At 37.7% G+C, this 144,179-nt stretch overlaps 1 long non-coding RNA gene across 1 annotated transcript; it reads left to right on the top strand.

Annotated features, from left to right (window-relative positions):
* Positions 1–28,339: 28,339 nt before the first annotated feature.
* LOC139127861 (uncharacterized) lies at positions 28,340–106,808 on the top strand. Its single transcript, XR_011551152.1, has 5 exons — positions 28,340–28,371; positions 38,028–38,234; positions 39,802–40,078; positions 53,461–53,605; positions 106,684–106,808. It is a non-coding gene; the product is annotated as an uncharacterized lncRNA (long non-coding RNA).
* The last annotated feature ends 37,371 nt before the right edge of the window (positions 106,809–144,179 follow it).

The raw sequence follows: 144,179 nt of genomic DNA, 5'->3' as shown, positions 1-144,179 counted from the left end.
CATTATCACAAACTTTCATTAGCCTTTGCTCAGTATCATTCGCTACGTGTGGAGAGACCATCATAGGACGTGTCCTGTGTCAAACCAATACGGCGGTTCTACTTGTTAGTACTCGGTATACGCGATAATGCCCACGGAAACAAAGGTAAAGTTCGCCGATTTAACCATTTATCTGAACAGTCAAAATGATTTCAAGGTATTTTAATCTTAAAAGCTGGTGTATTTATTGAGGTTCATGGCCTTAGACAACTGCATTCAATCTCATTTTTCAGCCATGTTTTTGTGGGTCAGTGGCCACCCCTTTGACAAAAATGGTACGATCTAAAACCAGACGTTGACACTTTTGTTTACGGAATTGGGTCGGGACTTTACCTGGCAAAATAAACCAAAGTGAGCGCAATCAAGTAAAATGACCTATACCTGCCTGAACTCTGATTATCAGTCATTCCCTAATTCCGTTTGTGAACAAAATCCCTGGTTCCTTTACGTATTTCGGCTGATTTTCCAAGCAGTACTCAAGATTTTCAGTCGGGTGCTAAAATATGACTTCTATTGATATGCTAATAAAGAACGTCAGGCGTAAGGGTACAAAGTCCGCACAAGCGCTACCGAAGTAAAAGTTTGACCTTCAGAGAAATATAATCAATGTTGCGGAACGTCCAAGTGCCTTGTGAAGTACGCATATGCGTGTGACGCAGTTCATCTACCAGTAACATAAACAAATGTAATGAAATAGAGGTCAAACGGCAAAACGTTTTTGTTAATGCATATAAAACTATTGCTTTCTACAAAAGTATTCGCAGATTTGATTTCAGACGGAAGAGTTGAAAATCTTGGCCGACCTGCACCATCACGCTCACCACCTCGTTTGTTTACTTGATTCCACCATTGATCACAAGTTTACATTTCACCATGGAGGGACGGTGATTTCACTAAACAAAACGAATTTATCATTGATGCATTGCAGCCATGTCGAGGTACACGATCTGCGGTGTGTACACTCGAAGGCAAAGTGGGGCTGCCGATTGTTTCAACAGATACCATTTTACGACACACAGAACTCCTATGCTGAACGCCAAAATGTCGCAAAAATTTACGTCTTATAAAGTTTACGGTAGCATGAACTCATGATCGTTTCGCTGATCGTTTTTCAGAAGTATCGGGTATCTGTCCAACTTTTCAGAGTCAATTTAATTATTTTAAGCTTTCAAAGACCAAGAGACCTAGCAGTTGCTCAGGCTAAACAGTTTAATCAGAGATTACGCGTTTGCTTCGGCGAGTGCCGTGCAGTGCCATTCATCATGTCGTAGACAATTTTCTCCATGCTCTCGATAGCGTAAGCAATATGATCCTCGTTTGTTACGTATATTTTTCCTATGATATGTTGCTGCGGCAGGATAACCGTTTGTATTTTGAACACTACGAAAAGATACAGTCGCCAAGAAAACGGAGTTGGTTTGAAAATGTATGAATGAAGGGCTGTACTTTGCACATTTGTATACGTGTAAATTCCGAACCGTTGTTGTGCTATTTGAAGTGTACAGGCCTGATGCCGATACGCTATCACTAGACGAGTGCTATTGTAATACTGAATCACATTGTTGCCCCTAAATCGACCCATTCCATTGGTAGAATCTGCGTGACGAGACGTAATACTCATACTGAAATGAAGTGAACTGATGAAAGCATAGTTTTATTAGCTACCGGTACACTGTGCTATGCGTGTCGATCAGAGGAGATTAGAGTATGTTACATTTGGATACAACGTGTGCCTTTTGTATCAAAAACTTGGGTCCCAGTCAAGGTGCGAGCGGCTAATCGCTCTCGCCGAATTTGATTTACGCGAGCGGTAGGCGAGCGAGGTGATCGCTCGCCTCAAAACATAAGGCCTGAAAACTACTACAGATGGCCTACCACGTGTTTAAGATTGACAGTATAGAATTAGTTTTTCTTATTTTTCATTGGGTTTCGGTTGATTTTGAGCGTGATTCAAAGGTGGGACTTCGATCTTCGATGCATGTTTAGTCTATATATCCGCTTGGTGTTGACCACGTGTTTCCAGATCATTCCAAAGTGAAAATGACAGACGCTGAGATGTATAGAAAAAAAAAATAACAGACGGAGTCGTGGGCATTCGTCAGACAAGACCGTTTAAGTTTTTTTTTCCTTCTGATGTACCAAAAAAAAAATACTTCGACATGTGACGCTATAGGGAGAAGGTGAACAAACAATCATGGAAAACATGCGTGACACAGGCAGTACGGTACGTGCATATTCTGTTGCATACCATACCGGTTACACGTCGGCTGAAAGAGACATATCTTTATTTGTCACCGGTTGCAGATCTACATGGAAAAAATCATGGAATCATCGGAATTCTCGAGACTCCACAGTTGCAGAAGCAGTGTCAAAAACTGTTCCAAAAATCATTAGAAGTTTCCACGATCTTGTACCGATATGGCCATATAAACTTGCACAAAGTCCACACGTTGCGTTTTCAAAACATCGCAAAATATTCGAACGTCAAAACTTTCTAAAAATGTTCAAAAATGTGCCATCTTTCATTCCACATGGAACATTTTAATCGTAACCGTTTAAAAAATAACGATCATAAAGTAAAACACGATGCAAGGCAATGACACATCGTCCGTACTTCCGCAACTAAATCTCTAAAAAGTCATACACTAGCGTAAATACTTCAGTATACTAACCTTCAACCTTTGAGACGTCACGGTGGGGATTTGAGGTCTGTGATACCTTCTGAAATCATGCGTTGAGAACGTCTATTTTCAGGCCATGCTCGCACTGTCAGAATAACATCGTAACGGCCAAACTTTTTTTTTCAGAAAATAATTTTCTTTGAATGGAAGTATTTTTGATTGAAATTATTTTGTGACTTACGTTAAAAAACACCGTGACCTTCTGTGAACGCACTGAAAGTAATTGACATGTCAGCTTCATTGCCAACCCGAGTTCCCCAAGTCAACTTTATTACCAACCCAAATACTCCCATAACGGTGTTCCTTGGCTGTCACACATGTACAGTATAGTATTCAACAACACGTCTTTTCAGTATGCAGCCGTCCTTCCTCCGCTCTTACAAACCATTTTTTTTGTTCTGATAATAGTGATATATAGCATAAGTGCAATTTCCGAAGCGATTCTATCATACAAAGAAATCGGGGATTCGAACAGAATTGAGTTTGAAAAAATGACTGAAAACTTCTCGTTCCAAGGTCAACGCACTATCTGCGTCAATGTCGCAATATCTGTTCACACAGTTTTATCAAGCACCACTCTAACATCTTGTGCGTCTCCAACCAAATGTGGCGTTTTTTTTATTTACGATTTGTGCGGGTACCCCATTGCCGTATTTAGTGCACGCGTACGGTTTATGTAGAAAATGCATCGTAGAATCTCAGGAGTGATTCACGAATATAACCTAATGAATCGCAAGCCAGTACTATCATAGCTTCAAAAATCGTGTAAGGTTGAAAGCAGTCGGCGTGGGTCGGATTCGATCGGCTTTTTAGTGGTGAGCTACCACACCGTCCGACCGTCTGGGTCAACTTATGAATATGTGTACCTCATGAATACTTTTGCATATCTCATGAATATGCCTAGGCGCACGTCAGCGACCCGAGTCTCCGGTCGGAGCGCCGCGGAGCGACTCGGCCAGCCGGGCTGTTTGATTTTGACAAGGTCCCTTAATACAATAAAGTTACAGGCCGAGATTAAAAAAAACACCAAACAAATAAAATTATATGATATATCATGCTACCAAGCGCCAGTCTGGTTGGACGAGACCTCATTCTACCGATGCTAAAATACTGTTTCAGCAGTGGAGAAACGGGCCCCTGAAACAGCATTTTCGAAAATTGCCCAGTCGGTGGATTTGAACATACCGAATGATGTAAACTTAATCCAAAACATTACTCTTTGTTTCAAAGACCGAAGTCCGATTTTCGATACACAGATAAAAGTATGGATCTGTAACTCACCTCTTGGTGTAAATAATTTGGGGTCAATTATGAAAGACCCTCTGAAGCAGCACACTTTGGTTTGATGTACATACATCACTGCATTTGGGCAACGGCGCAGTGTGCACTTTTGCTCGATTCAGCGGGAGTCGAGACGAGACGCACAGCTCTTTAAAGGTGAAATAAAAAGAAACAAAATAGCGAAAAAGTTACCCTGTTCCTTGTATTAAGTATGTAGAGGAAGATTAAAGACAAAAAAGTGCAAAGAAAACGTCTAAATACCACCTTTCGTTTTGACAAAAACACGATCTGCAAGTCTGACCCAGAATCAGTTTTGTTCGATTTCTCGAATTCGCCATCAGAGGGCGTCTAGTGATGTCATATGAGTCAAACAAAATGTCGCTCAATGACAGCGAGAACAGTTCAGACTATTCAGACCTCGAAGACTTAGCCAGATTACAACGGTATTCAGGGCTAAAACTCTCAATATTTCATTCTTTTCTATTAATGCAATATTATGAAAGACCAAGTTCAAAAATAAAAAGCGCACAATTCTGTGAATGACTGCGTACACATACCTACACGATCAGAATACCATTGCCTATGGCGTAGAGGCTACAACACCGGTACGAGCGCGTCAAAGCAATCGAGGTACTCCAGGTAATGATGGAAAATCTTTACTGCCAGCGACGTCGGCTGATGATCGACATGGCTGAAGTATTCCAATCCCGTTCCCGGTCACGGAGGCTAAGGAGACTGCGTTCGCGGACGCATGAACTTTCTTGACTCCCTGGACTAAGACATCGATGTCATCTACGGGATGTTGGAGATACTTCGCCGGCCATGGCCTGATACTGAACCCTTTACCGCAGCATGCAGCGCTGTGACATTGAAGTGCCGGCGATGCAAAACAAGCCTAATTTTGCAGGATGGTGGGGCTCTAAATTTATGAAAATTTTCCCTACGTTGTGTTTGAAAACATAATGGTCTCAACTACTGTAAATATGAAAAGTACAATTATTATTTCTGTTACGGGAGGGACTGTGCTTCCGTACAATCCACTTGACTGTAAACAACTTGCAGTTCTAAAAGCTAAACATGACTCAGGTCTGATTTTTTTATTTACTTTAAAATTATGAGTGAATTGTACATGCGATCATCAATGATACTAAATGTAATGCCAGTGTCACAGATAAAAGTAATAGATAAGGAAAGGGATGAGACGGGCCTGCTTATTATTACCTCTCGTCGATGTTTCTGCATGAACCTTTGTGCGCGGTCGTTCGATATCGTACACCTCTCCAATCAAGCTGGAGAACTTCCCTGAGGAGCCTTCAAATATTGCTGATCAGTATTGTGGTGATAAAATAGTGTTTGAATAGCATCCGCTTCAGGCGTTATGACTTTTTTGTAATCAAATTGATGCTATGATGCTCGGAGAAAAACGACAAATTCGAGTCTTCAAAGTTCACCAAACACAGCCATGAGTATTGACTCGGCTGCAATATTTTCTCTGAAATGCTTCAATCCATTTTTTTCTGCGTCGCGGCTCTGCAGGGAAGCTAAAAAAGCTTGCTCCTGCATGAGCCTGTACCGTTATTGCAATTAAATGCAACCAAATAGACCATGGTTTGTTTACATATGGCTGACAAAGAGCGCAACAACTATTTACATATAGGAAAAGATAATACACTCTGCTATAGACCGCTGCCATGAATAGCAAGCATGCCACTTGCATTTGGCTCAGATGACCTCACTAACCACAGAACCTGGAAGAAAGGACTTTTGCGAGCATTTCAAATTGCGTTTTGTGGGCAGGGCTGACAGTCCCCAACTACATTTTTGAGAAACGCGATTAATTTTTTGCATCGCCGACAATTCTTTATCGTAATGAGCATATGTTTAATAGGATAAACAAATGCACATTTTAAAATATTCTTTCATTTCATTTTTAGCTCCGCTGTCAGCGACGCGGAGCTTATCAAATAGGTTGATTTTCCGTCGTCGTCGTCCGTCGTCGTCGTCGTCCGTCGTCCGTCGTCGTCCGTCAACAATTGCCTTCTCCTCTGAAACCGCAAGTCCAATTGCTTTGAAATTTTATATGCAGTTCACTTAAGGTGACCTCACTTCAGTTTGTTCAAATCGTGGTGAAATTTGCATATTTGTATTTTTGGGGCATTTTTTGGTGTTTTTGGTAAAAAAATCTTCTTCTCTGAAACCGCTTGTCCGATTGCTTTGAAATTTTATATGCAGTTTACTTAGGGTGACTTCAGTCAGATTTGTTCAAATCGTGGTGAAATTTGCATATTTGTATTTTTAAGGCAATTTTTAGCTCCCATAGCCATATGTATATATGGCAATGGAAGCTATTCTTATAGGCTAGGGAAATGTCTGTATGTATGTATGTCTGTATGTCTGTATGTCTGTATGTCTGTATGTCTGTATGTCTGTATGTCTGTATGTCTGTATGTCTGTCCGTCAACATCAAAAACTCCAAAACCGCTGTACATTTCATCTTGATATTTGGTGTGTACATGGATGATGGGCTGTAGATGAGATTTTGTTCAAATGAAGTTGTCATTGCCAAAAATATGCAAATTAAGTGAAAAAATGTAAAAACAGTCAAAATTGAAAAAACTCAATAACCACTGAGCAGATTACATGAAAAATTAGCATGTAAGTACTTTGGGCTGACATGAAATGATTGTGCACATCTTGGGTCAGTATCTTGGACTTGCTATTTTTCATGAATTTTTTTGTAATTTTCTCCCATTTTTGGTCAAAAAATCTCCTGCTCTGAAACCACAAGTCCGATTGATTTGAAACTTGGTATGGAAGTGCATAGGAGTGACCTTTCCCAAATTTGGGCAAATCGTGGTGAAATTTGCATATTTTTAGTTTACACGTCCATAGACTCCCATGTATAAGGCAGATCTCCATAGACTCCCATGTATAAGGCCATGAAAAATAAAAATTTAGTTTCTCATCGTATTCATATTGCAAAAAGGATGCAGTGACACAATTTTTAGTCCCCACAGATGAAGTCCAGTGAGCTTATAGATTGGGTCATGTCCGTCTGTTCGTCCATCCGTAAGTCCATCCGTTCACGCATATATCTCGGATATTTTGACAAAATGTCATGTGACTTGATGACCTTTGATCTCAAATATACATATTTGTCCATAACTCAGTAACCACAAGTGCTACAGCCTTCATGTATGGTATGATGGGACAGCTTATGACGCAACATATTGTACCTCATTAATTATGTGCATATCTAATTTTGAGCGAGCCAATAGAGCTAGAGGTCTGATTTTTGGTATATAGGGATAACTTAGCAAAACAATTTTTTTGACAAAATGTCACGTGACCTCGGTGACCTTTGACCTCAAATATACATATTTGTCCATAACTCAGTAACCACAAGTGCTACACCCTTCATGTATGGTATGATGGGACACCTTATGACGCCACATATTGTACCTGATTAATTATGCACATATGTAATTTTGAGCAAGCCAATAGAGCTAGAGGTCTGATTTTTGGTATATAGGGATAACTTAGCAATACAATTTTTTTGACAAAATGTCACGTGACCTCGGTGACCTTTGACCTCAAATATACATATTTGTCCATAACTCAGTAACCACAAGTGCTACACCCTTCATGTATGGTATGATGGGACACCTTATGACGCCACATATCGTACCTCATTAATTATGCACATATCTAATTTTGAGCGAGCCAATAGAGCTAGAGGTCTGATTTTTGGTATGTAGGGATAACTTAGCAAAACAATTTTTTTGACAAAATGTCACGTGACCTCGGTGACCTTTGACCTCAAATATACATATTTTTCCATAACTCGGTAACCACAAGTGCTACACCCTTCATGTTTGGTATGATTGGACACCTTATGACGCCACATACTGTACCTTAATAATTATGCGCATATCTCATTCTGAGCGAGCCAATAGAGCTGGATGTCTGATTTTTGGTATATAGGGATAACTATAGGAGAGAAATTATTTGACCAAATGTCATGTGACCTCTATGACCTTTTACCTAAAATATATGTTTATGTCAATAAATAAGTGTTATGTCCTTTGTATTTAGTAGGATGGGAGACCTTATGACAACACACGCTTTACCTCATTAATTATGTACACATCTAATTCTGGGCAAGCGAATAGAGCTAGAGATCTGATTTTTTGGCATATAGGGATTAATTAGCAATATAATTTTTTTTTCAAAATGTCATGTGACCTCGATGACCTTTGACCTTGATTATACATATATATGCATATTTCAGTAACCACAAGTTCTATACCCTCCAATTTTGATAGGATATTAGACCTTAAGATGTCACATCTTGTACCTCATTTAAAATGCGCATATGTATTTCTTGGCTGGCCAATACTGCTAGAGGTCTGATCTTTTTTCCCGATTTAGAACCATAACTTAGACATGCCACATGTGTTTCAAATTGGGAACAACGACATAGACGTATGTGCCCATAGATCTCAACATATACACTCCAGTGATACTTCTTAATGACCATATTTTCCTGCCCCATCAAGACTAATACTCCTATTACAAGTGGGGACTATGTCATTGTAAATGACTTGTTGAGTTAATGGTTGTATCACAGTATTCGATATATCTCATTCTGTATTTTTTCCATTTTATATTCTGAATAATTACATTAAACATATTTCACTGTCTCCAGTACATTTCATTTAAGTATTTTCACTTCATGCACTTTATCCTTTCACACATGTTCAAATATCTGACCAGAGAACAAACACTAAATAGTCCAGGATGGGAGCTACAGTGTCATTGACGCTATTTTTGTCATTTTGGTAAAAAAATCTTTAAAAATCTTCTTCTTCAAAACTGCCAGTCAGATAGCTTTGATATATGGTACATAGGTCCTAGGGATGATCTATTTCAGATTTGTTCAAATTGTGCAGAAATATGCAAATTTGCATTTTTAAGGCAATTTTGCCATTTTTGGTCAAAAAATTTATTTCTCAAAAAGTACTGGTCTGATAGTTTTGAAATTTTGTATACAGGTTTCTATCAATGAACTAAGTAATATGTATTGAATTTCTGATGAAATCTGTAATTTTGTATTTTTGGGGCAATTTTTGCCATTTTTGGTCAAAAAATGTGTATTTCCAAAACTACTCATCCGATAGCTTTGAAATTTGATATACAGGTTCCTACAGATTAACTAAATGATAGTTATTGAAATTATGATGAAATCTACAATTTTGTAATTTTGGGGCAATTTTTACCAGTTTTGGTCAAAAAAATGTGTATTTCCAAAACTACTCATCCGATAGCTTTGAAATGGGTGTACAGGTTTCTACAGATGAACTAAATGATATTTATTGAAATTATGATGAAATCTGCAATTTTGTAATTTTGGGGCAATTTTTGCCATTTTTGGTCAAAACATGTGTTTCTCAAAAAGTACTGGTCTGATAGCTTTGAAATTGGTATACAGGTTTCTACAGATAAGCTAAGTAATATATATTGAATTTCTGATGAAATCTGTAATTTTGTATTTTTGGGGCAATTTTTGCCATTTTTGGTCAAAAAATGTGTATTTCCAAAACTACTCATCTGATAGCTTTGAAATTTGGTATACAGGTTTCTATAGATAAACTGTATGATATTTATTGAAATAATGATGAAATTTGAATTTTTAGGGCAATTTTTCCTATTTTTGGTCAAAAAATGCGTTTCTCAAAAAGTACTTGTCTAACAGCTTTGAAATTTGGTATACAGGTTTCTATAGATGAACTAAATTTGATGTTTTGAAATTATGATGAAATCTGCCATTTTTACTTTTGGAGGCAATTGTTGCCATTTTTGGTCAAAAAATTTATTCTCAAAAACTACTCATCAGATAGCTTTGGTTGACATGTTCTTAGGGATGATCCTATGTGATACATTCAAAGTATGATGAAATCTTCAATTGCGTATTTTTGCAGCTTATTTTAGCCACTTTTTTCTGGCCACTGCATCGAGCTATCAAAGATTTCCACCCTTCTTCATCAACATGTCTCAAAAATAGTTATTCTCTACATAAACACAGCGGAGCTATATCGGCCGCTAGGGCGCTTGTTAAAATGAAGCTTGTATTCGTTCAAACGCAAATAAATTGACACTTCCTCACAGCAACGGTATGTCAGATATTCTTTGCCAAAGTTTGGACTGTAACAGACGAGGGTGTTCTAACAATGTAGACCAAGAAGTTCAAAATAACAACGGGATTACTTCTGGGGACTGCGACGAAAGTCAAATGCAACAAGCAGTGTCAGCGTCCAGCTCTCGCTGAATCGGGCAGCACACTATGCAAAACTGTTGATCACAGTTGCTGTCATCCAAAGTCTGGATTATTTCAAAACTTCTTGTTTACCGGTACAATAACGTCCAAGTTTGGACTACGTTGACAACAGACGCACACAGTATCTTCCGATAACATACGCATTACGTTCATCAACATTATTCACATGCAACGCGAACACTAACTTGCGATCTGCTGCAGACACAGAAAATGGGTTAAGAGTTCAAATCACAAGAAAAAGTAACAATTTCTGTTGTCAACGTAGTCATAAATTATAAAAATGCTCGGTCTCGGGGGCTGAATTTCTGACGTTCAAGCTCTCATACGTCCGTTTTCTGCATTTTGGGCTTAGAGTGACGAAAATATCAAAGCAAGACAACAAAGACACACAAGCTGATATAATATAATAGCACTAACCCCCGCCGCAGTTGGGTATCCACTCGATTTGGTGCAATTCGCTGCATATAACACTCGCCTATCGTCTCGTGCTATATGTCGCATACTGTACCAAAATCTCGTGTATACCCTCATGCGGCGGGGTTACAGCTTTTAAAACGAAAGAAATGCTCCCTGAGGAGGCTTATCAAGGTAGGTCATAAAGTTGTGTGCTACCCGATTGCTGTGTGGCTTTTACACGATATGCTGTTTTCGGCTGATGATATGGCGTATTTTGGTGGAAATAACTATTGTCTAATGACTGTTGATCCGCAGTTGTATTGAGATAACGAAGCCCAATTACAAAAGCGTTCGGCTATTCTATTTAGGCAACTAGTTCCCATGACAATATACGTTAAGCCATTGGCGGAAAAAAAATGTTGCGTTTTGTAAGTATGATTTGACAATGATGAAGATTCCTTGCCATGTAGTGTATTACTACTCGCAGACCGTTCTTTTCTGGCGTACAAGTGATTGCCGAGGCTCAGTGTAGCCCGTCACTGAAGTCATCTGAGCGGCGACCTCGCAACATCGGAACACAAACTGACTTCACCGATGATGTCGGCCACTACTTTAAGAAGCCTGTGAGAATTTTTACCAGCACTGTGAATTTTTTAAACCAGTCACCGTCATTACTATTCACTCGCTATTATCTCCATGTCTGCCGGAAACATACCATTATGGAGAAGTTTAGTTACACGTAATTACATTCCATCATCAGCTGATCAGTGATAACCACACGACGCGTACGTGTAGAACATACGTTCAGAACGGCAATCAACACTTCTACACATACAAAATGTAGTCATAATTACGTGTAGTATTTTTTAGATATTCTTGATGATTTCCGCGAATTTAGACAAGAAACCTTGTAAACTATCATGGAAAACATCTTTGATATCATAATATTTCGTAGAGTTTGCACCAGCGCAAGAAGTACTTGCTATATGATTTCCTTACATGAACGAAATGTTGTTGTCTCATTCCACTTGTTATCTGACGCCGCCCCAAAGAGTTCTCCAAACCATATAGAAAACTGTATCAAAGAAAATCGGCTGATTTAATTCGAGGATACGAGCTAGAATATTCCTCATATAAAATTAATGTTTCTTAAAACTTAAACGAATTTCCAATGTTTGTGAGAAAAAATACAGCAAAATTATCGAGAACGCACAGCTAAACTGAAAGGCAGACCACCGTCCCTCCACCCACAGACGGTGGGCAGACAAAACCTTAGCAACACCACCCGATTGAGAGAACCACGCTTAACCACACGAACTTTGACCCTAGTCAAAATCAGACTTGTCCCTGGGAAATATGTTTACAAGTTTGCCCATATATAAAACAACGTAAAGGTCAAAGGTTTCAACTTCCGACTTCCTGCTTTACGGACGTCCTCATGCCATGAACTGCAGGCAAGGCACTGGCAGGGTTTGCACTGTTCGCGACCATTTAAACGTTTGAAATTAAAGTAGCTGGCTCACCTCGGCCATCGAAATACATTGGCTGCAGCAGATTTTCGATAAATGGTCATGACTGGCCGCAATTTGGTAATTTCTGGACACATTTCAGGAGAGCTTCTTACCTTCCCGTTTTAGTAACCTTTCCTATCTTTCGCGATGTTGACCAACCCGTAAAATCCCTGATAAGTCCACTGATTAGCATAATTAGTTGTGTTGACTAATTAATTACAGCATGTGTGTATGAGAGATATACGTCCTTGTAATGGAGTGTAAAATAAATAAAGAGTCACAGAGGCTAGGTTAGGTTATTAAACCATTTATTTTATTTATTCCGATCATTCAGAGCATGAAGAAAGAAGAGAAAATGATAGAGAAAACAGTGTGAAAAACTCAGTAATACTTAATGGGTCGCCTGTGCGCTGACAGAGAAAAGAAATCGTTACAAAACCAGTGCTAACATAAGACCAAGACACCAAAGGTTGGCAGTATAAATGCTTATCGGCAATACATATCATAGTCAAACGTATTAAAATAAAGTAAACCAGAGCAAGAAGAAACCTGTGCTGAGACCAAGACACCCCTACCCCCGCCCCTACCCCTTGGGAGAGTCATTTCTACAACACCCTATGGTTAGTGCAGTACATGCTTACTCCACGGTCCAGAAAGTAAGCTCTCTCAAACGCGGGAAGTTGGCGCGCCGATTCAGTTTGACCACGGTCCCTCCACAAACGGTCAAGAAACGCTTTTGTTCAAAGGTGCTAATCACCTACACAGTTGCAACAGTCCGCGTTGCGGCGGACGCAGGAAGCGAATGACGTCATAGGCATGTTAGCGTCTTGTTTCAGTGGCGTCTTGTGACACGGTCCCGCTCCGGTATTCTACGATTTTCAGTCAATCAAGCTACTTTATTTTCATCTTTCTGCACTATTTCGCATGTATTTGAAGACTTTTGTGGCTACGTGAGAAGATGAGTAAAACAGTTTCTTAAAGATCTAGGTCACTATCGAGAAATCTTGGATTCTATTTTATGGCTGAGTTCAGCCATGAGGTGATCTTGACCGACGCCATGCATTTCGGAAACACTGTGAATTTTATTCCCCGTGTTTTTTTTTTCACCTTTCATCAAAAAAGTAAGTCATGCACCTAATAACAAGGCAAAGACTTCGAAAAAATAGGGAATCGTGTTGTGTTGTTATTTTGAAACCTAATTCGACAAGAAAACTAGTCTTTTTTGCCGCGTTTATATTTTCAACTGAAAACAAAATGGCGTCGCTTGGGATCGACGAGTCGTATCTGCATTACATGGGAAAATCCTAAAATATCTTCCTTAACTCCCTTTTGATATCGATTTAACATGATAATTCCTCAGTTCCAAACTTTGAGAGTTCGATTTGAAATTTTTAATCGCTTTCAACAAAATTCAATACACGAAATCAAGGAACTCTTACGATGACCTTGTTTTTGCAAGGTGCTCCCGTCGACCGTGCGTCGACCCATTGAGAGTTGGCGTTATGGTAATAGTGCAACGTTTTTTTCCCCCTTTTTTTCTCCTTTATCGATCGTTCAGAGGTGTCAAGTGCGTCCCTATCGATCGTTCAGTCTTCTCAAAAGTAGGCAATCAGGTTCATGACGGAATCTGTTCTTTCTTATAGACACAAGTTACTGCCGAACCCAATGTTTTGATTTTGTCGACCTTTCGAATTCTCAGACCGCCAAATTTAGAGAATCTAGAAACCCTACAAGTGTCGCGACATTTTGGTGACATGACCTCCCCAAGCCTTGGCGCCGAACTCTCTGCCATGGATTTTCCTGATTGAGGATCAAGTGAGATACAAATCATATCGTGTATAGGTTCATATGTTACCCACGAGAGTCCGTGGTCAGCCCCTCGATGGGTATTTATATACAAACTGATTGTATCGTTTGCTACACTGTGGACATTGATTGGAAGACCACGCAAGGCTTGGGTTTCGCAGCAGTACGTGTCGACGCAGGATTTTCATCTTCCAAAATGAAGTCCCAATCAACATGGGAGTCGTCAAAATTGACGAAATCGTCTCCGAACTTGTACATAGTTCACGCGCTGCGTGACTCCACGGTGATCTCCGACATGGCAGGCAGATGTAAACAAACTTTGACTTTAGACGCATGCGCAGACAATAATCAGAATGATTCTTGGAGAATTAAGTTTCTGCTTACGATAATTTATGCACGTAACTGTTAACACCTCCAGCCGCGCGCGTGATAATCCGGGATTATCCCCATCAGTAAAATCAACAGAAAGCCCAATCGAAACCCGGACTATAACAAAAGAAATGGTGGCGTTTCTTGACCGTTTTGTGGAGGGACCGTGAGTTTGCCTACCAGGATAAGCTCTCTCAGATGCAAAGGTCGGCGATTAAAGTGAATATCTATGTGAATGAAACTGGTTGAAGTGTCAAGTGCAGGCCGTGCAGCCGATGCATATGCATAAATTTCGGGCTGGCTATCATCGAGAAAGGAATTTGAATAGGCGTGCGGTCCGACGTGACGGACACCCGCCATGGCTTCCATCGCATGCATCGTAATGGCGCGATGTCAAAATGAATGCCGTCCTCTGATACTGTCGCTTGCGTAAAATTTCTCGCTCTTTATAGTCTTCCAAAAGGACACTTAACGAAAAATACAAAGCATTTAGTCTCTACCTTGATGAAAGTTCATGAACAAGAATAAAAATGTCTGGAAAGTCATATCTTATGATCGATTTTTTTGTACATGGAAGGGATGTTCACGCAATTCCTTGATTTCCTCGAGTCGATTTGGGCCTGACGCACGCAATTTCAAAAGAAATTAGGTTGGCGTTGGGATCACAGATCAGTCTGGTTTTTTACCAGAACGAGTTAAAATTCTTCTCCATAAAAATTTTTCTCAGATTTCCGGTAAAGTTGATAAAACAAGAGAAATCTTGGCTGAAGTGAACAAAAAGCGGTAATTTATTCAAAACCCATAGTTGTTACTTTCACACCTCATTGTGATGAAGGTAACAGGAATTGAAAAAATCTGGGACACTTTTTTACTCAAGGGTACTCAATTGCTGATTTCTGTTTACAGTTTAAAGGTTGGCATAGGTGTTGCGTTCCTAAATTTTTTTTAAGTAAAAAATCTCAAAAAAAACATTTTTGAGAAAAACAAATATATAGGTAGTAATTTTGAAAACAAACACATTTTCAAAATGTTCAGATATAGAGCTAATAGAAAATATATAATTTGTGTGGTGCCAAATGTGAAATTTAATTAGAAAAAATGAATTCAAAATAAGTATCCGCAAACGTGTATCTACCTTAAGTTCTGCTGTGAACATAAGCTACAGTCAAGTAACATGGTAAAGACCCATGAGCTGTAACTCTGTGAAATTTGTCCAACATCAAGGTACCTCCAAATTCCCCAGATATTCATTTCAGTCTACAAATTGAACGATATAGTCATTAACAATGCCTCAAAACATGTACTTTTGGTAGAATAGGCACGAAATTGAACAAGTTTCGTTCATTTTAATTTCCGCCATTTTCAAAATCATGCCATATTAGGTGAAAAGTGGAGATTTTTTTTTAAATTGGAGTGAATCCCTTTCCTTTCCTTATAGTCGGTTGAGTAAAAATCTCTCAGAAAGATTATTTCCATGAATTAATTTTAATCAATCAATCAATCTATCAATCAATCAATCAATCAATCAATCAGAAGAATTTATAGAGCGCCAGTATCCACTACGAAGTAGTGTTCAATGGCGCTTTCAAAGAAATGGCAAGGTGTCAGTAGGCTCTTTCGAAGAGATGGGTCTTGATGCTCTTCTTGAAATTGTCCAGACTGGAAGACTGCCGTATTTCTAAGGGTAAATTATTCCAGTTAAGTGGAGCAGCACGTTCACCATAAGTTTTCAGTCTGCATTGTGGAACATGAAGAAGATCCTTGTCATTTGACCGGAGAGTACGGGATATAGGTTTACGGTGGATTAAGTCTGATATATATGTTGGAGTGCTGTCATGAAGTGCCTTGTAGGTGATGAGTAGAGTCTTGTACTGGATTCTGAAGACAACTGGTAACCAATGTAGATTTATAAGAACAGGTGTGATATGATTGAATTTCCTGGTACGTGACACTATTCTAGCTGCAGTGTTCTGGGCGTGCTGAAGTGGTAAGATGTCTTTGGCAGGTAATCCGTATAATAATGAGTTGCAATAATCGAGTTTTGTGGTAATGAGGGCATGAACAAGCATTTTGCAGGCTTCGTCGGTAAGATAGTGGCGAATGCGACCTATTGTGCGAAGGTGGTGATAAATGGATCTGCAGGTCAAGGCTATGTGGTGTTGTAGACTGTGCTGGTCGTCAAAAGTAACGCCAATATTGCGGGCTGATTTTGCGAGTTGAATGCAGGAGGATCCAATGTTTATGTGGTCGATGGAGGCGGTTGAACTGTGACCGGATAAACATGACTTCTGTCTTGTTGTCATTTAGTTGCAGTTTGTTTTGTTTCATCCAGGTTTTGATTTCTTGAACTGCTGATTCCATCTTGCTAACTGTGGTTAATGTGTCAGATTGGGAGAAATACTGGTATAGTTGATTATCATCGGCATATTGGTGGAAATCAATATTAAGGTGACGGATGAGTTGACTAGAGAGGTTGATGTAAATGCAGAACAGAAGAGGGCCGAGTACAGAACCCTGAGGTACTCCGAACTGCAGATGGCTCTGATTGACAACCATGTATGGATACTGACTGGGTTCTGTTCTTTAGGTATGATGAAAACCACTGTAATGTGATGCCGGTGATGCCAAGTTTGGATAATCTGGTGATGAGTATATCATGGTCAATGGTGTCAAAAGCAGCAGACAGGTCGAGCAGAATGAGAAGTACACATTGACCTCTATCCAATGCAGTGCAGATGTCGTTATGAACTTTGAGTAGTGCTGTTTCCGTGCTATGATGTTTCTTGTATGCTGACTGCAGTGGTTCCAGTAGAGAATTGGTGCCCAGATATGAGATCAGTTGAGATGCAACAACCTTCTCGATGACTTTGGATAGAATTGGGAGGTTTGAAACTGGTAGGTAGTTTTTGAAGATATTACTGTCCAATGACGACTTCTTTAGAATTGGTGAGACAACTGCATTCTTAAGTGATTGGGGTACAGTCCTCTCTAATCTAAATATAATATCATGAAAATAATGTCAAAAGTTGCAGCTCATGCGCCTTTAAGTTTAAGTGTCATAATATACATGTCAGTCAGCAACAAATTAATTTATTACATCATTGTAACAGTCTTGTGACAGTAAATGATAAGTTTATCTATCATAAGGGCTGGTCAATTGGAGCCATAGTCCTTCCTGGATCTAACGGAATCTACCTTTGTTACCTGTGTACGTCAAAAGCTGCGAGTCGACGTCGTCGTGTTCCGAGTTGGAATAGACCTGGAGACGGTGCATACTATTTTCAAACAGTAGTATGTTGTGAAGAAGAGCGACATTTAACATTGTCAAAATCGAGACGCCAATTCTATGTACTGCCCTCTTTGCCACCAATTTTGACTTTATCTATGACCTGTTAATGTGTCTGAGCAATCAAAAGCTATGGCTGACATGCGACAAAGTTTGAAAAGCAGTTTAACGACACACAGATATCCTATATGAAGCAAATCCCTCTAGAGTAACAAAATGTAATGAGATAAACGTACCGTAAATACCCATCATGCAGAAAGGTCTTCCATAAAGGAATCGCCAGTATATCGAAGTCATTCCAAAATAAAATATTAGTGAGCTCAGGCGCCAAGGAATAACATCAAACCTTCAGAGCGTATCTGTTCGGATAACGAAACGGCGATTCTGGGGTCGCGCCAATTTTCTGTAACTTTCGCACAATCTGGCAATAGTGCCGAGGTCAAACATTTAGAATACGTAGACGCAATTGAAGTAATCAGTGAGAAAATGAGTCACTCTGCACCAACACTCCATGCCACTACTAAGAGTACGGGTAAAGTGATGGTGTTCCACTTGGTTGCACGGTTTTCGCTAATGCAAATGAACAAACTGGAGAGTAAAATAAGGCCAAAGTATTAAATTCTTTGTTTTTCGTCCCCACCCGCTTAGGTTTTAAGGTTTACATGAAAAACACACACAGTGTATTTGAATAGGAAATTTTAGAACACACCCGCTTAGCTTTTCTGAACTAAAAATTTTGTTACAAGCTTTTATTTGCTGCAATCAAATTACATTGTGTTAATTTTCTTGTGTGTGTTTTCAGCCGCTTAGACGCGTACCTTTTTCCATTTGAGTGGACGCAAAACAAAGAATTTAATTACTTTGGCCTAATGACAAAAATGTAACATTGATACGCTGAGTAAAAATCATTGGTCCCACTGAACTTCCTGTGAGGTAGATTTTTGCAGACTTTCTTGAACGTCAATAATGTTTCTGTGTTAAATATCCTACATACAAGTACGAAACATAATTGTAAAGACGCTTGTACGACGACTATCTTACAAAACCTAATTACCCGAAAAAAATGACTAATTACTGCTTGTAACCATACTCATTGTGGAAAGTAATCCCCCACACAATACTGCGCCTGTCAAACACACAAATGAAATCATAGGACCATATGTTAACAAGCCTCGCCTTTTAATTTTTGGGTTTCCTCTAGCCCTTGCCCATAAATAAGCGTTAATGGTCAGGGCGTCGCCCTTTATTTCTATAATAACGTTTATCGATCTTGTAATCTGCACACCCCGGGTTCATGTACTGCAGTGATACCTTTAATGAAGGTGGAGAAGTGCGCTGGCTAAGTGAATCCCTATGTTATTGGTAAAAAGAGTTGTGTCAGATAAAGCATGTTTTGTCAGATAGTCGACGTTCTGTACATTTGTTTCGTATAGTTACATCTCATCTCTTACGTTGGTCTAGGACATTGGAATATATCGAGTGGGGCGGAAATCAAGTTTTCCGCCGATGATTACTTCATGATTTCGCTTATTGTGTCCCTCCGTTTTAAAAATTCTTCATAACAGTCATGTTAATTATAACAACCATTGACCAATAAGCAATCGTGTTTTGTCCAGCTTGATATAATTTCACACCCTGAACCAACATACGAGAGGGATACGTTGCGAAATACACTGTTAAAACAGAATATGTCCATTTGCATTTAAGCCTGACTCGATAAATTAATTCAATTAATCAATCATTCAAAATTATCTATAATTTGCTGAAATCAATAGCCATGTTATTCCAAGAAGCCCAACTAAAACAATTTGCATATGCCTTGGCAAACAAGTGACTTTTTGATTTTATCCTTGAAGCTGTTCGCAGTGGATACATGTCGAGGTCGCATGTAAGAAATTCCAAAATCGTGGAGTAATAAGTAAGGAAGCTCTTACTACTTTTGCGTTCACTCATAGCTGAGCTACGCAACATTAATCCTATGTGTTAAATACCAATATTACCATATTTGTAGGGCGTACGTAGATCTTGAATACATACTGAAGGTTGTCCATTAAGAGCTGTATAAGTTACTAGCAGTTTGCAACAAAGTGTCGACGTCCGTTGAACTTTATTCAAGTTGAAGTGGTGAAAGACAAGATGTATATGACGTGACTGTTTGGAGCTTGCAATAATTACAGAAAGAAAAAACACTACAACAGAAGAATCAAAACAGTTACTTAAGTAGTCCATTTCGGAAGAACAACACTGCCGCTATTATTTCCTGGCAGCCACGTTTAGGTAGTACAACACATAATGTTCTTTCATAATGTTCTTTTATAAAGTTACGTTAATAGCGATAGGGAAGTCTAAACTGTATTGCCTCATATTCTAATGCAAATCGAGTTTTGTGAAAGAATTAGTACATTGCAAAACAGTTAAAGGACACAAGTTTGCGCATATTTTAATTCGGCATATTTGGACGTTCACTTAGGCTAAGGGCAAAGAAATTCTCTGGTTGAGTTTCTATTCTATATTGGAGAGAGAGAGACAGACAGACAGACAGACAGACAGACAGACAGACAGACAGACAGACAGACAGAGAGGAAAATAAAACAAAGTGTTATTGAAGATGACGGATTTTTACGTGACAATACAACGCCGATATTTCTGGTAATGAATATAAAGTTTCTTCGTTAACGGATTAACCGTTTTGCTTCCGATGGGAATATGTGCATAAAATGTCCAGATAACTTCCAATTCGAAATTGACGGTCTGTTTTTTCTTGCATTTGCAAACTAATTGCACCGAGCATCTGAATTATATGGAGTAAGAGCTTGTATAGTAAACATCAAAATAATTTAAGACTAGTCCAACAAAACAAATGTTCTATTTTGTGAGTTTCCCGATAAACGTACCGAACAGCCATATTATGACCTGAAAGGCATTTTTCACGAGGTCTTAGCATAAGTTGTGATGTAATATATTTGTATCCAATGATTCTGCCTTTTCTGTACTCGAGGTGACCAAGGATCTATGAAAGTAGTAGGACAACATATCAGAATTAAACTCAAAATCTCTCCTTCTGCGTGTATTCGATTTGGCAGTCATACTGCGTCCTTGATAAATTTTTAATAGAGGCAGATGTTTACCTATTGCCAAATGTTTTGTTGTCAATCGGCTGTTCAAGTTCAGGTGGAATAGAAAATCACTTTCTCTATGGGAGACTAATTGTTTTTTAAACATTCACATTATTTCAATGTTGTAAACAACATGTTACCGGGCATTTTTTCATTAACAATTTCAAGTGCAGTCGAGGACGGCATTCAGTATGCTAAAGACCTTTTGTTTCTTTTAATATGTTAAATAACTGTCACAACTCTGCTCGCAGTGGAGAACTCATATAGCAAACGTTTCACTATTTATAGTTACAGTTCATATACATCAGAGTAAGTGAAAAACGACAACATGGAGTAACACAAGTTATGGGGAGTTTTATCAAGCACCTGTAGCCTAGTCTTTATTTGTGCAATAGTGCCCGTTTATTTCTCGTCATGGTGTTGAGTTACCAGAAATACGTCACAATCTCCTCAGTCGATGGAGATGCATTTCTGGCAACGTACGGGCCCGGCCGCCGGCTTAATAAAAGGGAGCTATAGGCATGAGGACACGACAATAGCTGTTCATTTGTATGATGATATCTAGCTTCTTGTCTTATAATTAGCACTAATACGCGTTCAAAATGTAATGAAGATGACTCGGTGTGTGCAATAAGAAAGTGCCACACTTTCCTGTTAACCGAATGTGGCTTTGTATTACATCTTATTTCTTAAATGTTTAGAGTAAATCTCCAGTGTAACGTTTTGATGCATTTATCTGACAAAACCATATGGACTGAACAGACAATTTTTTTGACGTGTGAAACCAACTACGCAGCAATATAGCGCATACCCTGTTGTTAACGAAACGGTGTGAAAATAATACAGAATATACGTACAACACGACTGTTACTAATTTGAGAGAATAAGATTTTTAATTGTTCAAAACTATTAAAAGTTTTAGGTGCCCTATAGCTGAAAGTTGCTATATCAAAAATTACCCTTAAAACAAGTGAATTAAAAAAGTAGATGAGCTTAAATTTGAATATAGTACGCCACATGATCATTTCGTGTCGCGATTCGCCAGAATACGTCACGTAACGATAAAATAGATACGTCTAGTCCCCACCGAATCTACAAAAGTGACGTCAGAGAGTATATTTTGAAAAGCTATTTCTCTAGGGACAAAGTTTTGACCGAATTTGGAAAGTGCCCGGTCAAGTGGCCATAGTGTTGTCTGCAGCTTTGCAATAATGGCGGGTGACTAGAACGTGATGTGCTTCCGGGATAAGCGACGACACTCTCTCTGAAAGAATTTTCCAACATTTTCCAACATTTCAACGGTGTAGGAACTTGAACAGCTCATCGAAGACAAACATCAAAGTGGAACTAAGGATGTTGCTAGGTATGCTTAGGATATTTTTGAACAACTGAAACCGCAGTGGAAACATCGCCTAGTAAACTCGTCACAATGGATTGTTGGGGTGCAAAATATCAAAACAATATACATTAACAACATGAGTATGTGGTATGTTATAAAAAACCTATAACGTGGTCTTTATTCGGGCTATAGCGCCGTTTATTACCCCTCGTGGTCGTGTGTCACCAGAAACACGTCGCTATACCCCTCGGTCTACGGCCTCGTGGTATAGCGATGTGTTTCTGGTAACACACTGCTCCGCGGGGTAATAAACGGGCGCTATAGCCCTCATGACCAGGTAAGAAGTGTTCATTATTAAACCACCGTTACTACAACATCCTATTCTCCAAAATTATAACATTTCTCATAGAGCTTTTCATCAAATTTTGTTTCCTATCTTTGTTCAGTCTGTCACTTTATTTCATTGAGACATTTGTTGCAATTTTAATCCAAATACCGGATAAGCTGAGATGTCTAAGGATTGCCGTACTTGTCCAAGTTTAACTCCATAGTTTTACAACACAAAACTGCGATTATACAGGTGGAGGGACTTAACAACGTTCTGACAGGGCATAATAGTACAGCCAAATCAGCTGAATCATAGTAGATGCATAACGTTTTAATGTATTATTCACCTTTGTCGGGATCAAATGCAAACTATTATTTCTCTGAACATGTCAAAATGACAGCCAAATCTAAATGATGGCAGCTCCGAAGTGCAATTTTCAAAGCAGTGTGATTTTATTAAAGTTCCATAAGGCATAGGTTTTGATGTATCACATTAGTTTTTGTTCAGTTTTCAAACGATAATCTTTTGGTCTGCTTCTAAATCATGCAGACATGCCTAATGTTCAATTGAGGAAGTCTTGAAGGAACATTGCTATTGCCAACAAATAGATTATTGTCTGATAGTGACATTATTCGTCAACATTTACAAATATACATTACAGGGATAGTATTTCACATTTTAACTTGCATCCGGGAGACGACGATAATAATATACTTGTTTTGTGTATAAATATATATATATATATATATATATATATATATATATATATATATATATATAATATATATATATATAACAAAAACTACCACTAATGTACTGGATGCCCAAGATGCATAAGAACCCATCCAGAGCTCGCTTTATTGTAGCATCAAGCACTTGCAGCACTAGACCACTCAGTAAAGCGGTTGCTAGCGACTTTAAATTAATTTTTGAACAAGTACACAGATTCCATCTAAAAATTTTACAGCAACATCATAACTTAATGGGTTGTGAAAATTTTTTTTCCAGTAATTATAAAGCAGAACGTCATCAACACTTGGGAAAAGTCCAAATGCATCTCAACATTCGATTTCAGTACACTATACACCAAAAGTGAACATAAGGATCTACTGAAAGAATTGTACAACGTAGTTGACTTTGTATTTGATGGTGGAACTAAGCGACATATTGATTTCTCTTCTTCTAAGGCATTTTGGCGCAAAGAGAACAAAGCCTTTGTTTTTCTCAAGCATCACTAAAGTCTGCTATAAAAAATCTCATAGTTGAAAGCTATTTCCGGATAGGCAAGATACTCCTTTTACAAAACACAGGCATTCCTATTGGTATTGATCCAGCACCATTTTGGGCAAATTTATATCTACAAAGGCATGAGTATAGATTCATGTCAAAACTCATTCATACCGATATAGCTCGTGCTCGAAAATTTCATGGATGCGCACGATTCATCGATGACATATGTCTTCTAAATGATGGTGGAGGGTTTTGTAGATCACATGAGCAAATATCTCCTGCACAGCCCACGTTGAAGTGTGAGCATAATGGACAACATACTAAATTTCTCGAATTGGACATATCTATAATAGATGGAATATTCGTCTATAAACTCTTTGACAAGCCAGATCTTTGAGAGCCAGATCGCGAAGATGACATCCATTGGTGTGTGTTTTTATGGCATTGCTCGCGCGGCACTTCTGGTGGAAGATTTCTTCCGGGAGTTGCCAGCCTGTGCGGCATGATGTTGTCTCGGGGAAGACGGCAACCTAGGGTTATCAGACGGTTTCATAGGGCTATGTCGGGGCGTGCTCGACTTTTGAGAAGTGCAATGTGGCGCCGTGGGACATATGTGACATAACACTCAGAGTGGCTTGGGGTGTGGTGGTGCCTGATCAGTGCTGCTAGGGAGCCAGGGCAGTTGACTGTGTTGTTTTCGGGTCCCCGAGGCGGTCGCCTTGGTAAGTGGCTGATGAGCACCTGGGAGATTTTGATGATGTTGTTTCTTTGCTGTATATTAGTTGTTATAAGCTGGTCCTGCTAATGTCATGTCTTCGTCATTCGTGTGACACAATCGTGGAGAACCCGTGGTGATTTATTGCTTGCACTTGCATGGCGTTATTTTGCGTCATTGCTGTGTTTGTTTCCATCCGAGTGAATTTACACTGTTTGACTGCTTTTGACTATAATATATATATATATATATATATATATATATATATATATATATATATATATATATATATATATATATAATATATATATATATCATGAGAGGAAATGCCTAGAGGTTAAGAAGGGCTTGACAACGCGATTTCTGCGTAGTGAAGATTCATTACGTATTCAAGGTAACCCCTGGCCAGCTGTCAATATCTTTGGGGGCTTTTGTCTTTTTGCCTGCTTTGCATATGACGTCGTTGGACACGACCTGCCAATCACCCAGGTAGTCAATTAAACTATTATTTGACTGTTTACCGACCCAAATAACACTATCAAGCAGTATTATCAGTCATATTTTAATCGCGTGGCCCCGTTGGGCACAACGTAGGAACGCGTGTATTTCTATGTGTACGTTTCACTTGTGGTGTTGTTTGTACCATCGTGCGTTTGAAGTCCTTGTTTCACCATACAGTATTACCTTCAAGGTGACAGGCTTACTATTAATGTTCAGTATCATTGCACCGAGTTCTGCCCACGGTGAAAACCACCTGTTTGGCGTACTTACTACTGCCCGTCGCTGCCCGTCCTGAATGTAGCCTATCTATAGCTACAGTAATCAGTAAATATTTAATACCCCACGCCCTATACTTTTATATAAACTTATAAAATCATAGTCCGAGCCGCAAAATTGTTGACTTTCGATCGATATACAGGCTGATCGTTGAATCGCACCGGCGCATCCATGTTTACTTGCCCCATAAGCTTACTACTCTGCGAAGGGTGGGTAGATGGAATTTCTGGGCCAAAAATGAACACCGGGGCGAAACTTTTTGTGAATCCATGTGAAAACATAAATCATTTATCAGTTTTGATATATACTCCTAAATTGTATAATTGTATAATTGTATAATTGTATAATTTTTTTTCCAAATTTCTTAAAAATGTTAGGTGTCCTGTAGCTGAATGTTACCATATCACAAAATACTCATAAAATTATATTTAACTGAAGAAGAAAAGCAGATGAGCTTACGTTTGCAGATTAAACAGACATTACTCCATAATCTAGTTATCCCAAATTAGTTTCAATTACGTTTCCAATAAAATCCTCAGCTTAACAAAATTTTACAGCGCACGTGACACTGCTTCGTTCCCCACTGAGCTCGCATTCAGCGCAGCACTTCACTGTTCAGTGATTAAAACATTTGTGTAATACAAGTTCTAAGGCCCCTGTATCTTTTGCGTGCGGAATTTTCGTAAATTGTGACTTTTTTCTTCGGTTCATCGATAATTTCATGGAAATAACAGACTCCACCCTGATCATCAGCTCGGGAAGCCTCGCCCGTCAATGTTTGGCTTTCATCTCACCCTTGCCCATAAATAACATTAGCATTGTAATGGTCAAGGCGTCTCCCTTTATTTCCGTCTCGTTAACTATCGGATATATTTTGTTTCTTATTTGTGGCATGTGTGTATTTGTTACCGCAGTATCGTCCGTAGGTTTTAAAGTCTACTTTTTATTTGGTTTGAAACAGCATAACAGTGGGGTTTTGAAAAAGAGCGGATTTTTTTCTAACACTAAACTAACCACTCTCGCATTAAATGCACTCACTTCTGTTCACAATTAAATCACTGTTTAGCCTATTGAAGTTGTCATTTTTCCTCTTTACATGAATTTTATCTTTTTTCTTTTTTTGCAGATATATTGGTAAGTGAACAATGTCTCGAAGCTGAATCAAACAATTACGGAGCTAAGGTGATTCTGTGAAATTTCGCATATTGCTGCTATTTGCCATCAGCACTGCCTGTTGTGTTAATTATGGCAGAGGATTACACGAATCAGTCACCTATCTGCGAAATGACAAAGCACAATGTTTACAATTCTTCAATTCAGGGACTTTAAAGACACCCCAATTTGATTCTATGTGACCCATTATTTGCTAGGTATTATCACGTGGAGGCAGTGTTGCACTTTACCGTCTATTTTGATTTGTAGTCCTCCCGATCGGTGACCTGATTGATTTGTCTCATCTAGACTTTACCATCAGTCGCGCGCACAATTAAGCGTCATCATTCCTGAACCGATGTCTTTCAAACTTGGCACAACAAGGATAATATGTTATACCTTCATATGCACGTCAGATCGTTCTTGATACGCTAAGGCATTTCATGAAACGAATATAATAATTTGTCAGTTTTTAACTATTTTTTCACGTCGCTCTTGTGGGCCTACGTGTCTTTACCGATTTTACTCAAACGTAGCACCAATACAGTGCACGTAGTTATACATTTACACGTTATTATTTTCACGATCCGAACTAATATAGCATGAAAAGTCTACTAAATACAATTTTGTTTCAGTTTTGTATGTCTAGTGCTATTATTCGGACAAACATCATAGACTAATTTCAGGTCTACGTTGACTCAAGCTGAGGAAACATGCAGTAAACAGCAAGTTACATATATGCGTGCATTTTCTGGCGCGACCGAAATTTATATTATATAATATTTTTTTTTATTCTAACAAAGTGAATTCAATGACAAAACTTTTCAAAGGAGAATTTTCACTTAAGCAATCTGAAACACCCTTATGCAATATATTTTCAGGATGCTAAACTTTTCCCTTTTTTGAAGCTGAAAATCCAAACTATGACGTGACGAAAGTTTACACAACACTTGAACTGAAACGTGCACGTGTCAGGACAAACGAACTCATTTTATTACCAAGTCATTAAGTATAATATATAAGTCAGAAAGTGGACATAGCAGTGGAGGGTTCTTTACTTTGGCTACTTTCTTTCCTGATATGCGGCTGCATCCTGAGTGGCAGATCTTAAAACACGCTTTCTTAAAAATACGTTACATTCATGATTTGTATGTTTTGAATGAAGGAAGTGACGATAATTTTCTAAGTATGAAGTTAATCATCTAAAAAGCATATTGCCAGTTTCATATACGATACAAAAAATACTATATGCACATTTTAGACAGTCCGAGTGACGTATGTCTTTTGAAGTCGGAACCAATATTTGAAAACACCACACTTCCGTCTTGTACAAAAACTTAACCCGTAAAAAGCACCTAGCCCGGTGCAAACATAACTGACCTCTGATCAACCATGACGTTAATGTCACTGATGAGAAATAGAAAAAAGTTGATATTACGTAGGCTAGATATGGTCAACACGTCAAAGACCAATGGCAAATGACATTAATGTTAGTCTTTCGTGTGTAAAATGTGGGCGAGGCACCCGAAACACTTATGAAATACTTGTAAGCAAAGTGAAGTTTGCGCCTGGGCATCTCTGAATTTGGCTTTAGTTTTTCAGCATTATTATCATTTTTTGTCTCATAAACATATGTAATCTTTCTTAATATCGTGAAAAATATTAAATAGGAAGGTTCTGGCATTAGTGGTACCAAGAGTACGCATTGCCTACAACGTGCCCTCTGACTGATAACGAATAAATTCTCATCTGCCTAACATTAAGTTAAAGCCAACAATATCGGACATTACACACATAGAGACATTTTGACATGTTAGTATTACAGAGAAAGACAAAATTGCTCGGAAATTTGCTAAAGTTGGAGTTAACGATTTTCTTCAGTACATTTTCGATCAGCATATGTAAAATGTTCCTTGCGTGTTTTCTATATAAATCTACCAATACAACAAATGGAAGCCTCCATGCTTTTTACTTTCAGTCACCTCTGGAAGACATCCCAAGTAAGCAGGTAAGACGATCACAAAACGATTCAATACATAAGCAACAATAAATAACATATATATATATATATATATATATAACTATATATATATATATATATATAACTATATATATATATTATATATATATATATATATATATATATAATATATAATCTCCTAATATTTCGAACAAGTGTGACGTCACCGAAGACGAGGGTTTCAATTGAGCTGTTGAAGAAGTGGCAGAAGCTAACTGAAAACCGCGTTTGGCGTACGTAGCTACAGTAAACATTCTCGCTTTTGTACACACTACCACGGAAGTTCAACAGCAATACAACACTTTGTCGATGCTAAGAATTCAACTTAGAAAGCAAATACTCGTAAGCAAAGTGAAGTTTGTGCCTGGGCATCTCTTAATTTGGCTTTAGTTTTAAGAAAGATTGGACGATGTGTTGATTTTGACACATCATATTCTTAATATATATTGGATTCTTGTTTGGTGATAAATTTTGACGATTACTCAGCTGTTTACGGCTTGTGACGAGCTAGCACAATGGTAGTAGGAAACGTATGGAGCAGACGATAGTTTACGCTCTCGTTTTCCCTCCTTGAAAAAAAGAGACAAACTGTCACAATCATTGCTATCAAAATCTTTGACGTTTTAGCTACATATTACCTTTGCCGCATTTTTAGCAATTTCCATTGTGCCCACTCGATTTTCATCTGCACGAGAATGCTTACAAACAGCTTCAGTAGAAAAAGTGTGAACCGTATACCTCTACTTCTGATGTCAGAAGTAGGGTATACGGAAATCCTGTAAACAGTATACCTATAGTGTGACGTCATATTATAGGGATTACTTGGTCTGAGAATGTGATAAACACACGCGCATATATATATATATATATATATATATATAATATATATAATATATATATATATATATATATATATATATATATATATATATATAAATATTATATATATATCGATAGATCGATAGATAAGTAAGAAGGAGAATTCAATATCTGAGATTTGACAAAAAATGTCGCTCCAGTTCGCCAAGGGTTGATGACTCACATTCATACTCCCGTGGTACAGTCTAGGAATAAGACAAAGGTTAATATATTGTTCCCATAGAGACCAACACCCATGCATTTTATGGTCCATCAGGATTCTTATGCATTCACAAGCCCTCGCAGACCTAAAATTATGTCTGTTTAAGTTTAATTATCTCGACAGAGAACATGGCATCACTGATTACATAAACCTGGGCAAATAGTTTATCATTTATGCTTTTCATTATACATGACATGAATATTATATGCTTTTTTCCAAATTTCAAGTTGTATACCGTCGTTTGTATTATTTACGTCTTGTCCATTGTTATGAAATCCAATATGTTTAAAGCTACGGAATTAATTTATTTTTAAATAAACAAGTTAGTCCATGTAAATTTCACATCAATGCTCATCCTTCGCAAAATACCGATGTGATTCATACCAAAAATGATGTGGCTTTTTTGTTCATATATTTGATTTGCGATCCCCTCAATGGTTACAGAAACAGATTCAATAAATAGATTTACAAACAGACCAGTTTTCAGTTCAGATTGATCCTGTTCTTAAGTGAAGAGTAATGATATACCTGTCATGCTACGATGTGGCACATTGACATTTTCATTGATAATTATGTCTGATCCATTGAATGGAGTTGTTCTGAAGTGCTGTGGTGCTCATATTCGTATAGAAACCGTTTGATTGTTATAGTACCAGGTGTAAATATTGCTTTGTATCATCCTTCAGGGTTTCATACGCTATTTGTCAATAAATGTTTGACAGTTTTTAACCTGCTGTAGGGAAATTTCCATTTACAATTAATTATGAGATGGATGCAAGGGTACTTTCCCACTCAATGTTTCTGCCGAGTACTGATGGATATGTAACCCATGACCTGCGATGAAGAGATTACTCCGGTTAATGGCATATTTTGACTTGTATACCCAAGAAGTCAATTATCAACCACAACGTTATCATCTGCATTTGCCCCACTACTTCTAGATTTCAGAGATTTTCGTTCTGAATACCTCTACTTTTTATGTTTGTAGAGATCACGACAAAATTCAAAAGCGAAACTTGCACCCAAAATGAGAAGAAGACTAGCCAAAATTGAAAATCAAATCGAAGTGTAACATTACCTAATCAGTTGGGCACGTGAAAGAACGGCAAAATGGCGCAGATTAGGTCTCTCCGTAATGTAATTTTACTAAATAACCTCCGCAAACTTCTTCATGCTTGTGAGACTATATGTGCTGATAAATCTTCATTCAAACTACTCTCACTGCAAATCTTTATTGACCCTGGCAAAGATACATGCCTGTAAGGTTCATGGCCGTTAACTATATCATTCTTCAGCCAAATCTTCTCAAGAAAGTCGAACACATTCTCGAAAGGACAGATTTTGGTAATATGAGAAGTCGTTTTGAAGATCTATCAAACCAAATTTTCTTGGAGGATGTGTGGATCCCACCTCCTCCACATAGATTACACCAGAACGCAATAAATGAACAATATTTACATGGACACATGATAGAAACCTGGGCGGGTGGATGGAATAATAATTAACATTTCAAGAGACCCAGTTCCTTTTCCCAATTTTCAAGAGACCCGCTCCATAGTACTTATTGAATAACTTTTGCAGTTACTAGGTCAAGTCCTATTAAAACTTTCTGAACAATAATCTCATTATATTTTCGTATTTAGTATTCACTCGCGTACAGCTCACCCTCTGTATTTCTTATCCTCTGTAGTTCATCAGCCTAGAAAGTACCGACCGTGTCCTCTCCCTTTAGGTCCTTTATCTTGCAAACAGGTGGCGTCCCAAGTCCAGCTGAGTAGATAACCTTGATAACTAAGAAGATCTCCTTTGTCCTGTTTGGTAAATAATCTTTCTTGAAAATACCCCTGTGTTTGCTTTGGACCCATTCTCTTGGCTTGATCTCAGGATGCACACAGGCGACCGTGAACTCACAGCCGTACAATATAGGAAAGACTGTCGATCATTTTCCTCTGTTACGTCGGTGGGTTTCATTTTGATACTTTAATGTAAGGTGTTGTTGTAGTTCTCGAGAAGCTGTGGTAGAACAGGGTCTAACCACTGATATGTCTGTCTGTTTCTATATGTCTGTCTGTTTCTATGTGAAGTATTTCAAGATTAGGGACTTCAAAGTACGATTGAATCATCCCACAACAATGGCATATTTGTCACTGTTTGTATGAAACCAATGAATGCCCACTCCTCAAGCCGTTCCTGCACTTTCAAGTTCGTTAATTTCTGCCCGTCATCTGTCTAAAGTCTATGAGGTTGGCAGCTACTTTTATACATTATGTCCTGTAGGTCAGCCAGGGTGTCATCGGCCGTTACGGCCTTTATTGCATGGCCTAGCTCATACATATTTACTGAGTACATCGATTACAGCAAATATATCTAAGAGCAAGTTATAATAACCGAATTGAACTTCTTCAATAGCTTAATCATGTTTGAGACCTCCTGTCAGGATATCTCCAAACCATACTCTTTTTAATAGTCTTGTTGTCTGTTTTACTAGGCGTATATAAAAGTACTAACATTTGTATGTTTCCCAGTGAATTACTGACACTGGTATATTGTTGAATCAGAACCCATAGTCCCCATGTCTAGCACAGAAAGCCAATGAAACAAATCATCATTGATGACACAGTCCCCGCTGAATTGAGATTATTGCTCTAGTGTAGCTGGTGTTGGTCTGTTTCACTCACTACAATGCGTTGTTGTGATATGATTTTGGGAGTGTGTGGTATTTTGATAGTTCATGAATATCGGATATGATAGTAGATTTAGTGTTATTGATGTGTGTGAAATGCCAAAGTGACTTAATTCAGTCTACAGTATCTGTTTTGTTCATTGTGGTCGAGCTAGGGCTACTGCAGTTACAGCACGTTCTTTCAGAGTTGGTGTATGATGGACTGAACGGCAATCATGGTTGACATGGTAAATGTAACCTTGTTTACAGAATGTCAAAAGGCGCCCTCAACACGATGGTGGTTTAATCAACCAGGTAAACATGGATCCAAGGGATTACTTTGAATAGGGATGTTCCCGGAAGTATTACCATGGTAATAAATTCTTTTTTCTGGAACCAAGCAAAATTAAAGTAAATGGTTTGGAAAGTGGCCTGCTGTGAAATATGTAAATAGCTAGTGGATCAGAGGCTTACACCTATAGTGGCTGTCCAAGTGCAAGACCTGGCCCCGAAAATGTACAATATATTGTAACGCCCCTCCCTGTAGAAACGCCCCTCCCTGTAGAGAGTTTATCTTGAAGCGTCCCTCACGTGGCCAAGGCGTGTGAAGTTCATTGACTCAGATCGTACGAGAAGCAGATAAGAGATAGTGTGATAGTTTAATTAATTATTGGTTAAGATTTCAATGAGAACAATCGAGAATGGGATATTCCATGGTGTGATCTTATTTAATCTTAAGAAACAATCAAAGACTGGCGGGAAAATTACCACGTGATAACTTTTGTAATTATGTAAGTTTAGAGATGTATTTAACTTTGTAGAGAGCTTAGATTTGAACACTTCCGATCAGACCTTTGACAGTGAACGACACGGTCGCCATCTTGCAATAAAGTACAAGGTTGTGTTACAATCTACATTTTGGTGTGTCAGCTTCAGTTACTGAAAGCATTACGATCCAGACTGGTACCTCAACTCGTAATTCCCCTAAATCGAGCGCGACAATATATGTGTGCACAATGTTGTAGAAATGATGCGTTTCAGTTTGCTATGCGATATCTGTTGGATTGTAAGTATATTTTGACGTTATAGTTTCAGACACGATATTGCAGTCACGGTCATCTTCTGTTTTTGGAAGCTTTGATATAAATACTTGTTTTCTGGGATGATGGAAATCATTGGCCTGTAGAGTGTTTCCTTTCTGAGATATATACACATCTTAGATAATTATTGTTGTCTTCTCATTATCATTTATGCTTGTTTTAGAGTGGTTATTTGAATTTCTTCAATTGTTTGCTTATGTTTTCTTGCATTGACAAAGTTTGTTTTATGGGATGCTGATGAAATGAAGACTGTTTCTTGAGTCATTTTGGCTGATATGAACCAATCGCCAGTCAATGGCAAAATACTCCAAAGAGATAATTTAAGGAAACTTGAACATAAACACAAGAAACCATATCAAGTGCAAAAAGAAGGTGATAGAACTGTTGTGAAGGATTGGTGATGATGTTGAAGCTTATGCCAGACTTAAGCGAGGAGTTAAACTTGTGTGATATTTTTGTTGCGCGAATAAATGTCATGTTTTTACACGGCGCACAAAAGTGACTTCCCTACCATTGTGTCAACTCTTCGATCTTGATCTCTCCATTGTTGCCGATGTTGGAGAGAGATGTTGCGTCCAATATATCATTTAACTTTACGATATGTACGATACGCAATATTTCGTCCCCTGCTTTGGCTGAGCCACCGTTGTCGTCGAGGGGTGTCCCCGAAATTGTGTGTCATTGGTACGACAAGTCATCGAGCATCGGCCTTAATTTTTGATTGTAGTATGATCCTTTGACATTCGCAGGCTGTATTTTGCATTTATTGACTGTTGTTGTTCTGGACTTTCGAGGGCCTCATTTTTGTTTTCTTCCTTTCATGGTCGCATCACGCCTCTACCTTTAATGCTGAACATGTACAATCACATGTTTTTTCTCCTTGTTTGTCCGTGACATGTAACGGTCTATTCAGGCCTATTGCAGAAAGAGATACCAAGATATTCGAACACTAGAAGATCAATATTACAGGAATACTTTTCAGGGAAAATACGTGTTTTCGACATGAAATACCCTAATAAAGGCAAAAAGCGACCTTAAATGTTTACGTTCCACTGCAAGTGACGCAGTATATATAGGCTGGATATGCACGATTTAAGGCAAGGTCGAAGAATGCAATAGCATGTTGTAAATACGAAGTCAAAGCGTGAATTCACGAATGCGAAGGAATTGTAATCCACTAACTATGCATTTTTTTCCGTTTGGGTCGGTTTTAACCCAACAATTCATCCTAAGTTCGTACAAATTATTGTTTGTATTTTATTGTTAAAGTAATTGGTGTGCATTGTGATGCCGTAGAGTACTACACTTAGGCCAAGCTGTTTAAAAATCACTTCACAAATGCCAGAGAGATCGCTGGTGACGGACGGATCGACGGACGGCCCGATGCGACCTAATCTATACGTCTGCCGCTGCGTGGGCACTAAGAGACTAACTTTGGTATATTCATGTAAAATGGATCTGGTTCCCCTGCCGTGTCCGGGCCAACGGGGCCTCTGCTGCCATTTATCAGCATTCTCGGACCCTGCTATTTCACAATCGCTAGTTTCTTTGATTTCTGATTTTTTGTCGGTGTTTAGTCCAACTACTTTAATATCCGTCGCACATTGCAATTTATTATTGTAACCAGCGATAGCAGGACCCGAGAGAAGTACTATTTAATATTGTATGAGAATCAAACTGGACGAAATAGTAATATCAATTTTTATACCGGTATTTGTTATTCTTTCTTGATATTGACCTTGTCCAAAAAATTACAAGCGGATATACTTTGGATTTGAGTACCGCGAGGCTGAAACGCATCATTTTGTTTTATCATTGTCCGGGTATCATTTACCAAACTCACATAGCCATGGATCAGCTTCATTTATCTCTTGTTGACTAAAAAGATTTAGCAAATTGCGTACAAATTGATGGAACGGAGTTTGGATAATATGGAGTTTACGTTGTTAATAAACATGAGCAGGCGGAGGATTCTGGAATGAAAGACGATCGAAACTATTAACCAACCTAACTAATAAAATTTTATATATATACGGGCTGCTCAGTATAGGGCAAGGAACCGGCAGCTCAATGTCAGCTATAATGATCTGCAGGTCAGTATAAGGAAAGAGTGGTACCGGAATGTCTATAAAATATGTGATGCCAATGATGATTTAAAGGCAAGATGTTTGAATGCAAAAGAGGCCATTTGAGGCCTATGATGTAGTATGCAGCTTGACAGATCCTCTCACATGGGTTGGCGAACAGGAAAATGTAGGAGATGGAAACGTTTATAATAAAAATATTAATTATCAAGACCTCTTTAACACAAGCAACATCGCAGATCTCTAAAAGTCACTTTTTGATGCTTTTACATAATCAGTGATGCAATAGTTTCTGTCAAAACGGTAGACTAAATTCGACACTTTTGTAGATCAGCGTGTTGTAACACCGTGACGTATGGGGTATTAAACGTCGGTGGTGTAGTAAATTGAATTTTGTCATCTTAGCCAATCCATTCCAATACAGAAAAAATTGTGAATGGGCGTTAAATGACATAATATGCCACTTTGTTATACCGCCACATTGAATATATTCGCAGGGAAGACAGTATCTCCATGCATTTACTTTAATACCAGACGTATATGCTCCTCTAAATATCTAGAATCAAACTTAATTTACAATGTAAAATTTAAGGATAATGTCTGAAATTGTTATAAATGTTTTGAACTGGGTCCCAAGGATATATTTAATGTCGCAATTTAGTTCAAACTAATCAATCATCAAAATTTGTTATTAGATTCCCCTTCGTTTTGTCCGTACGGAATAAGGTAAAAACTGTATCCGACTATATGGGTCATACAAGAAAATCCATGGCATATTTCGGCCAGCCAATAAAGTAATTTGCACATTCAATAACGAAAAACGAAATATAGCTAATTTTAATTTTTAAACGATTTAATCATCTTGATCATTAATTTTTAGGCCTATTTTTAAATTTAAGACCTTTGGTCTGAGATTGAAATATAGGAAATAGGTATAGACTGCTGTGAGGATGGCACTTTGTGGCCATTCTTTAACAAACTCTTTTTCCCGCAATGCATATTTTCGTTTCCCCAATTTTCAATTTAACAAAGATCTCCGGCCTTTTCCTATTTTATTTTGAGCGTGGCAGCTGATAGTATCTATCTTTGGCCTAGGAATGCATCAAATTGTTACAGTTTTTTGCGCGGGCAACGTGTTCAGTGGATCGAGTAAGGAACATAGAGAGAACAATTGTGTTGCCGCCGAAAAAGAAAGTCCGATATAATCAGATTGACGTGACCTGCTAAAGTTTTGCGCGCTTCTCGTCAATGTCTAAAACGTGTACGTTGTGTAAAAATTGTGACAGCCATCAGCTCAATCAGAGTGCGGCATCCACATTTAATTTTATCAGATGAATTTATTCAGCTGTCAATCTTGGTACGCTACGATGTTCTCCGCATAATGATCTAAGTACCCGTCATAGTTTTTAAACTGTATACCGACCCACTCTATGAAATACATCCATTACAACGCGATCGGCGCTTGATATCAAGTTTTGAGGAAGTATTGTCTTACACTTCGTTCATAGATACCTCTTGCCCTAGGCAAAACATTTTGGAGATGAACACTTATTTCGCAGTAACTTCTTCTTTCATCAATCATTTCTTGAACTTTGTTGCGGCTGAACGCACCGACTTAATTCATTGCCTGAAGTACACGCACTCTACAAACTAAGAACAGTGTTTGCTTCTCTTCCAGTATATTACTATGTCGGTCGTGAGACGATGTTATTCCCGCTAATTGTTAAAATTATCTTGTGCAATTATCGTTACCGAGCCCCCCAAGTACATTTATTGCACCTTTATTCCATTTCGATACCTTTCCTTTCGCCATGGTATCCAAATATTCTAAAGACAAAGACGTTGCGCCACGCCCCAAATGAAATGGGAAGATTTGATATATTGGAAATTGAAAAAGGCAATATGCATCATGGAAAGAGAGTTTGTCAGAGGGAAATTTGAATGGCCGCAAAGTGCCATCCTAAGGGCAGTATACACCTGTTTCCTACATTTAAATCTCAGACCAAAGATTTTCAATCAAAAATAGGCCTTAAAGTTAATAATCAAGATGATAAAAGCATTTGAAAATTGAAAATTTGCTCCATTTCGATTTCTTTTTGAGGGTGCATAATGGTTTTGGGTTGGCCGAAATGTGCCTCGGATTCAAGAGGCTGTACTCTAACCTCAGGAGCTCATGTAATTCAAGTTCTTGAATGTGAGTCGTGAAACCTTCAATGACATATTGCATAGTTGTAGAAAGTGAGTAAGCTAATTATCCAATTCTTTCAACCAGTAAACATTTCATTACGAGAAACTACTTTTCTTGCTTCGTTTCTGGGCGAGTTTCGACCTGCTGTAAGCTTAGATTTGAAGCGTTCAATCTTCTGAAAAGCCATCATCGCATGCCACAAATTTAGTGCTTTATGGTAAAGAATTTTCCAGAATGTACTATATGTGTGAACTTTCTTTATCAATATATAATTCGATGGAGAGTAACTCTTCCTGATTCAGAGTTTGTTTATCATTCGGATTCGTGAAGTTATTGATGGAGTTAACTTATTGGATTATTTCGTTGTTGTATTATTGAGCTATGAAATTTACGCTGTAGTAATTTCATGTGAGTATTTAAAATATTTTTTTAAACAGTAACATTAACTCACAATCACCTGGACAATTAGATCCCACTTAGTTTATCTTATTCATGTATGAATATCATAGTTTTAAAATGTGTCTTAAAGAAACTGTGGCATCAGCTTCAAGCACTGGCCGATGATGGAGAAGCAACAAAAGAGGTATACAGGGGCCGAATAATGTTGGTTGGTGCATTTGGTGCTGGGAAAACATCAACGAAACGAAGTCTTTAAATCAGCCGTATGAATGTAGACACTTAAGTACTGATGGAGCTGAAATTTATTCTGTCGACATAACAGATTGGGTTATAAAAGGTCAGTCTTCAACTTTATTTGACGAGAACCTCGACATAACTGAGGAATAAAAACTGACAAAAATGATCAATGCTGTTGCGCATTTATGATCAATGACATGACAAACGTTTGAGTAAAAGAAATTATTGACATTTTTTGTATCTTCAAAATTTTTAACTTACAGCTTAATTTGAAAATGTGTTGGTTCATTCTGATCGCTATCGCTAAACATATATAAACACTTTTCGCGAAAAAAAGTTGTTTTGAGCAACATATTGCCCTTTCACCTCACTCTGACTACATTTATATAAATATATATATGTATATAATATATATATATATAATATATATATATATGAGAAACTCGTTTTCTTGTTTCCTTTCGAAATTAATCAGGTGGTTTTGCCGGTTTTATTTGCAGATTTACGTTCAATCGCTACAAGTCCAAAAAAGTCAGTAGAAGTTTTTCCATGGTTGATAAATTAATAATTCTGATCATTTACAAATTTATAATTAGAGACCATGCTTACTGACGTTTTGGGTGCCGTCTCTGCTTTTATTATTTATATATTTATAGGTAAAAAATCTGTATTTAGTAAGTTTTGTGCTACATCAAACACATATTTCAAATTTAATTTAGAATAATATCTTCGAATACCTGCATACTGTTTAATGATATACAAATATAGACAAGCACAAAGTTCTGGAAAGACATGATGCACAGAGTCATTTTTTAAATCAGTCGCCTAGTATTATATATAAACAATTCAAGGACTTTTGCGCATACGTGGAAAAACTCAGGGGTCTTCGATGACCTGAGTGCGAACTATACGTCACAGCACTGCTTGCGTATTAATACTTCATATCAGCTATATAAATATAAGATGTTAAAACAGTTTTGTCCGAATTATTGGCAAACAAGTGCATATTTACAAATAAGAATATGTATGTCACTACCGTACTTATATTATGTTTGTATCTGAATCTTTAACATAACAAGATGAAATATACCCCTGAATCAAAGTAATCGACGCTGGTTATGTATTGACAAAACACTTTGTTGTTAGTTACTCGCTAAAAGTGATTATCCTAAAATATCCAAGTTATGTGCAATGGTGCTTGAATTGTTTACATATGATACTAGGGGACTAATTTTAACGAAATAAAGTAAGTGTATTATGTCATTTCCTTTAATGAAAAAAAAGCATAAAAATGACTGGTGTACCTTGAAGTGAAGAATAAGGAAGTTATGACATAGGTATTAGTTAAATAATAACGAAATATGTCATCCCATGTGAACATCAGTCAAATAACACACCTCATGGTGCAGTAATTGAAACAATTGCATTCATATACTACTTTTTCCAATTATTCAAAAACTGAGAGACAACAAATATGATTTATCACAAATGTAAATCAGTTAATGCAATTTCTCAACAAAAGTTGAAATTCAAAGCAATCTCCCAATATATTGTTTACCTAAGATGGCACAATCCTCTCATATGTAAATTGTTGTGTTCGACGGAAACTTAAAATTGAAATTTGTCATTTCATAAATAAGTTCATCATACAATTTTTGTCCACTAAGATACATCAAGCCATCACAACAAGCGATGTGCAGAAGAAACACAGAAGCTAATGACTGATGAACTTATCCGTAATGTGAAGAGAAAGAGACCATGCCGCATTAATCCAGGGCAGAAGACAACTTAAAGGTAGACTTAAAACTTGGTGGGGAAAAAGATGATGATGCCATTAAACGTATAGAACAGCGTCTCAGAACATTAGAAGACACTGATAAGCCGGATTACTACTTCTCGCTATGGGATTTTGCCGGTCAAAGTATATACTACCTAACACATCAGGTTGGTATAGCATCCAATTTAAGATATTTTGAGGTTAATGTGTGGATGCATCCTTTGCGATATTTTTGTAATAACCTCATTATTATGCATCTGACATTGCATACTGGGACATCAAATTGTCAGAGTAGTGACCGTTTTAGAGCAATGCCAACGCTTTTTCTCCCGATTTATAGCACAAGTGTGGAATGCGATCTCGGGCGTGCTTCTGCAACTTATAGATAGTGTATTCCGTACGCACGTAAGTACAGAGTCACTGAGATTCATAGATCATGATCGTATCCGGTGGCACTGGTTGGGGTTTGGATACAACGTAAGTACTAGGGAAAGTTAAACTTTCGTTTAGGTTGTTTAAGGAAGAAGTTTAGTGTATTAAGGCAAGCCAGTGACTAAAATGTGCGAGCAGACGATGTAAATACCTTTGCAATGTTTGTTTGTACAGCAACAAAATCACGAATGAGTTACGACGCTACAATTAAGTTATAGTATACTCACTTCACGTTTTCCCTAATCTGCTCACCAGTGTTCCTCTAAGGTTTTGAGTGGGTGAGCAACTTGTTGCCTGAAGGGCATGGCGGCCGCCCCGGCGGCCGCGGGGGGTGGTCCGGAAGGGGGGTGTCCCCCTTCCGGCCGAAGGCCAGAAGCAAAAATTTACATTCGTGTGTGCTTTGATTTAAACACTGTTTAGTTGCTTTAAGAGAAAGGAAAGGACACTTCACAACCTTCTGTTAAGTACTAATCCAACACAGCCAAACTGAATTTAAGACTGGACTTAAATTTAGTTGTCTACAACAATATTAACAATGCACTTGAGAGTGAAATAATCGCAATCATACCAATCCATAATCCAATAATACTAGGTCAAAATTTGTAAGACAATAGTTGTAAACATAGACACAAAACAGCACAGAACAGACAGTAAATAGACAGTACACAAACAAAGTCAAAGTCATGAAAGAAAGATATATGGACCTCTGGCCAAAAGACCAAGAAGTGATGTCAGGTGTTTCGAAAATAGTAAGCGCATCCTGCCCCACATGTGGCACCCGCCATATATCAATCTGTAAGTCAGATAGGTAGTGGTCACTAACTAAGGCCCCATGTCACCGATGCCATCAGTGATCATTTGTCGAAGAGAGATATTGTATTTATCTACCAGCTTGCGATACCTGCCAAAAAAGCGTTTGAATGTAGAGACAAGTCTTGCTCTGGTGTAACCTTGATTTAACAGTTTGTAAGAGAGATGGCCATGTCTCTCTACAAAATCACCATATGAACTGCATGCTCTTGCATATCGAATAAGCTGGGAAATGTATACCCCATAAGCAGGTGAGAGTGGAATATTACTGATGAGGTGTGAAAAATTGATTATACTAAAGTTGAAATCATCTCTCTTGTCATATAGCCTAGTAGAAAGGTGACCATTAGAGTCAAATTCAAGTAAAATGTCCAGATATGAAGCAGAAGAGGCCGTTTCTGTAGTTTCTTTAATCTCCAATTCTGGAGGATAAATCATAGCGAGATATTTACTGAATTCAGAGTTATTCAATGAAATAACATCGTCTATGTATCTAAATGTAAGGTTGAAAGTTCGAGCTACAGAGACCTTTTTCTGCTTGATAAGGTTCTGGATAAATTCTGCCTCGTATGAGAACAGAAATAAGTCGGCAAGTAAGGGAGCACAGTTAGTGCCCATGGGAATTCCTATACACTGTTGGTAAATGTGTCCTCCAAATTCAACAAATATGTTGTCAATGAGGAAATCAAGCATACTGATAATGTCTTTCTCGGTATAAAACACTTTAGCGTTAGTAATATTTTTAACAAAATATGTAGAATTATACCCTAATACCACATATTTGTAACGGCGTGAACCGTTTTTGTAGAAAAATGCTTGGTTGATGATGTTTTTCAAGCGTTCTTTCAATTTATCATGTGGTATTGTGGTATACAATGTGGAAAAATCGAAAGTTTTAATAGATGTTATTTTTGAAACAGATCTTGATTTCAAATTTTCCAAGAGTTCCTTCGAATTTTTTAATATCCACATTTGATTTATACCACTCCGAGAAAAGCCAACATCACAGTATGCTTGAAGTCCCCGTTTAACAGTACAAAGAACAGAAGTCAGTATCTTCGATAACTCTGTTGTTGAACATTTTGAAGATCCTGCGATAAACCTAGCTTTGTAAGGTGTTTTGTGGAGCTTTGGTATCCAGTATAAGCTAGGCAACTTATTATGGTCATCCTTTGTTGTAATATTAAAATTATCCATGAATGACAGGGGTTTCACTAACTTTTGAAGTAGGGGCCAAATAAAAAGTAGGCGGCTTGCACCTGCCACGACCACAAAACGGTTGTGGGGGAGGGTCCGGGAGCGGGTATTCCCCTCCCGGCGAAGGCCGGAAGCCCTGGAAAATCAGCTAATAAATTTACTTTTTACAGCTCACAGTCACTTGAAAGCCAAGTATATTCAGAAAGTATTGTCAGCAGTGTTCAGGGAGGTGTTCCCCCTCCCGGCCGAAGGCCTGAAGCCCTGGAAAATCAGCCCTGGAAAATCAGCTAAAAAATTACTTTTTACAGCTCACAGTCACTGAAATTCAAGTATATTCAGAAAGTATTGTCAGCAGTCTTCCAGGAGGTGTTCCCCCTCCCGGCCGAAGGCCGGAAGCCCTGGAAAATCAGCTAAAAATTCACTTTTTACAGCTCACAGTCACTTGAAATTCAAGTATATTCAGAAAGTATTGTCAGCAGTGTTCCAGGAGGTGTTCCCTCTCCCGGCCGAAGGCCGGAAGCCCTGGAAAATCAGCTAAAAATTCACTTTTTACAGCTCACAGTCACGTCAAATTCTAGTATTTTCAGAAAGTATTGTCAGCAGTGTTCGAGGACAACAATTTGTGTTCATATCATAAAAGCCATTTTCCTGGGAGATTAAATATGATAATTCATAATTAAAAATGATAAAATGTGGTAATGTTGACTATATTTTGAACAAAGAAAACTAAAGTCTAGAAATAAGTTGACAATATTGCTCAGTAAAGTACCTTGATGTATGATATGAAAATCGGTATGTTAAGAACCTATATCTGTATATGTATATATACCTGTATATGCTTTCTGAGATAACCTATAATAATTCATTATTATTAATGATATAAATTTGATACTGCAGACGATATCATACAGTGTTTCATCTAGACAGGGGGATGGGAGATTCCTCCTCTGTCGACATGTTGACACCCAAATTAATTTATCAAGGGGGGGGGGGACCAGCCCCCCATGAAATGGTGCCAATCACACCTTAGAGATACAAGTAGAACACATAAACTGGTGAAATCACCCCTAAATTTTCTTGTCAAGGGGGAAATCCCCCTGTTGATGCCATCCTGGATGAGACTGATATTTTCAACACAGAAAACGAGAAACTTTTCATATGCATTAAAGGGATAGTAGCTGTAACTTTTGAGAATATTTTCACTATTTTTGTTGCACGTCGCGAACTATTCACATGAATAAGCATAGTGAATCATGAAGAATCACCTACTAATTGACCTCAGTACGTAACGTGTATCAATTCCTCGTGATAAAGAATGTTGACGAAGTGAATTTCTTGACGGAGAGAAATTCAACGATGTTGACACACGGAATGCAACGTAATCGACTTTGTACGCATGTGCAAGAGAAGTACCGCACAGTTCAACTCTGGTTCAACATGGCGTCCACACTACAGCGCGCAGCGCAAGCGACCAGTACAGTGGGTCGACCGAACAATGTACAGCTGGGAATATAACTGACAGTTTGGCAATATCCGATCCTTATCATGTCTAAACAAGGAAGCATATTCACATGTCCACCACTGTGTGGCTATGCGATGTAAAATGTTTACAGTAGCCTTCACTGCCATGACCATTGAACATTACGCAGTTACGAAAATCACTGAAAATTTACAAACGTGAGAGACCAAACTGAGTTGCGGGTAACTGGGTAAAATTTGGTCACTTATGTGGATAAATTCTTCGCATGACTTATAGTTTGCAGTTATATTGTCTGTTTTTCATTTGCGAAAAATCTTATTTCTGTAACCATGCATGTACACTTGTGTTGCATGTTGTCATATTCAGTGGTGATGCTCGCGACGGAAGGAAATTTTTATAAGAATGCCCCCCCCAAAAAAAACCAAACAAACAATAAACATGCATTTAAAAATAGACTGAAATAGGCAATACTGACGATGGAAATGTCTAGAGTACGAAAGCGCCTTTCAGAGTGATTAGCCAAAATCCAAACACTCTTTCAGGAAAATAAGCAGATGAAACAGCCCGTACACATCGCAGACGGCTTTACACTGAACGATCATTGATGGTGTGACCCGGGCCCGCGTCCGAGCTCGCGAACTGTCACTGCTCACTGTACTTGTTGTGGTCGCTGTAGAAGAAACAACGTGGCACGTTTAAATTTATTGGTTTGATATTTAGGAAACGTAACTAGAGTTAGCAAATGTAATGACTCAACTACAAGTACCACCAAAATTTTGCTCAAAAATACTGCTGAAATCACTGATGTGTTCAAAACGTCACGTCAAAACAAAGGCCCAGCCGCGAGCGCGTCTTACCGCAAGATATTCCCAGCTGTCGCTCAACTTGTCAAGTGAAAACATCAACCCGCCAAACTCAAAAGATCGTCGCGCGAAATAGCGAAGTTCACCGCCAAAGCAATTCTGTTAAATCACGCCTCCAATTTTGACCTCAAAATTTCAAGATCAACCCATTTCTCAGACGTTGTTCAGACATTGTGGTCCTGTCGACTGGCGCGGCCGGCGGCCATTCTGTCGTTCATCTTTGGAAAATTGTAAAATTGTGCGACGATGAACAGCTAGGATTTACCCGAACAGAATATCGACACGCCGCGGGAGAAATAACGAGAAGCATGGCTCGAAAACATTGACTAGGACTTTGTGAAATATGCAAGAACTGGAAGTCAAAGAACCGGATTTTGTTTGGGTGTTGTTCAGAAAAAAATCACATATTCATCACAATAAGCAATATTCTCATCGTTGAATTTTTCGTAGGCTACTGGCGTTAGTTTTTTAAAAGTCCATTCCCCAACTGACCTCACACCTCGTGTCACCCCACTGAACGCGTTATCCTACTCACATGACCATCGGCTGCTCACACCTCGTGCGACGGCACTGGTTGGACATCTTGTGCACTATCGCCATATTCGTCATCGCCATACAATTCGTCTTTTTTCTTCGGAGAGATATCTAATGCTTCACACGATACAAAGCGTTGCCATACATTTCGTAACCCATGATCGCTGAAACGTAGCTGTGTGTCCATAGCTGTGGTGTTTTCGGACGGGATTTCTGACTTTTACACGCTGGTTAACGTTTTGACTTTTACGTTATTAACCCCGCTGTGGTAGCGGGGTTAAAAACGTAAAAGTCTAAACCAGCACGTAAAAGTCAGAAATTCCGTCCGAAAACACCACAGCTATGGACCCACAGCAAGCTGAAACGGAACTTTTCGCCACCTCTTTGAGTGACGAGAAAATCGCCAGTAACTTTATCCCCACCACGCAGTAAGATGTCCATGCACGACAATCAAATCCTGCTCGGGAAGATTGCCTTCCCACTCCTAAATCTCCGTTTCAGCCATTAGGGTGTCACAGGACGAAGGTAAACCAGAGACTTGTTCAAGTCGGTGTACTTTCCAAAAGTTCCTCGTGTAAAATTTGGCAGCCCAGGTCAGATTTTCGTAGCGATCGAACGCGTTTTTATTTAGTCTGTGCAGCTATAGCAGTAGTGAGTTAGCTTGTGCCGGGTGAAACTCCCCTGTATCGCGTTCACCCCACTCAACGCGTTCACATAATCCTACTCACACGTTTCACATGAAAACAGAACACAAATCATCGCATTCCAAGCGTTCACCCAACTCACACGTTAATTCACAAATCACACACTTGAACCAAGTCTAGTAAACCAGTAAATAAACCAGAGAATCAGACGTGCTGGCGGCAGGGTCTTTGTTTTTACGTTTTGAATGCAAAAGTGATTTCAGCAGTAATTCCTGCGGATCATGTAGGTCAACGTCAAACGTACCTACACAACTGGTGTCCGTGGGACCGAGTGTAAGCCGTTCCCAGTCCAGTTAACTTAAGTACAGCATCGCATCGTCACCTTTACATTGAACTAGTTGACTTGTTCGCCGATAAACAACAAAGCAAACTGACCGAATTATGAATGCACTAGTTTTAAACTTTTGTAATGAATAGTTGGTGGGAAAATGCTCGACGTTTCGGGCTTTTTGACGCGGTGACAGTCGTTTCGGGCCCTGGCGCTGGCTCGGGCGATGCATCGACTGCCGATGCCGGGTCCGGCTAATGCACCGGGCCTAAATTACCTCATTTTTACTCTGACCTAATGCATCACCACTTGAAACGTAAAAAGCATTCTCATACTCAAGCAACAGAAAAAAGAGTTTGAACAAATAGCACTCCAGATTCAAACGAACAGTGGACGTACATCACAATCAAAACAGATACACATGTGCGTAAGTTGGATATAAATATGACTCTCTCCGTCTCCATCGGAAATCCCGCTCTCGCGTGGCTAGTGATATCATCACTCTTTGGGCTCCATACCACGTGATCGCCTAACATTTTGTAAACACAAGCGCCGCGAACTTCGGTTTTATTACCGTTCGTTATTCACAATCGGGTGTTAGTTTCGACTTATTTCCTTGTCAATCGACAATTAGGAAGGGATAGATATAATCTAGCTGGGTTTTTATCATGTAGTCGGTCGGAAAAAATGGTCAAAAGTTGCCGATACTATCCCTTTAAGAACCCTGATGTTGGGTATGAAAATCTGTAAACGAAGAACTTTTATACCTCTAGGGAGATTATATAGGATAATTTATTTTGTTAATAATAATTAAAAATGACAACAATGACCATACTTCCCAAATAGAAACCAAGATCTTCAAGGTTATTTGACAGGCCTGTAAGCTTATGTGTTTGTAAAGTAAGAACCTTGATAGGCCTATAGGATATGAAAAATTGTACGTTCAGAAGCTCACATATAGATTTAACCTGACGATCGTTTTTGAAGTGAGTTCAGAGGTGTGCTGGTATTTTCAACCACTCTAGACGAGTTCTTATTGGCGTGGATAGACCGAAAAGCAGTAGGCTTACATATCATACCTCCAGCTGGTTATATACCGGTATACGTTCACATTTACGGCTACGACAGTGCAACAACGCACGTCGACCTACTAAAATTCGAACTGTAAAATCGGGAATATTTTTCGTGACAAAAAATCAGACAATTGCCTTCGAAAACAGTTTAAATCCACGTAATTATCCTTCTCTTGTTCTTTGGTGCACTTTAAAACCAACGATCGTACAGCGAAGCTTGACCTTGTGATCGCTTCTTCAGTTGTTTATCGGCTATTTTGAGTTGAGCTTATGACTGCCGACAGGTGTAGTACGCACGTTTTCATTGGCGAACATAAAGGCACTACAATAGGTGTCAGCAATTCAGGTAGCCAATAGAATCGTCCGTTGCAATTCCGATTTTTATTCAGGCAGTATGGCGAGACTGTGCTGCACGCGATCGTTGTAGTCACTCGTCTACTATAAAAAATTGTTTCAAATAAAACCTGTTGAATAGTTTGATAGCGCAGCTTGTGATACTTGTCCGAACCATTTCAGAAGGTAAGACATATTTAGCGATTAAAGACTCAAAATTTTCCAAAAAAGTAGCCGGCGAAATCGTGAGAGTAACCGGTCAATTTCGCCGGCTGCCGGCTCTTAATGAAACCCCTGAATGACTTATGGTTTGCCAAAATTTCAGATTTGTTGAACATTGATTGTCTGTAAGTGGAGTTGGTGGAGGTCTTAGTTACACCAAGTTCGTCTATAAGACATTCAAAATAATACTTCTTACAGACAAATACAATGTATTGGCAGCTTTATCAGCAGGGACGACAACATATTTGTCATGGATATCATTCAAACACTTAACAGCATCAGGATCTTTAAATACAGAATAGGGTCTTCTGCAAACATGTGATCTTAGTCGACCAATACGGCCACGCACTATTTTCCTCACAGATTTGACCCATTCTGACAGTGTGTCCAGCTCTACATCCTCCCTTTTAGCCCATTTCCTGGCATATTCTTCAACGGAGTCCATAATGATCTTAAAATTATGGTTCCAGTTGATCCTGCGAGGTTCTCTGAACTTGGGTCCAAGTGACTTGACTCATATTCAAGCGGAATATGAGTGTTGAACATGCTTGAGAAGAAACTGTGGTTGACACACAGATTAAAAACGATTAAGGTTTTATCAAAGTTATAGCTATTGTCCCATTAATATTTTTTTTATTTTCAATTTCAAAATGCTGCAGATGCAGACAAACACAGTAACGGTAGCAGCAACATGTGTGTATCTTTCCTATTATGTCGCTGGAGGTACTCCTTCTTCCATCCTTTGTCTGGACATTTTTTCCAACAGCAAAATCATCTTTGGCACTAGATCTTCTACCGGTTCTACAATTAAACAGATCAATCAGAAATAACATTGGCACAAAAAGATGGAGTGATTAAAAAATAACACAAACAGTGCTAAAACAGCCACTCAAATCCTAGTTACTCTATGTAACTACAAAAATTGATTGTCTGCAAGCGACAGAAATTTAGTTTGACAACTACTTGTTCATCATAAGCTGGTGGCCTCCAGCTGGTGGACTATGCCTAACTAACAGTAATGTCACGATGTTGTAGTACGTGGGTATGTCCGATTCTACTACAAACTGCTTGACTGAATTCTAGCAGATGATGTGCCATTATATGCTACGAAAGGTGCAAATCAACTACTACTAAACGATCTCAAACGTGTAAATTTGGCAAAAATAATGAATGACGTCGACATACCTCACAAATGTTTCGAGAATTCGGTGAATATATCGATACTCACTCGCAAGTTACCGTGTTACTGACTTCGTGGTAAGTGAAGTATTCCAACTGTCGTCTGCAATGAAGTCAAAAAACGTCCTCTACCATGTACCAGTGGATTCGGGATCACTTAATTATCTGTCGCGACACTTTGAACTTCATCTTAGTCGTTTTAAGGCGCCGTGAGATACTCATATATATTATATATATATATATATATATATATATATATATATATATATATATATATATATATATATATATATATATATATATATATATATATATATATATGCTTATTTATTGAGGTACGTATGTGCGGCGCTTAACTGACAAAAATAACTAATCATTGCTTGTAGCCCTACACATTTGAGGAAAGTAATCCTCCACACAATATTTCGCCTGTTATAACACACGAATGAAAACGTAATTAAAGCAGTCTAAAATATCAAAAATCACAAAATGGCCATATAATAGTTATAAAATACAGTAAATTGCAATGATTGCGAAAAATTACCTAGCCCGTCGTATGTATCCCACGATTAACACATAGTTAGGGGAGAGCGCTCCAAGGTTACATGAGGTCGCCTGCCGTCGCAGTGGCGCGAGTATCAAAATCATCACATTGGCAAGCTGAGTACTTCTTGCTTTTGTTTTTCATCACCTTCCTCGATCGCTAATTTTGACATTTGAGTACATAAATTATACTCAATAAACATGAAAGTGGATGATAAGAAAAGCACCTACATGTAGTGTCTCATTCTCAACATGAAGCTAGCTCACTACAATGAGCGAGACCGGCCGAAGCAAGAACAACCATAGCATGTAAACAATTTGAGAATAGTTTACAGAATCAAAATCCTTCTTATAGAATACTTCGCATTAAGGTTAAATCGGCACACTCCGTGTACATGTACTGTAGCCCTTGTACACATCAGTATGATGCTCAGCTAGATGCTGTGTGTTGCCGGCTTGAGCACACTGCATGGTACGCAAGGCAACATGTACCGCATTGATTCACTAAATAACGGCGGAGAAGTACGCTAGCTAGCGACTCCCTTGGCAATTTCGTCCGATAGGCGCCGCGCCGTACATACGTGGTTAAAACGTACAATGAAAGTTGGTGGCAACTGCGCCGCCAACAGGCACTAAACTCGAAAAGCTAAAGTAAAATCCGCGCGGCGCCGATCGAAATGACTGAGACTCAAGTTGCGCAAATATGAAATTTAACTGCGAGAGCAGTCAGATACACTGCGCAACTAGCGCGCAAATAATCCTTAATGGCTGCCTCAAGCCGTACCTTGAAGGTAGCCCAAAAGGAATTGCAGGCAAACAGCTCCACCACAACTTGCCGTGTATGCCAGAAGCTACTTGACGGAGACTCCGTAGAGTACCATGGCATGGCCAACAACGCTTGGAACCTCAAATTTCTATAGAAAATTTTCTGTGAAAATCAATAATAATTGAATCTCTATAGACATTAAAGATTTATAAATGTAAATAGAAGTAACATAGAATTCTGTGGAAACCTTTCATGAATTTCTATAGAATCAAATGTCTACCAATTTTCTATACAATTCTTTAGACTTCTATAGTTTTCTATAGAATTTTATAAACTACACGTTGTTAGTGAGGGGTCTGCTTTATATACGCCTCTCTGTCTTGATTGAATTTCTCTATCGCCCTATCATGCCTTCCTCTCACCACTTTGGAGGCTCTCTTCTGGCCTGACAGTTTCTTTGCAAGCACATTACTGCTGGTGAAAGGTCATGTTGAGAATCGCACTGAAAATTGCCATAAAGGCTGCCTCTGCAATGATTCGCATTCAAAGAGTGGGTCCTTTGGAACAAAATTCCATTGCTCAAGCAGGTCTTTTGACACAACAGCTGCTGCTAGAGCCCCTCTCAGTTTACGGACTATGTTTTAAGGTTTCCAAGGTTGCTAAAATCTGTCTTCAGTATTTTTTTCATGCTCATCGAGTAGACATCAGTCAGTCCTGCCAACAAAGCCCCACCTTACAAAGTGATGACGAAGGTTTTGGTATCCATCATGTACAAATATGCAAATATAAAATCTTAAAGTCGTAATTACCCCTGCCGTCCCACAGGCAGTAGTGTATAAATTGTTTTGTTTTGTTAGGAGAATGCTGCGGAGCAGGAGAAGGAGGCCCTTGTGGCGTGGCTTACAACATTCGATATGGCAGTTGGATGGGCTGGAGGACATGTGTGCTTGCAATGTGTGTAGTACAAGCCCAGGGGTGTCAAAGCAAACCTTGCCATCTCTACGATTATGTAACAATCATTGTACCAAATCTGAGGGCATGCAGCCTGCGGTGCCTCAGGTCCCTTCTCTAGAGGTGTTGGCCTGCTAACAGAAAAGCAGCCATGCGGGACTTTTTCTCTTGCTTTTTCTGCTGGCTGATCTCAGCTAATTTATTCTCATTCCACTCAACTGGGGCCCTTCTCTTTCTTTGTGAATGTAAAATTCTTCATTTCGCGATTTCCGAACGCTCTACAGGCAGTGTTTCAATGGTCTTTACTGCTAGGGTTTCCTGGCCTCCACTGCGTTTTCCGCAAGGCAAGGTCATTTCCATCTGCGGTAGTACAAAGATTATTTTTGCCCTTATTTTTAGGTAGAAGTGTTTTTTTCTGTTAGCAGGCCAACACCGTCTACAGCAAGAAAGGACCCCCAAGTTTGAGCCAAGCCCCCACAAGCTAATTCAGCTCAGTTCTAAGGAGGAAATCATCGCTCAGTCCTGACACCTTATTAGTGCTGCCCATCAGCGGCAAGCAGCCCATGCCCTTGCAAGCTAAAGAAACAAGGTTCTTGACAATGTTCTCACTTACACAGGCATTGAATTATCTCGTAGATGACGTAGTGTTTGCTGACGATCTCCGGCTTTTTGCTCGATAGCCTCTCGGATGAGCGGCGAGCAGTGGAAGTCTTTGCTCTGGTCGCTTGCCACCATGCACAACAGGCATCGCTTTCCCTTTTCTATGGTGTCCTCCTCTGGAAGGGAAGGCCGTTGGGTAGCCTGCTTTCTTCAACACATTTTACATTTTCGATCACCGCTTCTATCCTTTGCAAAAAGGGCGTTTCGACCCAAACCGACCAAAAACGATTCAAACATTCAAGCGGCGATCAGCCATAGGATTTACTGAAACTTGGCCAAGAAACTTACTTCCGTACTTATTGTATCACTTGTAGATACCCCCATATACACCAAGTGAAGGGGCCCATTGCTATCCTGCTGTGCACTTGCCCCGGCATTAAAGCAATTCCAAAGTATTATAACTTTATCCTACAACAGAAAAAATATCGATTAACCTGGCAAGAAAATCACAATATAACAGAATAAGTCAATTCTGACTGCAATGGTTTTACTGTCGAAAGTCAACATGTAAACACAAAGGCTATGGCAATGGCACCGAGGGCGTTATGTGATTGGGCAGGTTAGTGATGTATTGTAGATTACTCAGTAGCATGTCAACGCGTCAGGCCAGCAAGGCTGGTATTCGTTCTGGATCTAAGAGCACCTTAGCAAAGATGTATTTGATAACGGCTTAGTCTGGTCCGCCGCTCTCTCGCTGGCCGGGCAAGTCGCTCATTGCTTTATTTCTGTGAGCAGCTGCTTGTACATGATGTAGTGCTGTCTGTATTATTCTCGTTTTCAAGCCACCCAGAACTCATCTCAATGGCCTTGATGGCGACGCCAGGAAGAGTGTTTTACTTCTAAAATTTCATACATTTTCCCATGTTTTCTATGAGACTTGCTTGGCTATTACAGTCTGTTGTATTATTTAAAAAAATATTGTGAGAACTATAATAATCATAATAATCATAATCTTTATTTCTTATATAGCGCATTACATATTTAAATATCTCAATGCGCTTTACATAAATAACTATAAAGATGTTATGCGAGTCAATTCTATCCCGATCAATTGACAAACAGTCACTGTCAAATTTTGAAACAACATCTCCATGTTTGCCATGAATAATCTACTTTCAAAAATTCTTGCATCAATATAGTGTTATAATTGCATATCCTAGAATTATTTATACTGAATTTCATCAATACATACATGTGCAAAATGTTTACGTCCTTGCGCAAAGACTGCATGAATATCAGCTTCATACAAATAAAGATTGTTTTTAAGCTGCATTACCGTGCTAGTTTTTTTTCAGTAAAACTAAACAGAATTTATGATCATGACAAGATAAAGAATGTCATTCGGGTTTTTTTTACCACTACTTTGGTAGTGATAGCTTGTAACTTCAGTCAATGGAACCCAATATACACAAAAACAAGTCATGCTATGTACTTGAATGTTGCATCCCTCACATGATTGAATAAGATAACCAAATGTAAAGATTTATCTTGAATTTTCATTTTGTAGTAATTATTTCTTTTGATCATATTCCAGGTGTTCCTTTCTTATAGATGCATATACATTTTAGTGACGGATCTGACAAAAGCACTGGATGAGATTATTCCAATAAGTAAGGAAGGTGCTGAAGAAGACATTGATCATGCAAAGGAAGTATGGAAAGGAGAGTGGAGTGTGAGTGGTAAGAGAATGTTTTGTCATAGGAGGAAGCCATAAAAGCATTTTGAGAGTTTGATTATAAGGAAACGGTATTCATCTGGTGGCGTCAACCTTCTAGATAATTTGTCATTAATCTTAGGTTAGTCACAGGTTTCCATGGTAATTGTTATGGTGCCTAGAGAACATTTTTACTGGTGAAACTACTGAGGAAAATCCAATCAAAACAGCAAACACTCTTCATTCTGGAATCCATCTGAGAGAATTCGGTAAATTGTCGATGAGATTCGAACTCACAACGTACAACACCAAGTCATATAGCGAAGGCATAAATGTATAAACCACTAGATCCAATAACCAAGCTATGTTGCGACAATTTTCTGACAGCGACCCTTTCACAAACTATAGAGTTCATGAAGCACTAGAACAAAACATCCTCGCTATCCTACACCGGACAAAAATCATAGGAATGAATACATCGCTCAAATTTCTGAAGTTGGAAATAAATAAAAAGACAGGTCCTACTATTACGAAAATTTTGGCAAAGGGGTATTTTATCACAAAATTATTGTACGTTTTGATGCCCCGTGGCTGCATGCAAATCACTCTGGGCTGTTAAAGCATCAAAACCAGGGACTTGCATAGAAGCCATTACATGACTTACACAGACAAACAATTCCATAATATACAATATGACAAACCTTTCAAACCAAATTTCCAAGCACTTTTTTCAGAAAAAAAATTACATATTTATATCTACATATGTAAGAGCAAGTGATTAGTAACTGGCGTTCTTGGATTAAGCAGTAAAGATTACTGACTATACAGATAACACTTTTTGTAAATATACTTAGTTATCCTGATCCTTGGAACCCTCTATACCAAATATCAATGCCTTAAGATCAATAGTCTTAGAATAAAAAATGTTTGACTTGAAATTTGGAAAATTGCTCCAAAATTACAAATGTGAAACTTTCTATACAATTGTAGAAACTTGACCGTGGTCATCCCTAAGAACATTATTACCAACTTTCGAAGCAATCGGACGGGCGGTTTCAGAGCAGATTTATTGACTAAAAACTGAAAATATTACCCCCCCCATTAAAATGCAAATTTCATCCAAATTTTTACACAACTAATCTAGAAAACATAAACGAACCTGTATACCAAGTTTCAACCCAATCTGACCAATGATTAGAGAGTTTTAGCAATTTGCAGGTTTTGTCCTTTTCCCCTTCATTTGCAATATTTATAACACTGATATGTTCATTTAAATAAATGCACATCTCCAACCCTAAGTGCACCTGTACAACTAAGTCAGTAGGGGCTGCGGTTAAGGTGGTTTGATACATACGTACATACATACATACATACATACATACATACATACATACAAACAACATACATACATACATACATACATACATACATACATACATACATACATACATACATACATACATACATACATACATACCGTACTACAGGGGAAAAATCAGTCCCCTAGGGTGGGGAGGGAGAGTTTTTTGTGTAACGGTTTACCTTATTTGATTTTATTAATTTTGACTGTGATATTTCAAATAAAGAGTTCAATTCCACACCGGATGACTGCTTTATATATTACCGACAAGTCCTTATCTCCTCTCCAACTTGTGTATACACCACTGTAATTGCTCAGAAAACATTGCCAACTTGCTAATCAGCTGTCCGTACCAGCGGATTAATTGATTAAGTCAACACCACAGCCGTCCCACACGCAGTAAAATAAGAAAAAAAGTTGAAGATCACAGACACAGTGTCACGATGTCGTCCGTAAAACTAGTGGACGCTTAAAAATTCATGAATTCGGAAATAAACAGAAAGGTACACAACTTATTTTCATAAATAAACGGTAAAGGGGTTCCCTATTGACCGGTCATTGAAAGAAATTACTGAAAAAAGTCAAAAACCTGAAAACTACAACCTCGCGACCGGTCGTGTAGACAAATGTTGGCCAAAAATCAACACTTTACACTGACAGTCATGAGCTCACGATCGTTACTACGACGTATAAACAGTGTACTTCAGCGTGCTCTTAACTCATACAAAACTTACCCATAACGTATTCGACGTACGTCCAGCGTATTCGCCAAATTTGCCATACGTTGGCATAAGCGAGCTAAATCGTCGAGATGTGACAGGGTCTTTGGTAAGTAGAAACTGTAAAAATATTACAGGCAACTTATCTTAGCCGGGACGGCACAGATCTCCTAAATTACTCTCCACAGAGTTGAGTTCAGACACACTGATAGTCGAGGAAGTCCTTCTTTGGCTTGCAGGCTTGAGGTTGGTCCGAACCATGCAGAGTTTACGTTTTACAGCGCAAATCCAGCGTAAGTGTGAAGGTTTTAAAGTAGTTCTGAAGTAAACACTGACATGATCCCAAATAGTCTATTGTAAAAATCTATACCGTCTGATATTTATACTAAAATGATTCTATCCAAAGAACGCATTAACGGTCAAGAATTTCTATTTATACGAATTACTGTTTTGAAAATATCTTAACTTGTTTTAAACATGACCTTCTAGAAAGTTCTAAACTTGAGCAATTAAACTCAAGGTCATGGAGGAGAATTACCTACATAACACTACACATTTTCTAATCGTACACCATTAAGCAAACAGCATTACAAACAAAACGTTTGATACTTTTCATTATATTACCATACCCTGCCAGTCGCATTTTGATTGGTCGAGCTGAACCACATGACTGACCACAAATACACAGTAATGGTCTGTTTATATGCCCGTGAATATGAATAATAAGATTAACAACTCAAAGTATCGTAACTTTACAGCTCAAACGTAAATCATAATCAATCACAAAATAAAATGGAGCACTTGTGGGCCAGGTTGAGATACTTTTTTCTGGAAAATATTTCCAGATTTGCCAATATTTTACAGCGCGCGTGACAATGCGTCGCGTATTGCTCAGTCCGGGGCCCAGTTGTCGTTCGCTCCGAAAATTTTCGCAAATTTTGACGGTTTTCTCCGGTTAGTTGATAATATAATGGAAATAACAGACTCCGCACTGACCATTAACGTTTATTTATGGGCGCGGGCTCGAGGAACGGGCTCGGCAAGCCTCGCCCGTTAATTTTTGGCTTTCCTCTCGCCCTTGCCCACAAATAAACGTTAATGGTCAGCGCGTCGCCCGTTATTTCTATAGTATTTTGCTGTTTGTATTAAATCTAGTCTTTTCAGTATTCATCTACATATGTGTTATGTACACTTACATTGCTGCCAGTTGCATGTCATTTACATCGAAATTTCAATATACAATACGACCAGAGCTTCGGTAACGCAAAAATTATGCGTATTTCACGCATAATTACCCTGCAGTACGAAAAGTAAATTGGGGTTTGCGTAATCCGATACGCATTGAAAAATAGTGTCAATGACACTGTGCTCCCATTTTACAGACATATTAAGTACTAGTACACACATGACATTGCATACTTGCAGGTTGATTACTGAGAAATTCCATTGCAGGTCCAAATTAATCTGTTTTATGAATTAATCAGCAATATGAAATGCTCCACCTCATAATGACTTTTACACATCTGACAGAAAACAACCCTACGATCAAGACTATCATGTTTAAAAAATCCAACAAATACTTTAGGAGAAAATTAGTTTTTGCCAAAAAATGTGAGAAATTGCCCAAAAATACAAATATGAAAATTTCACCACATTTGAACATATCTGACAAAGGCCAACCCTAGGATCATACATAAAAGTTTTCAATGCAATGGGATGAGCGCTTTCAGAAAAGATTTTTTTGACCAAAAACAGGAAAATTGCCCAAAAAAAACAACTTTCAAAATTTCACCACAATTTGAAGAAATGTAACTAAAGTCACTATAAACAGCCTGCATACCAAGTTTCAACCAAATCTGGCCAGTGGTTACAGAGTTTTAGCAATTTGCAGGATTTTCCTTTTTCCCCCCTCATTTGCGTATTTTTGACTTTGACAGGCTCATTTGAACAAATTCACATCTCCACCCCTGGGTGCACCTGTCCACCAAATACTAAGATGGTAGGTGCTGCGGTTTAGGAGTTTTTAATGTGGACGGACATACATCCGCACATACTAACTAATACATACATACATGCATACATATATACATTCATGCATACATACATACAGACAGACAGACAGACAGATAGACATGCATACATACATACATTTATTTTTACAGCTTTTAACCTCCAACAGCCGACCAACCTATCAATATCAGTTTGTTCAACTTGATTCTACTGCTTATAATAATATAAACAAGAGTTAATTACATTCTAATTAAAGTAAACATGCTTTGCTTATCAAGATTAAGTCATAAAAACAGCATATCTGTCAGTTTATAAAGAATCTTCAGCTGGTTATCTTTATCAGTATTTTCATCCTATTAATCAAGCACATTAAAACTATCAAATTAACATTAAACACAATTGGAACTATTTTGTGATTATAAGATCTTGAGCATTTTGTTATAATCTATTTAAAAATCATCAATCTAACAGTGTTTTGTTTGAAGGCGGGGGCAAATTTCATAAATTATTGATAATTGCACAATCTCCAAATACATCTCGAACAAATTTTACATTTTTGTCTAGCTTTTCGCCTGCTCAGGAAAAGAGAACGTATTAAACGAAACTGGTTTGTCAATTTTGTTTAGTTAAAGTCAAAATACAAATTCCCTTTCCAAGGTAGATTTGTAGGCATTTACTGTTCTCACCAAACGATGCATGATAAAATTTTAAATTTTCGATGGGAAAATGGCCTTCTACCTCTACCCAAATCAGTTCTGCTGTAGTGTATGTTTTTTTGGTGATCTCTCTTTCAAAGGATTTATTTCATATACAAGGAAATAAGACCTGGTAGATTGATTAAACTACCCTTTTCTTGTGAGTGTGCTAATTAATGCTGGAATATTTTACAAAATCACTGATTTATTTCAGCCCTTCTATTAGAAATGAACTATTTTGGTAGATGCAAAGAAATGCAATCAATATCATCTGTCTGTTGAAACCTTAAAATATTAACGGCAGGAACCTACAGTTTTTGTCTGGAATTTTTAGGGACTGTGCAGAGATGTCTTTGCAGCTTTCAGGGACCACTCCGAGGAGACCCTAAATCTTTTAGAGACCACACTGACTTGACCTTGAAACTTTCAGGGACCACCCAGATGAGTCCTTGAAACTTTTAGGGACCATCCAGATGTGACCCTAAATCTTTCAAGGACTATCCTGGTGTGACCTTGAAACTTTCAGGGACCACCCAGATGAGTCCTTGAAACTTTCAGGGACCACCCAGATGAGTCCTTGAAACTTTCAGGGACCACCCAGATGAGACCTTGAAACTTTCAGGGACCACCCAGATGAGACCCTGAATCTTTCAAGGACTCTCCTGATGTGACCTTCGCTCATCAGCTTGTGCATTCACAAGCATTACTTGGTAAAGCTGACAGGCAGAGGAATCACTGGAAAGATTTGGTCCAACTTCCTGCACATAAGCGTCAATATTCAGCACCTCGAAGTTAAGATTATGTAATGGCTTAACCCGGCATCCTCATGGCTCCGATGTGTGACTGGTCGGCCAGCGCCGAAACACGTCTTTGCGTATTAATCACGCGACGAGATCTACAAGGCATGTTCTCCCTGGCATAAATGTGATGAACTGGGCAGTGGCTGAACCTTCAGTCGATTTAAACGAGCGTCTTGACGATTAATGGCAATGTACTCGCTTGTTGAAGTATGCTGTCGCAAGCCGACGCGACGCTGGTCTTAACAATAAACAATTTGCATGATGGCATATTCCATTTTAATCTACAGGGACACCTAGGGCGCATCGCGCGATTGTGTAAGGTCCCGGGTAAGGTACATGTTGCTCTTTTATGCTGTAAAGTTTTCACACCGTTTAAAATACTGTGGTTGTATGTTACAGTCTTCATGATTAATTTGGAGAGTTGTCAATGATGCTTTTCTCGTTAAGCGAGACACCGAATCGTACACCAAATAATATGGTCCTTGCTAATTAACATAATAAAGGTCACGGGTCACATTGTTGTGAGACTCTGCATTGTTTCAAGTCAATTGTGTAAACGACGCGACATTCGAATGAATTTTGTCCATTGCACTTATTCCTTCGTCGGGAAAGGTTACCGATTCTGAATGTAGGACATCCATTACCCCAATTATTTAATGACAGGACTACATGGAAAGCAACGGAATACTGGATATCGGCGATAAATTTAATGTATGTTACCAAGGTCCTTGTGGAGTAACACTGCTGTTCCCGGTCTCGACAATGATGTCAGCAACTGTGATCGTAGCGTGAACATGACTAAGTCTATGAGACCTTGAATCTTTCAGGGACCAATTGAGGTGTCCCTGAATCTTTTGAGGACTATCCTAATGTGACCGTGAAACTTTCAAAGACCGCCAAGATGAGTCATTGAAGCATTCAGGGACCACCCTGATATGTCCCTGGATCTTTTACAGACCACTCTGATGTGACCTTGAAACTTTCAAGAACCACCCGTATGAGTCCTTGAAACATTCAGGGACAATCCGGATGAGTCCTTGAAACTTTCAGGGACCAACCTGAGGTGTCCCTGAATCTTTCAAGGACTATCCTTATGTGACCTGGAAACTTTGAGGGACCGAGCACATGAGTCCTTGAAACTTTCGAGGACCACCTGATGTGTCCCTTAATCTTTTTAGGGGACCATTTAGATATTACCCCAAACATTGTTTGAAATAGTAAAGAACCAATCAGATATGATCCCAAAACCTTCAAATGCCTCCAGGTCCTCTAAACAATACAGCAATCATCAAGTTTTGACCTTTAATCTTGACTTTTTCAAGAATGTGTATCAATGAGATGAAATATCCTTAAAAATTGTCAAAACGGATAATTTACAATTTTGAATAGCAGATGGCTTTAAATACTACAATTTTTTCATACTACTTTAACATTTAGTTCGATAATCACAGTTTTGATATTTTAACCAGAAAAATTGATAATTACTAAATGCTTCGAGAGCATATTCTGTGACTTTTACTGTTCATCGTATAATCACAAAATAGTTCCGATTGTGTTATTGCAAGTGAGTACTGTTGAATACGTTGAGCCTGTAGGTACTCAGAGAAAGCACACCGAAGAGACAAATGTTTGCAACTTAAGAAGTTCAAGGTCATCAAAAGCATTATAAGGAATCCTGTAACACTTTCATTGCACTGTTTACACAGATTGCATAATTGCTATAAATAGCACATGAGGAATCTTATAGCCCAGCTTTACCATAAAAACCCTATCACTTTGACCACTCTTTTAATTGACCACTCTATTTTTTTCCTCAAAAAGTAATTTTATTTTATCCTTACTAAGTCGACCATAAATGGAAATTGGAACTTTCTCTATCTCTATTTATTTGACCAACCTATCATGACAAACTATTATGAGCAATTTCTTTTAGATAACATACAGAGAACAACACATGACGGTAGAGAATATGTCAAAGTTGGGATTCAGAAAGTTGTCTTTACATGTTTTAATCATCCAAGATGGCAAGCATTTCACTATGAACTGTCAAAAAAGTTGAACTTTCTAATAATTCTACACTAAAATTATTTTGGCTTCGTTGATTTCCTAATTAATTCAATTATTTAAAATCATATTAATTATTTTTTCTGGATGAATTGATTGGGTTTATACAGTACAAGAGTTACAAACAATGCAGGTCAAATTCAGTTAAAACATCAATTACCGTCTAACATTGCATCATTCCTATAAATAATACCTCAGCCAGGAACAGCGCAATCATAATCTGCTCATTCACACAGGCAGTACTTGACTTTGAATGAATGACCTACTACATTTCACTGTGTACCAAATTTGAAAGCATGGCAAAAAGTACTACAAAATTTGCAAAGTTCGCCTTGAGTTCACCGAGTCATCTTCAGGTCACTCCTAGGAACCTGCACATCCAATTAGAAAGTAATGGCATACACAGTTTAAAAGAAGATTTTTTAACCAAAAATGGCCAAAATTGCCCCCCCCCCAAATGCAAATTTGGCCATAATTTTGTTGAATTCTATTTTGAATTATCACAAGGTACCTGCACGCCAAATTTTAAAGCGATCAAACTATTTGTTAAAGAGATAAAGATTTTTTACTAAAATGGCAAACAAAGGAAGAAAAAATTCATTAAAAATAGAAAGCATCAAATATTGACATCAAATCTACATGTTTGAATGAGTTGAGCCTCAGGTACCTAAAAACCAATGATCAGATGAGTAGTTTTTGAGTTATTGATTTTTGACCATTTTCGCCCTTTTTTCTACCTCATTTGCATATCTAATTGACTAAGAAGTTTATTTTAACAACGGCACATCTACATTATATATGGCATCACTACACCAAAAATCAGCTTAATACGTGCAGCGGTTTTTGAGTTTTTGCGTTGGGACGGACATACATACATACATACATACATACATACATACATATATACATACATACACACATACATGCATACATACATACAGACAGACAGACAGACAGACAGACAGACAGACAGACAGACAGACAGAATTTTTCAACCATATAACCTCCCAATGGCCATATATGTATGGCAAATGGGATCTAAAAAAACGCAGTCTTCGTAACAAAGACATAAGCACACATATAGTTTCCCTCCAATGCGTAATTTATCCAGGACCAAAACCAAAATCTTTGCCGATAAAAATGTTCACGATTTTGCAATATTTTGTCCTACATTCTGTCACATATGTAGCATCAATTGTTTCCTTCAAGGCTGTAGCAATAAAAATGTAACATGTTCAATAGAGTTCTTCGTTATTTATAAAACATGTTCTTTTTCCCTTGCGCCCAATGCGTACCTGTAAACCCTGAGGATCTCCGGTCGAATATCAAAGAATTAAGCTATTGCCAAGCAGACTTAGAAATAATAGTTTTATGGCAGTGTGCACACTTCTTTCAATGAGTATCGTGAGCTCTTTCCAAATATTGCAACGTTGGCTATAATTGCAGCCGTGATTACAGTCTCATCTCTCTCATGTGAGTGCGTGGGCTCAGTACCCAAAACATGATTAAAACATCGCAACCTAGTTGTCTGAGGGAAGATGCCATAAATGATCTGATAGTGCTAACCATGGAAGGCCCAAGACTTTGATAGAGTTCAGCAAAGACATCGTCGGAAGTAGAAGACAGAAAAAGTAACGATTCAGCCGACAGAGAAGAAGAGAACAGTATTAAACATTGTAAAACTCATGTAAAGAAAAGACATTTTCACTGCTGTTGTTTATTGAACACTTTATTCATCGATTTTTCAACTAGTTTTCGATATCACGTGTGTAACTATTCTAAAGATACTTACACGTAGTTGATCTCATTTTGATACATTTTACGCAAATGGAAAAACATAACAAAACATTTGCGTACAGCCTTATGCAGGTTTGAAAATCCTATTGATTTGAAAACAAGACATTTAAGTCAGACAAGCATAGACTGAACTATTACATGACGATCACAAATCGCTGACCACGACAACTTAAAGGTCGGGCCGACTCCATGTAATTCAATTCCATGGATTGAAACGTTATATGATATTGGCAATTGAAAATGCATTACTGATGGCCGTTGAATCGACTATGTGTTCTCAATATAACAAACCTTATCTCCAAAAGTAGGCTTAACTAACAGTTACACAAATGAATAGAAAAACAGTTCTAAAATGATAACTTACCAAATAGTGATCTGTATGAATGATGTTGTACGTTTGCGGGCAAGTACACTGCACGTACAATTCTTGCAGCAATTTCATAGTCCAGCAAACTCCCCTTGAAAATCTTTTGTGTTGGGGAGGTGGGGGTTACAGGTCCCAGCCGCTCAAAAGCAACAAATGCTGATTTGAAAACCAGTTGGAGCAGCTACAGAGGAAATTCTACACTCCAGTCCACAATGTTCTCGCAAAATCGGTTTCGGAACCCATCGCATCTACCAGGCATAGGATGTCAGGTATTTGTCGATTTTGCCTAAGTGTTTCCAGTATTCGACCGCCATGGGCAATGGGTGTGAAAAAAAGCCGCCATCTTGACTAAAAGACTTAACCCGTACGTCATGCTCTCGGAATTTCATTTTCGGCGGAATCTGATTTTCAATTCATTACAAAAAAACGTCAAACAAATGTCCAAGCTCAAGCAAGCTCCCTAAAAATTCACATAAACCACATCAAACAACTCCACCACAATGCCACCATTCCATCATAAACTTTCCTATTGCATACAACATGAAATGCAGGGTGGGACTATGTTATTAACAATGACTTGTTTTTGTTAATTTATGCCATGCTACGTTTAACAGTATAACAAATAGATTTTTATAACTGAAATCTATATAACAAATCAAATTCCTGCCACAATATACTTACTAGACAGATATACAACAAATCAATCGACAACACGGTCTATAGAAAGGTAACAGGACAAACTCACTGAACACCGCACTGGGCAACAACAACATATATATATATATATATATATATATATATATATATTATTATATATATATATATATTATATATATATATATATACGGTATATATATATATATATATGTAGTGCAACAAATCTCATACTACAACCGTTTATAACTCCGCCTTCCTAAGGTTTTTATAAACTTCACGTCATGCTACGTTTAACAGTATGAAAATATTTTTTATAACTGACAAAATCTAAAAGAAGTTGTATCAGTTTTGTGCGTAATTAGCTAGATGATGTACCTGGTAAAACCAGAAACTCTGAATAAAACCTTATATTGGTTTATTGATGTATTAAAACAATCTTTGCATAAAAGTCATTGGCTCTAGAATTTATATAGTGATCCATGAAACAGACCTAGTTTCCCAGTGGCCTAACCTCATTATGTCTGGATCACAGTCAGTATAAATAGCCACTGTGGCTCCTATCAGTCTGAAATACTTTGTTGTAACCATTCCTACCAAGGCCAGCTAAAGTTGATAACCTCATCCATGATCTTAGAGACAGTGGTTACTGTGATGGCTTTAAATTAGGGATAAGTAATAAAAATACAGGTTTATCAAGTGTAGGTCTATCCCTTTGTGTTTTCTTTATGCATTTGCGCAGCGTTTGCACTGTACTGGGTCCAATTTTCGCCCTACACTTCTGGGTAGAGTAACCTTAAAATCACTCCTCAAAGTGTCATTTTTGAAAACATGCACTGGGCAAATTGCTTGATATACAGCAATATATACATATATGCTGATTCTGTGCACGTGTCAAATACGTTAAATATACACGTACGTATACTAATAAAGTGCAAAACTAAAGTGTACACTTAGTGTGCAAAGATCTACCTTATGTATACTCATGATCTGCATAGAAATACACTGCGCATATCAACGTATCGGAATGTTCCATATACAAAGATATATGTTTCGTATGCAATTAATATTGTGTCCCATATACGTCAAAATACGTAAATGTGCTAAGCGCACAGCAAGCATTTTGACCAGTGATTGAAAATGAGATTTTTGGTAGAAAACACAACTGGTTTTGAAGTGTCAGACACTGCATCAAATACACACTCTTAGGTGCAATGTCTGATGGATGCAACATTAAAGTCAAAGCAAGTAAAGTTATTGCCCTTAAGCGTAGGTCCTTGAGTGACAATTCATAATTGTCTGGCCAGCCCATGAACAGTCTCCAAAATTGAGCAATGGACGATACCATTGAGTGTCTCTTAGGTTATGTTATAGTTGAATTCACAATTCTAGGTCAGACTTTGCGTGACCTAATGCACTAATAAGATATGATATTGCTGCCATAGCACATCAACAAGCTGTGAATGTGGCTTATTAAAGGAATAAGCAATGTGTCAAAAACTCAGCCAAAACTGAGGTAGACTGAGGGGGAAATTAAGCACCATGGTCCAAACCAAACTTAGTGCAATTTGTGCAAAACACTATTGTACAGAAAAAGTGTTGGCACTGCAAAGGCAAAATAAATTACGGTTGATACCCTCTCTGACCATCCTTATGCCTGTAATCTTGACGTCCGACCATTCTCCTGGCATACGAACGCCAGTGACGATTCCTGAGTGGTTTCGGTCGTGGCCCATGTGCCAATATTGTCCTTGGGGTATTTAGCAACGGCATCGATGGTGCTACTGACATTTGCTTTAACTGATGGAGGCATGTCTTCACAGTCAGAGTGGTGCAATCACAGTCACTTTTGCGCACTATATATTCACTACTTCAAGTACTCTCGATATCAAGTTAAAAGGCGCATTGACGAAGTTGTTGTGTTGTTTCCAGTCCTGTTTACCTATTCCACTTGACATTGGGTCGAAGAACTGCCTGTTGTACACTTTCAACTGGCTGTTGTGCATACGGGCGAATCTGTCTACAGTATGTGGTCCCCATATGCGGTTGATATACTGAAATAGGCCTTGGTGTAGCTACCATTTGTATTTTGAGTACACTCGAGACAACTTGACTGCATGCTGATTGTCTCTTCCAGCTAAATACTTCGCAGTCAGGGTTATATTTAACTCAAATGCTTCTAGCCACACTGCTGTAGCTATAGTTGAGTAACTTGGTGACTTGGCCCACCTAAGTAATTCACATAGGCAGTTGCTGTAATTTTGTCTGTCAACATCTGCACAGCCTTTCCTTTCAGCAATGTGCCAAATGATTTCAGAGCTAGAAGAGTTGCCATTAGCTCTCTTGTAATTTGATGGCATAAGACTCATGCGATGGTTCCAAAGTCCTGATGCTCCCTGGCCATTGTAAGCCGCTCCCCTGCCTGTTTGTTAGGCGTCGGTTCTTACTTGTGCCCCTATTGGTTTGGTATGTATGGCTCGTCCATTCCTTGAGTTTAGAGTGTTCAGCCACCATTCTAGGTCGAGGCAGGTTGCTTTGTCTATAGTAATCATATCTTCCCATAAAGATCCCCTTGCACGCTGTCGATACAGATTGTGTAGTAGTAGTTTTCCAGGTAGAATGGCCATTCTTTATATCTATGGTTACCAAATATCATTTGGTTTTGTTAATATTAATGTCTTCATACTGAACCTTTGCTGGACTGCAATAAGAGTTCAAGTAATAAATCGCTACTTCCCCGCTTTTGGGTAAACATCCTATGGGGATAAACACTTTTGTTTATAAGAACACTGTTCAATGGCACCTGAATTCAAATATTCTCCTATCTCTTTTGAAAAAAAAATCACGAGCCTTAAGGGGACGATGTTAATTCAAAAACTGGTGGTTCGGTGACAAGAGGTAGCTTTACCCCTTTCTCTATCCAGTTTGTAATGACTTGTGAAGTTCCTATCTCTCTCCAAGCATCACTGAATGCAGAAATATTTGCTGCTTTAAATTGCTGAAGCAGCACATACTATGAAATGTTGAACAGTATAATCAAAACAAGGTCCGTCTAAGATTGTTGGCACTCGACTATTTGCCATAGGATCTACTATTTGGCTGGCTTCTCTGTGGGGAATTTCCATGTTGATGTTCTTGAGGCCAATGTGTAGCCACCGTTCGATTAGAAAACTGTCGATATACATCGAAAGTGCTATAATTGTATCGTGAACGATTTCGTCGATTATCATACACGCTATGCCTGTCTTGTAATTCTTCTATTGTTTAGACGGTATTGATATGAACCCGTATTTTAACATGTTAAAATACGAATTATATTTTCACTGTAACCGAATTACTTACAGCGACGCATAAGCGAGACCTTCGCTGGTATGCATGACCTTCGTTGGTACGTTCATTAAGTAAAACAGCTTGGCGAATAAGACTTGTGATTTTCCGATATGTAATTGTGATCATGGTCAAATTTTGTTGTTTCCAGTCAGTTCATGGGCATTGCACTTAGGTACAAGAACAGTTGTACAAAAAACATACAAACGAATTTCTATATTTTGTCGACACCTGTCATCGTTCACGGTCAGTCTATACGGTGCATTGCGGTGTTTTCATGTCGTCTACGCTGCTGAAGATTATGGTCCCCATTTGACAGTGCATCATGATAGAGCCGCTCTACGACAAGCTTACTGTTGACTAGTTTAAATATCTAGATGGTGAATTGCATCATTTACAGTCATCATTGAGCCACAAAAATCCAACCACACTGAAAATACTCGCGACAGACAAGGCGCGTATATTATCCAATTTGTACCTGTAAGTGAGATTCCCAGGGCTTAATTGTGTCCGGTGCGGGTTTTGGATACAATATAAGATACTAGGGAAAGTAAAACTTTTGTTTAGGTTCTTCAAATAAGTTTAGTTCTATTTAGGCAAGCCAGTAACGAAAATAGACGATGTAAATACCGTTGAAATGTTTCATTCGTACTGCTACAAAATCACGATCGAGTTACGATACTACAGCTTACAGTGTTCTCACTTCATGTTTTCCCTAATACGCTCACAAATTCCTTTCTAAGATGGTAAATTCGGCATATTTGACGTCTGAGGACATGTATAATTCTTGGAGATAAACTGACTGGTACGGCTATTATATCCACTGTGCATTCATAGATGTCGCAGAGCTGCTTGCTCTAACTCTATCATCTGTTCATACTCGATCGAGTTTGAAATCGAACTCTGGCGCGGCGTGAGTATTTTCATCCGATTTTGATGGGCTTAATAACTTTTATGGAGGGATGAGGTGATGTGTCACAACACGAAAACACACCCGTTTTACATACTCCAGGCTATGTTTTACGTCCACCGCCATTTTAAGCTCGAAATAAATCTTCTACAAATTGTGTAAACCTGTGTCGACACCTTAATGTTTAAATTGTTGGCTTTAAAAGTGTGCCATTAACCCTCCCTTGAAGAGGAATGGCCCAACAGAGGAATAATATCAAGAAGTGATACGGTTGTATCACTCCTTAGCAACCTTTTTTTGTGAGCATAGCGAATAGAAAGCAAGGTCGATTTCAGTTGATTTCGTCACTAATTTCGGATCGTCTGTAGGAAAACAGTCGTAACCAAAGTATGCATGTATGATAAAGGGGTTATTAATATTAATCCAATAACTTCTAATTGTCTTCGTAATAACCCTTATTAGACTGCTGCCGGTTTCTAGACATTGTACCTGCAGCTGCAAGCTGTGTAGCTGTATACAAACTTCTAAAGCGTCTGGAGTTAGGCCGGAAGTATGACTTTGAAGTAATCTGAAAATACGTGATGTATTTCTATTATACTGTTCCTGCATCACTAAAACTGTGTACTCATCTTGCAGGTATTTAAGATGGGCTAACTTGATTTTAAACAACCCAGCAGATCATTCTCTTTTATAGTCTGAGCTAGAACCGTGCTCAGAAGTGTGAATTAGATTTCTAAATATCTCGCAGACTTAGAATATTGTAAGTTGGTTAGTCTTCACGCCGAATGACAAGGTTACTGTCCGCCAATTTTAATCCTGATGGTAGGCGTACTTTCTGCAACAAGCCTTCGGGTGTCAAATTTCCCTTGTACATCCCAGAGCCGTAGTTTTTCTCTCTGAGCAATGTGCTAGCTACACGTAAGTCACTCACTCCAACATGGCGGGAAACACCACTATTGCCACTAGTTACACCCAGATTTTGGTGTCAGGAAGTTCATCTCGTAATTGAAATTTTCCTTCCATCGACTCGACATGCGGTCATTGTCTCTCTCGATGTCATTAACTCTGACTCGAATTCTATATAAATCATCTTAATTCGTCTCAAATCTGACCCATCAGTCATCGTGTTTCCATCTAGCGTAAGCGCACTTGGTAAGGACAATATAAATAGTGCGACAAATGTGGCACTACAACTGTGAACGACTCCACCTGACTACAGGCTCTGCATTGCAAGGCTGTGTGTTACTAGTTACAGGCCTGAAGTAGCTAAGGGTGCATGTCTAAGGGAATCAGTCTTGTTGTTTCAGCTGTACAAGCAAACATAACATTGTAGAGATAAAAGTTCAAAATATGTGTTAGTGGCATGCATTTTACGGTATTCACAGCAATTATTTACTGTAAGTGGCTGTTTGTGTTTGTTTAGTGAGTGGCCTTTGACTTCGGGCAAACTGCTATAAATCAGTGCTGCAATGCTGCAAAGACTGCCATGCGATGTGATTGACCGGAAGACAGGGGCGACTGCCGCCATTTGAGGTCTCTATCATTGGCATCCATGTACTCACTTGTGGTTCGAAATACCGTTCAACTGTAACAAATAATTACACAAGGCACAGAGAAGTCCCCCGTTCAATAACATTCGCACAGATTTTGTGTGTCAAGAGGTAACCACCAATTGATAGTACTCGGAGGTGTCAGAATGTCATCAATGTTCGGTTGCACTTCCAGGTGCGATGTTTCAAAGTTAAAAAGGTCATCATCTGGTCCATGTCATGTTTCAAAAAACATGGAATAGCAGAAAGATGCCCAAAATAAAAGTCAACGAAGACAGAGGTTTGTGATCAGAATTTGCTCATCATAAAATGCAAAAAAATGTATTACTCTGCGATAACTTCACTATTAGTATCACCTTAGCGACCTTACATAATTGTACTTATATCATAGAACAATTGGGTCTATGACTTATTTCTGTTCCACAGACCGCACCTATCTTTTGCCTAAAGCAAGCCCTGCCACTTAGGTTGAGTAAACAAGCAACGAAGAATTAAAGTTCATTCTAATTTGGTATCTTCACCTGCAGGCTACACAGCCATCGCCACGCTTGCTGTTCAAACGCAACAATAATTTGGATAAAACCAGTATTTATGCGTTGCATTGACATATTTGCAGTATATTCTGGCTGAGAAATTAACTTTTGATGGATTATAATAGTTTTGAAGCTGAGAATACGATGTTTATTTTCAACATCGCGGACAACTGAGCAGCTGATAATGTAAGTGTTTTTAGCTCCGCTGTCAGCGACGCGGAGCTTATCAAATAGGTTGATTTACTGATGTTATGTAAGTTTTCGTGAGATTTCCGGTACTAAATCGATTTTAAAGTCGATCAAACCAATTTTGTTGCATCTTTTATGATCTTATTGTGCTAGATTTATATATCACATGTCCTGACTTATTTTTTTTATACATGTTTTTTTTTTCAATCAATCTGCCCATCTTGCCCATTACCATAGCCGTGTTTGCATGTTTTACACTTTTACGGGTATTGTTTACACACAAGAAACCATGTTTTACCACCGATTTGTTTTTACACTAGGGACAAGATTAATACCATGTTTAAATGATCCGTGACTTTCGCATCAACGTGATGAAAAATCAATGCTTTGTATGAATTAACACATCATTATTGACACACACATTACTGTGTGAGGGATGTATCAGTGAACTAAATCGGTGTTTGGTATAGTCATTACTGGTGAAAACAACACTACATTCTGCCAGTTTCTCCTACAACTGCCAATTGTGTTTTCATCGAAGATGGCAAAGAGCAGTAGCCCATGTAAAGTTGTAAACTTGGACACGTAATGGAAATGATGATGATGAGTCACAACTGAATAGGAAAATATAGAACATTTTACGCAGAGGTCAAAATTAAGAATATCAATATAAATAAAGGAAGGCCACTGAGTAAAGATAAAACAATAACTCTTGGAATGAACAGTATGACATGTATGTGCAGTGATTTGTCAATGTTGATGTCAAAATGAATAAAAGAGGAGGAGAGAACTTTAAAATCTCTTGTTCTTTTGCAAGGACAATGAGTTTTATGTATTCAGTGAAGAGATTAAATGTCCTATTGCCCGACATATAATAAAAAAGCCATTGACATTCTGAATTAGAGACCTAGCACATTTCGTAACAATTATATGTGTGACTGGGTATTTTATTCACAAGTCTAATAGCTATGCTCTGTCTGTTTTCTTGTTATGAATATTGATAGGCCTCCAATAATTTCTTTTTAAATAGTCAGTAAAACCTTTCAAACTCTTGCTTGAGTTGTGAAAGGAGATATGCTCCAATGTTTATGGACTATGTAGGTGTTTGATGCAGTATGAATATCAGTTAGCATGAGTATCAACATCAAAGAAATACATGTACCACTCTATACTGCATTAGCTAGACCACAGACTTTCCTAAACTGACTCAATGCCCAATTCCTTTCCTGTAATAAATCAAATCCATGTGATATGCCATAGGACAATGTATGGCATTCTTGTTCAAGATTGAATTGTCCAATGAAAGCAGTTATAGTTGTTTCCGAAATTCCACTAAAACTGCAGAAATTAGTTCACTATTTGAAGAGCTGGCAACATCTCTGATTACAAACAACCTGAAGACAAGCAGAATTAATGATAGAGGCTTTGCAAAGTTCAAAACTGCACTGATGGTAAGGTGAGTGTCAAATAAAAAAAAACCTTAGTTTTAATGTACATTGACAAATAGATCTCTCTCTCTCTCTCTCTCCTCTCTCTCTCTCTCTCTCTCTCTCTCTCTCTCTCGGTTCTAACTTGAGCCATTATAAAATTATTGAACTCTTAATTTCCAATATGCTAGATTAAAACACAAAAGAGAAATTTCCCTGATGTATAATGCCACTCATGATTTACAATGATTCACACACTGCGTGCCAGGTCATAACTGCTGAAAGAAACAAAAAGGAAGGTTTGTGTGTGTAGGTGGAATCAGCTGTTGATCTCATATGTGTCAATCACTTTACTCTGTAGACCACATGTACCAAGCTTCATAAATTGTTAATATATGACAAACATATACCATGTACAGCTTACTTCAAGAAAATATGTACACCCCACACTTTATGAATAATGACTGAGTAATTCTACTTGCCAATTCTATGTATGTTGTCATTAAATAAATGTCTGTATTTTTTGAATTGTATTTCGGGTTGCTATCCCTGAACTCCAAATATGTCTAGTGTTGTTTTTCAAGCCTTTTCTCATTTACAGCGATGGAGTTGCAGGGTGATGCAGATGAGCCTGTCCCAAGCCTTATAAAGTTTGCTGGTTTTCACAGCTTAAGGAAATGCAGAATCTGAACCAAGGAGCTAGTGAATATCACAGAGACCATAAAGCATGCATCCTTTCATGATGAAAATTATAGTTGTGTTTGTGGTGTATTGAACTGTCATTGAGTGAATTGAATAAAGGGAGAGTAAATAGCTTAAAGAAAAACAAGTAACTAAAGTAAGCATTGTTTTACAATGGCGGTCAGATAGAAACAATTTTATATGTAATGTGTAATAGTTTGTGAAATTCATTGCAATAATAGCATACTTGCATTCAAGTAATCGTGGGCTATCAATTAATTTCAAATTCTTTTGTTATTAATTTGATATTAGTTTTGGACCATATAGATACAATGTTATGTATCATAGACAGCAGATATTGCACATCACTCACATGGTGCTTTGAGACAAATCTACCATGGCTAAGCCTTCTTTAGCAAACACGTGAACAAGTAAAGTGTGCTACACAAATTTAGTTTTGTTCAGCTATGGTGATCAATCAAACTTATCACTAACAGAGAGAAAGAAAAGAATATACAATTTATTTGTGAGCTGTATTACTGAAAGAAATGAACAGCCGTACAAGCCACAAAGAAAGAGTGAGTATGTGAAGGACAATACAGGGGTAAATAAGCAATAATTCATATTTTTACCATGTAATTAACATACACAGTTTAGTGCAAAATTATTATCAAATTTATGCATGTTAATACATCAGTATGTACCAAGGTGGAAGATTGTGCAGAAGTGCAGCAAAGATTAATTAAAATTAATTAAAATATCCATGCTACATATGCCTTCTACAGTATTATTCACAAATGACAGATGATGGTGTGCCAATGCTAGGGTTAAGCATATCATATATATATTATATATATATATATATATATATATATATATATATATATATATATATATATATATATATATATATATATATATATATATATATATATATATATACACCACCAGGTACCAGATTTTTATACTTAAAAATATCACTAGACAATCATATAAAGTTGTGTATTTGTAACTTTTGATTATTTTTTCACTATTGTATATTTCTTTTCCAGGGTATTTTCTTTTTTGCGCATCCTAAGGTGTGATTCCAAACTAAAGATTTACATTTGTAACTGCATCGTTTGTGTTAACAAGAGAATTCTAGTCTGAACTGAATTCATATGTAAATAAGATGAATTCTTTATGCGTGCAGACACTTGGTTGGCAAGTCATATTGTAGATGTTTGTTTGTTTGTTTATTTCACCACTGACGAAAAAATGAACATTTTGTAAAAATATACAATTCAGTGCAAATAAATAAAATGTATAAATATTTGTTACAATAATGTGTCTGAAATATCTGAAGTTGAGTGGTGAGGGCCATCAAGATAGTTCGGTAGAACTAGTACAAGTTCATGGCCCCGGGAACATATTATCTAGTACAATAAGATCTGGTGACAGTCCGTACAGCTGCTGATAAAACGAGAAGATGTTTACAGATGTGATCGAAAAACTTGGAGTTAAATAATGCAACTGCAGAAATACACAACATTTGAAACACTCGGATACAATAAATTACTGGTAAAGTTATGTGAAACTTAATCGTCACTATGTAAAAGGTAGTGTTTGAGGTTTTTTTTTGAATACATGCCTTGTGTGATCTGTTTGAGTGATGAGGGAAGGGAGTTCCAATGTGTAGCTGCCAGTATCTGAATTGGTTTGTGCCAGTGTGAGGCTATGATGTGGAATAAGGTAGTCTCCTCTGCTAGATAATCGGGTGGGATAAGAGTGTGAAGGGATGTGGAGATATTGTTGAACATCACGGGGGAGCATCACAGCTGGTACACACAACAAAGTCAAATTCATTTGAAGTGAGTTGATCTTGCATCGATTGATAAAACTGAATATTAGTAATCTGAAGGACTGTGTGAAGTAGCCAATGTATATTCCTGTAACAGTAAACACTCTACCTTGTGGATTCATCAACATTCAATGAATGATGGCATCAAAAAGAAGAATTCCACCCCTGTACAGTGGATATGGACATCAGGTTAAGCTGACAGATAGGGCCTTTGCACGTGCCAGAGAGAAGATTTCCAAGGACTTTGACCGCTCATATAAACGCCGCTATGATGTAATGCAAGAGAGGTGAGAACACTACACGTGTTAAAGAATTATATGATTAGTGGCTATTACTGATTGTCAGATACTACCAGTCTGAATCAGAATTCTGTGCAACACTGAATGAACAAAACTGAAAGAGCTTGAGACATCATTGCATAAGAGACAGGAAGACATTCAAGTCTTCCAGTCATTTGTCACTGACATATTGAATTCTGCACAAGTCAAACCAAAACCAGCTAATAATGGACAGGTTGTGTCAGTGACACAGATGAGTGCGCATTCCATGCATTCCTGCAACAGTGTCGAGAGATTACAAGTTGTTGACTGAAGGAAGTCAGACTTAGCAGGTAGTGATGCATTATTAAAAGAAAAAGAACAGCTGGGCATGCAAATAAAAGAACTTGATCTTCAAATGAAGATGGCAATCTTAGAGTTAAAAAAAAATGAAGGCGGGATTGAAAAAGGAGAGGCTAGAAGAATACATACTGGACTTCCAGTATTTAGTGATGATTAAACAGACCGTCAAAGTTAGTGCAGCTCAAAGTACTCTGATTCTGTTTCCCCTGGTCTTCCGTACACTCTAGCCGATACATTGTAAACTCAATACACACCATGCCAGAGGTTACACAGAGTAAACGTCTGACATCACCAGGTTGCGATGATGACAGAGAGTTTTCTTTACTGCAAAGGAATTACATAATCTCTTGAACAATCAAAATGTTAAACTTCCAAGAAAGGAGCCAGATGTCTTCAGTGGTTGCATGTACGATTACCTAATTTGGATTATTCATTTGATGCATCGATCGAGAAGAAGATACCTGTAGCTGCCAATAGACTGTAATATCTAGGCAAGTACACTTCCGGTGAAGCAAATATATGGAAGCATAGGAAGTTATCAAGTATTTGCTCTCACAACACACAGATGAAGCGTATATAAAGGCTAAGATGCTACTTGCTGATCGCTATGGCAACAAAATGGCTGTGGCAGAGACATATAGAAAGAGGATCCATGATTGGCCTCTGATAAAGACCGGAGATGTCCAGGGCTGTGGAAATTTGCTGCCTTCCTACGACAATGCTTGTCAGCAATGTCAACGATGCGATACCTTAGAGTTTTGAGGAGCAAAAGAAAATATTACAAAAACTCCCAAGACACATAGCCAATAGATGGGACTGCAACTTCTACAAATACATGAAGAGTTTTGATTTTGATCTACATGATGATGATGGAGATAATCCATATGGAAGTTTCCCATCGTTCTCCAAGCTTTGTGACTTCTTGACCAATGAGATCGAAATTGTTTGTGGTCCAGCGCACATAAAACACGGACAAGAAGCCAACAAAGAATAAATAAAATGCTGCCAGGAGCTTCAAAACTGGCACCGAAAAGATCAAACAGTGCCCTCAACAGAAAAGAGTTCTACCTCCTCCAAGTACACTAACACTAGTGACAAACCTTGTGTTGTTTACCAAGGAGAACATAACACCGAGTCTTGCGATGACTACCTGAAGATGACCTTAAGTGAGCGTCAAGCTTCAGTGATGTCATAAAGGCCTGTGCATTATATGCCATAGATAGGGACACAGGTGACACGACTGTCGAAGCAAAAAGGTACACGACACTTGTGGACAAGGCCGTTACACTACATGATGATTCCCCTTACAAGTGTGAGAAGAATCCAGACAAAAACAAAGCTCCACAGAAAACAGAGGCAAAACAAAAAACTGCTGTATCACACCGACTCGAGGTCAACAAAGATTATACTGGCATATGTTGAGGCAAAATGGGTGAATGGGAACATTATTCCTATTACTCATTGTGCCTGTATACCTACATCACATGAAGACAGCAGCTGCACAAACACTTGTGTATGCCTTGCTTGATCTACGATTGACGCCTGTTTCATAACAGGAGATACCCTGAACAAAATCAAGGTGAAAGTGTTGTTGGAAGTACAACTGAAACGATCCACCGTGTTCGAGGATAATTTTGTGGTCTCATGCAAGAAGATGGACGCTTTAGTCATCAATGACCTGGATTCCACAACCTAAGAAAACCTGCCCAATGTTTACACAAGAATGTCATTCCAGCCAGTCACGACCAGATTCCAAAATCACAGATACTAAGACAATGGTCACACCCATACAGAGTTACAGAGAAGTCGCCTCCATTCAGAAATGATGTTGAAATAGGTCTTTTTATCGGGTACAACCATGTCTGTGCCATAAAGCCGACAAATTGTTATACTTGGCGAAGACAATGCACCCTTTGCAGTCAATTCTATTCTTGGATGGGTTGTTATCGGTATCGTGAACAAGTCAGTGAACTACAGTGATGTAAGTGCATGCAGACTTGTAAATACAGAAGAAAAGAAGGTGTCACTTTGCCTTCAGAACACAGGCAAAGGAATTCAGTCCAGCCAAGGTGAAGCGCATGTTCGAGTAAACGGTGGTTTTGAACGGGTTCGAACTCACAACGTACGGTACCCAGTCACCTACGGAGCGGAGAAGCCACAGACAAAACCGTTAGGCCCAATCCCCAATCTCAACAAGATTGGTTCAATTACAGAGCTCGACTTCAGCAAAGGGATCATTGACAAAAAGGTGTTAATTTATGACAGATGATTCGTGACAGAGGTACATGAAGGAATCCTCCAAAGAGATGACGGCACTTTGAAATTCCCCTTCTATTCATACAAGACGAAGTTAAGTTACCAGATAACAGACCTTTAGCTGTTAAGCGCTTGGCTAGATTGAAGAACAGACTGATGACGGATAAGCAGTATAAGTCAGATTATATTACCTTCATGAATGGCAGCATAGACAAAGGATATGCAGAAAAGGTACTAAATGATGATGAGCCACAGACAGACCGTCGTATCACATCACGGCATGTATCAACCGTAGAAGCCAGGTAAAATAACAGTAGTATTCGACTGCAGCTCTGAATATCACATCAAAGAGACACACTGAACAGCAACCTGCTTCAAGGACCAGATCTGACAAAAGACCTGGTCGGAGTTTTGTGTCACTTGAGACAAGAACCAATAGCATTCACTTGTGACATTGAAGTGATGTTCCACCGAATTGAAGTCGACGTTAAACACAATGATTGTCTGAGATTTCTTTTGTATGAGAATGGGAATTTTGATCAAGGGCCCACCAAATGCAGAATGACAGTGTACCTGCATGGAGCAACATCCTCCCGAGGCTGTGTTAACTTCGCCCTCAAGACAACAGCTATTATGGTAAGGATGCTGCCAACTTCAGTAGAAAAGATACTTCTACATCGACGATGGTTGAAGTTAATCCAAGAGCCATCAGAGGCAACTAACCCGTATGTGAGCAGCAGAGAACTATGTGACAGAAGTGGCTTCAAACTGCACAAATACATATTGAACAACAAGGAATTCGTTGATGGTACTCCTCCGGCACAACAAGCTATAGACAAACAAACCATCGGCCTCTGTTGCCAGAATCTACCGATCGAGCATACATTGGGTGTGCAATGATGTGTTAAATCTGACATATCCAGTTTTGAGTCCAGCTGAAGGAAAAACCACTGATAAGCTCGGTGTACGATCCTCTTGGACTTGTATCCCCATTTACTCTAAGGGGCAGACATATACTGCAAGAACTATGCAAGGACGGAGCCGACTGGGACAATCTGATACAAGAAAACAACATGATTAAGTGGAAAATATGGAGAAGAGACATGTTTCTTCCAGCAGATGTGAAGACACCAAGATGTTATAATCCATCAACTTCAGTGAACTGAAAAAAGCAGAATTACACCATATCTGCAATGCCAGGCATTATGAGTAAAGTCAATGAATTACCTGTGACTCATCTATGATGAAGACAGAGTTGAAAGTTCTCTCATCATGGAAAAATCCAGATTCAATCCAATTTGGTTCCAACCAGACCAATGACAGTTGCACGATTGGAGCTATCGGCATCTAAGAGACAAGCTACCTGCCTTCCTGAGAGATAATCTACAATCAATAGCAATCTGCAGCAGACAACCCAAGAAATACCTGAACTCGACATCGAAGATCCTGAAGTGAAGAAGGAAGCAACAGTCCTCGCTTCTCAAGCAAACGAAGACTATGCCAATGTACTGACAAGATTAGAGTACTTTTCCAGTTGGCATAGAGCCAAAAGAGCTATTGAAGCGAGTATGCAGTTCAGAGAGAAACTACAGAAACACACTGTGCTGTTGAACAGCAGCATGATGACAAGTTTCTTTTTAATTCAACATAAGTTCAAGCTGAAATATCATCAAAACGTCACTCCTGATATTGTGTTACAGTTTGATTTGAAACAGCTTCAAGAAATACTGTTTCAGTTAAGCTTGGAATTTATCGCTGTCTTTTGCTGTTTTTGCTATAGTTGTCTATCAGAATCAATGTGATCATGGCATGCCAGTTCATCAAGATCGTGAGATTATAAATCTTTTTTGTCAGTTGTAAAGTCTTTGTACAACACCACTGCTTATAGGCTGTGTGTCATGTATGAACAGTATTTGGACTCGTGACCCCTCAGCTGTAGGAATTTGCATTGGCAGTTGAGTTGCCGTGGAGAATATTGCATTGCATGCTGGGATTATTGAATAAAAGTATGGCTGACAGTTGTATTGCAGTCACATGAACGTATGTGTGGTTCAATCTGATATAATCCCCAAACATCCTTGATGATGAGGTGGATGCTACAACTGGTGACAAGACTAAAGCTTAGACATCTACAGAGCTGTGGTATAATTCTGTGATGGTTGGAATCAATATTGGCGACATAGCTAGTATAAAACCATTTGACCCAACAGGAGACCCGAGCACTGTTGGCACATGTTGGAAAAATGGCTAAAAAGTTTCCTGATGTATGCAGACAGCAAGGGACTGATCATCGAAGAAGGGAATGATAATAACAAGAAACAGAGAAGAGCACTGTTTCTCCATTTGGCAGATGGAGGGGTACAGGCTATTTTTGAGACTTAAGATAACACAGGCGACGCCAAAGACAGCAAAGCAGAATATGCTCTTAACAAGAACATTCAAAAGCAAGTAAACACACCTTATGAGAACCATCTTTTCAGAGCGATGCAACAACATAAAAACGAAAGTGTCGCCCAATTCGTAACCAGCTGAGGAAGATTGTGACAAAGGTGACCAATTGGATAAACAAATAAGAGACCAAGTTGTTGAAGATTGTAGATCAACTGAGCTATGCAGGAAACTGTTGGAAAAAGGAAAAGCTGCAACACTGACACAGGTGCTAGAAATATCCTCGGCATACGGACCAGACACAACTTGAAGGCATGGCAGCAAAAAAACTTGTTTCATCAATTAACTGTGTACAAAGAAACAGCACAGAAAAAAGCCATTTTATAGTGGAGCCAGTTCCCAAAAAATGGGAAACCACCTGGTAACTGTTATATGTTGGGCAGAACAGGACATTTTGGTAGAGATCCCAAATATCCCGCCAGAGGTAAAATTTGTGGAAAATGTGGTAAACCAGATAACTTTGCAGCCCAATGTAAATCAAAGTCAACCAATCCAAAATCATCCATGTGTTTACCGTCCGACAGCAGTGAGGTCTACAGAAATGTAAAACCACAGTTGGTGGGGTCCAATTAGAATGGTGATTGAGTCAAGCACTAGTAGTAATGTTATTGAAAAGTACCTGCCTGGCGGTGACACTCTCAGAGAGCATGGGCATCCATACTCGTTCCACAAATTTCAAGATACCCCTCACCTGGGATTTTTTAAGAAATATGGAAGAAACTACGACCACAAAAATACCCCCTTAATTACAAATCAAGGAGAGGGAGACGTAACATTAGTCCAGTTAATGATGAATTATGATTGTTTTCCACATATATTAACACATATGAGTCTGTAAGAAACTGTTAACTTTGGAACAGGAGTGTCAAACTCATAAAATTTTAATGATATTTTTAAATATGTGTTTACATTCTAACAGTCATAAATACCACTTTTCTGACTCGTTTTGACATTCCGGTACTCAAAGGCTCTTGAGTCATTACAAATCTGCCATCATCAGTAGCCACTGGTGCACTTGACTGACATCTGCTCATGCAGTTGGCTTTCCCCGTTTCTTCTTTTTAGGTTTGACAAATCTGAAATATAATGCAACTATAATAGTGAATTGAAAGAAAACATGAAATCTTCATGCATATTGGTGATTATTTTAAATTCTACATCATGGCCTGCGTTTCTACATATGGATACACTTTTCCATTTTGTGTTTGATTGTAGAATTCAAATCTTCACAGGCAATACATACTGTTCAAATGTAAAATAATCATCTTTCAGTTTAATTTTAAAAGCCTCATACAAATGTTCAATGGAACTTACTAAAAATAGGACCACTGGCCATGTTGCATTTATAGACAAACTAAAGTGTTCGTTACTACAATCTGCAGGTATGTAAGGGTAGCTCAAACCCCTAACTGGGACCGCCAACTGGGACTCCCAGTTGGCTTAAAATGCCTCTGGGACCGGTCCCAGTTCACTTCTGGGACCGGTCCCAGTTCGCTTCTGGGACCGGTCCCAGTTCGCTTCTGGGACCGGTCCCAGTTCGCTTCTGGGACGGTCCCAGTGGCCTCTGGGACCGGTCCCAGTTGGCTTCCAGGACCAGTCCCAGTTGGCTTCAAAATTAAGTCTTGGACTGCGGCCGCGGTCCTAGTTGTCCTCCAGGATCAGTCCAGTACACTTCAGGGACACATCCAATTTGTGAACTGGGACCACTATGAAAAAATCCAGTTACTGGTACTTCATACTAACAATCTGTTAATGTTTTCATCTTTTTACCCTGCCATAATCGTAGGTATAAGCGACATTTAATAGATCCCAACTACTAAAGGCCAAAGTAATTTAATTCTTTGTTTTGCATCTGTGTGCACATACTAGGGTTTTTTCTACTGCCAATGGTTTGAATAGGATTTTACTGAGTAGCTTTCCTGTTTACAAAATTTCACATCTTGTAGTATAACTTATTATGATCATGATGAAAGGAAGTTTCTGATGATTTTTGTATAGACACTTATGTTGTTACATGGAAATAATCAAGAAAATATAACGTGCGTTTTGATTTTCTTGTATGTGTTTTAGTACTGCCTTCCCGCTCATTTTTCGAAACATTTGAATGGGCGCAAAACAAAGACTTTGATTACTTTGGCCTTACTGTGATGTACTCATTTTTAGCACTAGTATGTCCTGTGCTATGGTGTGTGTTGAAATCTTACTGCACGGATTAGGTTGATAGAGGGACTGCGTACTGAATCAGATGAAAAAGGAGATGAAAATAACTGTGCAAGACTAGCAATTAACTCATCAAGGCTTTCATTACATTAAAAACAGCAAACAAAACATTTAACGAAAACCCGCTGTGTTTTAATAGAATTGCAATTCACTTGCAGTATATGACTGATATCTTAATTTGGACCTAGTTATATTTCTGAACAGATAGACATAAATAGGAGAGGGGCAACCATCAGTGCATGCATGTACTGGTACAGCAGAATCATTTCATTGTTATGCGAGGAAAAAATAGACATCAATGAGGTGATAATAGTCCCATTACATTTTAAGACAAAGGGTTTTGAATATACAAGTCAACAACATGCACTACTTCAAAACTTCATTGACAGCTAGTAGCTATATGTAGTATATGCTGTCTCAGTGTTTTCTATTTCAGTCTGTATGTCTGTCATAGCTCTATGGAGCTACGAGTCCAAGAATTGAAATGAGACCTGACTGTCCTAGATGAAAAAGGGAGATGTTAGCTTTCCCACACAAAAAACATACATAATTTTCACAACAGCACAGAGAATATGAATAAAACAAGTGCATACAATTGCTACAAAAGGCATATAGTGGGATGGGAAACTTCTTTCCCATTAATATTATGGTTTCGTCATTACAGCATGGAGGTACCTTACCTCCATGGTACAGTTCATTTGATACAAGTGTGTTTCCCCGCAATCATAATGGTCCCAGTTACGTTGAGCTAGTACGCTTCTGGGACCGGTCCCAGTTTGCTTCTGGGACCGGTCCTAGAGGCCAACTGGGACCGGTCCCAGTTCGCTTCTGGGACCGGTCCCAGAAGTGAACTGGGACGGTCCCAGAGTGCATTTTAAGCAAACTGGGAGTCCCAGTTGGCGGTCCCAGTTGGGGGTTTGAGCTACCCTTACATACCTCCAATCTGAGTAAAGTCCATGTTTACACTAATACAGTGTTGTGAACAGCACAATTTGAGCATTTACAGCCATAATTTTTAATTTGTATATTGTATGGCCTACAACGCCCTCGCCGAGCGTCTTTAGTGTAGGAATCTAGGCAGGCAAAGCCAAATCTTTAAAAAAATCCCTCCTCCCCAAATTGTATCCAACATTTTCAAGTATCAACACAAAGTGACAGCCGACGGAAAATCTCACGAAAATTATCATCACTATAATTGTACAAACGGTGGCCTTGTCTATCCCATTGGGCCATCGCTTAAGTAAATGGTATTCTGACCATTTAATCATCATATTTTAAGTTGGAGTTCTTCAGAGTCGATAGCTGCAGTCCAGTAGCTCGAGGCATTGACCTTTGAGGGTCCTATGCTCGAGGTTTTGCATTGGTATTTTGGTCGGACTGATTTTGCCCTCCACCTCAAATACCCAGGCAAAACCTTGAGCTACTTTGCTGCAGCTACAGAGTCGACTGTTTGAAGACATGTCCTCCCACGCCATGTCATCATTGCAGGGCTTTCAATGTTTGAACTTACTTGCTGAGCTGATGACATTGTTTACTCCTGCTACACAGCCACAATATCCGCTTTGATATGAATCAAACCTCAGTGACAAAATCTGTGCACTCGACACAATTTATGCAGCTTCTATGTCGAATCCTCTGCCATCTACCGACGTCTTTGGAGTTCCAATAGATCTATTTCAGTAGCTTATGTTTTTGTTGTCTGTACCCCCTCAACAGATCTTTTCTTAAAGCTGTATATGGATTTCCGTTTCTTGTAAGTTCTCGGGGTAATACTCAACAGATTAAATAGCTAGAACAACCCAACCTATTCAGGGGGAGCAAGGATCATATTGCAGGGAGAATCCCTAATGGGATTTCGAATCACCATTTTAAACCAGATAAAAGCATAGGAAATAAATGCACGATGAAATTTTTGGTGAAGTTTAAGTGTCTGATAGCTATTTTCAACCTTTCTAAGGCCAGTTTTTGGAAGAGTACCCCTCTTTTTGATTTCACGGACCCCTGATAGCCTGGTACAAAAACACCCCCCTTTCTGTGATATTGGGAACATGCAATGATACCCATTTGCCCCAACAGTGACACCACCGGGAGTACCTGTGGCGTGAGCTGGAAATGGAGAGAATAAAAGGCATTGACTGTGCAAAAAGCTCAATAAAAATTGTAAGCATATTGGGCCAGTGAACCAATAAAGATAATTGGAATTTTTACTACAGTGATAAAGTGTGAGACAAAGAGGTTGAAGTTTTTTTTTTTCACCGATGGAAAAGGGGAATGACTTCTGGCCCAAGAAACTGCTATTCAACTTGGAGTGCTACAGCTTAGACTAAACATCAATGCTATCCGGGGTGAAGCAGCGATTTTTGAAAAATATGGAGCTATTTTCAAGGTGTTGGGAAGCTGAGAGACTACCAACTCAAGTTACAGTCTGAAGCAGGGTACCTAATTAGCATATATTTTATGAGGATTACGTTTGAATTCAGACAGCGCCTCTAAGTCGGAGATTGACCATTAGTAATTTTTCACGGAGATTTTCATCACTGAATTTTACTGTCATCGTTGGTCAATCGTATCTACTTTATGGTGATATTGAATATACTGTTGGAAAGTATTTGCATGTAATTTTGTTTGAATTTCTATGCTGTGAAACTGTCATTTTAACGATATGATTGTTTTTTTTGGGGGGATCGACTGAAGGCCCAAGTTTAGTGATGCCGCAAATACATGCAATGATATTTACACCCAAAAGAAGACCTGCAATCGATTTTTCGTGGTTTAAAAATGTTCAGACATAATTTCAGTTTGGCTCAAAGTCTGGACACAAACTTACAGACATTTAAACTTGACCCGTGAATCGGCGTTTCCATCATGGCGGCCTTCACTTCGGACGTACTGAGTACGTGTGTGTGTATGTGTTGTGCTTGTGTAAGCGTTCTAAACAAAGTGCTACACTCAGTGTGACAGTTTTCGGACAGGATGGTGAATTTCGCCCAAAGCCGTTTCATAAATGACAAGCACAACAAAATCTTATTACCATACCTTTCGAAACTTTATTGTGTTTATCCTCAAACTGTTAACACGACGGAAGTGCATTTAGAGTGTAAAATTGTCAAATTTTTGACCCGATGTTGAGTGCGCGCGTAGTAATCGGACCGCTATCGCAGTAATCGGACATCGTTATTGGATTGTTATTGTAGGGGCTAATATTGATATTTTGAAACTTCAAACCCCAATTTTCAATTTAGGCGTTTTTAGAAAACTGTATATAAATATTTCGTGATAAATTAGTTACGTTAATCCATAGACGACGCAACTATATTTCGACGTGTATGGCGCTAACATATCGGACATGGACTGTCACTGTGTGTTGCTTTCATTTCGACGCTTTGAATCGTACGGTGTGGCTAACTTCGCCAAGTTTGTAGCCCGAAATAGCTTGTACCGAAAAAAAAAACTATCCAAAACAGGACAGCAGCGTCACCTGACTTAATATGCAGTACTATGACTTGTAAAACGCGATCAATACAGAGCGAAGTGAGTACAACGAACAGCATGTCATTAAATGTCTGAAAACTGTCACACTAAGTGTACACGTGATGGGAAGCCCGTGAACAACAGCGTAAAACAGCTACACTTGCCTTGTCCGTTTACCGTACTTGGCAGAGTGGACGCCCATGCCTCAATTTAATGCGCACACTGGTCTCTACATGGCGTCACTTAATCATGCAATATATCGTGCGACCCTGAAATTTGGACCACTTTCTAGCAATACTATAAGGAACATTTTCTGAGAGTTTCAGTTTGGCTTAAGCTCTACAAGACCCTTAAAACTTAGGTTTTTGGCAACAGTTGGATTCCAATAAGTTGTTCGATCGTCCGCCTTGGCACGGTAATTGTGCCATCGTAAAAAAGTTTTGCACTCTCAGGTCAAATTCTTTTAAAAATCTTAATAAATGGTTTATTGTCAATCAAAATCGGTATAGTTAAAAGAAGGATAAGTTTCTGTTTGAGTTCACGGCCTTGTTTTTGAGATCGTACGCCGGTGTCTCTCCAACACACACTTCTGCACTCAGCGAGGTAGCAAAAGCGAGGCTCTCGAACACGATAAAATATGCAAATTTGGTACCCTCCGTTCAGACTGTTACATGTTTACACAGACGTGATACCAGTGGTGCAGCCAGTTCGACACAACCATTTAGCTTACGTCAGAAAGTGAAAGCGAAAAATTGATTAACTGATAGACTTGGACATTATAGAACCTGTTGATGGTCCGAGGCCATGGGTCAGGCCAGTAATCCTTGTACCCAAATCAAATTTGAAATTCGGCTTTGTGTAGACATGCACCAAGCAAACTGAGCGATCATTCGTGAGCACCAGCCAATACTAACAGTCGACCAAATACTACAAGATGTGAACCAAAGCACTGTGTTTAGCAAGCTTGACCTGAAATGGGGATTCCATCAGATTGAACTTGACCCTGAAACACGAAGTATCACAACGTTCGTCACGCACTGTGGGTTGTACAGGTATAAGCGCCTCATGTTTGGAATTAATGCTGTGCCCAGAGATTTCTACAAAACAGTATACAACAGGTATTATAAGGTTGTGAGGGCCTTCCAACACATCAGATGATTTGTTCCTACATGCTAAAGATGAAGCGAAACACAATCAACAGTAAGTGAAAGTACTAGAGACACTGAGAGCGAAAACTTGACACTGAAGCAGACAAAATGTGCCTTCTACGCGCACAGTTTGAATTCATGGGTTTATACTCCAGTCCAAGCGTGGTATAGGGCCAACTGAGAGTGAAGTGAATGCGATAAATGAAGCCTATGAACTGGAAAATGCAGCAGAAGTTCGTAGTTTCCTCGCACATGCCAACTACAATGCACGATTCAACCCTTACTTTGCTACAAAAGCTGATCACCTGAGACAGCTGACAAATAAAGGGGTAACGTTTGTCTTTCGCAAACATCAGAGAGCTGCATTCAATGAGCTAAAGCACCAACTTGCAAGAGCTGAAACTCTTGGATATTTTAACAGATCGCTAGCCCGTTAGGACAAGGAGCAGTCCTGATCCAGAAGCAGCAAGGAAATTACAGGATAATCAGCTATGCAAGTGGAAGCCTGACTGATGTCGAACGCTGCTACTCACAAACAGAGAAAGAGGCATTGGGTATTGTATGAGCTTGTGATCGATTCCATACTTACCTTTAGGGGATCCAGTTCACAATATGTACCAACAACAAACCACTTGAAGTAATATACTCAGTGGAATCTAAACCAGAGCTAGAATAGAAAGATGGGTGTTTAGACTATAATCCTATATGTTGAAGGTGAAATACATACTTTGAAATGCAAATATCGCAGACCCACTGTCACGACTCATCTCAAGGAAATGCCGTGAGCCGTCCCAACTACATTTGTCAACAGAGGACTACGTCACTTTGTTAATGTATCTGCAACGCCTAACACATTGACTACAAAGGAAGTTAAAGTGGCATCAGCAAACGATGAGGAACTCTCCAGACTTAGACATTGTGTCAAATCTGGACAGTGGGAGGACCCTCGATGTAAACCATATCTAACAGTATCCAGTAGTTGTGTGTCATTGGAAAACTGATGCTCTGAGGTACAAGAATCGTCATACCGCAAAAACTTCGCCAGCGTGTACTGACAGTAGCGATGATGGACATTTAGGGATTGTTGGAACAAAACAGACACTGAGAACAAATGTCTGGTGGCCAGGAATTGATAGACTGGCTGATAAATTCAGTAAAATCTGTCATGGTTGTCAGCTAGTGAGCCGACCTGACCCACCTGAATCAATCAAGAGTACCATCTTACCTCAAGGACCATGGCAGGACTTTGCAATTGACCTTTTAAGGCCAATGCCATCAGGTGACTTTGTGCTGGTTGCCATTGACTATTAGAGCCGTTTTTCATGAGGTGCGCATAACTAGGTCCAAAACTGCAGAATGGATGATCGAAAGTTTTGAGAAAATCTTCACAGCTCATGGATTACAATTACCAGTTACAAGCGATAATGGACCGCAATTCATCACCGAAAGCTTCACAGCATATTTAGCAAAGAATGGAATTGAACATGATCGCACCATTACGCTGGTGTGGCTTCAAGCCAACGGTGTGGTTGAGCATCAGAACGAGTCCCTCCTGAAATGCATGTAGATAGCACAAGCTTGGCAAAAAACTGGAAGAATGAAACTAGAGCATTAGAGAATACTGATCACCACCACATCCAAGTAACTAACCCAGATATCAGGGTTAAGTCTTTCCATAGCTGTAGTCTGTGTAAGGAAGATACTTACCAAACTACCAGATTTAAGAGAAAGCCATGAAGTCGATTGGGTGAGAGATCGTGATGCTGACGTGCAGGCCATGGCCAAAATATATGCAGACAAAAGACGACATGCAACACCATCCGACTTGCTCCCAGGTGACAAAGTATTAGTAAGCAGAAAAGTGAAAACAAATTATCGACACCATTTGCGACAAGCCATATGAATTTCTTGAAAAAACATGGAATTTTGCATCGATAGAATCATCTGAGGGAGTACAGTACAAGAGGAATTAAACTCATGTTAAGAAATATGAGGGAAGTGAAGAGTCGTCTTGTGAAACAGTTGAAATACCAATTGAACATCTAAAACTCCTGTGGAATCTATTTATATTTAAAGGTCCTCACAACCCATACGTGTATGACACATTGCCTAAGAAATATGATGAATTCATAATGACATGAAACAATGCTCAGAAGAAAAGGGTGTAGGCGGATCACTGCCCTTATTCACTTGTTGAAAGTTCAAAATTTTAAAGTTTAAGTTTACCTTAACAAAGTTTCAAAGTTAAAGTTGTCTTTATTTACTTATAGTCCATACATTCAGAGTTTGAACACTGACCTTTCTGACGTTGCAAACATTTCACAACAGTTTAAGAACCCTGTGATCTCCTTTATAACATGCAAACAGTGTCTTAAGAGAAAGCTATTGTTTGCATTTTGTTTACAGAGATGAACTCAAGAGTACATTTTTAGAGCATCAAAACGGGTTGTTGTGTAACCAGTTCGTTCTTGTTGCTACTAAAAAAAAAAACATTCTTATTAGCTGTAAAAAGGGATCATGTCATGTATAAACAGTATTTGGACTCATGACCCCAGCTGTATGAATGTGAGTTAGCAGTTGCCATGGAGTATTGCATTGTATATTTGGGGTTGTTGAATAAAAGTATGACTGACAGTTGTATTGCAGTCACATGTATGTGTGGTTCAATCGGAAATAACCCCACCTCCTTGATGATGGATACTACAGTGTGTCTATTGGTTGGGTTGATTAAAAATGTTGTTTGTTGAGTGTAAACGCTCCGGGTTGCATGTTATGTGTTCGGCATGTTTGGAGTAGAAGTCAGCTGTTGTCCCTGCTCGTTCAGCACAGCATATGTACTATGTTCACAATGCAATGTTTTGTTATATTGTGATTATTCATTATGTGATCTACCAGTTGCTGCGGTCAATACTATAGGGTTATTCACAAAATATGGTCCTGTATGGACGAGGGCTCAGTGAGTGACGTATTGGATGAGCCGGAGGCGAGTCCAATGTGTATAACCCTATTATTATACACCTCCCTCCATTAATCGTCCGTATAAACTAATTCTATGGTAAATTTTGAGGGATGCGGCACGCGCGATATGAGTGGAACGCGCGCGATTGTTGAAATAAAATTGCTACAAAGATGTCGTCTGCTGTTCCGGAGTTACAGTTGCTTCCCTGACGTTCGGTTGTGCACGGTCGCTTGTTGGTTGTGGAAGTTGACTCTCTCCAACTTCGTCCGGATAGTAAAACTCACTTTTCAGATGTTGCACCCATTGTAGACTAGACCAATTATAATAACGGTCCTCAGGATATATATTTTGGTCAGAGTTATCGTCTGCTTCGTCTGCCATTATGTCTACAAAAATTCACCTACTGCTCCGTAGTACAAGTCCCTTGCGTTGCATTTGACCGAATGGCCTGAGGAATTGAGTTTTTTGGAGATGAGGCGATATTGAGGTTTATCACGTTTATTTTGGAGTTTTTGAAGTTGTTGATGATGTTTTGTTGATGTTTTGCTTTTTGTTGTTTTATGATTTATGAAGATTTTGGAGATAGAAAGAGCCCCGAATGTTGGCACAGAAGTTGCTATTTGTTGCAGTCTAGTGATGCCTAACGGTCGTTACTATGGTTACCCTGACCTTTGACCGTGATATCAGAATACACCAAGCAAAATTACGTCATCCTTCTCAATGTCCACCCTTCCAGCTAACCCACCCCTTTCACACAAATTAAAGAAAATTTTCATTGATATTTGACACGATTTTCGAATGATTTTCGTCGATTTTCTGTATTTTATGTAGAATAGTTGAACTTTGGGTTTGTAGTTGGATGTATTTTAGCGATTTTATTAGTATTTCTGTAAGTATTTTAGATGCGTTAAGGTTAGTCTGTAATTTTGTAGGTGCATAAATAATGACTTTATGCTAACTTGTAAATATGTGATTTTTGCGTATATTAACCACACTGCCTTACGATTAATGTATTTTTTTTTATTTTAAGTAGATTGCAATTGTCAGCTATCGCCATGCTTCATCACTCGTTTTGACCAGCGAGGACGCTGGTTATAAAAAAGGTGGGAGAGTGTAACGCCCCTCCCTGTAGAGATTTTATCTCGAAGCGTCCCTCACGTGGCCAAGGCGTGTGAAGGTCATTGACTCAGATCGTACGAGAAGCAGATAAGAGATAGTGTGATAGTTTAATTAATTATTGGTTAAGATTTCAATGAGAACAATCGAGAACGGGATATTCCATGGTGTGATCTTATTTAATCTTAAGAAACAATCAAAGACTGGCGGGAAAATTACCACGTGATAACTTTTGTAATTATGTAAGTTTGAATATGTATTTAACTTTGTAGAGAGCTTAGACTAGAGAGAGACTTGAGATCAGACCTTGGACGGTAACGTTACGGTCGCCATCTTGCAATAAAGTACAAGGTTGTGTTAAATCTACATCTTGGTGTGTCAGCTTCAGTTACTGAAAGCATTACAATCCAGACTGGTACCTCTCACTCGTAAATCCCCTAACTACGGGGGAGCGCACATTATCATACACTGTATAATCAATAGATGAAACTTACACTGAATATCTCCTTGATTTCAATGTTGTGTCACCATACATTGTTGCCTCGATCACTAAAACATAACTGTACTCTTCTTACAAATGCGATCACTGATGCAATTAACCTTCTCTGTTGCTCAATACTCTCACAGTATGCTCAGTATAAGCCTTGGATGTAATGCAAACTGTGTCACACACAATTGTTCAGCATTTGCTTGTTCAAGTACACAGTTGTGTTGTAACCTCACCTTTGTGCACTGTAGTAATACAAATTAGATACGGTGCATCAACAAAATGTCAATATATCTTTGCAATTGAATTTGCTTTAATGCGCATGCTCTGTTCACTAAAAGTAATATAAATCTGTGGGTCTTCAATACCAATGACTGGGGATATTGGCACTTTCTGTGTTCGTGTGTGCTTCACGAGCTCTACGGCGATCGAGTGGCGAGGGCCCAGTCAGAATTGCAACATCCTTAGCTCGGTTATTGAACCAATCTTTTTGAGATTGGGGATTTAGCCGAACGGTTCTGTTTGCGGCCTCTGCTGCTAGGTGATTGGGTACCGTGCGTTGTGGGTTCGAGCCCGATTGAAAACCATCGTATTCTATGCCACTGCCCATGCCGTGATAGGGGACTCATGAACATTCGTGAGCAGAATGACCTCATGTTCAAAGAAAAAAAAACTGACGATAATACCATTCAAGCGAGACCTCAAGAATGCCACTTGAAAAATCGTCACCCTTCAACATTGTCCACATAACAGGCAACATAATTAAATAATTAACTGTATTGCACTTCATTACAACATAGACTCGACGGACATGTGAATTTCATGTCTTTGTGATGATAAGATACAATATTGCATTGAAAATTGCAGTGGACTGTAGTCTCGCATGTTACAATATCATGATAAATTTGCATGCAGGTGCATGCATTTGTTCTACATGTATTTTAGTCCAGGGCTGAACCACGTTCAGGCCATGCTGTGTGGACCAAGTGAGTATTAGATTATGTAGACGTAATATTTTGCGTATTTCAGAGTAATTGTGCATTATACGCAGGTTTTGTGTTAACGAAACCTCGTGAGTTGCAATGTCGCAGTCCCAACACTGGAACTTCCCCTACACGTCTGACACTAGAGGGCGTCAATGAGTTCCCATAGAGTTAATCACTAATGTATAGAGCTTTCATCTGGAAGCATGAATATGCATGCTTAAAAAAGAAATAAAAGGAATTTTAACGCTAAATTTATCCGCTGCAAGTAACACATGGCCAAAACATTATACAGGCTTGTGGACAAACTGACAGCCCCGTTACAAGGCCTACTTGTTTTTTTTTCTTATAAATTCAATGACATTCATCCAGATTTAGATTTTTTTCGAAATAAAAGTAATGAAATGCGACAAATTTTTTTTTTTCATATTTGGTTTAATTAGTAGTAACATTATAACCATTGGATGACAAGAGATATTATTCATTTTTTATTGGGTTACATATCAAACTTAAATCTGAAAGTGTTAAAGATAATAGGGAACCAAATTATTTTCAGGTCAATCCTATATATGCTTATATGATTTTTAATCCTCTGAATTCCTCCAATCCCCACTAGTATTTGTTAACGCAGCCTTACTGATGAAGTAGCAGGCAACTACATGGTTGATGGTGTAATTAAACAGAGACATTATTTTGAAGCACACCGTCATCAGATAAGGTAGCAAAGTAGCAGTTCTCCTTGTCCGGGCTTGATCAGAGATATAGACCTATATTAGTAATACGCATGTTGACAGTATTACTTGAGAAAAAAGGTGAACTCAGCAATTTCCTTAAAAAAATAATTATTTTAAAAATGAAAATAATCACTGAGTCAAGGGATAAACTGTAAAAGTTCACAGGCTACTTGTCTCAGCTTTGACGGCACGAAGCTCCAGTCTCAGAGTTGTGTCAGACAGTAAGACAAAAATTGCATTGTGCTTTGGATTGCTTGCAGGCTTGAGGATGCGCAAGTCTATAAAATAAATCGTGCGTTGCTGTGAATTTCTTGAAAAAGTCGTTGAATTAACACTGCTTGAGTCTTGAAGTAGCATGTTATAGACATGATCCAAACTGTCTAACTTAAAACTGTGCCCTCACAGTATTGATTCTTAAATAGCTATATAAGAGAATATAAGAACAATCTAGAGCTTCCATCGATTTGCTAATCTCTGTTCAAAAATATCTCCACTTGTGATTAATTGAACCTCCAGAAAGTTGTAAACATGAATAATCGGTTTCAAGGACATGAACGACAGTTACAATAAGAATGTTCTTGATTAACCAAACTCAGGTCATGATAGGGGTAAAATGACATACATAAAAACAGCTCTGATGGAGCAAGTTATGCCACATCTTATGGAGACAAGAGAAGTTCAGTCACAGGCAGGAATCTATGCAGCAGGCGGGTACAAGAGATGTTTGTACAATTCGCGACATATAGCATAAGCCGATAGGCGAGTTATGTACGGAGCGAATTCTACCAATGAAATCGAATGCATAACCGACTGCGGTGAGGTTAATGCCTGTGTGACTAAACTTGTTATTATGTAACATGTGTTTCTCTCGACACTGTAAGCCCCAATTGCAGAACACCGACTTCTCAGAGATCGAAAGTTGGAAATTCAGCGCCCGAGATTTTTGTAACTTGGGATGACTTTGATAACACAGCTTGGCAGTTGACATCTTGCTCTTCAAAATTTAAATTTTGTCGAATGTGTCTTCCATCCGCAAATTGGCTACATTGTACTACAAAATTGCCTACATTGTACTTGAACCAAGTCAGCTGTTTGATTTCCCCCGTACTTTCAAATTCTGCCCAGTCAAATATCCTAATAAAACTGTGAAACACGCGAAAGTAGGTCAAAGGTCATCCAAAATTATGCAAAATATTTGGTCGTATTGTAGCCTATATTCACAAAAAATATTTCTCTACCATCACTAGGAATCTCAGAATTAGGTATGCAAATAATAAATGTGGAAAGGAGTAGCAGCCATTATGGCTAATTTATCATCATGTCTACTCCATTGTGACTCCTTACACCAAATTTAAAGTCTAAAGCACTTTTCGATCACATAAAAGCAGATATCTATATAATAACTAGATTTTGAACAATAGGTCAAAGGTCACCTAAAATAATGCAGACATTTTTGAAAAGCCATCATGGTAAATTTTCGGTGAATATACATGAAACAACATTTCTCTGGCATGTGTATGAAGCCTAAAATTATATACGCACATAATGAGCTAGGCCTGGGGAAAGCAAGGCCAAAACAAGGCTAAAGGTCATACCAAATTGTCATAATATTTCTGAGATCAGCTAATCATTACCATCACTAATTATCAGTGGTTCAGGATGGTCCTACTTAAAATTTGTAATTCACATTGTCCCATGGACCTGGTAATATATTACCTTGAATGAAATGATTATTGGACCATTTTAATGTCAGATTTAGCCATTTGTGCAAAGCTGGTCACTGTGTTATTTTTTCATACTGCTAAATTAAATACATGAATTTTTGATGATTTGATCACAAACATGTGAAAGGTCATCCGGAAAATTGTCTAAATAATTGTGGAAACTTCTGACCATTACTAAAACCTTGTCTACGAACTGTTATCCCTGGTCTTTTTCATACTGCAAAAATTAAGTACATGCATGTTTAATGAGAGGTGTGAAAAAAACAGATCAAAGGTCATCCAAAATTACCAAAATATTTGTGATAGTTTTTGGTGTCCTATAGACTCATGAAGATCAATCGCATTACCTTTCTACCAAAATATTGAGCTCAAAAAGTGATTTATAAATGAATAATGAGCTAAGACATATTCCAGCATGACGGTCATGTTTGTCATGTTTTGAACAGTTGTTCACAGCTGTTGTAAACTTCATCAACATAATACGCCATGCAAAGTTTCGACTAAAACAACCATGTCATCGTTAAGAACAAGACTTTCAAAATTTTAAACCAATTTTTTGTAAAATCCAATATGGCCGCCATACGGCTCAACTAAACGGAATTCCTAAGTTTTTTGCAGACATAAGTTATTTGAGTACTTGCTCAAACTCAAACATCACTGTGCATGCTGATTCTTGAGAAGATTATTTGAGTTTTAATGAGATTTCAGAAATCCAATATAAAGCTTAAACTTCAGGGCAGAAGGCAAACATGCCACACACAAATTTGAAGTCAATGAAGCCTGTAGATGAGCATACTAGGAAAATGTAGGTCATGTGACCGATCAAACGTTCTGGTTAATATCCACGAGTACTCATGTGTATCTATTAGCTCTGCAAGTTTGAGAAGTTTACGTCACGCGATTTTTGAGTTGTAGATGAGCAAAAAGGTTCCGGAAGGAGAAGAAGTTTAAGAGGAGAAAGAAGAATATTGAATTCCGAAAAAAATTAACAATAGGGACCAAGCCCGAAGGTTTGGTCCCTATTGTTAATTTCATAATGTCATAATGTGTCAAACTATATACGTTTAAGGACATGTAGTAACTTTGCTGTTCACAACCAGATATGAACTGAAATGTCACTTGTTTCAGTATGTATTGCAAATTTGAACTTTTGCCTCATGCTTCCATCTTCATTAAAAGCGTTATGCACAATATTCTCAACATATTAATTTCTAGGTCATTAGGTGTATAAATATTTAATTAGCTGAAATAAATATACTAAATTTCTTTGACTGTGCCATGGTATTGTCTCTTTATATACCAAGGTTACTTGCCTTTGGTCAAGTCCTTCAGCGATTATGCCAAACTGTAAAGGTCGTTAGATATAGAAATTATAAATTAGCTGACATGAAAATGCAAACTATCTTTCACTTATACGAAATAATTGTCAATCAATATATCAATACACAAAGTATGTTTCATAAACTTTTTCAGGGTCCTTCCAGTCTTATATTCCTAATTGCGAAAGTTACTTTAATATGTAAATTGTGTAAACCTGTGTAAATTATGTACGTTTTTGTCAATACAATAATAAATATCTCTGTCAATCCCTATATATATCCCTGATAAGGAAGTTCGTTATATATGTAAATTAAGCAATAACGTTATCTACAACTGCAAAAACAGCCTTATAATTGTAATATCAGTGTATTTCATATGTTCATGACAAGTTTCGCCAACTTCGATCCTCCCAATCAAATATATGTCCCTAATTTGGAAAGTTTGTTCAATGTCAATATTATTGAACTCAGTATCTTCAATGTACATCGGATGTTTCCCTAACTTTGGTAAAGTTAACAGGTTATATCCCTAATATCCCTAATTAAGAAAGTCCATTAAATATGCAAATTAGACATTAGCTGAAGTAAAAATGCTTAGTGACTTTCAATAAGGTTGTATAATAGTATCTATGATTTACATAGCAAGTTTCGTCAATTATGGTAAAGGCGATCTGGGTATCCAGATTTGATTCTGATCTAATAAAGCTTTTTTATCACAACTGGAAGTTGTGATATAGTTGTAGTTTCAACCGGTGAAAGATGTCGTCCATTTCCGTAAACGACAAAAAGTCAAAAAACCGCTGAACAGACTGCGTTGATATTTGGTACAGATATTCAGACTGGTTTCAAGGTTCCAATTCGGAAAAATGGAGCCAAATGGAGTGGCGGTTAGATAGTTTTGCGAAATTTCTAACCCCCCTTTTTAACTAATTGATTTTAGGGGTCTTTCATATATGTAGTTTTGGAATGTACACCAATCCTGCATTGTGGACTGTTTTATGAGTTGTGGAACAGAAATGAGGGTTTGATGAATGTTAGAAATATGCAGGATGGCTGATTCAGAGTATCAGAGATTTTCATGAACTTTTGGTGATAAAATTGATAAAAAACAACATATTTAATGTTTTAGATTTCTCACTTTTGTTAAGACCCTTAACATTTATTACCCGACTTGATGACATAACTAGCTGCTGGACCTGTTTACTGGCGCATTGATTTAAAGACAAAGATAGTTTTATTTTGTGATAAGAACGTGTGATTTCGTAAAACATAGTCTATTAGCCTGGAAATGTGATTGTTGCGAATATTGTTTACCCCACTGACAACAGTGTGGTTTGAAAATGGCCGGAATGGGCTATTACGGAACTTCTTTTGTGTGTGTCATGTGGATCAAAACGTGTATGGTGTGAGCAACCCGTTCAGTGAGAGAACAAAGGACTCTTGGCTTTGATATCGAAATCAAGAACAGAAGACCTACCGTAGGTCAAGACAAAGGTATGGTATAAATTATCATTATTTATATTGGAAAGAAGCTTGGTGACATTTTGTTCGTGTATTGTGCGATAGAGAAGAGTGTGGGGCATGATTGTTGTTATATATATGACGTCACGATGGATGAGAGCGATAGGTGAGGTTGTGGTCGTGAATAGTTTTAAGTTTATTTGCATAAATCACAGAGGGACCATGCGTAAATGTTGCATTGAGTGTAACCATTCTCTCAAAGGGCTGTTTTCAGTGAAATGCTACATGCTGAAGTCTCCTTCTGCAGGCCGCCTCATCAAAATGATATTGATACTATGCAAGAGAAACTTATCACTTTGAGTTGCGGCTTGATAGGGACCGTGGGTGACGTGTAGACAACGTATACACTTTAATTACAAATGGCAAAATATTGACATACTATATGTTTTTTCTTCTCATGAAATCATGTCACGATGCCTCCCCAACAGAAAACTATAGCTATAATAAAATGTTGTAAGGTGTTGAAACAATTTACCCTCCTTCCTACAAAGTTGCAATGTATTGAAACACTTTACTCTCCTTTCTACAAAGTTACAAATTCCCTGGTACGTGAAGCAAACATTGTTGCTGTTCGATACTGTGCTACAATACATCATGGACGTACTAGTAACGACCATGGAATACACTGACTGAGGCTGGGCTTGGCTTTGCCTCTAGTCCCGCGTACCGGTCGTCCTTTTAGTCCAAGTTTTACCTACCTTGCTTTTATCAAAATTTGGCCTGCAATTAGTCAGTTTGATAGTAAAAACCATTATTTCAAAGGAAACTTTCACAAACAGAGTCATAATACAAGGAAAAAGGAGAAAAACTTGAGGTTTTCTGAAAGGTCAAATCTGGTCATCTTATGTGACCCCTTAAGTACACAATTATGGTTCAAAAGAAACCACCTAGGGAGGTCCAATAGGTACAATCTTATGGTAATAGGTATAATTTCTTGGTGCTTTCCAACTAAATGGCATTTAGCTTGACTGACAGTTTTAAATTAAATTTTATTAACAGTTATGGCAAAGGGAAATTGTCAACAGTAGTTGCAGTAAGCATATCCATTTCAAATGTTTTTTTAGAGCTGCAATTTTTGCATGGTTACTTAACAAAGCAACAATTCAAAAGTAAAACAATTAAAATTATCCATTTGGACTATTTCAAACTGCTTTAACTTTTGCAAGAAATGATGTGATTCTGAATGATTTTAATATTTCAGCAGATTCCTCCATTTTAATGATGTATAGTGAACATCACCAGACATTTCTTGATCATATCAAAATATCAAATGAAAATGTTCCTGGGCTACAATGTTATCATTATCATTAAAACTATTATTACTCTTAAAAACATTTGAATTGAACAATATCATTGTGTCTTGTTTTAAAGGATTTTGGCCTAACCCTTTTTGTCTCAAGAAAAATACTTATGCTGAAGATGTTATTGAGCCTGCTTGATCACAACTATGACACAACACCACAATACTTGCATCTACCAGTACACTGCCACTATGCTACCGAATGCTTTCTTCTGCAAGGAAAATTTGTATTTGTGTGGCTAACAAATTTGACTTCATGACTTAAAGACTGCATAAATGTGGCACATAATTTGAGGAGCTTGTAGTGTATATGTATGATAGTTGTCATACTGTGAACACTGACTGAATGCTGCAGAAGTATTCTGTATCTGTGGTAATATATTCATATTGCTACCAGTAATAATTCATATTGCTACCAGATTTTTAGAATTGCCACCTAATTATTTCTTGTGGCAAAAGTTTACCACCAGAAATGAAAATATTTCTATCCCTTTAATGTCATAAAAACACAGATAATTAATGTAATAAAACTAAACAAATATTTCTAAAAACTATGTAAAAACTATCATGAACAACATACAAAACATTGTGATCCGTAAAATTAGGAACTCCTGAATGCCGAGAAAGCTGTTGCTACACTTGAGATCATAAAGTGTTTGAAAAATTTTTGAATTTGAAAGGAATATTCATCATTGTGGTTTAACTTTTCATTTGATAAGTGTAAATGTCAAGCACTTTAATGGTCATGTTTTGCTGATATATATTTCTTTAGATGTTTTTTTCCATAATTTTTCACTGTTTTGTACATTTATAGATGTAATGTCTATTTAATGATTACAAGTATAATTGTAAACTTTCATTGTTGAATGCTTATTGATTATTATAAACTGAATAATTTTTTTCTTGTCTCTCTACAGGATAGTGCTCAAGCTACAAAGTTTGCTACATCAAAAGACCGTGAATGGACCTTGTGCAATGAACCAATGAAAATACAAGTAACATTGTGGCTCAACATATTACACATGATATGACAGATAAAAGTACAGTCAAGAAAAGCAAACATAGTAACCTGTATCATGTAAATCAAAGTAACCTATGTCATAATTTAAATGTAACCAAAGAAAGTACTCTTGAAAGTGACACCTGTAACAACCAACAAAGTAATAGTACCAACAAACATGTAACTGATGTAACCAACAAGGGTGAACAAAGTAACTTGTACCATGTTAACCAACAAAGTAATTTGTGTCCAGATAAAAATGGAGACAATAGAAGTACATATGTTAGCAGTATTAAATAATAATAACAGCAAAGTGTAGTTGATAGCAGCAACAAACATTTTAAACTATATTAAATTCTGGTACGTGGTAGTACACATCAAGGAAGTACACAATTTAGTATTGGATCCAGAGGCAAACAGTGCACATGCAATGCATTAATTTCCCTTTGTATGTCATTACAGAGGCACCTTATGACAAGAGCAGATTTAGATAAAATTCTGCACCCGGGATTTAGATAAAATTCTGCACCCGGGAGATGAACTGTATATTTCCATCATTACAGATTTAAACTGAATGATAAATTTGTTAATGACCTGCTCATGTTCGATGACCTACCACACACTGTCTTCATAAATCCATGGCATTATGGCATCAAAAGGGGTCAAATATATACCTTTGTGATCAGTCACCTCGCAAAAGCTATTTTTGCCATTTATAACTCACACAAGTTTTTACAAAACCAATAAATAATACAGTAACTTCGGTTTTAGGGCTTCATCAACTCCATGTAATTTGAATCATGGCAAAAAGCTCCAGGCTTGGAGCTTCCATCACATAATATGGAAGAGCCATCTTCCGATTGGTATGGCATTGTCCACTCACCTATGATCACCAGGCTGTGGATATTTACATAACTATTGTTGAGACTGAGTATCCTTTGCAAACAATGAATCACTTATGATGAACTGTCCACTGTCAGATTCTGTGCTGCTGTTTACTACTAACAAGTGAGAAATTTGACAGTGGACAATTTATTATAGGGGATTCATCGTTTATGCAAGGATACTCAGTATCAACAATAGTTATGTAAATACGCACAGCCTGGTTTGAGCCTGGGTGACTGGACAATGCCATACACACCAGAAGATGGTCCTTTCCATATCATATGTTGCAAGCTCCCAAGCTTGAAGCTTTTTTCCATGCTTCAAATTACATGGACTTGATGAAGCCCTAAAATGAAACTTCCTGAACATATGTAAAATCATCCTTGGTGAACTTCCCCTTTCAATGTATCTACAGTTTGTAACTTTATCATCATTTGCATATCCTTACATTTGCCGCAAGTTTGCTTAGCGTGATGACTTTAGAGCTTAGATTACTTAACCCTTGGATTACTCTACATTTTTATAATCATTTTCCATTACAATCAGAGTACATTTGCATTTTTGTTAGTATTTTATTTAGCTTCGATATTTACTTTACACTTACTACCATTACAGTATATTTTATTTACTCATTACATTTCTACCATCAACAACCATTTACAATATATTGCCTGCTTGATTGTTCAGTGTTTATATATTGAATAAAATTTGTTTACAGTTAAAATCCATACTTGTCCCATGTCACTTTTCCCCAGCTGTCAGCTACAAATACCAGGTGGCTATTCTTTAACATTTGAAGTGCAGGCACAATCAACAACCTCTCCTCTATGTCAGTATGTAGAGCTAACCCATTCAAACTCCCATATGGCCAAGAGTATATGCGCCTGTGAAAACTCTTCTTATAGGTTTGAGATTGCCTGTCTTTGAGTTTGTCTGTATGTATATGATATGATTGTGCGGGTGTGTGTGCTGCAAAAACTCCACAGCCGCAGCACCTACCCATTTAGTATTTAATGTACAGGTGCACCCAGAGATAGAGTAGTTTTACAATGTGCCAGTTGTGATCAAGTGCCATTGGCGCTATTTTAAGATATAGTACCCAAAGGCAGACAGACGACAGACAGACACACAAACACACAGACACAAAGAACGCTGCGACGTTAGCTAACGTGTATGAACGCGCGAGCTAAAAACGAAATAAACAGATGTATTACGCGTTCCCTTTTGTACAATTATACCTAAATACCCATGAGAGAGAGAGAGAGAGTGTGTGTGTGTGTGTGTACGTGTGTGTGTGTATGTGTGTGCTTCAAACCTCAGCCGTCATTTAGACCATATCAACCACTTATTGGGTTTTGCAGTTGTGCAAGGTGGTGACCCTCCCAAAAATATATGAGCGACATTTCAAGAACCTTCAAAATTGCTTGCTTTACAATCGGAAACTACAGAAAAAACACCACCTCTCCTGTCCCTGAACAACTCTAATTCAGATTCTGATCGAGACGGCTATTATTTATCTCAAATATCAATTGAAATGACTTACGCACTCAGGTACGGTAGAGAAAAGCCTCGAAGTTATATCGAGAGCGGCTCCTGAGTCACTTGCTTTTCATCAGTTACGCTCCTACGGCTCGCTTTCAAATTTTATGAGTGTTGCTCGTAAAACATTGCTTCTTTCTTTGCAGTTTATTTATGTATATTCAGCATAAGTGTCAGTCAATCGATGTTCGAAAATCAAGTATGGATGCATACCCTCTGTCATAATACCATGTATTAACCCTTTGAGCGCCAAAGTCTATTTTTGTCAACTTTATAAAATGTACCACAGTCAATTTTTCTGCTTTTTGCCAACATTTTGATAAAAAACTGTAGTTGATGACAAAAGATATCATTTGGTCCAAAATTATGAAAAAACGTACAGAAAGGTTCACAGAAATTGGTAAAATATTGCATTAAAATTTTGGTGTAAAATGTTACGGCAGTCAAAGGATTAAACAAGCTATTTCTGTGATTTTAAAGTTAAAAGTATATTTCTTTGGCAAGGACAAACAGTTTTCTAGATGCAATGATTTGCATAGGTACTTCGTTGATTTGCATAAATCCAATATGGTGGCCAACATACCCAAAAAAGACATTTTCTGCCATATACCACGTATTAACCCTTTGGGCACCAAAGTCTATTTTTGTCAACTTTATAAAATGTACCACAGTTTTGCCAAAATTTTGATAAAAAACTGTAGCTGATAGAAAAAGATATCACTTGGTCAAAAATTATGAAAAAAACGTACAGAAATGTTCAAAGAAATTGGTAAAATATTGCATTAAAATTTTGGTGTAAAAAATTACAGCAGTCAAAGGATTAAACAAGCTATTTCTGTGATTTCAAAGTTAAAAGTATATTTCTTTGGCATGGACAAATGATTTTTGAGGTGCGATGATTTGCGTTGGCACTTTGTTAATTTGCATAAATCCAATAGGGCGGCCAATATACCTGCAAAAGACATTTTCTGTCATATATCATGTATTAAACAATCCATTTCAGCCATTTTGAAGTTTCAATATAGTTCTTGAGCATGAAGAAACACCTTTGGCAGTTCAATGTTTTTAAAAGACACTTTGATAATTTTCATAAATTAAATATGGCCGCCAAATTAATGTCCAAATAGCTTCTAATATAAATAAGGTTCTGGTAGAGCTTTAAGCACTAGGAATATCAAGAAGAAACTGTTAAGAGGGCACTGCACCCAACACAGCGTATTTTGCTGAAAATATTTTTTGCAAATATTCATCCAATTTTGATTAATTTGTTAACCAAAGATTAAAAATTGGTTAGGTACACCTTTTAGTATGGCAAGCAGTCGTAAGTTGCATGATATAGAAGTGTTAATGTATGCAAATGTATGAAAATCACCCGATTTCCTGCTTCCCTTTTATCCAAATTTCAAGATTTCCAAAGAATTTAACTCCAGTCTGGCTGGGTCAAATTTTCTTAAATTTTAATATTATGTTCTTTAAATGTTAAATAACAAAACAGCTATTTTCTTTTTGCAATAAAATTCTTACATTTTGAATGAGAGACATTTTTATTTTGCTAATCATGATTTTAAGCACATTTTTGAGTGTCAGTCTTTCAGCTCAGCCATTTTAGAATGAGCATAGATAATGAGTGTGATGACTTCTTGCCTATCATCTAGGGAATCTTATAAAGATGCACCCATCCATAAGAAGGGGGTTCAGTCTAAATTAAAAACTAAAGATTTTGAACGCGTCTTTTTTTAACAGTAAACATTACAGATTACATGTTTTGACACCGTTACAAACACCCATACAAATTACAAAAATGCCGTACACAGATGAATCCAATGTTATATTCAGAAAGAGACTATATTATTCAGAAGACTAACAACCATTAACGTCATATATAGAAAAATCAAAATTGTAAAAATAAATGTCCAAGGACCTAACAGTTTCTTCATGATAGATTCCTAGTGCTAAAAACTATACCAAACCCTTATTAATATTGGAAGCTATTAAGCAATGGGGCATCAATATGGCAGCCATATTTAATTTATGCAAATTATCAAAGGACCTTTGTAAAAATTGAACAACTAAAAGTGTTCATACCCAACAAAAATATTAAAACTTTAAAGTCACTGAAATAGCTTGTTTAATGCGTGGTATACGACCGACAGTGTCCTTTGTAGGAATGTTGGCCACCATATTGGATTTATGCAAATTAACAAAGTGCCAATGCAAATCATTGCATCTCGAAAATCGTTTGTCCATGCCAAAGAAATATACTTTTAACTTTAAAATCACTGAAATAGCTTGTTTAATACGTGGTATATGACCGAAAATGTCTTTTATAGGAATGTTGGCCGCCATATTGGAATTATGCAAATTAATGAAGTGCCTATATAAAACATTATACCTCCAAAATGATTCTCCGAGCCAAATTACTAGTGTCAGACTTTGAAATCACTGAAATAGCTTGTTTAACATGTGATATATGGCCTATAATGTTATTTTGTCGGATGGTTGGCCGCCGTATCGGATTTCTCACCCACGGCCCCAAAGTATGCCTCAGTGTAAGGTATTCCGCGAAGCATTATTTCCATGGAACAGCGCTTTCAGCCGGTCGCTATTGACAACGGCGAACATTGTATCAATTTATTTTCAATAGATTATCGATCGAAAATCTGTTTGGGTGCGCTCGTGCCGGGCGCTCGTGTGTTGAGGTCACGTCATAAACATTTCCACAATTACCCGTCTATTGATTTATACACTTTTACATCAAGGTATATGTTAGTTTCCTGTACTGAAAGTATATCGACGACACTTTTTTGCGTTTTGGTGATAGTACATTTTGGTGCACTTCGGCGTAGTTTGGTGCCATTGTGAACGGGGAACTACACGCGAGTGAGTGAGACAACAATGTAACAATTTCGGACAAAAGAATATCGATCGATAACGTTCACTGCACGATTACAGTGGAGACTCTACGCCCGTTCGCCTCTGTTCTGTATTATTTTTGCAGTTTACTGGAATTTTCATAGTTGATATTCGCCAAAATTTGGTGTAAATTACAACAACCTGACAGGTATTTGGTCTGTACAATTTAAGAGACGCTAACCGATTAAAATGCGTCAATATAAGACCCTGATTCTGCATATGCAAACGCCGTAAGATCGCCATTTTATTGAGGGCAAGAGCAAAAATTCAGCGATCGAAAAATAAAATGCAACTAAAACATGTTTCGTCGAAAAATTCAAAAAACTAAAACGACAGGAATTTTGTATATAAATCAAAGAAACACTGTGCAATTTTTCAGTATCATTGGTTCAGAATTGAGAAACTTGAATGAGCGAGAGTTGTACGGTCTGTTCAGTACATTAAACGCCATTGTTTTCTATGGGAAATCGAGCTGATTAGACACATCGTAAAATGAAAAATACATCTGAAAAAAACCGTTGGTTTAACTTTTTCATTTCGCTGTTATTTTTTATAATATTTGGTATGACAGATATCATGAAGGGTAACTAAAACTCTATGGTTTTATTTTTTTTGAGTTTCCCTCTTATTTTTATGAAATGACGAGTTTAAGATCGTTTTGCTGTTGACTGTGTTTTTACGTATTTTGCATATGGCTGTTATCGCTTACGTATTTTTGGAATTCCCTTGTGAAATTCTTCCCAAAATATTATAATTGTAAGGGCAGCATATACGGGAAATAGGACCTGTTACTCTTTCATTAATATTTAGGTGTGCAGCAAGGAAATACGGCGAAATTTTCAACATGACGCGGGAGGTGAAATTTACTCTGTGAACGCGCACTTCACGTATGCGTGGCGAAACGGGACACTATATACGTACAAATGGGGCGCCTTTGGCCGTAGTGTATGCAAATCATGCCTATTTCCCCAAGGTGGATTCGATGGTGAACTTTTAATATGTTGTTCTTGGTAACTCTCTGAAATTGATTCTGAAGAAAAACATTCTGTTGCAATTTGTGGTGGGTCTAACCCTATTTTGACTGGCCTTTAAGTCAGGCTGAACAATTCACCACACTCAAGTTGACGTGTGTAGTGAGATTTCGTGATGAAATGGTTAAATAATTCTTGTCTTGATAGAAACTAACTCTACATCTTTATCATGAGAATATTCCGACACTATTAATGGGCTGACGCTAATCAGATTTCTAATAAGGAAAGTCCTATGACTAACCTAATGGGCTTAAAGAGTCAAGGTAAATTTGTAGATGTGGTATCATGAATGAGCTAACACATTTTAAAAAACGACACAAGGTCGTGCTTCAGAACAGTGGTTGAGAGTTAGTTAAATAAATTGATAACTACATGTGATTTCATTTGTGTTCGATTTCTTAAATTTGTGTATGAAAGGAAAGAAGTAAATGACTTACTTATTCAATAGTCTACATTTAATACCCACAAAACGATATCCAGAGTTCGAATTTCCTCTTTGATTTCAGATTTTTTGCTATTTTGGATTAAGTCGATACACTCGCATTCCATGGAAAACCTTTCAGAAGAAGACAGACGCCAAGAACAGGGTAACAAAACACCTACGCAATCACCCCCTGTCATCATTCTAGGCACCAAGAAAGACCTTTACGTAAAGTAAGAACAGAGTTAACATATTACAATTTATACTGCTTGTATAAGTATCAGTTTTTCATTTGATGTTAACACAATCCTTACAGAGATTTTTAACTTTGACATAACATAGAATATACCATGTATTATTGTTTGATTCATCTTGCACTAAAGACGATTAACCCATTATCATTATGTGGATTTAAAATGGAATGTATTATCTTTTTCTTGTGTCTTGATAATTAAAATCAGATCCTAAAATTTATTATGTTTGCCATATAGAAACTAGATATGAACTGAAAATGCTTACGTGTTTCATTATATATACTGCATTATATGTAAATTTGAACCTTTGCCAAATGTTTGCAACTTCATTGAAAGTAATATGATCAGTATAATGAACAATATTCACCGCTCATTAATTCTAAAAGTTCATGAAGTATACAAATATGTAATATGTAATATGTAAAAATATTAAAGTTCTTTGACTTCTGTCATTGTATCACTACTTTATATAGCATGGGTAATTACCTTTGGCAAAGTCCTTCAAGCCATATATGCCGAACTGTGAAAGCTCATTACATACGCAAATTATAAATTTAATTATAGCCGATATGAAAACATGAAATGACTTTCGATATTGTTTTAACCTGGTATAATCATCAATGTACAAAGCATGTTTTGCCAACTTTGATCAAGTAAATCCTTGGATATATCTATAAGTAGAAAAGACATTGAATATGCAAATAAGGAATTGGCTTAAGAAAATATGCTTAATGACTTTCAATAATGTTGTATCATAGTATCTTTAATGTATAAAGCAAGGTTCATCAACTTTGGTCCAGTCAATTCAGATATATATCCCTAATTAGCAAAGTTAATTAAATATGCAAGTTAGGAATTGGCTGAAGAAAAATGCTTAATGACTTCTTTATGTACATAGCAAGTTTCATCAATTTTGATCAGTCAATTCAGATAAATATCCCTAATTATGAAAATTCATTTAATATGCAAATTAGGATTTGGCTGAAGTTAAAATGTCTTTTGACTTTCAATAATGTTATATCACAGTATCTTTGATGTATATAGCAAGTTTCAACAACTACAATCAAGTTAATTCAGATATATATCCCTAATTAGGAAAGTGCATTAAATGTACAAATTCGGAATTGGCTGAAGTAAAATGCTTAATGACTTTAAATAATGTTGTATCATAGTATCTTCAATAAATGTAGCAAGTTTCATCAACTTTGGTCAAGTCAAATCAGACATATATCCCTAATTAGGAAAGTACATTATATATGCAAATTAGCAATTGGCTAAAGTTAAAACGCTTAATGACTTTCAATAATGTTAAATCATAGTACTTTAATATACATACCAAGTTTGGTCAAGTTTGACGGAGTCAAATCAGACATATATCCCTAATTAGGAAAGTTCATTAATATGCAAATTAGCAACTATCTTTCATGTCACCCCTTAATGCTTCTCGCTGCTGATATATCTTGATGTGATCAACATTTGTAGCAAATCTCATCAAATTGTGTGCAGTCGTTTTTAATGTATATCCGTTATTTCTAAATCATTAATTATGCAAATGAAGAAAAAAGTATGCAAGCCACACCCACTAAAAACTTATCAGTTCTTGCCATTTGCTAACTGAATATAGTACCAGATTTGATTCTGATCGGATAAGCCGTTTTTGAGATATCGGACCAACAGACAGACAGACACACACACAGACACACAGACAGACAGACAGACAGACAACGATGCGACATATGCTCACGTATGTAAACACGTAAGCAAAAAACACTTGTTTTAATGGGTATTTGTAACTTTTCAACTTTCACCTATAGGGCACTGAACACTTTGATAAATTTGAACTGTTAACAGATCCAATTCCCCAAAATTACTTCCAATAACTTAAGTAACATTTTGACACAATGCAAACGACTTCAAGCAATTTACCTGTCACTGTTTGTTTTGTGGAAAGCAAAACTGCAAGTAATCCTGTAAAATTTCCTGTTTTCACTGCTGCCTCTGTAATACTTCAAGTTTTTTGCAGTAGTACAGGTGCACCAGTCTGCAAGGCAGAAAAACGAGTTTCGGTTTCACTAATGACATACTGTTTACACTTGTTCTGCCACAAATGATGTCATGGGCCTCACAACCCAAGTATTGTTTTAATGTTTGGTTCGATAAACCTACAAGAATTTGTTTTTTGAAAAGGCAAACACATAAACGGTATAATCGCCATTTATCAACGCTCCACACACTGTTAAATAGCTGAAAGACTATTTTCTCATTGCGATTTTATGCCCAAATTTGTAAGGAAGGGACATGTATATGTATATTGAAAAAAGCAGAAGACAAATTTGTAAATGGTTTGCGTTCATTTATGCATCTCTTGAAATTTTGGGGGGTTGTAAGGTATAACAGTAGTGTAAGAATAATGAGGTTAGAATTAGTAGCAAAACTTAGTTGATAGCAATTACCGTACTCGTCCGAGTATAAGCCCCCGGTTCGGTAACACTAAACGGCGGTAAAACTAGGGGAGGGGCTTAGTACACTCGAGCACCCCATGTTATCTGACATGGACGCTTAATTTATGCTAATTTTATGCACGATTTTTTCAACACCATTCAATCTTTCTATCGCTTTCAAAATAGACTTACACATACAAAGAAATTGATTGTACAATCTCTAAATACAGAAGTGACATTCTGGTGAAATTTCAGCATCGAAAAAAAACCCAAACTTGAAACAAAGACATCATGTATGCTGCTGATCAACAGTAATGTGAACAGGCATGTATTGCCTACACCGAAAGGCAACTCAATATTCCAGTATCAAACTGTCTACATCTTGTGAAAACAACAACATAGCAGTGAAAATTGTAATAGTAACCAGGAAAGTCTTCACAAATGAAAGGATAATTGCTTCAAACAAAAGAAACTGCATGTTTAGAAAATGAAAACATCGTGGCCGTAAATGAAAATAAACAATGGCGGACTTGAGTGAGACAATTCTATTTAGGTTACGGGGTGAGTAGGGTCAAAGAACCAAGACAGTACTGGAAAAACATGTGTCATTTTCCTTACGATGCTGTCAAGGGAACTCCAGTTTCCCATTATTTTAACATCTTTTAATAGTTTCTTACTATCTAAAAGTATTTTTACCAAGTTAAATGACTAAATATACCTCCTAACCTTTCTGTTTTGAGTTACACAAGGGTAGGGGCTTATACACTCATGTAATGCATTTTCTAAAATCCTCTAAAATCAGTAGGGGGGCTTATACACGAGCAGGGGCTTATACTAGGACGAGTACGGTAAGATAACAATATTGTACACTAAGCTAAGGAAATCTGAATGAAATAATGGTTGAAAGTAGTAAATGAAGATAAGATAGGAATTAACTGGAATTACTGCTAAAAATTAGGTAGAACGCAATACAGGAATTGGTCCATACAATGGTGGTAAAAACGCAAGGCAATCTTGCCTGCCAGGTCTTGAAATAAGTCAACTGAATTGAAAGGATGTTGTTAAACGTTTCTATACCATATTATAACACTGACAGATTATCACATGTACCTTTCTACATAACATTTGATGCAGTGCCTTTAGACATTCACCTAACTTACACCATTAATTCATTATGTTTGCAAATAAGCCATTAATTTAAACGATACTGGTAAATAATACAGCAGTCTATTACAGCACTCTGAGACTAACATCTGTACCAAGTTCATAAAATGTGGTGTTATGTTTCTGGACATATCAACTATTAAGAAAATTCATTAAAACATGCAATTAAAAATTAAATAACATGACACTGAAAAATGTCTTTATTCACTGTTACAGCAACATGACTTCAACAGCTGTACCAAGTTTCATGAAATGCGGTGAAGTATTTCTTGTCCTATAAGCCTAATTACGAAAGTTCATTACACATGCAAATCAGCAGTCAATTGACATGATACTGCCATATGCCTTTGCATTCTATTACAACACTTTGAAATCAACATCTTTACTAAATTTTATCAAATTTGCTGCAGAATTTCTTGACGTATGACACCATATTTGTGAATTTCATCAAATACACAAATTAACAATCAACTAACATGATACTTCTAAAAATTATAGGAGCTAAAGATCTGTACCAAGTTTCATGAAATTTGCTGGAGTAATTCTAGACATATCACCCTAATTACAAACATTCATCAAATATGCAAATAAGCAATAATTTACATGATCCTGCTGAATGTCTTTGTGACGCTGATTGTTTTAATGACTCAGTGTGCAATATTTAGATATCTTTCTTGGTTGAGTGCCTTTGCCAAGATGATCAAGTTGGGCAGCAAATGGTGGTCATCTTTTTTGTCTCATACTTGTGTATGTTCAAGAAATTTACATAAATCTTGCCATAGATATGTTGCTAATGGACAATTACTGTGTTTCAGATCATTTGAGAGCAATCCATCCACAACAAGTTAATTGTAATATATATATTTTTTCCTATATAAAGGACAGAAACTCCTCAATTTTTTGACCCTGTTATTTCCTGTGCGAACACAGGGAAAGGCTCTAGTGCAAGCTTGATGACCAACCTTAAACCAGATATGAACGAAAATGCTCATGTGTTTCATTATAAACTTTTGCTACATGTTTGCAACGTCATTAACGTGTAATGATCAATATCATGAATAATATTTACCACATATTAATTCCAAAAGTCATTAAGTATATATATATATATATATATATATATATATATATATATATATATATATATATATATATATATATATATATATATATATAACTAGCTGAAATAACTAGCTGAAATAAAAAAATAAATTTCTTTGACTGCTATCACTTTATATAGCTAGTGCAATTGCCTTGGCCTAGTCCCTCAAGGTATAATGCCAAAGTGTAAAGGCTCGTTAGATATGCAAATAATAAATTAGCTGACATGAAAGTGCAAACTGACTTTCAATATTGTTTTAACCTGGTCTCATCGATGTACCTGTACATAGCATGTTTTGTCAACTTAGATCAAGAAAATCCCAGCATATATCCCTCATTAGGAAAGTTCATTTAATATGCAATTTAGGAATTGGCTGAAATAAAATGCTTAATGACCTTAAATAATGTTGTACAGAAGTATCTTCACTTTACCAAGTTTCGTCAACTTTGGTCAAGTAAATCAAGATATCAATCCTGAATGAGGAAAGTCAGTAAATATGCAAATTAGGCATTGGCTGTAATTAACATGCTTTATGTCTTTCAATGATATTATATCATAGTATCTTCTATATAGTACATACCAATTGTTGTCAATTTTGATGCTGTAAATTCAGATATACCGGTATATCCCTAATTAAGAAAGTTCATAGAATATGCAAATTAGAAATTGGCTGAAGTGAAAATGCTGAATGACTTTCAATAATGTCATATCATAGCACATTCAATGCACATAACAAGATTTATCAAGTTTGATCACGTCGATTCAGATACATCCAAAACTAGGAGAGTTCTTTATATATGCAAATTAGAAATAGGTTGAATTAAAAAAGCATAATGACTGAAAAGAATGTTATATCACAATATATTTTAATTTATGTAGCAAGTTTCGTCAACTTTGGCCTGGTCAATTAAGATATGTATCCCTAATTGCGAAGATCATTAAATATGCAAATAAAAATTGGCTGAAGGAATAATGTTAAATCATAGCATCTTCCATAAACTTACCAAGTTCACCAATTTTGATCAAGTAAATTCAGATATATATCCCTAATAGGAAAATTCATGAAATATGCAAATTAGCAATTACCTTTCATGTCACCTTTTATATCTTGGTGTGATTAATATTTGTAGCAAATCTCATCAAATTGTGTGCAGTCGTTCTCAATGTATTTTTTCTAATCAGTTTTTGCAATTTGGAAGTGAATGTATGTAACTGATTTGAATCAGACCCGATGAGCCATTTTTGACAGATAGACTGACAGACAGACAGACAGATAGATATACCGACAGACATCGCTGCGACATCAGCTTACGTGTGTGAACACGTGAGCTTAACTTCTTACTTCATGTCTAACAGTAAAGACTGTGACATAGCAGTATAATGTCATGGATACTTAAACTCAGGAATGTGAATGTCAAAATCTGTATATTGACTCATGGATGTTTAATTGATAGAAGTGAGCAGATAAAAATCTTGTGGAAGTCTTTTGTTGTCTCACAGTCACAGGACAGTTTACACCACATGAACATTACAAGTTCCCGAGTAGCGTGTGTCAGTCCACTTTCAAACAATTACCATTATCATTGACACGTGAACAAAAATCACAGACAAATCGTATTTCCAGACTAATAGACTATGTTTGAACGATACTACAAATCTTTACCACTATGTCAATGGAACGATCTGGTCTTGAAATCAGTGAGCGTAGAAATATGTCAAGTTGTAAGTCATGTGACTAAATCGGGTGAAAATGCTCGGGTCATGCAAATGTGAGAAATCGAAAACATGTAGTATGTTGATTTTTATCGGTTTTGTATGTTGTTTTTATCGGTTTTGTTGCCAAAAGAGCGTGGAAATCTCTGATACTTCCATTCATTGCCTCCTGCATGTTTCTAGCATTCATCAAACACACATTCTGTCCCAAATCCATAAAACAGTCCAAAGTGCAGGATTGGTGTACCATCAAAAATACGTATATGGAAGTCCCCTAAAAATCAATTAGTTATATGACATCAAATCGATTCCAGCAATCATTATCATTCAAGGCAAATAAATTACCAGGTCCAATAAACAGTATAAAACAAACACACAAAGAAACATAAGATCACTGACAAAATCGGTAGTACAATCTTGAACCACTATATAAGTGGTGGTACCAGGTGTCCGGAATGGGTAAGCGTACCCTGCTAGCATGCTACACCCGTCAAGATTGAACTAGTGTGACAAAGTTATTGTACGGTAATTCAGCTATCTGCTAAATTACTGTTCTGAGTCAAAGTCGGGAATACTGTCTTTCATCATCTGAGTGACAGATTTGCCATATTTAGATATAAGATCTCCATATCTACCATAGAACTTCTTAAAGATCTAACCAACCTACTTTGTGAAAATCCTTGTCTCACCAGCTTTAAGACTAATAAGCTGTGTCTCTCTTGAAAATCTCCATATGAATCACAAGCTCTACAGTATCTCAGTAGTTGTGAAATGTACACACCATAAGCTGGACTCGACGGAATATTACTGGTCAAGTAGGGAAAGTTAATGATTTCAAAATTAAAATCATCCCTTTTATCATACAACTTGGTGTGTATTGCATTGTGTCTAATTTCAATAAATAGATCAAGATACGATGCTGAGTTCATGCTCTCCGTTGTTTCTTTAATTTCTAATTCATCTGGATATATGTGATGGAGGTAATTAGAAATTCCAGGATTGTTCAAACTGATGAGATCATCAATATATCTATAGGTATTATTAAAGGACTTTGCAACTCTTTAGATCCTGAACTATGAAGAGTCTGCATGAACTCAGCTTCATATGAATACAAAAATAATCAGCAAGAAGTGGTGCACAGTTTGTACCCATAGGAATGCCTATAGTTTGCCTGAATGTCATACTGGCAAATGAGACAATTAGGAAGTGTAGCATCTTAATTACTTCCGTATCAGTGTATTTGCATTTGGCATCACTGTTGTTACTAAAATAGCCTGAATTGTGTTTGATGACAATGTAATCATACCTACGACTGCCATTCTTGTAAAGAAGGCCTGCTTTACCAATGATGACAACCTAGTTTTAAGCTTGTTGTGTGGGATGGTGGTGTAAAGTGTAGAAAAATCAAATGTGCGGATTGAACCATACTTGCTTTTGTTGGTATCTAGAGTATGTAATAATTCTTTAGAATTTTTCAATATCCACATCTGATTAATCCCACTCGTTTCATAAACCTTGTCACAATATCGTACCAGACCAGATTTGATGGTTGACAAAATTGTGGTCAAGAGTTGTGACAAGCGTTTGGTTGTACATCTGCTGCAACCTGCTATAAATGTTGCTTATATGGATTCTTATGGATTTTGGGAATCCAATATAGTCAAGGTAGAATATTGTCATCATTTGATAGCTTGATGCCAAATGCATTCAAAACCGATGAATGATTATCAAATATTTCCTGTTTGGACAGGCTTGATGGACAGTAGGTGGTATTACTGTCACCTGAATTAATTTTCAGTTCATTCATCAAACACTGAATGTAGAATTGCTTGCAGACAAAAATGATGTTATTAGAAGCTTTGTCTGTAGGCACGACAACATATTTATCATGCAATGCATCTAGGCATTCACGTATGGTGGAGTCATCAAATGAAGATGTTGTCTTGATGACAGTATATGAAGAACGAAGACGTGATATACGTTTCTGAACTTTATCTCTGACAGTACGTAACCAGTCAGAGAGGCACTCAACGTCTTCATCTTCTACAGAGGCCCACTTCTTTGCATAAGTCTCGGCAGCATCCATAATGATTTTAAAATTATAGTTCCAGTTTATGGTTGGTGGCTCACGATATTTAGGGCCATACTGGAACAACTGCCGAAGTTTATTATTCGTGACGATGTTTAGGTCACCAGTTATTACATGACCATACGGCTTGTAACAAAAGGAAGATGACGTGCAATCACAAGTAATGTCATGAATGTTCTCCAGGTCTAGATCCTTTAAAACCTTGTTGTAATTAAATAGTTTCCTACCTATAGTTCTAGAATAGCTGTAGGAAACTATAGGTGGTTCTTGAAATTTAAAATGTGGAGGAACTTTATCAATGACATCCTTGTTGTGTAAAATATTGCTGATATTAATACTGTCAATTCCTTTGTTGACTGTTGATGCTGTCCGTCCGAACAGGTCTAAATAGCCGATGATGGCCTATATCTATAATAATAGATATTAACCGATGTTCGGGTGTTTCCAGATTGTAATTCATGTTATCAACAGTCAACAAAAGCGATCTTAACTTTTGCAAGGAACATCCAAACAGCTCAGTTCTTATTTTGTGAACACAAAAAAGGGGGTCAGCAATTTCCCATACCTATCTAACCGTTAATTCGTTTGGCTCCGTTTTATCAATATGGAACCTCAACATGGTCACTACATCTGTACCAAATATCAACGCAGTCCGTTCAACAATTTTGGACTTTTTGTTGCTTACAAAAAAATTCCCACTGTCCCGGCACAAACCCAAGCACAATAACACAATGTCCTCAAGTCATTATGTTAAAAATGACCTTAAACATTTTTCCTAATATTCGCCTTAAATTATACTTCATTTTGGACATACATGCCCTTAAACATGTTCTCTTGGATGAACCTTATTCACTTGACACTAGTTAGGCCAAATGATTGAATGCACCATTTTTTATCTTGCAGCAGGAGATGATTTGGAGAAAAACAGGGCTATATGTTTGTTTGTAAAATAAAAACAGACAGCACCGCTTTTGTTTGTTTTCAACCATGTAAAAGTTTAGATATTTTACAATAAAGTTTACATTTTGTGAAATTATTTGTTAAAAATGTTACTAACGCTAAATTGTTTTATACCGAGAAAGACATTATCAGTATGCTTGATTTCCTCATCGAAAACATATTTGTAAAATTCGGAGGACACATTTTCCAACAGTGTATAAGAATCCCAATGGGCACTAACTGTGTCCAGAACTTAATTAAATAGAAAAAGGTCTCTGTAGCTCGAACTTTCAATCTAACATATAGATACATAGACGATGTTATTTCAATGAATAACTCTGAATTCAGTAAATATCTCGCTATGATTTATCCTCCAGAATTGGAGATTAAAGAAACTACAGAAACGGCCTCTTCTGCTTCATATCTGGACGTTTTACTTGAATTTGACTCTAATGGTCACCTTTCTACTAGGCTATATGACAAGAGAGATGATTGCAACTTTAGTATAATCAATTTTCCACACCTCATCAGTAATATTCCATGCATGCAGTTCATATGGTGATTTTGTAGAGAGACATGGCCATCTCTCTTACAAACTGTTAAATCAAGGTTACACCAGAGCAAGACTTGTCTCTACATTCAAACGCTTTTTTGGCAGGTATCGCAAGCTGGTAGATAAATACAATATCTCTCTTCGACAAATGATCACTGATGGCATCGGTGACATGGGGCCTTAGTTAGTGACCACTACCTATCTGACTTACAGATTGATATATGGCGGGTGCCACATGTGGGGCAGGATGCGCTTACTATTTTCGAAACACCTGACATCACTTCTTGGTCTTCTGGCCAGAGGTCCATATATCTTTCTTTCTTGAATATGACTTTGTTTGTGTACTGTCTATTTACTGTCTGTTCTGTGCTGTTTTGTGTCTATGTTTACAACTATTGTCTTACGAATTCTGACCTACTGTCATTGGATTATGGATTGGTATGATTTGGATTATTTTACTACGACAAGGTCGATGCTACTGCTGGTGGACGTATTTGTTCCCGAGGGCATTATCCACCTGGTACTTGTACATGATAATGAATGCCTGTATAAGAGATATATTCATAACGGCTGGGACGTCGCCCGGGTTAACAAGGTCCCGACCAGCTACACGGGGCACAGTAGCTCAAAATCCGTGTGTCCCTCGGATTATCCTTCGGGATGTTACTAAGACATCATACGTGCAATCAGAGGGCAATTTTTATCACAGAAATGGAGAAAGCTATCAGACAATTAAACCATGCAAATTTCTACTGACGGACTATTTAAAGTCATCTCCGGCTTGTGATTATACAGGTTCTATTACAAAATGTGGTATTAAAACTGCAAAACTTGTTGTATGCTCATCACTATAGAACAGTTCAGTAGTAGTTTGACAGGGAAGACCTATTCTACCAAATGTCTGGAACCTCAGAATTGCACTACCAAAAACCTAATCTATGGAATTGAGTTTTCATTGTGTGGGCTCATTTATATTGGTGAAACAGGAACAGCTTAGGGAGCGTTCAGTTATTATGGCCGGGGGTTGGGCCGGCAAATTCTTCCTGCTCATCAGTCAAAATAAGTGAACCCCCCTACCCATTGTACCAAAAAATTGATGACCCCCCTTTCAAGATGACAAAAATTTCATGACCCCCCCCACATTGCTTGAGTAAAGCTGCACACACAAACACCTCGGGGGTATGGAGCAATAGAATCCCCCGAAAAAGAGCTTAGATATTTTCAAATGACCTCCTTACAAAACTCAAAAGGTTTTAATTCTCAGATTTCCCCTTCTGACTTGCTATAATTTTGAAATTACCCCTCAAAGGGGTTGGACAGAAATTACTGGTGGATCGCAATATTTTTGCGCAAGCGTGTGTGTACAAAATTTTGATATTTGGATTTAATTAAAAATCAGCTGTTGATAATGTTGATTCACCATACATGCATTTACAGATATTTGATAATTTACATAAATGTACTTAAATGAAATAGGGTTGTTACAACTGGCATGTAGACAAAAAGTTTGACCTTAGAATTTCACCAAAAATGTTCATCCACTATACATGGGAGTCAATGATAAAATTGTGAATAATTTTACTTGTGCATATACAGATGTTCAATAATTAACATAATTTTACTTGATTAGAATATGATGGTTAAAGGTGCATATTATGTGTACAAGAAATATGATTATGGAACTTCACTGAAAATGTTCATCCACTATACATGGGAGTCTATGAGGAAAGTATGAATGATTTTTTTCCAATACAAAAATAGGTAAACCCATGTATTTATGTACTCTCGATTATTGATATCAATGTACTTGATTAGATTAGGGTGGTAACGAATGGATGTGTTCGCCAGAAATTGGATTTGGAATTATACCAAAATGTAGATTCACTTTACATGGGAGTCTATGAGGAAAATGTATATTTTTTTTCAAATACAAAACTATCAAAATCTGTGTATTTATAGACATTTGATAATTCATTTTAAAGTACTTAGTTAGCCTAGGATGGTTAAAGGTTGATATGTGTGCAAGAAATTGGATTTTGGAATTTCACCGAAATGTTGATTCACTATACATTGGAGTCTATGAGAAAACTAAGAGTAATTTTTTTACAATGCTAAACTAAATTAATTTGTGCTTTTATAGGTGTTTGATAATTGATACAAATGTACTTGATTCAAATAGGGTATTTAAAAGTTCAGATGTGGACAATAATTATGATATTGGAATTTCACCTAAAAGTATTATTTAACTTTTCATGGTACTAGTAGTCTCAGTACAGGTAACTGTTAAATAATTTCCCTGACAAAACTTGCTATATCTCTAATATGTAAGTAATAGGAACTGTGGAGGCATCATGGGCCAGTGGCTAGAGCAGTGGACTCACGATCAAAGGATGGTGAGTTCGAGCCCCGGCATGGCTGTGGTGTTGTGTCCTTGGGCAAGGCACTTTATTCCTCATTGCTTCTCCCCACCCAGGAGTGATGGGTACCTGGTAGGACAGAGGTTGTTATGTGTGCGTTTAGCTCTGCTGCGCTTATTGCTGCACATGTGAGCTGTTGTCTGCTCCCCAGGGAGTTGAGTGGTATCATGTTAGGTCCAGTGACCAGGGGTAATAATAATTGTAAAGCGCCTTGATCACATCTACTTGTGGATATGTGCGCTATATAAGAACCAATATTATTATTATTATTATTATTATGTTATCGCCCTCAGTGCAGTGAGCTTGATTTACAATAAGACAAGCCTCAGAGTTGTACTTTTGTTCAGATTTACGTGAATAACTTCAGAGAATGAAATCATGCAGCGAATCATTTTTATCTCCCAGAATATTTCTGAACACTGAAACTGCTTTTTGACGGGACGAATACTTATGAAAATTAAGTGACCCCCCTCTGAGCTGTTTGAAAAATACATGACCCCCCTTTGCAGTTTTCAAATTTGAGGTGAACCCCCCCCCCCCCCCCGGATTTTGCCGGCCCACCCCCGGCCATAATAACTGAACGCTCCCTTACGATCTAGAATGAACGGACATCGCAGTGGAGTGAATCGATCTTTGGATGTGCAACTTTATAAGCATTTTAACCAGGACGATCACTCCACTTTGTCTATGCGTGTCCGTATTCTTGAAAAAATATACCATAAACCAACAGCCCCACACTTAGTTCACTATTCCGTAGAGAGAGAGAGAATACCACTGGATTAGACAGTTAGGTACTGCGATGCCTTATGGTTGTAATAACAACATCAAAGATATAGGCAATCTCTCAAGTCCTGGTTGTTCAGAAGTGAATGTGATGGGCCTATTTGAGTCTTCTGTCCGTAGAAGACGTAGTCATGGACATAGGCGTTACCATCGGCCTAAATTGGATACATCTACCTCCAACTGCCATGACAAATTTCATGAACTGCTTCTTTTATTACAGAAGCCTTTAGGTCTCCATCACATTCGTACTTCATTATTTGCTCTTTCCATCAAGGACTTGAGAAGGTTGCATGCCTATGCATTGGGATTGTCTTTGACAGATCCGAACAAACAACCATACAGACTGGTCAGTATTATTGCTGATATTGCACTATACAGACTATACAAGCCTGTTCGTGCTGAACCTATGACTGATGATCATCGTCATTTCATACATCTTCCATTTACTAACAAAGGAATTGATGCCATTAATATCAGCAATATACTTCACAACAAAAAGGTTACATCAACTATACCTGTATACTTTAAGAACCAGTCTGTACCTATTCTGTCATATCAATACCCAAGACAATCTCCAATAAAATATTCAATTACAATAAGGCATTGCGGCACTTAAAAATTGATGAATTCCTTCAAACACCAGCATCCTGTGACTGCTCTACATCTCCCTTCAAATATACTCCAGTTGGCCATGTCATCACTGGTGATCTGAACTTGGTTGAACATCATCACCTTCGTAAGATATTATCTTGTGGACCAAGTTCAGAGAACCTCGCAGGATCAACTGGAACCATAATTTTAAGATCACTATGGACTCTGTTGAAGAATGTGCTAGGAAATGGGCTAAAAGGGAGGATGTAGAGTTGGACACACTGTCAGAATGGGTCAAATCTGTGAGGAAAATAGTGCGTGGCCGTATTGGTCGACTAAGATCACATGTTTGCAGAAGACCCTATTCTGTATTTAAAGATCCTGATGCTGTTAAGTATTTGAATGATATCCATGACAAATATGTTGTCGTTCCTGCTGATAAAGCTGCCAATAACATTGTATTTGTCTGTAAGAAGTATTATTTTCAATGTCTTATAGACGAACTTGGTGTAAGTAAGACCTCCACCAACTCCACTTACAGACAATCAATGTTCAGCAAATCTGATATTTTGGCAAACCATAAGTCATTCATGGATAATTTTAATATCACAACAAAGGATGATCATAATTACCAAAGCTCCACAAAATACCTTACAAAGCTAGGTTTATCGCAGGATCTTCAAACTGTTCAACAACAGAGTTATCGAAGATATTGACTTCTGTTCTTTGAACTGTTAAACGGGGACTTAAAGCATACTGTGATGTTGTCTTTTCTCGGAGTGGTATAAATCAAATGTGGATATTAAAAAATTCGAAGGAACTCTTGGAAAATTTGAAATCAAGATCTGTTTCAAAAATAACATCTATTAAAACTTTCGATTTTTCCTCATTGTATACCACAATACCACATAGTAAATTGAAAGAACGCTTGAAAAAACATCATCAACCAAGCATTTTTCTACAAAAACGGTTCACGCCGTTACAAATATGTAGTATTAGGGTATAATTCTACATATTTTGTTAAAAATGTTACTAACGCTAAATTGTTTTATACCGAGAAAGACATTATCAGTATGCTTGATTTCCTCATCGACAACATATTTGTAGAATTTGGAGGACACATTTTCCAACAGTGTATAGGAATTCCCATGGACACTAACTGTGCTCCCTTGCTTGCAGACTTATTTCTGTTCTCATACGAGGCAGAATTTATCCAGAACTTAATCAAACAGAAAAAGGTCTCTGTAGCTCGAACTTTCAATCTAACATATAGATACATAGACGATGTTATTTCAATGAATAACTCTGAATTCAGTAAATATCTCGCTATGATTTATCCTCCAGAATTGGAGATTAAAGAAACTACAGAAACGGCCTTTTCTGCTTCATATCTGGACATTTTACTTGGATTTGACTCTAATGGTCACCTTTCTACTAGGCTATATGACAAGAGAGATGATTTCAACTTTAGTATCATCAATTTTCCTCACCTCATAAGTAATATTCCACTCTCACCAGCTTATGGGGTATACATTTCCCAGCTTATTCGATATGCTAGAGCATGCAGTTCATATGGTGATTTTGTAGAGAGACATGGCCATCTCTCTTACAAACTGTTAAATCAAGGTTACACCAGAGCAAGACTTGTCTCTACATTCAAACGCTTTTTGGCAGGTATCGCAAGCTGGTAGATAAATACAATATCTCTCTTCGACAAATGATCACTGATGGCATTGGTGACTGGATGGACTGGAGCCTAGTTAGTGACCACTACCTATCTGACTTACAGATTGATATGGCGGGTGCCACATGTGGGGCAGGATGCGCTTACTATTTTCGAAACACCTGACACCTGACACGTCTTCTGGCCAGAGATCCATATATCTTTCTTTCTTGAATATGACTTTGTTTGTGTACTGTCTCTTTACTGTCTGGGTCTGTTCTGTGCTGTTTTGTATCTATGTTTACAACTATTGTCTTACGAATTCTGACCTACTGTCATTGGATTATGGATTGGTATGATTGCGATTATATTGATAAGACAGGGGAGCTATGCATACAAATGAAAAGTTTAGATATTCTAGAATAAAGTGTACACTGAAAATACAGGGGAGCTATGCATACAAAGGATTCATGCATTGCTGAAAGCATAGCTCTGGACATCACAAAGGACAACATACTGCAAGTAATACACCTCTGACGTGATTTTTAGTTCCCACAGACACCGTCCGGGGGGACTTATAGGTTTGGTCATGTCCGTGCGTCCGTCCGTCCGTCCCTTCACGCAGATATCTCAGAGATGCTCTGGTCATTTCTTTCAAACTTTGGAAAAGAATAGTTCCCTACCTCATACAGATACACATGGATTTGTTTCACAATGCGATCAAATTTGGCCGTGTTAGAGGACCTTTTAGTTTACATCTCCATAGATTCCATGCATAAGGCAGCTCTCCATAGACTCCCATGTATAAGGCCAAGAAAAATAAAAAATTACTTTCTCATCGTATTCATAATGTAAAAAGGATGCAGTGACACAGTTTTTAGTCCCCACAAATAAAGTCCAGGGGCTTATCACGCAGATATCTCAGACTTTTTGACAAATGCACGTGGATTTGTTTCACAATGCGATCAAATTTGGCCGTGTTAGAGGACTTTTTAGTTTACATCTCCATAGACTCCCATGTATAAGGCAGCTCTCTATAGACTCCCATGTATAAGGCCAAGAAAAATAAAAATTACTTTCTCATCGTATTCATAATGCAAAAAGGATGCAGTGACACAGTTTTTAGTCCCCACAAATAAGTCCAGGGGGCTTATAGATTGGGACATGTCTGTCCGTGAGTCCATCCGTGAGTCCATCCGTTAACGCAGATATCTCAGACACTTTGACAAAATGTCATGTGACCTTGGTGACCTTTGACCTCAAATATACATATTTGTCCACAACTCAGTAACCACAAGTGCCAAACCTTTCATATATGGTATGATGGGACACCTTATGACGCCACCTATTGTATCTCATTAATTATACGCATATCAAATTTTGAGCGAGCCAATAGAGCTAGAGGTCTGATTTTTGGTATATAGGGATAACTTAGCAATAGATTTTCTTTTGACAAAATGTCACGTGACGTCAATGACCTTTGACCTTGGATGTACATATTTGTCCCTAACTCAGTAACCACAAGTGCTACACCCTTCATATTTGGTATGATGGGACACCTTATATGACGCCACATATTGTACCTCATTAATTATGCACATATCTAATTCTGAGTAAGCCAATAGAGCTGGATGTCTGATTTTTGGTATATAGGATAACTATAGGAGAGAAATTTTTTGACAAAATGTCATGTGACCTCGATAACCTTTTAACTTAAAAATACGTTTATGTCAATAAATAAGTAACCACAAGTGCTATGTCCTTTATATTTAGTAGGATGGGAGACCTTATGACAACACACGCTTTACCTCATTAATTATGCACATATCTAATTCTGGGCAAGCCAATAGAGCTGGAGGTCTGACTTTTGGCGTATAGGGATTAATTAGCAATACTATTTTTTTTAATGTCACGTGACCTTGATGACTTACCTTGATTATACATATATATGCATAACTCAGTAACCGCAAGTTATATACGCTTCAATTTTGACAGGATATTAGACCTTAAGATGTCACCTCTTTCTTGGCTGGCCAATACAGCTTGAGGTCTGATCTTTTTTCCCGATTTAGAACCATAACTTAGACATGCCTCTTGTTATAAATTGGGAAAAATGACATAAACCTATGTGCCCATAGATCTGAACATATACACTCCAGTGATACTTCTTAATGACCACATTTCCCTGCCCCATCAAGACTAATACTCCTATTACAAGTGGGGACTATGTCATTGTCAATGACTTGTATTTTGAAGGAAATATAAGTAAACATCACAATTCAACATTTATCAGTTACAATAATCAAATAACGTTGTACATGTATGCTTCTCCCCATAGCACAAAGGCACTGAAAAGGAAGCAATCAGAAAACTTAAAGAAATTAGACAACACCTACATGATAATGCAAGGAGATGTACAGACAACCACGTCCATAGAATGATCGCTATTGACAACAAATCTAGAATCGCGCATCGCTGTAAGGATCCTAAAGTTGAAACCCTGCGACAAGAGATATTGGAACTGGCAAAGCAACATTGTTTCCTTGGTAAAATACCGATTAAGTGGTTGCAGCTTGAACTCCGCTTAAGAAAGGCAGCAACGAACAGTGAAATAGTTCCTCTGGATGATGTGTATAAGATTGGTAAAGCGGTAAAGTTAAACAAAGAAGCAGTAGACAGAGCCTTGAAGTTTTACCATAATGTAGGGGAGATAATTCACTTTGCTCAAGTCCCAGCATTGAAGAACACGGTCATCCTCGAAGTAGAATGGCTTGTCAACCTCTTCAGAATCATAATCACCCAAAGTATGATTTATAAGGAGAGTCTGGATTCACAGGTGCCTCAAGCATTGTACGAACAAGTACAATGTTTGTATAATGATGGGAAATTGAATGAAGAATTATTAGATTATATATTAGAATCAAAAGGTCGTCTTCAGGACAAAGAGATTCTTTTATGTGTCATGGAGAAATTTGATATTGCTTGCCAGATTCCACAATCAACTAATGCGTCAGATAGTAAGCTTTACATCCTGCCATGTATGTTGAGAAGTGACCCTGATAAAACTATTATTTTCCCACCCAGCAGTGAGTTACGTCGCAAACTCTATTACCACTTCCCGGGCAATTTCATACCAGACGGGCTGTTCTATAGGTTACTTGTTAGATGTGGTAAACAGTGGCATAATTCCATACTGTTCAGAGACCAAGCAAGGTTTCTGTCACTGGAAGTCCAGATTTCTACTGCAGTATTGCTAGAGAAGGTAGTGATATAGGACTCACGGTGTTTAGGATCCCCTTGTCAAAGCATCCTGTGGACAACTTTCAGATTGAGAAATGGTACAAGAAAGCAAGAGAAATGGTAGAAGAAGAACTTAATGCGCTTATACAAGTCTATACCCCTGGATTGGCGCACGAAGTATCGCTGAAATGTGAATGCGATCCAACACATGCCCATCAGTGGCAGGCTGATCATTTACGTGATAGCTGTGTTTACATAGGCAAGTTCTTGCAACAGCCTGATGATGAGACGAATCCCCTCTGCTGTCGAAATGCTTTGCGTGTTGACACATCAACTCTTCACTGCTGGTACCCAGAGAGTAAGTACGAACACTGACAATAATCCGGCGTTTTTTCAGAACATGGAGATTACAAAATCGGTGACAGTCCCAAGGTATTGACCTGTCAATTTTGACCTGCTGTTACAAAAATCAAGTCCGAATCCTTAAAATATTGATAATTTCTATGAGAAAAACAGAGAACCGCAACATGCTGTGAGCCTTTCGAACTGCAAGATAAAAGCTCGTTTTTGTAGACCTTTAAATTTACGGCTTTTATCAGATATAATAATATAAAACAAAATACATTGCAAAATTACACCCAAGGCACCTCCCGTGAATAGTTTGAGATTATATAAATACATTAGTTGTCAATTAAAAAAGCAAAGTAATGAATAGCTTCAGCGTGAATTGTATCAACCCTTTTCTATTTCAGAGTTCCAGCACAAGATGAAAAGCCACAAAAGGGCATTGGTCAAGCCTTTGGAGGTGAGGGTGTTCTCGGACTTTTGTAACACACACAGACACACATACACACATACATACATACATACATACATACATACATACATACATACATACATACATACATAATACATACATACAGACAGACAGACAGACAGACAGACAGACATCCATACATACATACATACATACATACATACATACATACATACATACATACATACATACACAGAGACGGACAGACAGACAGACTGACAAACACAGACAGACACAAGCATACAGAGACAAAACAGACAGACAGATGAACATACAGACACAGACACAGATGTTTGGTAGAATAGTCAGCAACACAAGTTTGTCCTCTTCTTTTAAAATAATGATTGTAACTATGTAAATAGCGTAAATTTCAATAGGGACCTTTCAGTTTCTTCGGCCAGGTAGGAGGTCACCTTGTTTTTTTTACTATGGTGATGGGGGTCACCATGTTGTAAATTGCCCAACAAGGGGAGGGGGTCAGTGTTATTTGAATTTCGACACGGGCTCATACTTGCCTAAAATATATTGTCCCAGCCATGCATTTCATAATTTAGTTGCATTTTTCAGCAAGCCACTCCGGTACATGACTTAAATATATCAGACATATATACCAGAGTTATCTCAATGTTTAATATTTTTCGATAGGACAGGGTACATTAATAATTCAGAGATATATGACAGAGATATCTTCATGTTTCAATAGTGAAAATGTGATATGCAAATTGTACCATTATCATCTATAATTCCTGATACTTTTCTGTTTTCTCTTTGAGAATTAAGAATGAGAAAGTAACATGCACTAATATTTCACAATATATTTGATACAATGACATATTTTAGAAAAAAAAAACATGTTTTTCCTTCTCATTGATGCAACTGTTTTTCTTTGTGTCACACGTTTTCCGTAGAAAGATGCTTTTTCCACGACTAAAATGACAGTTAACAAAATGTAGTTTTTGTCATTTAGCTGTGCTTTTATGGTTTCAGTATTAAAAGTAAAGGTCCCCTCAGACCTGCACACATCAGATTTGGCTACAACGTACAAAAATAGCTCTCTATGGCTTCTCAGGAGATAAAATTGGATTGCTGGCAAGTCTTAACACCATCAAAGTTTTTATTTTACTGCTTTTTCCTCTTTTATTAACGATTGACATCCATTACTGCACAACAGTTACTCAATTCAAACTTCCAAATGGACACTTGTGAATTTCCTATCTTACAACTGACATGTCAACAATTTCCTTAAAAAAAGAATGACTGATTAAAATAGAACATATATATATATATATATATATATATTATATATATATATATATATATATATATATTAACAGTATATATATAGTATATATATATATAAATATATATATATATATATATATATATATATATATATATATATATATATATATATATATAACTTTATTTATATTCTGCCTCTTGCTTTACCCTTGCCTCGCGGAGAGGGGAGGGGTCTCCCTGTTTTCAACATCTTGAATAGGGGTTACCCTGTTTTTGAACTTTAGCATAGGGTTGGCCACTTCTTGACAACGTGTCTGACGTCAACCGGATTCATTTTTCTTCTGCCTTGAGTTAAATGTTAGGCATGATTTGTCTATTACTCTTGTATTACATGCATTTAAGCTCACAAGATTATTTTCATGTGACTGGATTTGGTATATGGGATTCAAAGGATTTTACATATAACTTCATTTCACACCGTGGCAACTTAACCTATAAAGTGTATGCGTAAAGCAAAGTGACTGCGCTTGTTCACCCTTCAATCTCATAGTTTTTTCAGGATTACGTCATTTAAGTAGCACGAGAAATCTGGACTTCGCCAAAAATAAATCGATTATAAGGCAGGAAAACGTCGACAACATCTTGCTTTCCCTTGTGTTTCATGCCTTATGCGAGTAATGAGTAATCTCCAATCACGGCAATTATGTCCGCATAGTCCCTTGACTGCATTTGCCATCTACTATCACTAATGCTGGTATGACGTTACCATTTCTATACGTAAACTCGCCATGAAATATCGATTCATATATTGAATGTACACTACGGCCAAGAAAAAAAGTTCAGGTCAAGTTGCAGCAAGTGTTATATACAGTTTTTATGCCAAGTATAGACATTTGGAAATTTCATAGAAAATAAGAAGCGCGAGATATCCGGTGCATCGGGCATGCAAGAACAGCAATTTGCCAAAAAAGAAATGTGCAAACGACTTTTTGAGTGACACATGCAAATCATCTCCGAGCACGCACTGGTTTGACTAAAGTCAGAAAATTTGAAAATGGTTGCAGATCTTGTAAGAGGGTTTGTTTTGTTTTGTATACCTTTAAATTTGCGGCTTTTATCAGATATAATTAATATAAAAAAAATAAATTGCACTTTACATCCAAGGCACCTCACATGAATAGTTTGAGTTTATATAAATACATTATTCTGTCAATTAAAAAAGCAAAGTAATGAATAGCTTCAGCGTGAATCGTATCAACCCTTTTCTATTTCAGAGGGCCAGCACAAGATGAAAAGCACAAAAGGGCATCTGGTCAAGCCTTAGAGGTGAGGGTGTTCTCGGACTTTTGTCACACACAGAGACACACACAGACACATACATACATACATACATACATACATACATACATACATACATACATCACAGAGCTGGACAGACAGACAGACAGACAAACACAGACAGACACAAGCATACAGAGACAAACAGACAGACAGATGAACATACAGACACAGACACACAGATGTTTGGTAAAATAGTCAGCAACTAAAATTTGTCCTCTTCTTTTAATATAATGATTGTAACTATGTAAATAGCGTAAATTTCAATTAGGGACCTTTCAGTTTCTTCGGCCCAGGTAGGAGGTCACTTTAGTTTTTTTACTATGGTGATGGGGATCACCATGTTTGTAAAATGCCCAACAAGGGGAGGGGGTCAGTGTAATTTTGAATTTCGACACAGGCTCATACTTGCCTAAAATGTATTGTCCCAGCCATGCATTTCATAATTCAGTTGCATTTTCAGCAAGCCACTCCGGTACATGACTTAAATATATCAGACATATATACCAGAGTTATCTCAATGTTTAATATTTTTCGGTAGGACAGGATACTTTAATAATTCAGAGATATATTACAGAGATATCTTCATGTTTAAATAGTGAAAATGTGATATGCAAATTGTACCATTATCATCTATAATTCCTGATACTTTTCTGTTTTCTCTTTGAGAATTAAGAATAAGAAAGCAACATGCACTAATATTTCACATATATTTGATACAGTGACATATTTAGAAAACAACAACAACACATATATGTATATAATTATATATATATATATATATATATATATATATATATATATATATATAACTGTATATTCTGCCTCTTGCTTTACCTTTGCCTTGCTTTTCCTTGTGTTTTATGCCTTATGCGAGTAATGAGTAATCTGCAATCACGCAAAGGCTTTCGGGAGTAAAAAAGCTATTCAAAATGGCGGAGTGGCAATGCAAGTGCAAGTATTCGCTGGACAGTCAATTATCGCCCATAACTTGCAGATTTGAAAGAAATGCTGCAACCAGAGTAAAGATTTGAAAGTTTGAAGGTATTTCTGACCGGTCGATGTAATTTTTTTTTAGGTAGATGCTTTATTTCGTTTACTTCGGGCCACCGGTCGATTTTTCCGTGTAATACCTTGGTATTCTTATACAGTACCGAGGTTCGGCCTTCGGCCTCACAGTGTCAGTCACTGAATTCCCATCCGACGACGATCTACAAAACGTTCCGTGGGCCTGTGTACGAAACCATGGACACGTTTCAGAAAATAATCTGAAACTACTCAAGGAAGTATTTCAGAAAATGGAGAGGCACTAACTGTTGGACAAAATTGATGAATATCTACGAGAAGATACTAGATGTTTTGAAAGAGCTCATAACAGTCCGGGTCAGCTCCAAAATTGGAGACGTCGCTAGACGCTATACCATAATATTTTCCCCCTCTCATTAGCCAATCAGCGGCCAGCGCGCCATCAGTAAAAATTGTATTTCCTGGCAACCTCCACATGCGTCCTTCGTTACGTACGCCATACTGTGTCGAACTCCCGCGCCGTATTCTGTCATAATGTCGAACAGTTGTGTGGCCACTCTGTCAAAACACAATTTCAAAATCGCGTACCAGTTTATTCTGGCTAAGAGAACCAAACCCCATACATCGCTGTGATTCCTAGACTCTGGCTTGAAGTCCTGCGAAATATAAATCGTGTACCTACATAGATCGTTCAGAATACCCCATTTGTATTGGAGATGGCAGCGATACAAATTCTACCGTATGGGGAACAGTTGTGTGGCCACTCTGTCAACACATTTTCAAAATCGCGTACCATTTTTAGTCTGCGTTTGACAACTACAAAACAGGTATCGTTTTAAAGCTCTGACATTGCTCTTCTTTCTTGCAAGATGTTATACGCGTACCTACACAAATAACCTTTTTAACAGTATTTCTAATAGAGATGACGAACATCCACAAAATGATTCTCGGTACTTGAGCGAAATCGATAAACTGGGGGTAGAAAGAATCGTCAATATTTCGAATATTTGTTCACTAATCGGACTCCTTGTTGGACATGACCTTCTGCAGAACACGTGGATTATGTTGACTGTCGAACTTCGTCGAAATTCACAAGACAGGGGCTTAATAAGCGGCCCAAAACTGCCGATCACACTTGGTGGGTAATTTGTGACCCAGCGTGACCTGTACTTTATTAATGATGTAATCTGGTCAATGATTGGCCGAATGCCGGAATATATTATCATAATGAGTCTCCAATTTTGGAGCTGACCCGGACTGCATAAGTAGCATTTACCAAAGATGGCCCCTATAATGTCTCCACAGAAATTTTTCGTGAAATAATGACGATCTCAATTTTGACAAACGCTTTGTAGAATGTCAAACCATATTGTACCTTAATAAAACCAGTCTTGTTCTTGAAGAATACTCGCAGTTCTTTGTAGTTAGGCGGTATAACGCCGGGAACACACAGCATCGTACTCAGGGCTAGGGGTGACTGGAATATTGCTCACTGGAATATTTAGAGGTTATTACCCAATATCGCCTGTCCTGTGTCGTATCAGCATTCGCGTCATTTGTGCTGCGTCAGACACGGGATGAAGTTGAGCTGATATACCCAATGCCCGTAATTTCACTAATAATACGAAAAACCTTAAATTTCGAGGCTTTACTTTATTACGCCTTCCGCATAAATATCAGAATGTTTATGTGAACAGGCTTCATTCATAAAGTATAGGCCCTATACAAAGACAACATCACGCGCGTCATCGCCGCAAGTTGTCCATATTTCAATGAACCCCAAGAAGAAGACACCGAGATACAAAAATCGTCATACACGAGGAACCTTTTAAGGTGCAATATGCTATTACAATTGTAACAGATCAAAACTGTCCTAAGCTTTAAATCTAACCTGATTTCGATCGTCGTACGTCACGGAGAACGCGCGGGGAGGGCCGCCATTAAAGATGTTTCTTACCCTGAGAGTTGCCATGTCAATAGCCGTCGCGCGCGCGACAGTGTTGTCACGCCACGCGCTCACTACCTGTTGGGGGGGGGGGGTAAACCGTGCACAGTGCCGGCTCCGTGCGAAAGGCAGAATGTTTGCTAGAGCTTGGCCAAAAAATACGATAACTTTAACAGGAAAACCAAGGGAAAACATTTTAATTTCAACATGCAATTTCCGTATTTGGCAACCAGAAATACCCATGTTCCTCGAATCCCTTCAATTTTTTTTACGTCGGCGACATCGCTTCGCAGGCGGAGAGCGGCAGCCATTTTGTTTGTTTACGTTGTTTACCAACAAACTGCTAATGTAGTTCGGGAAAACTCCAAAACCGATTACGTTTATCGTGCATATCTCGACGTTTACCATGAAATATCACCGTCACGGCTGATATTTTACGGTGAACGTCACTAGGATGTAGCAATATGGGCATGGGTATATGGTAATGACGCTTTTCATGTTTTTACAATGTGTATTTCGACCTCTGCCGAAAATCAGACGAAATGAGTATTTTTGAAGTAGATCAAGTATCGGGTATGAATTTTGAGAATGAAAGAGAAAGATCGACTCTCACATGATAATGCACTTGCCCGTTTTTACGGTGAAACCAAATGCAGAAGATGACATGGTATCGTCTGCATAGCTATTTCGGAGTTTGGCGTGCATATACACAAGTCTAAGGGCTGCGTTGGCGCAGAGCAGTCAACAAGTAATAAGAGATTGATGAGCTCATCACCTTCGAGACTCTTGTCGACGTATGTTGCTGACAAGGAAACACGACGTAGTATGGCAAATTGTTCCTGCATAATGTTAGTGAGTTGGGATACCAATATGCACTAAGAGACTGCATTGTTTCAATCTCATGTTGGATTGGTACGGTGAACGCAAAGTGATTTTATCACAAAGATTTGCCACTTCAAGTCGTACGTGACGTCGTTGCCATTTGCAAGTCAGGTTACCGCTTCCTTTTAACTGTCAGTCAAACTCTTACATGTAACAAGTCAGACGCTTGGGAATGTTGATGTCACGTATTGCAGAAATCCGGAATGTTGATATCACGCATTTTTCTTGATGATATAGTTCTTCCTATAGGGCGTGGTTTAGTGGCGAGAATTTTGGAACATATAACATCGCGATCATAAATCAGAGGGTCCCATACTCTGATTTGCTTATTAGTTGTCGCGCGGACGCACGCGAAATAACCAAATCTAACATGTATCCTCGTTGATGAGTTCAATCTTTCATATGTTGAATCATATTTGCTGAATCCAATAAATATTTAGAAAGGCAAGTATCCCTATCTTGGTCATTGTCAAGGTAAACGTTATAATTGGAAAAGTATGTGTACATTTGGGAAATAATTGGATCGGCAAAAAATTGATTGCAAGATTGAATTGTTTTTGTTGGGTGACGCCTCGATAATTTAGTAAATTTGTTCAGTATTGATAAATATCCACACATGTGGCGCTCTGTCAGCATTTGTTTTACACTTATTCAGACATGTGTAAGCCTGAAGATTATTTTAAACTACATTGTAGGGGCCGAAATTTTATTCATCTCATATCCATTTGATTTCAGAGCCTACAGGAGAACCAGCATCATCTGGTCAAGCCTCTCAAGCAATAGGTATCCCTTAACTCTTCGATTTGAAATAGATATCCAGCGGTCTGTTATGATCATGAAAATCCACAACATCATAACTCTAGTCAGACAAACACTGCTGTTCGTGTAAAGTTCTTGATACATACCCTTCTCTCAGGGTCTATATGAAATTTAGCGTTGTTTGTAATGCAGTTCACAAACAAATTAGTATTTCCTCAGGAATGAAGCTCCTCTTCCACACACACACACACACTCAAATGTTTTTCTTGCAACTTTATAAAATCATTTTTCCTTGTTTGAATATATACATTTTTATTGAGTTTGACTGTAAAAGTTTGATCAATCATCTGCACTTGGTAAAAAGATTCAATTTCCCTAATTTTAGTTTGCACTAAAAATTATGTTATGATATCTTATCCAAAGACAGGACAGCCTATTGTTTATGTCTATATTTCAGCATGGTTTAGGTATTTTAATGAGAAAAAGACATGTTGATTTTAAGAGTAATTAAATGAGCAAAGAAATTGAAAACAGGATTCAATTCATACAGTTAGATTAGATCACGCCTCGATGATTTACTGAATTTCTTAAGTATTGATAAATATCCACAAATGTGGCGCTCTGTCAGCATTTTTTTACACTTATTCAGACATGTGTAAGCTTGTAGATTATTTTAAACTACATTGTATAGTAGGGGCCGGTATTTTACTCATCTCGTATCCATTGATTTCAGAGCCTACAGGAGAACCAGCATCATCTGGTCAAGCCTCTCAAGCAATAGGTATCCCTTAACTCTTCAATTTGAAATAGATATACAGTGGTCTGATGGAATAATCCACAACACCACAACTTTAGTCAAACTCACGCCTTTGTTAGTGTAACGTTCTTGATGCATACCCTTCTATCATGGTCAGTATGATATTTAGCGTTGTTAGAAATGTTGTTCACAAATAAATCAGTATTTCCTCAGGAATAAAGCCTCTTTCCAAACATTCATTGAAATGTTCTTCTTGCAACTTTCTAAATCAATTTTCCTACTTTGGTTATATACACATCTTTATTGAGTCTGTCTTAGTTTGACCAGTTCTATGATTTGGTCGACCGTCTGCAGTTAAGAAAAGCTTAAGATTATATTTCGGTAGTTTCGGTTTACAAAGAAAACTCTACTTTCAATGTTACTTAATATCTAATATCTGATATACTGCAATGCATATGTAAATAATAATTGATAGATTATTATAATACTTAACATGAAAATTATCTTTTTTAAATGACATGACAGATCTGGATCATTTGGCATTACTGTTCGATGAACTTAGAGACGAACTCACAGGTGAAGATACAAGTAAGATGGTTCAACTTCTTACACCCAGGCAAATTAGTCGACGTGATGCAGAAACACTCAAAGATCCCTATGATGTCTTCCGTTATCTGCGCGATCGCAAAGACAATATATCAGACACCCTGAAGCTGCTGAAGAAAGTATTCCAACAAATGAGAAGACGTCCGTTGGTGAATAAGATCAAGACTTTCTGTTAAAAATTGAAACAAATAAGTTGTTTCAATAAGATGTAACCGATTAACAACAGTTTTCGTCTAAGTGTGGATGTACATACAAGATTGTATAACAGAGATACTCTTGTTGCTTTTTTACTGAATGTTCGAACAAAGTTTAAGAAAAACACCACAGTGCCTGTTTTTATAATGTTGTCGGCATTTTCTTTACGGCCAAATACTTTTACACAGTGCAGTTGAACCAAATTTAAAGTAGAGCCACTGTCAATTGTTGAACATTATATCCCGTGTGACAGATTCACACGTGCAATCGAGCTAACAAATAAATAGTTTTCACACTTGCCACGGTCAAAGAGTGACTAATTCTACATATGCTTCTCTGATGAAACTTTGGCTTTTGATTTCAATTTATGAAAGAGAGATGTTTCTTTTATGTATCGATATGGAAGTTATATCGTCAGTAATATTAACTGAAGTTATATGACATAAAGACTTCAAAGACATAACATATATCATAACGTGCTACATTTTCATTTATATAAACCTTTTCTTTACTTTTGTTAGATGTCTTTACGGATATTTGTGTAGGCAGGGTAGGTCTGACTTTCAAAAACACACATTTTAGCTTATATATGATTTTCAAATAAATTGTGTCGTCCGAGCTATTGAACTGCCTTGCTACCTGCAATGTGTTCCACGTAGAAAGAATAAAGAGAAACAAACCAAGGAAGAAGTAACTACAAGCGCAGCTAATATGAAACGTTGATTAATAAGTTTACTTTTGTTGTAACAGTAATAATAATTTCAGATGGATAGCGGTTGGTATTCACTCTACTAAATTTGATAAACTTGAGAAATTTGTGTTTAAACGTATGATGCATTAATCCATGATATAGTAGACGTTTTCAAAATATTTATTTGATTTGTTGCTATGGTATTAGAGATCAAAACGAGCATTATGTTCAAAGAAAATATTCCTTCTACATTTTTTGAGTAATATACAAAAACGATTAAATTAACAACACTTTATTACATTGATTATCAAGACTTTATTTCTTTGTTGCAATATTACCGATACTTGGATCACGGTCACACAATTTAGCAATTTGGTTCATACTATGATATACAGAAATTGTACTTTTTATGTGTCATACTTTTTATTGTGTGGGTTTACCTTTATCATTCCTTATACTTTTCTGTGAACTTTGAGAAATACTAGAGTTGTTTTGCAATAATAATCGGCTGTGGTTTAAAATCTTAATTCAAGTGTTAAGCCAGAATGCATCAATACAATAATGATTATCCTTTTATTAAACATTGAACTGAATCAGTGGACTAACTACTAGCTAGAAAATATTTAGAGTCGACTTATAATGGTAAGTTTTTGTTCATATATCTCGTAAAGAAAAGGCACGTATAGCTCTGTCATAATTGTGCTCAAGATTGAAATTGAGAAGTAAAAAAAATCGAGTGATTAACCGTTTATTTTATATTCAAAATAATATAATCAATTAACATATAATTTCAAAGTTGAACGGCTGTATGTCCCTAAAATTCGTTTGATTCTTTGATTATTGTCGTATCTGTCGTGAAAGGGCACTCATCGCTACTTTGTGTATCCTAGACAGTTTTAACTAAATAACAAGTTGTACAATTTCCAATAAATCAAAGGCCAAAAGGCGTAGGCTTAATTTTGGCGTAAAAACTCTACATTAAAAAGAAATGGTGGATCAAAATCATGCTTGATGCAAGAGACTTCAAAAAGTAATATTATATCAAAATTTCCTTAAAACCTTAATATGAGGCGAAAGGGAAGATCAGCACAGCAGGCCTCATTGGCATACTCTTCCTTTGACAATTCGACCACAAGGGAGATGTATCGATACCTTTGGGAAACAGATTGTTTTTGTGGATATTTTACGTGTGTCTGTTTTATTTGTTGCATTTCTATGACAAAATACATGTCACGAAAATTAGCAGGTTGATACTACTGATAGTGATTGAATCGATGTGTTTACGGTATGGTTACTTTTAGAAAATATACTATTTGTAGACAATTTGGCATATCAGCATGATTACACGATTCATTTGTACTCAATAAAAATGAATAGGTGATAGCTAATGTCATTTATCATCAAGAATTATTTCTTTATTTCAATATTATCGATACTTGGATCATGTTCACACATTAGGATTTAACGTTTTGGTTCATATCTAGATATACAGAAATCGTACGTGTTTTGTGTGTCATACCTTTTACTGTGTTTGGTTTATCTTTATCATAATACTTAGTTGTGTTACAGTAATAATTGGCTTTGGTTAAAGATCTGAATTCAAGTTTTAAGCTACAGTGCATCTATACAATGATGATTATCCTTTGTTAAACGTTCAACTGAATATGTTGAGGATTAGCTCCAATTGTTAGAAATGTTTAGAGTCGACTTATTACGTCTTATCTAGTTATAACTCATATTTCTCATAAGAAAAGACACGGATAGTTCTGTTGTAACTGTGTCCAAGGTTGAAATAGAAATAAGACATACCTAGTAATTGATCGTTTATTTTTCTTTAAGGTAGTATGCACCTCGAAAGTGAAAGTCTTAAACCTTTACTCAAACTTTGCGTAAGGAATCTTTCAACCAATCTCTTTAAAATCAAGAATAAAAATCTGGCGTCATCGTGCAGATTTTGGTACTATAGAGAACCAAATAACCCAAGATTCACCGATATTTGAAATTTAAAATGGCCGCCATCCCTGTGTTAACTCTGTGGAGAAAGTAAGATTTTCGAATTTCGAATAACTAAGCTGGTGTAAAGTATTCTTACACTTAGAGCTTTAAAATAAACCCCACAGGTGGTATATCAGAAAAGAAGTGTAAAAGTTTTAGAGTCGGAGCCGTTCTACCTTAAAAAGAATATAATTATTAAATTAATTTTAAAGTTGAACGGCATAGACTAGCAGTCGTTTAATTCATTAATCAATATGGTAGATGTCCTAAAAGGGCACTCACGGTTGCTTTGGGCACTCTGGACAGTTCGAATTAAAAATCAGACTCTACAATTTCTCATGAATCAGAGGCCAAAAGTGTTCATTTCGGATAAGTGTTGGCGTAAAAACTCTATAATTTCAACAAAATGGGGAATCAAAATCACAATTTAGATGAAACCTCTCAAAAGGTCATATTTTATCTAAAATTCCATAAAGCTTTATATTAGGAGTAAGACAGGATCAACACCGCAACACTCATGTGCATACTCTTCCTATGGCAGTACGCCTAAATGGTAGCCGTATGGATACTTCTTGGGAAAACAAGATTGCTTTTCTGGATATTTTACTCGTATTTTTATTTTGTGTATTTCCTTGCCAAAATACATGTCACAACAATTTATCAAGTTTTTATGCTGATAGTGGTACTGATATGTTAATGGTATGATTATACTTTTAAAACTATGCAATTTGTAGACATTTTGACATATCAGTAAGATTTCAAGACTCACTTTGATGGCCCAGTGCAGGAAGGCGTAACTCATGTTTTGGTCAAAATTGAGTGTTTGGGATATTTTTGTCCAGGAATATGAAATGTACCTTTTGTAAAAAGTCAATATAGCTCATGTTGCCATAGGGTTACACCCCTTTTGCACGAGAAAGTTAGTGCACTAGGAGCGTAACTCTGTACTTACGCATGTTATGCACGGGGAAAAATGTAAACATCAAAATATTAAAACATCTTACAATGAGGATGTCATTCATGAATATTTCATCAATAAAAGAAAATCGACCTGTGCAAATAGGAAGTTATATATGATGAGTTTCGTCCCATTAAGGGCGTAACTCATGATGAGGTACTTCCTGTTTTGCACAAAATACTAGTGCGAGACAGGCGTAATTTCCCCTTTTGTTCGATTGAAATGATTTTGAAAGTATAGCATTATTTCATTATTTTTATGACATTTTCTAATCTGTGACATTACCCTTTACCAATAAAACCGTTAATTTCAAAAAAATTGATTTTAGTGTTAGGTGCTTTTAAAGCATCTACTCCCTTTAACTCAGTTTGTTGAAAAGTATGTTACGCCCCTTATCAATCGGGCCGTTGATTTGTACTCAAGAAAGATTAATAGGTTAAAGGTCATGTCATTTATTATCAAGAATTTATTTCTTTTTTTCAATATTAATGATATTTGAATCACATTCACACATTTAACATTTTGATTCCTATATAGATATACAGAAATCGCATGTTTTTGTTTTTTACCATTTTCCTGATACTTGCTGTGAACGTTTTAGATTGATCTGGAATACTAGAGTTGTGTTACAATAATAATAGGCTTTGCTTAAAAATCTGAATTAAAGTGTTAAGCTACAGTGCATCTGTGCATCTATATAATGATGATTATCCTTCTATTAAACATTAAGCTCTAATTTTTAGAAATGTTTAAAGTCGACTTATTACGTCTAGTTATAACTCATATTTCTTGTAAAGAAAATATATGGATAGTTTTGTCGTAACTGTACCCAAAGGTTTAATTAGCAAAAAATGACTAATTGATCGTTTATTTTCTTTAAAAAGAATGTTATTATTCAAAGCTGAACGGCTGTACGTGAAAGGCTAACATTCGTTTGATTCTTTAATCAATGTGGTTGCCCTCCTGAAAGGGCACTCACCTCTGCTTTGGGTGCCCTGGACAGTTCGAACTAAAGAGCATACTCCACCACGTCCCGTAAATTGGAGACCAAAGTCTACATTTCGGGTAAATATCTACTCAAAACTCTATATTTTCTGCACAATGATGGATCAAGTCCTGCTGGAGGCCAAAGAGGTAAAAATGTCATATTTTATCAACATTTCCAGCCCTTTTACTTCATACTTCTTGGAAAAGCGAGATAGTTTGTGTTTTTGTTGATATTTTACTGGGGTTTTGTTAGTTTGCGGTATGTCCTACAATCATATACATGCCACAAAAATTAAGCCAGTTGATTCTGCTGAAAGTGTTAGAAGCCACGTCTTTATAGTATGCTTACTCTTAGAAAATATGCTATTTGTTTACAATTCGATACATCAGTCGATTTCACGATCCATTTGTACTCAATAAAGACGAATTAATAATAATAATGTATATATGTCAAAGTTGTCGTTTCTTAAACCAGGTCCAACGACATACATTAGAGCGACCGCTTAATTACTGTTACAATAAAAATAAGTCTGGTTATTCGATTTGCCATACACACGGGTGAACTTATAAACAATACTTCTCTGGTGCATCGAGATCAGTGTGCGAAATTAACGTCGGTCGACGGTCCGAGACCGACAGATTTCTCGTCGGGCCGAAAGTTTTTAGCAACATGTCGGTCCTTATGACCGACTGAAATTTGGAATAAAAAAATAATGACGAAAATTTCTCCGTCAAGACCTGTAACAGATGCAGATGATGACTGACTCTGAATCATGTGATTCAGACTTTAATATCATGCACCTATCAATGTTTTCCACAGTGGGAGTGCGGGGCAACAGGGGATATTGATCTCACCTCGTGTCCTGGTAGTGGGGAATTCGATCAATGGTACGCCAGACCGGGGGGGGGGGGTTGACAATGTCGCAACATAGTAATTTTTGTCTCGCGACTTTTTACATTTACGAAGAGTCTAATCCCTCCGATCGACACGCATAGCTGATAACAGCTGCAGGGCAGCTGATTACATTCAGATCAGTATGAATTACGTCCGTGCAGATTCTGGCAATAGAATGGATTGATTTTGGTGCAACAATGCGATACAATATTATAATAATACTCGCCTAGTGAGTGTAACCCTGGTAATGTTAGCATATCTGTGTCATATGACAACAACAACCAGTATCACTTCACTAGTTCCACACTTTAAGTGCATGTTCGGAATTTACATGTACACAAATGTACATACATAATACAGCCTGTCAAACTGACTCCATTTACATTGCTTTGATTTTCCATTGAAGCGTTCAAAACATAAACGGTTCATAGAAAGAGTTGAAGAAAAAAATCTACTACGAGAACAATGCTGTTGACTAAACATATTTGTTTTTTTAACATGGAGGTATTTTTTTACCTCTATGGTTTTGAACTACGCCTGATACAAGGACTAGATGTTAAACGACAGCCCAATTGTGCTACTTGCAGTCGACAGTCAAGTAATACGTTTCGCTGCGTTTGTTTGTGGACCGCTAGAACATCTTGCTCGCTCGTTGGTCTTTAACCAAAGTTCACGAGGCCGACTGTTACCACGATATATCGTGATAACAAGTGTACATTTTATAATAAAGAGCGGCCTTATCATAACAGTTTTGTCGAGTTGCACGATCCGTCGTGTATACTCTCAGAGGCCGAGAGTAGGGTTGCAAATTGTTTCCATGTAAAACCCACCGTTTTACGACAGGCAGGCCAAACTCACCGTCATACTGGACTGTAGGCCTAAATGTCGCAAATGAGCCTGTATTCCCCGGCCCCTGGTTTTTTGACATCATTTATGGTCCGACATGGCCAGAGAAAATGTCAAATACTCCTGAATGAATGATTCATGATCATTCACTTACACCATTCTGTAATCTATGTGAACAATAGTCTTTGTGAGTGAATACTTGCTGACTCTATTGATCAAAGGACATGAAAAATTAAATATTACAACATTCACCAGCATAGTATTGGTGGAGAAGTTGACTTTAATGGTCGTTAACAAGTGCATTTCTTGAGGACCGGCAGTTTTCTGTAAGGACCTGAAGTTTTGGCTTGGTGCAGGTCCTTATGACCTGAAGCTATTTTCTCTTAATTTCGCACACTGATCGAGATGATTATTGGAGCAGACAAAATTTTCTTGGTCATAAATTTCCACAATTTCTAATTAAAGGTCTGGTGAAATGCCTATGTTGCAAAATCACAGAAATACCGTTGATAGTCTATAGAACAGTTATGTTATTTCTTTTGTCGTTTAGCGCGCGATTATTAAATATGGCAAAAGGAAAATGCAATGTGGGCGTGTCCCCGAACCCTCTCCAGTCGACTTTTTTCGGCTTTCCGAAGTTTGCCCGACGTCGTATCTTATACATGTATCACTGATAACGGGAAGCAAATATTTCACACCTTCGTAAGCTCCCCACGGGGAGTGAGCTTAACTGCTAGGGTTTCCGCTTGCATAATTAGTATCATACTCTGTTCACGCTAAACGCTCGCAACACTTGCAAAATGCGATAAATGAATAATTGAATGCGGCAAAAATTCTATCAAAACGATTCTCCACGCTTGCAAATATATATTTCGACGTGAAATTCGGTTTCGCCAGCCAAAGCTACAAGTTTTGCAGATTGAATCGAAGTGGCTAGCCGTCAGGCGGCGGAAAATCGCCGCCTAAAATAGGACGATCGCCTGGTGAAATATGCAGAGATCGTTTCTTTTACCCTCTTTCATAGACGATAAGGCAATAATCTTTCTAAAATTGAAAAGAAAACGTAACTAACGCGATGAATGGTGCAAATAGATGATATACTCTTTTCTCGCTAAGGGACCGTCGATAATAAAAGCTGACGCACAAGAAACGCAATTCCTTCGTTTTACTTGAAACCCCCTCCCTCCCCCCTCAAAACGAAAGTTCTTATGCGAAAACAAACCCACACGCACCTCTCCGATCTGCACGCCCATGAAAAAATACCGGAATGGCACAGTAATTAATACATCTCCAATTACGAGTTTCAGTTTTTTAGACAGAACAGTTTAATGTATTTCGCTCGTAGGAAAATGTTTCACATACATGTTTCACGGTGAAAAAGCATACAAGTTTTTATTTCACAGTCATGTCTTTTCGTTGTCTTTTCTGTCTCCGTATTTCGTGGTCATTCTGCTCTCGATGAAGGCGAAGGTAGTTTTGCGTTCTCGCTGAAAAGTCGCACTTCGAAACAATAGAAAATCCTTATGCGATTTTGACGCACATAAAACGAAATGAGCTTTTACCCCCTCCCCCCAAAAAGGAAGAATTACGTTTGTCGTGCGTCAGCTTTTATTATCAACGGCCCTAAGTACTTCCGGGTTTATCGCTTAATTACGGCTTCTTAATTAATTATCGATTTCTCCTTCTTGTCCTCCATATATCCAATCATGAGATATACAATCTATGTATTGTATTCTGTGATTTGTTCGTTTACATCCCCGACATGTATCGGCTGCTCTGATTTGCTAAAATTTTTAACGCAGTCAATTGCCATAGCCTTTCACAAAGGCGTCGTGAAGTTCATACCGTCGTCGATCCGGTTTTTACAAGGGATAATTACCGGCACTAAATGATTGTTTTTGTTCGAAAAAGCAATCGAAGCACAGAGAATATCGTCTGGTTGTTTTATCTTGTTTCTAGTCGTGAATTTGCGTAACGTGGTCTGTCTTGTCGATGATACTGATGGCCCACGCTACATTTCTTATGCATGTGTGCATCATATACTTTGCCAGTACTCATTACTGACACTGTTGCGCTCGTACCTAGGGGAATTACGAGTTGAGAGGTATGCCCAACCCCTCCGCAATTATAACAAACCACATTTTGATTGATTTGCCGGTTTTGAAAAGCTTGTTGTCTCCCATTGTTCCTGAATTGCTGACTATTGTTCCGTTGGTACGAGTAAGAGTTCTGTCTCTGGTCATAATTATCACTAAAATTAGGACGTACCGTATCTACTTGTACCGGTGCTGGTGAAATCCCGCTTGTCGCTGCAACCTGCGGTACGGCGGCCTTCTTTTCTTCTGCCAGCGTTTTATTCTGTTCGGCCAGCATCATGACGATCTTCGTCAGTTCCGATGTCGAAGAACCATCGTCCTCGGGCAGATCAACCACTAACTCGCCGGTCTTCGCGGATGTGAAAGCCGCCCTGAAGTCCTTGGGGTCCCGTCCAGCGACGAACTTCTTCAGCTTTGGACGCAGTCCCAGGAGGAAAGCGCTCAAAAGTTTGGCATCAGTTCGACCATACCGATCACACTTGTCTTTCAGGCGACCTGCATAACTCTCCACAGATTCGTTCGGCCCCTGGCGAATGCTGCGAATTTCTTCATCATTACGCCACCTCGGTGTCTGTCGGGTAAAACGCTCACGAAAAG

Source organism: Ptychodera flava, unplaced genomic scaffold (assembly GCF_041260155.1).
Source record: "Ptychodera flava strain L36383 unplaced genomic scaffold, AS_Pfla_20210202 Scaffold_38__1_contigs__length_1544198_pilon, whole genome shotgun sequence".
Taxonomy (NCBI): domain Eukaryota; kingdom Metazoa; phylum Hemichordata; class Enteropneusta; family Ptychoderidae; genus Ptychodera; species Ptychodera flava.
Note: the sequence above shows the minus strand (reverse complement) of the source record. Positions and strands in the feature narration are given on the sequence as shown.